This window comes from Larus michahellis, chromosome 14 (genome assembly GCF_964199755.1).
Source record: "Larus michahellis chromosome 14, bLarMic1.1, whole genome shotgun sequence".
Taxonomy (NCBI): Eukaryota; Metazoa; Chordata; class Aves; order Charadriiformes; family Laridae; genus Larus; species Larus michahellis.
Window position 1 is genome coordinate 5,988,129 of NC_133909.1, and position 120,105 is coordinate 6,108,233.

Sequence of the window (120,105 nt, forward strand, 5' to 3'; positions counted from 1 at the left end):
GCGGATAAAACACCGAGGCATCCAGTCCAACCGCGGTGACAATGTTTGTGCCACTTGCTGAGAGCCTGAGAAGTGCCAAGTACTATTTATCAATATTTCCCAATACCCCCCAAGGTGAGTCTTTCTGAAGATTTCAACAGGAGGGTTCGTTAAGTGACTTCAAGTGAAAAAGAAAAAAAAATAAAAATAAAATCTGCCATTCAGCGGAACAGATTTCCCCGGAGGCTTCTGTTATTATCATCTTCCCAGTTATGAGTGATTTATCCTTGATGCTCCTGGCTTGGCATACGCTCTGCAAATTATTGCTCCTGCTGTGAATCCAGCCCGTCTCGACGCTCGGGCAGAGGGGACGCAGCCACCACAGGTGACAGCATCCCCCTGCCTCCCCTGAGGGTCCCCAGGGGGCTGGGCTGCCCCGATGCCCGTGCATGAGGCTGGGGCACCACCCGTTGCTGATGTCTCTTAATTTCCAGCCATGGGCAGCCCTAGAGGATTCAAAATTGTTGCAGGAGATGTTGAGATCAGGATGAAGCTTGGAGGTCTCTGTGGTGGTTTTCTGAAGCCTTTGGGGCATCTTGGCTGGTGCCATGTGGATCTTCGTGGCCACAGTCGGTGGGGACTCGGGCCAGGCAGGACTTCTGCCAGCAACCAGCCCTGTGAGGAATGTCTCCAACAACAAGACTGTTGAAACAGCCCCCAGATTTAACCTAAATTATTAATTCCCATCTCTGGACTCCGAGGTCCTCTGTCCATCACCAAAATGCATCCGTCCCAGGGGAAGGAGGTGGCAGTTGTTTGGGAATCTGAGAAAAGGTGACGAAAAGCAGAAAATAGCAGCAACGCTGCTGAGCCGCCTTGCTGCCGGAGGAGCAGAGCACCTTCCAAAAATAGATGGTCAACAAGCAAAGGAAGAAAGAAGCGTCTCCCCTCCCTGCCTTGAGCTGTTTGGATTTTTTTCCAGGCCCAAAATGAAATGAATTACAGGGTTACAGAGGGGCCCGGGGCCAAGCCGCCGCCGGGGGAGAGTCCCATGGGGGATTTAGCCCTGTCTGGTGATGGCTCAGGTCTCTGGCGGGATCTCCAGTCACATTAAAATGACAAATTTCCAACCTGTGGCAAGCATGAAACGATGACTTGGGTGTGGTTTGTCCATGACTAACAGGAAATGAGATTTCACATCGCTTCTAGACCGTTCCTGTAGTCGCGCTGCGAGGAAACGGTACTCTTTGAAGCGGAGCGTTCCCCCCAAGAAAATCAAAGTTATTTCAGGGTTTTATAACTTCCCGTTGGCCATCGGAAAACGGGAGGCAAAATCAACAGCACCCTCAATCAAACATACCCCAGCCCGCTGTGTCTCTCTGATTTCCCAGAAAAGGCAACTTAAGCATGAAGAAGCGCTACTGCTTTTTCCCAGTCTCCCTCCGTAAGTCCAAGACGAAGGATAATTAGTTGATGAAGGAGCCTCTTTCTATGAAGGCACTTATTCTACTGTGCAAAGAAATACAGACTATAATTAGCAGGTTTCTTTTTTTTTTTCCTTCTTTCAGCATGCACAACCTGGCAACGCTCGGCGTCCCGGGGGTGGATCATTCATAGGTGTTGAGCAGGGGTCAGTCCTTCAGGTGCTTCAACAGCAGCTGGTGGCACAAACGAAGATTTTTTTTCAGAATCAGCCAGAGGGTTTAGCTACATTTCAACCCAAAGCGTCGCCCCGAGGTGGTAGATGTGTCCACGGTCTGTCAGTCCCTCTGTCCCCATCGCCGGTGGCTTTTAAAAGTCTTCTTCCCCCTCTGCTTCAGACACCTTGCTATGACTCATGACTGCAAAGGAAAACCACAGTTCCTACGAAACACAAGTGGGAAATAAGAGTTATTTTCATATCAAGGATGACGGATAGAAAGGCGGTGGTTGTTGTCTTGGGGTGCCCAGTTGGGGTGTTCCTGTCCTGGGCTCACCCAGCATCTCCTGCACCCCCGGCTGGGCACCCACCTCACTCTTTATTTGGAAAACATTACCCATCCCTTAGAAAAAGCCCGGGGCAGCCAGAAAGCCATTTCCTCTACCAGAAATACCTGGAAGAGAGCAAAAGAAGCAGGGAGGAAGGAAACTATAAAGCAGAGGAAGCTGCAAGGCGTTCAAAACCTCAGTACAGCAGCGCTCGGGAGCTGGAAGGGCATGAAAGAGTATCTGGTCTTTGTTCAGCCCTGGAGCCACGGCTCTGGCAAAGGTGGCAAAGAACAATAAAACTTCCACCAGTCCTAGGTTTTCCTTGATGGAATCCGTAAAGATTTTCTCAGCAAGAACTCTGAATAGTGTGAAAATAATAACGGAAAACATTTTTCTTGTCTCCAGGGAGGAAGATGCACATAAAGTGGTTTTTTCCTGGCTGGGTCGTGCTGGCAGCGGCCCTGGGTGCAAATAGCTGCTGCGCGGATTTCAGGAGCCACCCTTGGAGAGACACTGGAAGGAAATGTCTCCTTCCCTCCTTCCCTTTCTCCTTCAGCTAATTTTGTATTTCTCTTTCTGGCTGTGCTGCGGAGAGTAATGAACGTGGGTGATTTGCCATCAGATAAATTGCATGCCATTAGCTGCCTGTTTAGAGACCATATTTCCTCTTTGTGATGAGAGCTCAATATCTTTCCAATGAGTTATTACTTGGAGATCTTCTAGACCTGGACTTTAAGTACCGAGCAATTACTGCGCCGTAATTCCAGGGCTGCTCGCCTCCCTGCTAGACACAGTCTCTTAAGCCTCGTCAGGTTGACTGGAGGAAGCTTTTTTAGCTTTAAAAGAATGGCTTAATGGCAGCTGTTTCGAGCAGCTCTCTCTTCTTTTCTTCTCCTTTTCCATCCAGCCTTTTTCGGTCGCAATCTCCTCGCCCTGCCCGGCAATGCTGGGTGGGGAAGGAAGGGTTTGATGGGGCGCCGGGGTTGTACCTTGCAAGAGGAGCGTATTGCAAATAATAGAATAGTGGCCAAAAGCTTGTACCTACACATGCATTAAACTGTGGTGCTGCTGCGCCGTAATTCCCAAGCTCTCCCGGGGGGCTGGCACAGCCGCCCGTCCCAGCCCGGTATCCCAGGGGATGTAGCCTGTCGCTGACCCTGCTCCTGCCTCGCCTGCTCCGTCCCTCCATCCCCGCCTGCTCCAGTGGCCTCGGGCAAACTCCCTCCTGCTCTAGGGCCGCCTGCCCTATTTGCAAAGCAGGAAGAAAAGTCCTTCCTTCCCTTTGGGAAAAGGGCTTTGCCCTGGGAGACAAGTCCGGAGCCATGTTTGTGTCTTTAATACAAGCAATTTTTACCCTCCAAGCACCCGGTGGAGGCCGGAGCTCGGCTTGACAGCAGCAGAGGTTCAAGTGGTGGTTTTGATTTTAAATCTCGTTACCGGAGGAATATCAGCTGGTCCTGACATTTTCTCTACCTCGAGGGAGTGGTGGGTCATGTTGGGGCCCCCGTTTGGAGCTGTTTGAACAAAAGGTTCCCAAGTTGTGCCCATTTTGCCCTCTTAAAAAATGAATGGCAAAAGTAATAGGTGCTTCTTCGAGCTTTGAATGGAGCTGGAGTCGAGCCCGGCTCTTGTCTGACGTGATTGCGGCGTGGGTTGGAGGGAAGCGCCGCCGTTGTGAGAAACAGGTGCTCTGAAACCGAAGGAAAAACACCAACATTTTGCAAACAGGCTGAGCCAGCCCTCGCACTCCCAACCTGCCCGAGCGCCGGCAGTAATGCTGCTTCCACGCAGGAGAGAGAGGTCGAGGGGAGACAGCGAGTACCTGGAAGCATCATCCCTTTCAGCCAGCACCAGCAGCTCCTCTGCCTGCAAACCTGCGCAATCACTGCCAGCCATTTACTCCCCCAAAACGCGTTTCTTTTTTATTAGAGAATACAGCAACGCCAAGCAGCAAACTCAGGGCTAAAGCCGTTAATGCCGAGTTCATGGTGCCTGGGGCATCTCATGCATTTTTAAACAGCTCAACCTGCAGAATTGGAAAACAAGACAGCGGAGTGCCCGGGGCTGTCCTGCCGCCACTCGGCTCCTGCTCCCGGCACCTCCGCTTCCTCCCAGCTCCAGGGAACCCGGCTCCCGGCTCAGTCCCCGGCAGCCTGGGCAGTGGGATGGGACAGGGTGCAGTGGGATGGGATGGGCGGGATGGGATACAGTGGGATGTGATACAGTGGGATGCAATGCAGCAGGTTTGGATCAGCAGGATGGGATGCAGTGGGATGGGATGCAGAGGGATAAGCTCAGCGGGATGGAATGCAGTGGGATGGGATGAGTGGGATGGGGTGCAGTGGGATGAGCCCAGCGGAATGGGATGTAGTGGGATGCAATGCAGCAGAATCGGATCAGCAGGATGGGATGCAACATGATGGAATGCAGTGGGATAAGGTCAGCACGGTGGGATGCAGTGGGATAAGGTCAGTGGGATGGGATGCAGCAGGATGGGATCAGTAAGATGGGATGCAGTGGGATGGGATCAGTGAGATGGAATGCAAGTGTAATGGGGTACATTGGGATGGGATGGGATCAGAGGGATGGGATGCAGCTGGATAGCATCAGTGAGATGGAATCAGAAGGGTGGGATGCAATGGGATGGGATGCAGTGGGATGGGGTCAGCGGGATGGGATGCAGCGGGATGGGATGCAGCAGGATGGGATGCAGCAGGACCCAGCAGAGCAGAGCAGGAGGCAGCAGGATGGGACGCAGCAGGACGGGGTGCAGGGGACGGGGAGCAGGGGGCCATGGTGCAGCAGAGGCCGAGCAGCCGGGTGCCCCCCCAGCCCAGCCGGGACCTCCCTCAGGAGCGGGGCCCGGCTCTCACCGCAGCCCCGAGCACTAACTCCCAGCAAACAGGTTTACTCATGAGTGGCGAATTTCTATTAATTAAGGAAGAACATTCCTGACGAGCAATTAAACACCTAAGTAAGCCTTGGGTGGACAGACGGATGGGCGGTGAGCACCACGAACACCTGCTTTACCGGGGCAAACGCTCTCTTACAGCTGAAATGGTAACACCGAGCTAGCCAGGAAACTTGCCTTTTTTCTCTGTTTTTTTTTTTTTAACAGCTCTTCTTCCTTTCAACACCTCTCCACCTCCAGGGCTTGGAAAGTCTCTGCTCCCCTCACACAAAGGCATCGTGTTCGTGCCGGGATTGGGGGGGCGACGCTGGCCACGCTCGGCTGCAGAGCTGCTGGCTCGAATCAAAATCTTTTTCTCTTCTTCCTATGACTTTATTCCCATTATCAGTTGCAGGACAAGCCAGGCAAGGCGTCCACGCCACGGTCAGGTTTGTCTCTCCCTTTCCCTCCTCCAGAAAAAAATTGGATTATTCTTCGCAGCATCGGGGCGGTTTGTTTTTTTTTTCCTCTGAATGACCGAGTAATGGAACGAACCTACGGGAGATATTTCAGCCTCCCAAACTGCTGACGTTGAAATGTATCCAGGAGACCGGGCTGATACTGGGAGTATTTTAAGTAGATCAAATAATGATTGCTTCGCAAAGACGGATTTTTACGTCTTAGGCCTCGGGCAGGTAGAGTTCAAGTGCGTCTTGATAGTGTATTAATAGTGTATTAATGAAGCCCGCGTACGCCGCTTGCGATCTTCAAAGGCACTCTTGTTTTTGAACTGTAATTGTCCACTGAGAAATGACAAAACAAACAGCAATTACACTGGAAAAGGGATTTTAAAAAAATTATGCCAGTGGGACTGGAGCTCATAAAACAGCGTTAGTGATATATACACATTAAACTGTTGCCAATTGCTGGAGAATTGAAAGCACAGAAGTGCCTTGTTTTCACGTTTTCTTTCTTTTCCCTGTTTTTATTATTCAATTTTTGCAGCGCGAGCGATGCCCAGGGATGAAGGCAGATGGTGCATCTGCAGCCAGACCCACAAGGAGCTCCCAAAACGTCCCCCCCGTCGAGCTGGGCACCGGGGCTGGTCCTCCAGCATCCCTGAGCTCGCAAGAGCCACGATCCCTGGAAATACCAAATAATTCCTCCGCACCCAAGGTGCCCGATGTGGCCGTGGCCCCGGGAGCCCCCCTCCCAGCATCCCTGCCCTTTAGGAGTGAAGATACAGGACGTGCCCTGAAAACTGCTCCAGCCTCTCCAAAAAGACGAGAGCTTACCCGCCCAGGGGATATTTTTATTAGCAGAAGATGCTAATAATTCATTATTTTTATTAGGGCGGCACCGTCCCTCTTTCTGTGCAATCTGCAGAATTCTTTTCCATGAGATAATGTAACCCACGCTGGACCGGGAATGCAGAAAACCATTGGAAACCACACAGGGCCATTTATTTTGTGTGGTATTGTTAAAGCGAAAACACCAGCCAGGCAGCGGCGGCCAATTACTGTCAGCTCCTACCTGCAAATAGGGAAAAATTCCCTTTCCTGGGAAGGAGAAAGAGAAATTATGGACTGGACCCGGTGCTGCAGCAAGGCTAATAATAATAATAATAATAATAATAATAATAATAATAATAATTTCTGTGTCTGGAAATATTAGGGGCTGAAGCGCTCCCTGCTTCTCTGCCGTGATGGGTTTCCACCTTTATTTTTTGGAGCATTTCTAGTTTCAGGCCAGTTTCTCTTTACCTTAATTCCACTTTTCTATTAAAACCGGAGAAGTGGATTGTTGAGACCTAACCTCCTGTAATTTAAGTAGCTCGTATAAAAATGTTAAGCGGCACGCGGTTGCTGTCAGCTCTATAAAGAAGCCCTAAACCCGCTGAAGCGTTGGAAGGCTCTGGCTGCGGGGTCGGACCCAGCGCCTGCCAGCACCGCTGCCCTCCGAAAGCGCAGGCAGAATAAATACTTCCCCCCATCGGCATTTCCCGTTAATTTAGTCATCGCGAAACCGAGGAATTGTTTGGGATGAGAAAAAAAATGGGAAAGCTCATTTTCCTTCCCCTGCCTGTGAATAAAGCCTGAAGTAATATATTAATTTTAAAACCGTGAAGAATATGAAAATCGGGAACAAAGCGCTCAGCTTCCTCATTGCAGATAGTACTTATCTTGTTTAGGAAATCGGTTTTAAATGCGTGCTTAGATAAGCTTTTTTTATTCATCTGTGGCTAGCACATTTTAAAGTGTGCCTTTTTTTATATTGGTTTTTGGGCGTCTTAAATTGAAAACCAGTTTCCATCCGAACAGGCCATGGCGCACGATGTGAGACCCAAATTAATATTCATCTCATAAAAAAGAAACGCATCATTTACTATATTGTAACATAATAAAATGCAAACACAAAGAATTTCTATAAATATACATTAAGCTACATAATTGCTTAAGTAACCTCACATACATAAAGTGTTTTCTTCTGTTTAGCAAAAAAAGGAGTTGTAAAAGAAGCAAACCTGCAGATTAGTGGTCACCAACCAAGAAGAATCAAGTTAAGACAGTATATAAAACGTATAAATGAGAAACAAGATCAAAGCTGATCGTTTAAACCAAGCTTTCTGCTTTGCTCTTTTAATTCACGATTAAAATGGGTGGCTGAAATCAATCGTCTCCGAGGTCTTCAGCTTCAAAGCTCCTTCCAGCCCAGGAGGGGCTGGGGAATGGTGGGGGTCAGCCCTGTAACGCTGAGGGATGTAGTGGGATGTGGTGGGACATGGTGGGATATGATGGGATAGTGGCAGAGGATCCGCCGAGCCCCATCCCGCCTGCGGCTGTCGGGCTGGTGCTGAGCTCTCATGGATTAAAACCCCTAAATTACAAGTACCGAGAGCTGCCCAGGGTCGTGAAATCCTTCCCAGCCCCAGCTCCATCAAACACCACACGCTTGGAAAGACACTTGTCCCACAGTTGTTCCTGACTGCGGGGGCCAAGGAAAGACGCCATGGATTTGGGAATAGCCGGGAAAATTAGAGAAGCAGTGGTGTGATGGCTGATGCTGGGTTTTGATGCGCGTGCCATGATGGTCAGGAAATGCTATCTGGCCCAGAGCCACAGCGTGGGGAGGTGAGGTCCCACCACCCGGCAGCCACCGAATCCATCCCCTCCCAAGTTCTATATGGGTAGGAGAGGCAAGTTTTATAGGAAAGCGTTAACAGGGATCCTCCCTACCAGCCAGATGGGGCGAGAAGGGGCAGCAGACATCTGCCGGCCCCAGGGCAGTGTCCCATCTGCCAACCCATCCCACCTTGATGGGAGATGGGAACCACCTTGCTGCTGCCATGGCTGTTCAGGTGCCGTGGGGAGCCCAGGGATGCGCCGTGTTCGCAGAGCCCCACGGCAGCACCCACACCAGGACCCCCCCCATGCGTGGCCGTGCCACCACCCATAGGTTTCCCACTGCTGGGGAGCAGTGAGGGCTTCGCATCCCTCCATGCAGGGTTCACGGGGTCCTTCACACCGCTCCGGAGGAAGTGTAGTCTTTTTGGAGTGGATGGAGGAGATAATTTTGGACTTTAGCAGGGCCTGGAGCAGCCCGGGGGACAGGCAGGGACCTGGCAGTGCAGCTTCCCACTGGCTGTGGCGGCATCCCAGGAAAATGCTCAGAAAAAAATACAATTCCTTCCTGCGTCTCTCGCTCTGACTCGCTTCCAAAGCACACCCCCGCTCCCGAGCAAACCAGGCCATCTTTCTTTCATGTGAAAGAGAGAGGCTCAGCAAGATGTAGCAATAATCTGTCGTTTTCTATTCCACCGCTCAGCGAGGAGCCTCTGGGGATGGCGGGGAAGGAAAGGGACCTCAAAATAGCGGCAGACTTTCTGTGCAGCTGGAGAAGCTTTCCGGAACAAAGAAAAACCTGGAGTAGAGCAAACATTCCCCTTCCCATTACTGTCCCAAGGAAAGGGCTTGGGTGCAAGCAGCATGGAATGCCCTATGTTTTGGCGTGGTTGGGAATAGCTAGCAGGACCCACTGGAAGAGGTGGGAGGCTTCAAAGGGGCGTCTACCGTCATCAACCAGCTGTGACACCCCAGGGCTGGGACTCCTGAGTATCTGCTTTGGAAGCTGGGGTCGCTTCTCCTCCCCTACAAACAGCCTCGTGTCTTGGCATCAATTCGTCCATCCATGGAGCCTCTGGCCTCGGCAGGGGACTGCTGTGCAGTGCCGGTGCCTGGCCAGCGCAGCCCTGTGGTCTCACCTGCGCTTTGGACCCTCCAGCAGCTGATGGTTTTGGACTGAGACCAAAAAGGGCATCGGCAAAGTGCTGGGTCTGAAGGAGAGACAATCCAAGAACATGTCACCCAGGGGGTCCCACCGAGCCCTTGCCAGAGAGAAAAATGCTAAAAATGTGCCCGTCTCCTCTGGGAGGAGCACCCGCATGCCAACGGCCAGGCTGGCTCCAGGAGGTGGGCATCTGCTGCGCGTGGCGGGCACGGGAGGAGCACACCTGGCCACACCACACCAGACCCTCCCTGCCTTGGGACCGCAGGAAGGACGGGGCCACTCGTCCCCATGGGAGCCGCCGCGTGCCCACAGGGTGCTGCGCTGACCAACGGGGTGGCAGCAAAGGCACGGCCAGTTTGAAGCCCACCTTTGAAGCTCACTGCCAGCAGGTGGGACCACACCGAGCTGTGCCCACCCAGTCCCCACCATCAGACCCCCGCCATGCCTCTAAAATCAGACCTGAGCACGTGAGCTTCATACTCTTCATGGAATCCTACAGACCTTCATCCGCTCTCCCCATCATCCTCCTGCCCCCAGAGAGAGGGGAAATGCACGGGGGAAGCCGCCCCATCACCGCAGTCGCAGGAGCTGCTCTTTGCTGGGGATGGGACCATGGAAGGACCAGGACAATGTAATTCCTTCTGCTGGAGCAGGCAGGCAGAGATATGGTCTCTGGGAGGGGTAAGAAGCATCTTTACACCAGCCAACCTTGAGAAGGGCTCAGCCCCAGGGGGTGCAGACCCTATGGCTGGTTCCCTGCCTGAAGAGCTGACAGCAGGGATGGAGCTGCCGTGATTTTTGCTGCCCGTCTTGAGCTCTGGCCACATCCCAGCTCAGGAATTTCCAGGTTCCTACCACCGCCTTGTTAAACCAAACTAGGAGTAAGCTGAAAGCAAGCCGTGGCAAGGAAAGCGTTTGCAAAGCTCCAGCACCAGATGTCCCGGGTCCCGGGTGAGCCTTCTCTACTGTAAAAAGCATCAGCTCAAGGCTTTCTTTGTCTCGCCAAAAACCAAGCGCTAAGGCTAAGCACGGGCCTCGCGTTGCCAAGGGGTATAAATTGGCACCTATTAGCTATCCTCAAAATAACTCTAACTTGTTTGACATGATGAGGTGATTAAATCAGCATGAGAAATTCTGCTTCTTGAAGCCAACAGGACATGGCGAGATCACGTTTCAAATCTCAGCGCAATTAGGGAAAGGACGGAGCGCGGTTTGGGGAGAGGAACATCCGCACAGGCTTCATTGAGCTTGCCGTGCCATGCTAGCAGCGCGGGGGCAAACAGGGGATCGGCATCGACCCACAGCCCTGCCTCCTCTGTTAGTGCTCTGAGGGCTGGGAAAACACAAAGATTGCCTAATATGCCTGATTTCGCCCATTTTTTCAGCCCCTCCCAACCCGTTAGGGCACACGAGGACACTGCTGCAATGGGTGCCAGCTCTAGTCAGCGACCTGCCACCGTCTCCCACACCTACTGCCCACGTGTTTTCCTGCCGCCAAACTCCTGTAGAAACTCGGTGTGTTGCAGCTGGTGTTAACGCAGAGAGACTTCCCCGGGACGGCCTCTGTTAGCAAAGAGCGTTTCGGCAAAGAGTTTACTTTTGCTTCACCAGACAGGGGAAAAATGAGTAGGAAAGGCGCTGCAGTAAACGAAGGGAGTTCGCCTTGTTGGTGAGGAGCACCTGAGCAGCACCTTGGGTTGGTGTCCTCAGCTGCTGGAGCAGGAGAGCATCTCCACACCACAATGCAGGAGAGCATCAGCCAAACACGAACACATGGGCGAGAGCTCCAGAAATCAACCTTCTGCCAACGCCGGCTGACTGGGGAGCTCCCCAGGATCCCAGGGGAGCTTCCAGACCCCCCCCAGCCCTGCACTGCTTTGGGAGACCTTCAGGGTCTCCACAGCAGCATGGATCTGCGGAGCTCCACCAAGCCACCCACCTCCATCCCTCCGTACAGACATTTCCAGCAGATTTTCTATGACCTTCAGAGGGTTGTCTCTGCTTGGCCAGCTCTCGTCTCCGATGATTTGGTGCCTCTCCGGTTCCTGTCATGCAAATGGAGGGATGGTAAATCTTTGGCCAGCAGTAATTCACATTTAGACATCGGAGGGACTGAAGATAATGAAGGTTTTTTTGAAATCCAATAGTCCCTAAACACTTCCAGGTGCTGCCTTCGCCTTTCTATCTTCATGCTTCAGGGACAAATCATTCCTTACAATCTGTGTTCCCAGACCTTTTCGCCTGAACTCTGAAAAGGATTTCAGTTAGGTCTAGCACAACGTATGGTCATTTGTCATAAAATTATTTTTGTTCATTTATCTCCATTCTGCCTTTTCAAGTCCTTTTCTTGTGTGCTGCTTCGGCCAAATTCCCAATTCCCTGAATTTATTATCACTATAAAATGGTTGCCTGCTCCACAGCATGACCTAGACGCGCACCCCACCGCGATGCTTTAGAGGCCTTCGTCTGTTCCTATGGCAACTGGAAAAAGAGGCAAGCACTGCAGCCAGCGCGGGGACGGATCCTGCACGGATGCTGACACCCCTTCCCGGCCGCGAGGAGACCAGAAGAACATGGGGGGAAAACGCAATGCGGGGAGGAATGGGGCAGAAACGCATCTTCCCGGTGTTGTCCCTTCCCTGGTGACCCCGTAGCAGCTCTGTGCTGGGTCCGTGCGTGACCGGGAGGACACGGCTCCGCTGGGATGCTGGATGGTGCTTTGCTTTTTGAAGCTGGGGTGGGATGGAGATGACAGGGGCTCGGCAGGATGTGGATTTAACCATAGGGACATGGACGCCAGCCCCAGGTCACCCGGGTACCCGCAGCGCTGCCCGTCCATCAAAGTCTACCTGAGCCAGGGCAGCGCAGGCACCTCATACCCCATGGTGACATCTAGCCGGGTGACACAAACTCCTGTGGGCTGCTGGGCTGGCCTTGCTCTGGTTTCTTCCTCTGTTTGTCCTCCATGTAAAATACCTCGCACAAACCCACTCTCTCCAAACCAACCATCTTTGCAGCAAAAAGCTGCTCCTGCACAATCTACTGCCCTTAACCTGTTGATAGACATTAACACCTTTACTTTCATTTACTGGTGTTATTCTCCTTTAATTCTTTATTAATGCCCACATCAGCCACTCCATCAGTTGCCCAGGATCGAAGTAGAGCTGACAGGCCTGTAATTATCCAGGTCATCTCATTTATCCTTTTTAAACGTTGGCAGAGATCTCACCTAGGAAATCAGCGGAGCAGATTCAGCTCTTGCTTTTGACACAAGCGCAAGTTTGGTTTTCCTCCTGTGATGGGTCCCTGCCCCCAGGCTGGGGATCTTGCTGGGCTTGCCTGACCAGCACCTTGCGCACAGCCACAGGCACCGTCCCTGTCTCCCGTAGCATCCCAGCTTTCATTAAAAACTGGGAAAACAGCATGGAAGGGCCCCTCATCCTCTCTGCAGCGTGGGGACCGGCTCCTCTGCTGCTTGCAGAGCGGAGCTGGGCTCTGGGGGTGACAGTTCTCAGGTGACACCACGATATACGCCCTATTTCCTAAGCATCCCCTGGTCTGGGGTCTATTGTCCCCCCCCATCATGCAGCGGGATGCTTTCCCCACCATTTCCCAGTTTGAAAACAAATGTTCAAAACTAAAGTAAATAAAACAAGGCGGTGGCCTTGCCCCAGGGGAAAAATGGGTTATTTCCTTCTGGAAACAACAGATTTCCCCGCGCTGGGTGTTCACTGTGGTTCCTGACCCCATGTCCCCGTGGTGGGCGGTCCAGGTGTGCCACCCTCCCTACTAAGGGCAGTGGCGGTGGGGCCAGAAGCCGCCCCCACAAGGGCTCCTGGCTGCTCTTTGGCCCAGGCTGAGCTTTTCCCCATCAAGCAAAATACTGTGAAGCTGCAACAACCACAAAAAAAAAAAAATAAAATGAAAAAGAGAGCTTTTGCAGACAGCAAACACTCATACCAGCAGATAACTTATAGCCACCTACAAAAGCTACATACAGCATGTCTTCCCAAGGCCAGGCTGCTTTTAACACCCATCAAAAGACACCGTGGGGAAAAAAAAGTGAAAAGGGGGGATGAACAAAAGCGGCATCGCTGCGGAGAAGCGCCCGGGCCGCCTGGCAGGGGAGGCAGCGCGTTTGCACACACCTTGTCGCCATTGATCCCGCGCTCCTCGCTTCTGATTTTTCACACTTCCAAAGGACGCTGCTTGTTCAGGCAGCGCCTCGAGCGCCCGGCCGAGCCCCGCGGGTCGCAGACGGTGCAGAGCACTCCAGAGATGGATGGGAAATAGCTTCTCCTCCGCTTGCAGCCAGGCGTTGTGGCACGCTGGCAGGGAAAACGGGCAGGAAAGCCGTCACTCACTGCCATCTGGCACCCAGAGTCCAGGGAGCCGGGGCTGGAGGTGAAGGAGAAAATAGTTTTTCTGTTTACCCGCTTGGGAGGAAGGAGGAGGAGGTTAAATTGGGACCAAGAGCTGGTTCGCAAGCCTGGCGGGGAGCACAGAGCCACATTTGTCACCTCTGCAAGAGCTTCTCCCTGGAGGCAGATGAAAATATGGGGGGGTTTGGTGCTGGGATGCACTGGGAACCGGAGCAGACATCACCAGGCTTCATCCAATGTTGATCAAAACCCCTCCGGGAAGCGGCTTTATACCAAAGGATTTGTGCGGGATTGCTGCTCAGCAGCGGAAGCGGGCGTTCGGAGCAAAGGCGCTGCGGGGAGGTTACCTGGGGATGAAAACCCCCTGCGTTTTAATGCCCGAGGCTGGCTGGGGCTCGGTGTCGTTTCCCCAGTTTTGTAATCCCGGTTTGTGCTTCCCAGCAGGTCACATGCCAGGGACCAAAGGCGTGAAACAAAAAGGGCAGTGCGGGAGGAGGTGGCCGGATGGCGAGGGATGCTCGGCAGGGCTCGGCACGGCGGGGAAGGAGACAGCAGCAAACCCCGCGGCAGCTTCCAAAGAGGCAACAGCCTCCGAGCGAGTGTTTGTGCGTGAGTGGCAGAGCAAGCGTGGCTGCACAGCCCTCACAGAGGAAACTCAGCACTGCTCCAGAGGCTGAAATTCTGGTCAAGGAAGTGATCAATTCAACCATCTTCCTTCCCTCCACCTGAAGGCATGTTTGCAGGGTCCCTGGGCATGAGAGGGGAGCCGGGGGGACATCACGGGGCTGCTCCCACCCAACACACCGACCTCCAGATGAGCAGACCCAGGGAGCCGGCACTGAGCTGGCAGGCGGGTGGCATCGCCCCGGCACTGCCGGCAACCGACGGTAAAGCAACACTGACAATTCCCCACCGAGATTCCTGGAGGTGAATTTTCTGCCTGCGCCCGGGCGACTTCATTTCTCATCTCTCCTGGCCGCGAGCTGCTCCCCCGCTCCTTTCCAACTGACCTCGGGCTCCTCTTCCTACTTACTGCCCGCCCCATCCTTTCACCAGAGGTGGGATGCACCTCTCTCTCCAGCAACGCCAAGGGGTGGCTGGAGGCAGCACGGACACCGGGGATGGAGACCCACCGTGTCCCTCTGCCCTCCCTGGTCACGGCAGAGCCGTCGGCAGGGTGTGCAGGACGGTGGGTTGCACGGTCCCATCCCAGAGCAGCTTTGCTGGTGCCACAAGCCAGCCTGGCTCTGCAGTTTGGAGAAGCACCAGCGACACGGAAAGGACGAACACCAAGCGCTTTCTGAGCTTGGCAGGCAGCATTTCCACATGTCCCTATTTCTGGCACAAAAAACCCCGGCACACTATAAGGAGGGAGCCCGCTGCTGTCTGAAAGGCTTTTAAAAGAAAAGCTTTGTTCGATACACGTGCGGTTGTTAAAAAGCCCGGCATCGATTCTCCGTGCACATCCCCACCAGCCCATCCCTCCCCGATTTCCCAAACCTGCCGCTGCTCCAGTGCCGGGATCCCTTTGTGCGGCAGCGTTTTATAGAATGCGCTCAATACGATGAAGCTATGCAGCAGGGCTCGCAGAAATGCCTTTTGAGCCCACTGAAAGCTGCTTGTTAACCAGGAGGGACACACAAAGAGCACAAACTGCTTACTGGGATACTCGGGCTGGCGCGTGTGGCTTGTGCGCAAACCCCGTCACCACCCGGAAAACTTCTCAGGAATTCAATAGCGCCGAGGATTTAATAGCTGCGGGGATGAAGCTGTGAAAAATAAATGGGCTTTGTTTGGTAGCTTCCTGCCACTTGTGGAAAACAGAGTGGTTTCAAATGCTGAAAGGCTGGGGCTTTAAAGCTGGGTATTTTTAAAATAAAAAAGAACGGAAGGAGATTTCCAGCCGACAGCTGAGCTTGTTGGGGAAGGAGCTGGAGGCTTTAGAAATGCTTGTCCGTTCTTCCCTCCTGTGACAGCATCAGGACAAGACGAAAGAGCCTTCAGCCTCACGGGGTCTGCGTCGCGCCCCCTCCCTTCTCAGCACTGCCCTTGGGTGGGCTATTCCCATTTTGGAGGCGCGTGTGCCGTGGGGTGAGCATCGGCCCCACGCCAAGGGATGGGGCAGGACAGTCTCTGACCCCCAGCAGACCGACCGCAAAGCGAAAGCCGCTCACCTCTGGAAACACAGCCCAGCAGCTGGAGGAAGCGCTTCCCTTATTTACAGCAACTTGCCGGGACCCCAGGTCTGAATTGAAAGCGTTTGCTCGCTTTTCGAGAAGCTATTTACGCCTCTACAGAGAAACGCGCAGCATCTCCACAAATTTCAGCTGTGTCCAGAGGGCAGCGGGATCAGAGAAAATGCCCTGACCACGAACCCATCAATCTCTTCAGGAAAGAATCAATTTTTATGTGCTTGTAGCTGTGGGGATTATTGTTGACCTTGTAAAATCATAAATAGAAGGCACTTTTGGTGCAGTCCCTGCTTTCATTTGGTTTATTTTTCCCTCTTCCTCTCTCCCCCACCTCCCCATTTTTGGAAGGTAGCTGCCTACTTTGTAGGCAACCTGCCTACAGCAACCTCCCTTGGAAATATCCATGCATTTATTTTATTTTTTTTTTTTTTTTTTTTTTTTTTGCTAAAGGCAGAAGAGAACAAGCTCTTGATGCCCCTGGGCTCCATCTCCTGCCAGGGGAACGCACCCAGCCAGCGCTCAGGTTGGCATCAGCATGGCCAAGGCAGGCGAGCACGGCGTCCGGAGCCACCGCAGGCTGCAAGACACATCCAAAGTCCCTCCTGCACTCAACTAAACTCTTACAGCTGTGCTTTCTTAACACTGCGCACCCACAGGCTTCACGTTCTCAGGTCAAGCTGAGCTGTTTAGCTATAGAGCATCAAATAAAGCGCATACATCCATAACAAATGAGCTCAGAGTTTAAGTCATTACATTCTTAAAGACACCTGCAACATCCCCTCTGGCTCCGGGTATGCCCTCAACCCCCTTTTATGGTCTCTCAAGACATCTGCACGCATGGGTGCACTTCTGCGGAAGAAATGCAATCCCCCAAGAAACCATTTGGAAACAGGATCAGGAATCTGAAGGTTTTTGCAATGATCTTCCCCCTGCTCTCCCTCCTTCCCAGCCTTCCCGTAGGGAGAGCTACGGGTTTCTTCCTCCAGCAGCATAGGTAGGTATTACAGCATCTAACCCCAAAAGTGCCTGAGCAAAACCCCATGAAGAAAACCCCTCCTTGTCTTTGGTTTCCTCAATGCCACCCTGAAGCAGCACCACGGGATGCTCTAAGAGCGTGTCCAGCCTTGGATGGGTGCCTGGTACCCCCGGGCTACGTTAGACAGACACCGAGACTCCCCACCTTGTTCCTTGGGCCATTTTCTTTGCCTGGCCAGCTAAAGCAACTGTAAGGATGCTTCTCTATTTGGTACATTACAAAGCTGCTAAGCTTTGAGAAGGACATGAAAAAAAGAACCAGTACAAATCGTAAATGCTCTTTTTTTTTTTGCCCCCATGCCTTTGGGGCAGCCCTGCCAGCTCGCTTCACGCAGGCTCTCCCTTGGAGCAGAGCCCCGGCTGCCAGCGCCACGATGCAGGGAGCAGCCAGGGTCCCTCCCTCAGATGGACCCATTCTGCCTTATCATTAATTAACCATCTAAGGAAGCAGCAAATATTTTTCCACATTATGCTTCCATGGAAAAAAAAAAATAGCAACAAATTTTGAAAGAAGCAGCTCTAACACCCCAAAACAGCGGCTAAACCAGACCTCATGCCTCTTGCCAGTTGCACGGGCTCTGGGCAGGGCAGCTGCAGGTTTGGGGGGACACCCGCATGCCTTGAGCATCGCCTGTCACCCCATTTCTCTCTCCAGGGGGTTTTTTTTGGTAGTCAAAAGGCCAGTGCTGCTCAGGCTGCCCTCGAGCAGGCCCTGACGTGGCTGCATCATTCAGGGGGGTCCTACCCCAAGAGCCATGGAGTAGGAGGGTCAGGAGGGTCCTGGAGAGAAGGTTTCACAGCGCTTCCCTTTCGCTGTCACCTCTCGGCAGGCAGCGCCGAGAGCATCTTCCTTTGGCTCCCTGCCACAGCTGCCAGCCCGTATCGCCTGGGACTGGCACTGGTCCCGCCTGAACCTGATCCTTCCTTCTCTTTTCTTTCCCCCCTCCATAATAAACCAGGAAGCCCACCATTCCTCCACGTGGCTTTTGGCCCCCAGCACCTCTGCAGACCCCATCCCGAGCTCGGTGCTTTCTGCAAGGCAGTAATACACTATTCTCTCACCCGCACGCGTAATAAAAAACAGGGCTCAGACCTTCATAGGCTGTTAAGGAAAATAAGAATGGGGTCTGACCCTCGCGAAGGACAGGACCGGTGCGGGGATGCTGCTCCCCTGCAGCCAGGCTGCCCGGCTCGCGGGCAAGCTGCTGCTATACGAAGGCAACACAGTGCCCCGGCAGAATATGATGAAATTAATACAGAAAACGCAAGGCAGCCAGCACGAACAGCACTTTAATCAGGTCAGATGAAAAAATGAAATTTAAAAAAAAATAAAATTCCCAGATTCAAATCTAATTTCTCCCATCGACAGCTCACGAGTGGCTCAGCACTGGGGAATGAGGAAGGAGAGAGGATGAGGGCTCTGCGGAGCATGAGGAGACCCGTCTGGGTGCCGACCCCCCCTGCTCAGCACAGGACCAGCGCCTGGTGCACGTCCTGGGGGATGCTCAGTGCCAGGCTTTGTCTGAGCAAACCCACCTGCGACCGTCACAGCTGGTCCTCTCCCACGGGGACCGCGAGCATCCTGCAACCAGGATTTAAACCCAGCTCCCCACGGGCACTGGATCGTGCTGATCCAAGAGGTCTCCTCTCCGCTCATCTACCCCTGGGCACCCAAATACTGGAGCTATTGCAATTGCTCCCATAGCTCTCCCCACCTGCAGCCCCCACAGCTGGTAGGATCCCTGGGCGACCAGCAGGATTCATTCACCATCATCATTAACTCGTGGCCGCTCTCAGAAAACAGGGAGAACCGTGGCAAGCCGAGCCAACGGGTGGCACGGGTCCCTCGGCCGACGGCCAGGCGCGCAGTGCCAGCCAGCCCCGCGATGCACAGCCCAGGGTTGTCTTTCCCTTCGCCAGCACCCAACCAATTAACTCAATAAACAAGGACGCAGCAATTAACCCAGCGTTGGCCTCTCCAGCACCTTGCTAGCAATCCTCCCTTGAATGAAAGCCAACAGATTTCCCTGCCACTCCAGACAGCCTCAGGGACAAAAATCAGCTTCAAAATCTGCTCTATTTGCCATCCGGCACCCTAAAAATCGCCCCCCCGCCTCTCCCCAGGCTGCTGGGGGCTGGCTGCGTGCCCGAGAGCACCCCTGGGGCAGAGCCAGCTCCCCTCTTCAGCCAGATCTGCCGGCGTTTCGGCAGCCTCTGCCCCTGATCCTATTGCTCAGCTCCGTTATCTGGACGTCCGCCCCATCCCTCTGTGCCTCCAGCTCGCCCATCGCTCGTGGCATCAGGGCAGCCCCTCATCACTGGCGCAGGCACGTGCTGGGTGACGCCGCTCCTCCCACCCACACCCCGTGTCAGCCCGCGCTTCCCCAAAAACCGAGGACGGGCTGTTCCGCACGGCGGCTGGGGCAGGGCGTCGCCGTCACACGGAGCTGTGACCTGGGCTCCTCCGTTCTCCCCACACATGGGGACACGCTGCAGCCCCGCACCGAAACGCCTCGCCCGCTCCCCGGCAGCATCCCAGCGGCTTTACTGCCCCGGGAAGAGCCGCCAGGCTGGATCGCGTATCCCATAAAAACATCGCGCCCTGACAGATCCCACAGGAACAAGGCAAGGCGCAGGTTTTGTAAAACTGCTAAGGGGGGAAAAAAAATTATATTTTACAGACCCATCTTCCACACTGACAGGCAGCTCTTTGAAAGCCAGAGTGCCTTGTAAAATCTGGGTCAGTTTTGTGAGATTATTTTTTGAAGGAGTGGAAAAATCATTTTGACAACTTCAAACTACCCCATTTTGGCTTCCCCTGCCCCGCCTTCTTCTTTTTCTTCTTCTTCTTCTTTCCCCCCCTGAATAAAGTGCCTTGGAATGACTTTTTGTCTTTATAATCTACTGAAGTTAAATCAAAGTTAAGACCCAAATAAAACGCCCCGAATGATTGGCGACGGAGCTCTGTGAACTCTCCCCGCGGAGCTGGTGGGGAGCAGCCAGGTCTCTCACCCGGCCCGGCGCTGCCACAACTGATTAACTGAATCACTTAAATCACTCCTTGGCTCACCGATGCTCCTCATTTAAGCCCAATTCCCTTATTTTTCCAGCCCAGCAGACATCACCCCAAGGGACAGAGACCAGGGAGTCCCATCCAGGAGCCGCTGATGCCCTGTTGGTGGGTTGGGAATGAGAAAATACTCACGTTATAGAAGGGCATCCCCAGCGCGGGGATGGAGCTGGTTATACCCTGTCCTTAGGTGCTGCCCTGTGCCCCGAGGGACAGACTCGCCGCCCAACCGCAGGCAGAAGCTGCCTCCAAAGCCCCCCGCCTTCCCATCACAGACGGGTGGGACAAAACCGCCGTCCCACATGTGATGAGACCCGTTTGGGGACATGAATCCAGGTGACAGCAGCATCCCAGGGCGAGCGCCCTGGGTCCCACCGCACCGGGATTCACCTGCTTCAGCAGAGATCTTGTCCTCATCAGCATCGTCTGCTCCCCTCGCCCACCACTCCTATTTCAGGAGTGACTGACCAACACTCGTTCCCAAAATACAGCCCAAATGGTGCAAGTCGGGGCTTCGACGAGCAGAGGAGCGGTGAAGGAGGTACAAGCCCACCCCCCAGGCAGCAGATCACCCCCAGACTCTTCGGGGGGCTACAACAGCCCCGTTTGCACGGGGACCTGCTCCCGCGGGGAGGGCACCCAGGCTCCATGGGGCTCTGCTGCCACCACCGTGGTGCTGGGTGCTCCCAGGGCTCCGGCACCCTCCCCGCACAGCTCATCAGGCTCTGCGGCAACGAGGACTGCAACCGAGCGGGTTATAATTTCATTTCCCTTGCAAATGAGGCCCCGTTCCTTCCCCATCCCCTCATCAGCGGAGCCGTCATCTCCACCCCGCTCCCCGCCAGCCCTCGCCGCCTCCTCCACTCACTCCAATTTGTTCACCCAGCCCCGACAAACAGCCATTTCCATTTCGCGAGGAGCCCCGGCTGTCGCTGTGCTGCAGACAGCTATCAGGCAGGCTTTCTTATTAATGAAGTTACGACAGTTAACTATTAATAACAACAACAACTTGCTTTTCCAGCAGACGTGGTTCCCCGAGACCTTATCCCATGCCAATTGCTGAGGGCCCTCGCTGTGTGGATGCGCTGCTTAGGCTGGGATGCTGCAACGGGCTGGTGCCTATGTGAAAAAGGGGCTCTGCGGACGTGGGAAAAGGGCTGAGGTGTGGATGCAACGAGCTGGAGAACCCCGACAGGTCTCATCTGGGCAGGATGCTCCCCTGAGCCCCCACTCTTGCAGCCTCAGCGCTCACTCCCGGCGGAGAATATTTTATCCCTGTTTCCCTATCCCTTGCCCCCCTCCATCGAGGCGTTCCTAAGCCCACTGCTATCCCATGCAGGGTGGGGGTCCAACATCAGCCAGCCCCAATTCACAAGCTTTGCCAGGACACCGATGGTTTGGCATATTTAAACAGCCGTGGGAGCGCTCTCGGTCTCAACAGACCCATTCCCTAGAAAAGGTGCTTTTGAACCACACCGTGCTGTAGCAGAGTAATTAAAAGCAAGCCTGAAACCTTCCCAGGGAATTCGAAGCACAATTAAGGCTGCAGAAAGCTCCAGAAAACAAAGACTCAAAGATCCTGAGTCCCCTCCCAGGCAGGGGATAGGTGCAGGCACTGGATGGGGGGCACGGGGAGAAGCCACAGGGTCGTGCTACCCCCTGGGGTGGCAGCTGCCTCAGTTTCCCCACTCCAGTTAATGCACATCATCCCGTGGCATTGATTCAGATCACAGCAGTCACTGACCTTCCAGAGAGAGCCCTGCCCCGCGGCCGGGATCCTGCACCACCTTGGCTGGGAAACGTGCAGGGAGCAGAGAAAGAGCCATTTATGGGGGGGCTCCCGCTGCCCCCCTGGACCTCTCCTCACCCTGACCCACTGACCCAGCCCAGCACATTGGTGCCCCCCCAGTCCGCCTCTTCCCTGGCCGCCACCAGCACCTGGGCGTTCCTGGGTAGCCCCGAGGCACCGGGGATGGGCTTCATCTTCCCCCCAGCCCTCCTCCCTGCAGAGCGGATCCATGCCGGCCCCGCTAGGAAAAGCCAAGCCAGCCAGCAGGATCCAGCCTGGCTTTCATTAATTTCTGTTGAATAATTAAACCCTGGGAAGTTAATACTTTCTGCTTAAAAACTCAGATTGCAGTGTTTGTAATTACTGTTTTATTGAAGCATTAAAAATTAAAGGGCATCCTGAGGTTGCAGTTAGCGCGAGAGCTGCGCTCTGCCCTGGGTAAGAGGAAACCGAGCTCTCGGGCACCAGCCGGGGGACACGGCCAGTCCACCCCCCACCCTGCTGTGGGGAGCAGGTTTTGGGACTCAGCAGTTACAGGAGGAGCAAACCCCCCCACACACAAACCTGGGGGTCTCGGCCACAAGCCCTGCCCGGCTCAGCCTGGCTCCTGAGACTCAGGCAGCCTATCTCAGGACGTGGGGGACCCCCAACAGCCCCCAAACCATCACCCATGTCATGGCCAACACCACCCCAACCCTCCCCATGGGGCACAGGGATACCAACTTACTGAGCCAGCCTAAGGGCCACCAACCATCCCTCCTGCAGCCAGGCTCCAGAGCCAACCCAGAGCCCCATACCCACAGCAGCACAGCCCAAATCCCCTCTAACAGCCCTTTATAGGCTCCAGCTGCTCCCCCCCTGCCCTGCACCACGGGCTGGGCTTGCTGGGGGCCAGGCTGGCTCCAGGCTGTTGCGTCTGGACCCCTGGGAATAGGGAATGAGGACAGAAAGGTGCTTTAGGACCACAGCTGAGCGGAATTCTCATCTCCCCCCTCAGGTCTTGTGTGCTCCCATCCCTTCGCCATCACTCCATCCCATCACAAGTGGACATACTCACTGCAGCCAGAGCATCCCCTGGCCCCACGGGGCTGGGGCATGTCTGGGGTGGGAGGATGTACCGATGTGGGGTGGCTTCCCGACCCCCCGGAGCAAGGGGGGTACGGACAGTGTGCCGTGTCCGACCGGGAAGCTTCATGGCAGATGATAAATGGGTGGAAGTGTCGGTGGTATTTTCATGCCTGCAAAAAGGCGAGCAGGAATTACCGGCTCGTGGTGAGCTACTCATCACCCGCACACGGAGCATCCCTCTGCCAGCTGCCGGCGGGGAGACGCTGCTGGATGCAGGGGAAAGGTGGGGAGGGGACATGGTGGGAGAAAAAGGCAGAGCTGCTCCTCCTCTGCCGTGGGTGTTGGGGAGATGACGCCCAAACCCCGCCAGCCCACACACGTCAGCCCGGTGTGTGCCAGAAGCAAGGCTGGAAAGGCACGGAGGCATCCCAGGATGTTTAAATCACTGCTGTGTGGCACAGAGAGCATGGCCTGTGGGAAGGGTGACAAAAGCCGCCTTGGTCCCCACCGAGGACAATTCTCTCTTGCAAAGAAGAGGCTCAGCCCGGGGGTGACGAGGCCACCCTTGTTTTCCCAAAGTCCTATTTTAGGAAGGAAAACAACCATAAAACCCAAACAGGAGATGCTTTATTGGTTCTGGGTGGGGAGGAAGCGCTATTCACACCACATCGCTGCAGCCAAGCCGAGGGCATCCCCCGTCCCTCCCGCGGTTCCCGCTGGCCCCTCGTCCCAGTCCTGCTCTTCCCTCCCAGCTGCCACGGAATTTCTCTCGGGAGACATGGCTTGTGCCACATTTCCACCCTCAGCCGCTTTAATGTTGGTGTTTGCGCGCAATTCGCAGTCCTGAATGTTGGCAGGTTGTGTGGCCGACAGCCCAGAAATATCCATCAGCTCTTTCCCCACCAGCCCGCCCCACTCCAGTTTGGGCTGCACGGTCCCCCAGTTTGGGGCTGCATTACTCCAGTTTGGCCCTCCAGTAACTCGTTTTGGGGGATGCAGCGGGGGCTCAGCTCTGCTCTGGAGCATCCAGCTGTCCCATCCATCCCATGACCATCACCGTCCCCATGACCTGGGGACCAGCCCGGGCGGGATGGCACCCCCAGACTCCCAAACTGGTTTCCATGGCAGCCAATTTTCAATGGTGTCATCCGTCTCCATGGCAATAAGACTTCTCCCTCCCCATCCAGGGTGGTGGGGCATTGCTCAGGGGTTCCCACAGCAGCTCCCCCCAGCTTGAGAGCATCCCCCTGGTCCCCAGCACCTCCCCCAGCTCCCCCCAGCAGCTCTGCCCTGCGAGCAAACCAGTACAACCAGTGCAGCTCACTACACCCGCACAGAGAGCGTCTGCCCGGGTACCCGAGCAGCCGGATGGGGCACAAGCTTGCTGCGAACTCCGTGAGAGACAACATCAATTTTTCTTCCTTCTGCCCCACCTCGCCGCCATCCCTGATGGTTTCCCGCTGCTGTCGGCTGTAGCTGGGGCCGTCTGGCAGGTGCTTGGCGCTCTCTCCAACCCAAATAAGCAGGGCTGTAAACCGTCCCTCTGGTAGGGGAAGGAGACAAGCTTTGTAAAAATGACGCACGGCAGATGCAGATTAATTTTATTTTACAATCCTGTGGAGGATTTCGAGCTAGTCACCGATACGGGTCTAAAAATACCACCGGGGTCCTCGAGTTTTTATTTTTCCCCGTTCAACAACACTCATAACAAAAACACCCAACCAAAATAGCACCTACAAAAGCAGCCCGAGCCCCTCGGGGGCGATGGCAGGAGCTGGAGGTGGGGAGGTGCGAAAGCACCGGCTGCGTGTGGGGTGGCCGGAGGAGGAGGATGCCACCAGCATCGCCCTTCCTCTGCGGCTAAACGCGCTTTCACTGGCGATAACCCCCGGGATCCGCTGGGCACAAGTTCCCTGCGGCTTTGGCAAAAGCTGAGCCAAATGTAAAGAGGAGCAAAATCCTGTATTTTCTGTGCTGTTAAATATGGGCAGCAACGATTCTGGGAATTGCTGCAGTGAATTTATCTTCTCCGGGGTATTTAATAGAGCTTTGCCCAATCTGCTTTGAAGCGTCCTGGTCGCTGGGCACCCAATGTTTCCTTTGGGGCCACGCTGGGAGCCAGCCCTTGGGGTGAAGCCTCTCCAAAAGCTCCCGCTTCAGCCTCCCGGCCAGTCCTCATCCATCCCATCGGGATGCCATCCATGCCCCGGGCAGGATGGGACCCGAAGCCAAACCAGCACCAGCAGCATCTTTCCCGGTGCAGGGCAGGAGGCAGGCGGGGGGGTGGGTGTTGTGGCCGCCGGGCGTGAGTCTCACCCCGTGGCCCCAGAAGCAAATTCCCCAAGGTAATAGCAAAGCCGTGCCGCCATGCTCCCGCGGGAGCTCCCACGGGCAGGAGTGGGGTGCAGGGGAGAGGCGGCGGGGTGGGGGTTTTGCTGGGTGGGCTTGAGGGAGGGCAGCAGGGGGGGTTTGGAGCCGGGGATGGGCTCAGTCCTGAACTGCCACCGGGACTCCGAAGGGTCCGGAGCCCACGGAACACCACCAAACGCGACAGAGAGCGGCGCAGGAGGAAAGGACTGCTCCGTATTCCCACCGAGATGAACCCGGCACAGGAGGGCACTGCTTAATTAACGTGCTCAGAAAAAGAAGAACAAGCAGATGTTTTCATTCAGGCTCTCTTTAGCATAAAACAGCAGTGGAAAAAGACAAAAAAAAAAAAAAAAAGCCAATGAAATCTCCCTGCAGTTTAATCTTCTGGTAGGAAACTGCTCGAACAGGAGCACAAGGAGCCAAATTCAGTGTTCTTGGAAAAGTGGAGACGATGCAATCCAGCACATCACAGCCTGGCAGTCACAGGGGGGGTCACTGGGTCACACAGTGCCACCTCCCCACCCGTCACCCATCCAGGGAGCAGCACATCGAGGGGACCGGACCCGCTCTGGTGTGCCCAGGTGGCAGCTCTGGTGCTGGGGACACGTAACTCCACGTCCTTTGCTTTTGTAATAAATTTAAGGCAGATAGTGCCGTTGTTGCTTGGGGGGGAAAGATGATTAATCACTATAATCCCAATTACTGCTTCTAATTGGGATTAATTTGTTGAGTTAATTAAGCGTGGAAATCCGTTGCCTCCCAGATTTCTCTTATGAACTTCTTGCTCCCAGGTCCAGTCCCTGCCTTGCCACATCTGGCCACAGCTGGCAGGGCAGAGGGCTGGTCGCTGTTGTGTGCCGATGTAGAGACCGCGGTGGCACCGCCACCACCAGTGACAGCCAGCTGGGCTCCACTTTGGCACCCAGTCGCTGCTCTTCCTTGACCGAGATGGAGAGATGGCAAGGCTTGGGGACAGGAGACAAGGTGGCTCAAATCTCGACGCCAAGCCTGAAAAGCCTTTGCAGGGGGACAGAAACGTTGCAAGAGCCTGGGGATGGCGGTGGATGAGGAACATCTTGGTTGCAGTGGCATCAGAGCTGTTGGACCTGTTGGAGCGGGTCCAGAGGAGGCCCCGGAGATGCTGCGAGGGCTGGAGCCCCTCTGCTGGGAGGACAGGCTGAGAGAGCTGGGGGGGTTCAGCCTGGAGAAGAGAAGGCTCCGGGGAGACCTCAGAGCCCCTTCCAGTCCCTAAAGGGCCTCCAGGAGAGATGGGGACAGACTTTTTAGCAGGGCCTGTTGCAATAGAAAAAGGGGAAATGGCTTCAAACCAAAAGAGGGGAGATTCAGGCTAGATATAAGGAAGAATTTTTTCACTCTGAGGGTGGTGAGACACTGGCCCAGGTTGCCCAGAGAGGTGAGAGATGCCCCATCCCTGGGAACATCCCAGGTCAGGTTGGATGGGGCTCTGAGCAACCTGGTCTATTGAAGATGTCCCTGCTCATGGCAGGGGGGTGGAACTAGGTGGCCTTTAAAGGTCCCTTCCCACCCGAACCATTCTGGGATTCCACGACTCACATCTGCCCCCGCGCCGCACAGCCAGGCTCCCCTCGCTCCCCTGCGCCATGCGTACGGATCACGTCCCTGCTCCCACCGCAGCGAGACGCCCGGCACAGCTGCTGGCGCTTCACATTATTTTGCTCAACGCTCTCCTGAAAATTAATTAATTCAATTAATTGAATAAATAAACAATCCTCCACGCTCAGCGGCGCTGAGCCAGCTGTGCACTGCATCAAGCTGCAGGAACATCACCCCTTCCCAGGCTGCCTTGCCACGTCCCGGTCTCAGTGACACGAAATTGGGGTAATTTAGGAAGGAATTGGGGCTGGCGAGCGGGGGATTGAAATGCAATGTTCAGCAAAAAGTTGCACGCACACCCCTGGAATGGCTGCGTTTCCATGCAGGTTGCAAAGTTTTTCCTTATTTCTTAGAGATGCTGTCAGGCACTTTGAATCCTTAGATGAAAGGAACTAAATTAGGGCAGATCATTATTTCCTGTTTTCTGGTTTATATTTATAGAAAAGCTGATATGTCTGGTAGCTCGCTTTAAAATTAAAAGCAAACCTCTCTCCTGTTTCCAACTGGTCTCTACTGGGAGGTGGGTTCCAGAGGGCAAGAGGTGGTGGGAGCCCTCCGAGAGACAGCGCCGAGAGGGGCTGCACACCCCGCCAGCCCCTTTCCTCCCGGTTTTCCAAACCCAGACTCTGTCTTGGGAATGGTGTCGGGAACGGCCACATTATTCATTTATTTTTGCCCCATTGAATCCCTTTCGGTGGCACCTGCACCCAGGGACCTTGGCTGGGGGTGAAGCCCCGCAGAAGCACCTAACCCCCGCCCCAAACACTCCCTCCTTCCCCCACCTCCCCCCAAACACTACCCCCCTCCCCATCCTCCCAACCTTTAATTTCTCCCCTTTTCCAGAGGATGCGGATGCCAAGGGCCGGATCCTGGCTCGGCTCTGACGCTGCCCACGGGTGCTGGTGGGAGAAGCTGCATCCTCAGCAGTTTTGCTCTTGCTTTGTGGATGGATCCCGGGATTTCTCAGCCTGCCTGGGGAAAAGTATTGAATGGGTCCTATCTCTCCTGAGAAAACATCGATCCAGAGATTTAATGGCTTTCTGCTAACGAGCCACACTGAGTGGCACCGGGCATCGCTGCTTGAGCTGATAAGAAAGGGAACACTCAGCCCCAGAGCTTTGAAAGGGGGTTTCACACCCCCCCCCAAGTCCTTTCTACCAGAAAAAACGAAAAAGAAAGGAAAAAAAAAAACAAACACAAAGGCAAAAAGATTTCACTGCTCTTTTCACTCAATACGTCTGAGGACAGGTTTTCAATTTGCTAACTTTCTTTATGGCTCCGGCTTTGCCGACGGGAGGGAGAGATGAGGGAAGGGGACGGGAGATTAAATGCATTGGTTTATTTTGGGAAGCCTTTCTAAAGGCGGGGGAAAAAAATAAATAATAATATTAAAAAAAAAAAAAAAAAGAAGAAAAGAAAAAGAAGCATGACACCAGGGAGACAGGACTCAATTAAAGCGAGACCTTGAAATACATGAGCCGGTAGTCCCGACCGCGGGCCCATTAGACATCCCTGTCAGGCGGCGTGCTTCGGTTACCGGAGGCTGTGCGGCAGCTAGATCCATCACCTGGGGAAATAACCACCGGTGCTTACATCTTCAGCAGCTCCTTGATCTAGTGATAAACCCGTTAGGGGAAATAAATGGGTTTCTCTTGCCTGGACTGTCCACATCATGGATGCAATTTGCCATTTTACCTGGCTGCTGATAAGCAGGGGATCCGGAGGGAAAAGCCGCTTAACGATTTCCTAATAAAGCCCCAGATAAGAGGGGAGCAGCGCTATTACCTCCCTCCGGCTGCGATTTACAGCCCAGATTGCGGCTCCGGGAGCCATTGGCAGCTGAGCCTCCGCAGGGGAAGATGCCGGTGCGGGGAGAGGCACCCGCCGGCAGCGGGATGCTGTGAGGGGACACAGGGGCCGGGACCACCCCCCTCGCCAGACCCCTCCACTGCCCCCACCGCACCCGCAAGGGAAGGTTTTGATGCCATCAACATTAAAAATGAGGGGGGGGGGGAAATACAAAGAAAGTTCTGAGTGGAATTACTAAGAAGAGTGAGGCTCAGAAACAAAAATCGCCCCTGGCTCCATTTCTAGGTACGGAAAATGGATTTCCAGAACAATATCATTCTTTCAACACGCCTGTCCTGGTTTCACAGCTGCCAAAAGAGGAAAACAGGTTAAAAAATCCCACCGAACCTTCCAGGAGGCTCTATCCGCTGCGATGACACCAGAGATGCCATCAGATGGTCCATGTCCCCCCCCCCGAGCAGACTCCAGGGGATCCCCACGCACGTGCTCTGGTTCTTAAATAAACCATCCCACCCGCCCGCAGTCCAAGGGTGTAGCTGACAGCTCCTCATTTGATTTTTAATTGTTTGATTTTATTCCTAGTTTTGACACCGTTTCCCCCCCCTCCACCCCTCCCAACTGGGGATTTATCCTTGGTAATTAGCTGTGGTAATTAGAATCTCTTTCACATGGCAGTGCTTCAGCTTCCCTTTAAATCTCTTCCATGCTCCTACTTAATAAAATGTGAACTTAATGCATCATCCTTAGATCTCCCAGATGGAAACGTGCCCTGGCCGGGGAGACTGGGGCAAGCGCCGGAGACCTGCTTGGGCAAGAGCTCTGGAAGGCAGCGGGATGCTCCAGCGATCGCTTGGGCACAGCCAGGGCCAGAAACAGGCAGAGAAAAAACCCCACATTTCCAGATGATAAAACCCCTTTTCTTTTAAGCCAGCTCCTCCGGGAGCTGCTGCTGGCCCAGCGGCTCTGTCCCCTGCTGCCACCTCCGCGTCGGGATGCCGGGGACCAGCAGCGCTGCGGGAGTTGCACACCCCGAGCTGCCCGCAGCCCTGGCACACGCACCCCCCAGAATAATTTGGTGCCAATTCTGCACCCAAAAAGCCAGCTTTAATACCCAGCGTTGGCGTTTCTGAACCAGCCCAGCCCCCACCTTGCCCCTGCGTGGGGTTTTGCCGACCAAAGCATCCCCCTGCTCCCAGCAGGGCTCCACGCGGGACAAGGCAGCGTGGCTGCCCCGAGCACCCACACTCCGGTCCCCGTTACATCCAGCAGCGATGTCCCATCACCCGTGGGCCAACACGAGAGGCTTTTCCCCAGGCAGCATCCTCAGGGCGGCACCGGGAGCAGGACTCAGTGCCAGCTGATGGGGCAGAGACATGACAGGTAAAACCAGAGCATTACTCAGCCCCATCACCCAAATTTACAGGCTGGCTCGAGATCCAGCAAGGTTCCAGACAGATCATCATTTCCCATGACAGCGGCGAAGGTGAGCGAGCCGCCTTTTATTTTCAGCTTGGAGAAAAATGCTCCTGCCAGGGGATAATTGGGAGTCTCTGCGGCGGGAGGCAGGCGCTGGGCTGCCGAAAGGTGAAGGCTATTTTAAAATCAGCTGAGCAGAACCAGGGGGAGAAAGCTGCCCAGGGAGCTGGTGTGCAACGAGCGCTGCCTCGAGAAGCATCCCCAGCCTCTTCCTCTTTAAAGCTGGTTTAGATCTCCTATAAAACCAGGTTTTATGTGGCTCTTATAACCCTGGGAAGTGAATTGCTGGTGGTTCCTGCTTGCAAATCCCTCATGGCTCTCCTGGGCTGGCTCCTGCTCGCCCAGCGCTCGCAGCAGCCGGGGTGAGCAGCACGGGAGCCTTTGGCAGGGGACGCTTTGAGACCGAGATGAAAGGTGCCATAGAACGGCACACGGTATTGCTGTTCAGCTCTGCAAAGAGAGGCTTGCGCTGCTTTTATTTATACACATGCTGGCTTGCAAGACACAAAAATTACTTAATCAATCCTTCCCCTCGTCTGGCGTCGCAGGCGGGGTGGAGGCTGCCTACACAATTTTGCGCCGAAGATGACAAATCGCTCTGGGGTAACGTCCGCGTCTCCAGCTCCCACCTCATCCGGCGCAGGATGCGGCCAGTCTCTCCACGGTGGGTTCATGGGCTCGTCCGAAGGGATGCCCGGAGGATGCGAGCACCGTGTGGTGTCCCCCTTCCCAGGGTCCCAGCAGGGAGACGGCAGGGGGAGAGCCGGGGTCTGCCCTGTGCTGTTACCCAGCTGAAGGAATGGGATTTTCTCCCCAAACCCAGCTCCAAGCCACCGAATTGCTGCGAGGACAGGCTGGAGGTGCCAGGGCCGTGTGGCACAGCTCCAGCAAGCGGCTGGGTCACAGGGGAGACCTCACGCACTCACCCTGCCGTGCCGCTGCTCTCCATCAGTCACCTCGAGCCGGGGCTGGGGGACAAGCCTGCCAGGGCCTGGGACCCTGCGGTGACACCCACAGGACAGGCTGCCATCCCACCAGCCTCCCTCGCCGGCCGGGCTGGGAGCTCTTCCATGCAGGGAAGGGCTGGGAGGGCGTCTCCAGCCCATAACTTTCCAGCCACGTGTTTTACGGGATGCGGGAATCTCACCATCGAACGTTTCCAAGCAACAAGAGGGGTGAGCACCAACCTCACAGCATCACCCTCGCAGCCTTGCTGTGGTGAACAACCCTACAAAAACAAACCGGGTCACCCCGGCCAGCGCTAACCCAGCCCGGGGACCTGCCAGGAGGGGAAATACTGGCAGCAGCGAAAACTCTCCTGAAGTGAGACAAATGGCACGAAGAACAGTTCAGGAAGCAAAGACCACGCATGGAAGATGGTTGCTTGGAGCTCGCCTCTTCCCGTGTCTGCAACACCTGGGGCACGCAGATACGATGCCGCCTTTGGCCTCGGTCTGTGCCCGCTGGCAATTCCTTTGGGCTGCTGCAGCACCTTCTCCTTCCCGCCCCCTCACTCGAACCCCGAGCAGCCCCCGTGCCCCCACCATCAGCTCCGATGCCGCAGTCTCCGGAGGGACGTACAGCTCTGTGCGCAGCCCAGCGGGGCGGAGGGCAGCCCAGGATCGCTTTGGCACCTCTGTCCTGCCGGCAGCACCGCCCCAGGGACCAGCATCCTTTCCAGGAGCCTTCCCGGTCCCCATCCCAGCCCTCGCTTCCTGGCGGGGGGGCCGTCCAGCCCCCGCCAGCTTTTCCTGGGGGTACTGTGAGTGCAGACCCCGCTGTGTCCATCCAACCCAGCCCCTCTCCCTGGGCTTTGTGCTCCCCCAGCTGCGCAGCCAAGGTGGACACCGGCAGCCCCCCCATAGCCCCCAACCCAGCTCTGCCCAATAACTCCCACAGAAGGGCTGGGTGTTGCTTCCCCTTTAATTTACCACTTGTTAGGGGGAAGGGTTAAAAAAAAAAAAAAAATCAATAAATAAAACAACATAGGATGCTTGAAGAGGATGAAACCCCTGAAACTGCAGTCTGCTGGTGGCTTGTCCCATTGCCAGAGGAGGGGAAGGGTGTCCCCAGCCCCCCTCTCCCCACCACCCTGTCCCAGTGCCACCAGGTCCAGGTGGGTTTGGATGCGGTCGGACGATGCTCCTCGAGAAGAAAATGAAACCAAAGGTCAGGACATGGTCATTCACAGTTGACTGGCAGATGAAAACAACCCCCAGAGTCTGACACCCCCGGCTCACCCACCAGGAGGGACCTGTCCCACCTCCCCGGGCTATTGCAGAGGCTTTGAGAAAAAGCCACTTGTTGCACGTTGCGTGTCGCAAACACGGAGGTGGGGACACCAAGTCACAAGCAGTCCCTGCACAAAGCCACTTGTCCTTTGCGGTAGTCGCGGCAGGGGCAGAGGCGCCGGTACTTGGTGTTGTAGCCTGCGCAGCTGAAGAGCAGTGGCTCCTTCTGGAGGTAGCACTCGTGGACGTTCTCCGCCACCGCCGGGTAGAGATGGTTCATCTCATACTCGGTGCTGTCGCAGGCGATGCTGAGCCTGGGAACAGAAACAAAGGTGGGTCAGTTCAGGTGAGGAACCTGCTTGGGGTTTCACTGAAGGGTTTTTAGTGCTGTTCTGTCCTTCCTGGGGAGGTTCCTTTGCTGAGCGTTGGGCAGATCTTTGCCGGTTGCACCAGGAACCATAAATACTATGTTTGGTGCCCCACACGAGTGCTTGTCACCAGCCCAGCACACCATGCAGGAAGTGGTGACCCTTGCAACTCAACCATGTAGCCCATAAAACAACCCCAACTCTTGCATGGATGCCTCAGGAAATCACGCACAAAAATCCACCCAAATCTTTTATATCCCCCCACTGACCAACAGCTCTGTCCACTCTCCACGGACACCTCCCACGGCAGCTAATGTCCCCTGGAAGGGCACGTGAGTTCAACGGATGCCCGCATGTCCCCCACTAGCCAGGATTATCCAGCAAAACCGGGGTGGGCATCAGCAAACGCCACGAGGAGCAGCAGAGACGCCTGGTGTGGATCTCAGCATCCCTCTCCCACCCATGGCCCTGTCTGCAGATGGAGCTGCATCACCCTCCCACCAACCCCCCTCAACCGGTGAGTCCCCAAGCCAGCTGCCTTTAAGGTCTGGAGGGGGACATGGAGGGGAGAGAGTGAAATCCAAGCCCCAGCCCTAATTTATCACATAAAAATGTCAGTGGGACTCACATCGCCTGCCTGACCAGCGTGACAGCAATGGTAATGCTCGCATTTTAATTGCCCACAGAGCAGCACAGAGCCCGGTGGCAGATTTATACTCTATTAAAACCTCACCGCTGTGTGTTCAAATGCAGTTTTATAGAGAAAGACATTAAAAAGGAGCGAAAGGGAGAGAGCATGGAGGAGGTGGAGAGGAACGGGGTGGGAGAGAGGTGGAAACGTGCCTGGCAAAGCTATAGGTGCTTTCTGAAGCATGAAGCCGGTCAAGGCCAACACGTGCAAGCAACGGGCTGCTTTGCAGGCAGCACCCTGCCTCATCGCCTTGCGCACGGAGGCATCTTGATGGGATTTCGGGAGGGGGGACATGAGGAAAATGGGTGCTGGGGATGCAGGGAGCTGGGAGAGCAACATCTGGCTGATGGCCCCCACTACCACCTCACTGAAAAGCTCACAACTCACTGGAGAAACACCTCCTTCTTGTTGAGGAACCTGAAGAAGGTGGGCTCGCAGACCAGCCCCCGCCGCCGGCACGTCTCGGTGCAGGAGTGCCGGGTCTCCGACACCCACACCTGCAATGAGTCCACCGGTGGCCAGGCGTGGGGGTCCCGGCTGGCGCTGGGGGACCACACCAGGTGCGTGGCATTGGGGGACAGGGCCAGCGGGCTCGGAGGGCTTTGCATAGCAGGACTCTTGGCCTTGGGAGGCAGAGGAGGAGATGACGTGGTGCAGAAATCCTAGTGGGAGAGAAGACAATAGATCGGTGCCTGGAGGGACAGGGCAAAACGTTGGAGATGGGGAAAGGAGGTTGCTGGTGGGACAGGAGAACACTTGGGCTGCTGAGGTTGAGGTCACCTGCATGCATGGATGGCATCTCCTGCTGTGGGAGATGAAGGCAGTACCCACATCTTCGTCTCCCTGTGCTGCTTTATTCTCTGCAGCAGAAAGGCCATGAGCCAGCCCCACCACCCCCAGCCACCCTCCGCCGACCCCCCCCGCATCTTTGGTTCCCGACAGATCTCCTCCAGCCTCCATCTCCTGGTGCTCTCTGCGATTAGATGCCCACAGGGCTGGGACTCGGGGAGCTACACTGGGTCAGCGGTTGCGTGTCCAGGGAAACAGGGACGGAGCCATGGGAGAACAGGGATGGTCCCGCAAGGAGAAGAGAGATGGTCGCCCAGAAGAACAAGGATGCTCCCCAACCTGGTACTGAATGTAGGCGTGGATCCTCTCCAGCATCCCCTCGCAGGTGTACTCGTAAGGCAGGTAAGGGTCCACCTGTGAAGGGGGAAGAGCAGAGCGCAGGCAGCAAGCGGGGACAGCCTTTGCCTCCCCCTGGGCCTGGTGGCAGGGGACAGCAGCGCCCTGGGCAATGGGTCCCCCCCGCCCGCTGAAGCCCACGGCTCGTGTCTGTCCACCAAAGCAAGCAGGGCAGAGAACTAGGACTGGAAAAACTTCACAAGCCATAAAGCACTTGAGAAAAAGAGGATGAGGGATTAATTTGGGCTGAACCCATGTATTCCTGAAAACGAAGTCACCCTGTTCCACTTTAGTCTCGCTTTTCTTCATTTTTTGCTAAGTTATAAAATAAAATCAGTTTTCATGCTATAGGTCACTTCCAACTGAAGTATGAACTGTTTCAGCGCAAGGAACACTCGGCAGCTGCCGGGGGGAGTAATTATAAAACACAGTGGAGGAGTTTGGACTGGCGAAGATGCCAAGGTAATTTACAGCAAGAGCACCCCGGTGGTGCCCGGGGTCTGGTCTGGCACCTCTGTTCCTCTGCTCCCGCGCGCTCTGACCTGGGCACAGCTCTGCCTGCTTGGGGAGGAAGGTCCAGGCTTCGCTGCCCCGGCCCCACGACCCACCAAACCGGACGGTGAAAAGCCCAGGGCTGGGATGGGCTGTGCACAACATAGGAAAAAAAAAAAATCTCTTTTTTCCCCACTGCCACTTCACCAAGGGTTTGCTGCCCAGCATGGATGGCTGTGATGGGCTGGAAGCTGGTGTTTCTCCCAGCCTCCGAGGCTCGTTGCTCCCCGCTGCCACCGGCACGGGCAGGGATAGGGCAGGGATGGAGCAGACGTTGATGCCCACGTTGATGCTGGCGCTGCACCCCCACGTTGATAACAGAGCCGGCAGCGCTTAAACCACAGCATATTTTTAGCGTGGGTTACGAAACACTGCCAGTCTTCGGGAAAGCATCCCAAAGATCTCAGCATCCCGACACTCCCTTCCCAACACCACATCTCCCTGTCCCGAGAGTCACCCTCGGGTCCTGGCGTGGGAAACCCCCTCCTCTGCACAGCAGCGTCCCCCAAACGAGTGTGTCCCTGGCACAGCAGCAGCACAGCTTCCAGGGCGAGCAGGCAGGGGCAGGCAGGAGCAGGCAGCTGGGCTCGTTGCCCTCCAGTGGGGCAAGTGCTGTGGCCACTGCCCCAGGGGGGTCAGCAGTGATGTTCCCCAAGGGAAGAGCATCGCCACAGGGGCTGCCTCACTGACGCAACCCTTCCCTCTGGAGAGAAGTTATTTTTTAAGGAGCTTTCTGCCCTGGGAAGAGAGATTTTTCCACACTCCCATGTTTTTCCAGAGACATTAGGACAGAGCCACAGGACATTGGTGCATGGAAGGGCCTGGCCCCGGGACCCCCCTTTCCCCGCTGTGCATCTCTGCAGAGCTTCACGCATAAGAAGGATTATAAGCAAAAACACCCCAAAGACAATTCACCTGGAAAACACTGGTTCTGCTATTTTCTGAGCTCTGCACCTCCGAAATAGCTATCTCCTTTTGAAGTAGCTGTCAAACCCGAGCTCAAAGGCTCAGTCTGCCGAGAAGATCCCTCTAAGCATCTCCCTGCCACAAATATCCCACCTGAGATCTCAGCAGGGCTGGAAATCACAGCTGCTCCGTCTAATTACAGATGTGCACGCTAATCAGGGCCGACACGATGACAGGCGCTGATCCTGCCTCTGAATTCCTGATGGGCTCTCGGTTAACGGGGGCAGAGTCCTCCACAAAGCAAAACCGCCCGTCTGGGTCGCACCAAGCCTGCGCCAGGCTGGGCACTGGGTGCTGCCTGGCGCCTGCTGGGGGGAGACAAACCTCCCCTCGCTCAGCATCACCAACGCTCGGTCTCGTCTTACCACTGCCTTCACGGCCGCAACGCTGAGGGGCTTTTCCCGGGACCCCGTTACGCCAGGCATGGTGCAGACGTAATTCTGTAAAACAGCCTCCTCCCCCCCAAAACACCGCCGTGGTACCCAGTGGGATGCAGCACATCCACAGGGGGACGGAGGCAAAGCCTCCCTGCACCTGCACGTGTACCCGGAGGTGATGCTCCGGGGGCAATCCCCCCTGCCCGCAGGATCCCAGGTGGGGTTCAAGGGCATCAGGAGGCTGCAGCCCCCTCTCCGCCAGCCCCGCCAGCCCCATCTGCCCCTCTCTCCCCCTGGGGTTCCCCCAAAGGCTCTTGCTGCCCTCTGCTCCCCTCTCCCACCCTCGTTAGGATTCAGCTCGTGCGCCCAGGACTGAGAGAAAATGCTGATTTCAGGAAGATAATTGTTTAATTAAAATCTGACAGGCTTGGCCTCCTCTTGACAGCCACGTCATTAATGCTGCTCCCCACACCGGGAGCTCAGGATCTCCCCAGAGCCCTGGGAGGGAGAAGGGGCTGCTCCGAGGCGCGGACCACGGCATCCCGCTTCCAGGGATGCCACGGGAGGGAGCAGGGTGGGGAAGCGGAGAAGATGGACTTCGCCATCCTTTCCCCTATGCATCGCCGGGGAACCTTTGCCAGAGCAAAGGCAAACCGGTACGTGATCAGCCAGCCCCAGTGCCCTCCATCAGCCAAACGGGGAGTTACTGGTACCGCCGTGAGAGCCCTGGTTTTACAGTCTCCGGCAGGAATCCCAGAGCTGAAGAGTGCAATGAGTCTCCCTCGCTCAAAAGGAAAAGAAAGAGGAAAAAAAAATAGAATCCAAACATCATCAGACAAATAAGTAGAAAAATAATGCAATTCTCTGCCAGCACGTAACAGCAGGCTGGGAACACTTTAACCAGCTATTTTCGCTGTGATGTTTAATACGCCACTCTTTCAAGCATAGTCTGAAATGTATAATTTTCCATTATATTCCTGTATGTTTGACTTTAATATAATGAAGCCTTCTCCCTTCGCTACACCAGAATATTGGGTCTATTAAACTACTTGTGCGAGGACTATTTTTGACAATGGAAAAAGCTGAAAGCCAAGAAAACGGTGCCTGAAAACCTCTCTCCTTCTCCAGCCTCTAACCTCTGGCGAATGGCCATAATCCATCACCGGGACAATCCTCCCGGCATCGCCTCTCCCTGGGGAACTCAATTTGTCTCTTGGCCCTGTGTGACCGTGCTGATCCCTGGGCTAGAGGGGTTTGGAGCTTCCATCGCTTCCATTTTCCTTATAAATAGGTCAGGGATGCGAGCCATCAGGGAAACTCAGGACTGCTCCGACGGGGGGTGAATGGCAGAGACGCAACTTACAGAAAACCTTCCCCAGCAGTCGCGGGGTGACCTGGAGCGGGTGCCACCTCCGCAAGGATGAGGGAAGGGAGCACACGGGCTTTTCTTGTGGGGAAAAAAAAAATCCCTGTATTGCAAACCCAAGCCATGTCCAAGCCATGGTTCAGATCCAGAAGGAAGAAGTTTCTTTCAAGCAAACGCAGAGCGGCGAGGGATGCCGGCTGCATCCCAACTGCGTGATTTGCAGAAATGGGGCAGCCAGCCCCGCCAGCAGCCCCGGCCGGCTCCCAACACACCAAAAAGGAGCCGGGGCTGCAGGGACGGCACATCCCGCCCCGAGCCGCAGCTCTGGGACTCCGCAATATAAAATAACGCAAAAATATTGCTGAAGCATCAGCAAATGCCCCAGAGCCGCGACACTCCAAACCAGGGTGAGCTTGGTTGTCAGCTTGACCCTATGGGAATTACCACCGGGTTCATGGAAGCAGCTCCCAAAGCCCTTGAGGGGTTCCCAGCACCCCGGTCCCTGGCACCCTGGTTTCCAGCGTGGCGTGGCTTCTGCCGGGAAAAGCCGATGGCAGAGCAAAGGAGACACCTCACGGCTTCCCACATCATCCCCTGTCCCCAGAAATGGTTTACAGAGTTTTGCCCGGAAGATGCAAAACTAAAGCTGTGGGATAAGCGATTTTTTCAGTCATAAACCAAAATAAATAAATAAATAAAACAAATCCATTTCAGGTCCGTTTTCAATTTCCAACGTTTCCACCCAGCAAGGAGGGGAGAAATGCTGTGCTTCAGGTTCGGCAATCTGTTTGGGTTGGGACACCCGGAGAAATGCATCATTTTGGGTAGAAGCCTTCCCTTTCACTAAACTGGCAGGGTATTTCGAAACAATGGCAGGCAGATGGGAAACAAAACCGTATTGTTTTACTCCAGTACTGTTGACATGAAATATTTTGACTGAAAAAGATAAATTGATGGTGCTTATTGTGAAACACAGACAAATTTGTTAGATGTTCTGATAACAAAACACCCCATTTTGCCTTCAGGGGAAGAAAAAAAAAAAAAAAAAAAAAAAAAGAGTCAATAAAATAGTTTCTCCGAGCTCCAGTACCTGGCTGGGACCAGCAACACTAAACTGGCCCCCGGCCTTCTGCCGCTCCTCCTGCCAATGCCCTTGTTTTCAATTCCTGCTGTAACAAACAGTATTTTAAAGACAAGATACCAAGGGATTCCTGAAGCCAAAGCCCATAATAAGGCTTTTAAACCTGTGAGGCAGGTCAATTTTTAGGCTTAATTGCCTTGACGGCATCTCTAATAAAGCAGACCCCTTTCTATATAAAAGACAAAAAGGGGGAAAAAAAGCGGGGAAAAAACGGAATTTGCTGTAAGTTATTCACACACACTCCCTGCTCTGCTTCGGGAGGATTTACGTATTATCTTTAAAAAAAACAAAACCCAGAGAGGCGAGTTGTGGGATTAACCCAGCGCGCTTCTTGGTGGGAAGGGATAACTTCTCTCCAGAGCGACTGCCCGCTTTCAATGCAGGCCAGACGTCAGCGCCTGGTTTTATCCATTCGAGGCAAATTTAAGGACTTCAACTTCCCGGCAGCCAAGGGTAATTCCAGCGGTTGGGATGTTTCGCGGCAGGGGACCTCGGGGTGGGGGTCCCCGGTCCTGCAGAGATGGGTGGCAGCTTCAGCTGCCCCGTGGTCCCATGGGAGACGGAGTTTATCCGACTGCACGTGGTGTCTCGCTGGGATGGAAAACAGGGTGGTGAGCCCCTGGCCCAGGTTGCCCAGAGAAGCTGTGGCTGCCCCATCCCTGGAGGGGTTCAAGGCCAGGCTGGACGGGGCTTGGAGCAACCTGGGCTGGTGGGAGGTGTCCCTGCCCAGGGCAGGGGGTGGAATGAGATGATCTTTAAGGTCCCTTCCAACCCAAACCATTCTGTGATTCTATGCTTCTTTTTTCTTTCTTTTAACCCAGAATTATCATTAAGCACCTAATCGACCCGGTGCACATCCAGTGGACGTTGCAGCGCAACACAGCTGCTCAGGAGCCAGCAGAGCTCCTTCCTGCCTCCCTCCTTAATTCTCCAACCATTTTTTGATTATTTTAATAGCACCAGGCTTCACTGTTTTCTTTCTCCTTTCTGGAAAATTTCCTTCTCTCTCCCGAAACACGGGCAGCTCCCGCCCCTGGCATTGCCTTCGCTTGGGGCCGTCTCTCCAGCCCAGATGGTGGAGGGTCAAGCGCCGACAGCTGGCCCGGCAGCACAGCAGCAGGGGTGTAATTATTTTTAATTTAATTTTAATCGAGATACCGGAATGAATGTGCAAAACAACAACTGTTTTCCCAAGTCGGGTTTGTTCGGTCTTTGCAAACTCGTAGAGAAAAATCAGCGCGAGGTGAGGAGCTGCGGCAATCCCCCACCGTAAGGCGCGAGACCCGGGCGGACGGCGTGGCCACATCGACTGGATGAAGTCCCCAGACTGTCACAGCCAACCACCTCTGCAGCTTCTGCTGCAGGGAAAAGCAAAGATGACAACTCTCTGGCCAGCATCACTGCTTTCCCCCCCCCGCAAAAAATGAATCCCAGAACCCCGCAGCCTGACGCAGAGCCCCGCTTTCACAGCCCATCGCCATCCTCACGGGGGGTCGGGGGGGGGAGCAGGGGACGGCTCATCCCGAGCCGAACAAATGGCAAGCAAAACGGAGATCAGCACTTTTCTCCCCTCCAGGAAAATTGACTTTAATAATTTGGACAACTTGAAAGGCTCCTGCCACGGGGCAGGAGGTAAATATTCATGAGGGAGCGTTTCCAGGGCGGGCGCAGCGGGAGCGCTGCCTTCCCATGGGCGCCCCCCGCATCCCCCCCCGCCCCCGTTCCTTACATCCCTTCATCCTTCGCAGAGGCAACTCCTGGGGCTATTCCTATCGATTTGCTCCATCCAAACGATAACGATGAACAGTGAAAAGGGGGACCGGCAGGCGCAGAGGTCGGTAGCCCTCGGGGTACTCGCAGGGAGATGCTCTCTGGGTTTATCTTTGCTCCGCGCCAGGTCCCAGCACCGCGGCGCGTCTCCACCAACCTCAGCCTCCTGCTCCCAAACCTCATCTCCCTTATCTCAGCTTCCCCTTGCTCCGGGATTCCCAGGGGATCCCTCAAGGGCACGAACACCTCCGATGCTCGGTACCAAAGCAAGGCGAGAGCACGAGTCCCCCTGAAGCCGCAGGAGAGGAGGATTTCTGCTCTGCACGTGCAAATAACTTTCGAGGGGAAGCAAGGAAGGAAAAGCAATTAACGCTTGAAAGGGAGAGCCAGGCACCAGCAGCCGCTGCTGACACCTGTCCCTGCAAACCCAGCCGCGGGGAGATCGCCCAGCCACCGCCTCCGAGCCCTACCTGGGTCCTCATGATGGTTTTGATAGCAGCTTCGAACTCCTCGGAGTTATTGTAGTCGACAGTCCACACATGCGGCTTCCCGATGAAGTCTTCGGCATACGGGTGTTGGGAGGACACCTAAAACACAGCAGCCTGAGCTGTTTTTTCCCGTCCCTGCCAGAACAGCTGCTGTCTACCATTCACAGCCGCGACAGGTGAGAGGAGCAACAGGCTCAGGCACAGACACGTTGGGTTTTAAACCATTGCACAGAGAGATGTGCTGGAAAAAGAAGGTTTCCTCTAAACCCAGCTGCCCCCCGACATCAGGCTGATGCTCTAAAATTCCCGCTGGGTTGGGATGCTCCATTCCCATTAACACTGAAATCACCTCCACAGCCCCGAATATCCCCATCTCCGTAACACGGGTACAATCTAACCGAGACCTGAGCCATTTGTGGGTCTGGAATGGCAAAAATAGACCAAAACAGCAAAGCTCGGGGAAGGCACCGTGTCTCCCAGGTTTGCCAGCTCCGGAAACAAGGCAGAGAGAAAAATCCATCCCCGCAGAAAGCCGGGGAAGTCTGGCAGCAGAAGAAAGCGGTGCTGGGAGGAAGCTGCATCGGCCCGATGCCGCGGGCAGCTCCACACGCTGGTACCCCGCAGCCACCCGCCTCTCACCAGGCAATTTTTGGGGATACGCTGCTTTTGTATCAGCCCCTGAGCTGCTGCAAGGCAGCCAGAGCGCAGGTCTGGGGAAGGGAAAAGGAGGGGGACAAAAGGGAAGGGGAAAAAACGGAAGGAGAAAGGGAAGGGGAAAAGAAAGGTAGGGAGGGGGAAAAGAAAGGGAGGGAAAAAGAGGGAAAAGAGGGAAAAGAAGAAAGGGGGGAAAAAGGACAAGGGGGAAAAAAGGAAAAGGGGGAAAGGAAGGGGAAGGGAGAGGACGCTGAGCAGAGAAGGTGTTTCAGGGGCGCCGTGAAGCGTTGCAGAAGGGCCTGCCAGCCGGAGGAGGAGAGCAGTGCACGGTCTCTGTTTTATCCTCCGGCTTGCTGTCCTTTCCCATTTTTTGACGGCAGATTGATCACCTCCTTCCCCCCTCCGGCATATAAACACCCTGGGGCATTTCACAGCCCTCGCCCCCAGCTGCCCTCCCGGCTCCGGGCTGAAGCACAACCACAGCACCCACCCGCGCCGGGTGCTAACACCCACAGCTAATTAGGGGACAGGCAGGGGGGTGCAGGACAGCCCTACCCCCCAGACCCACCACGAGCCGGGCTGCGGCAGGGCTGAGCCGGCACAGCCCCCCAGCACGGCCCTTCTCAGCGAGAGCGAGCATTGCACTGCATTATCCACTTTATGAATAATAAAAGAGGCAATTTTCTCAACCCTTTAACTTTTAAAGAGTTCCTGCTTCACTTAGATGGAATTCCCAGCGGCGGGCAAGCCTGGGAGGGATTTCGTACCCCTGCACCACCATGGAGGTCCTGGCGTCCCCTCTGGGTGTACGAGAGGACGGAGAGGGGAGCATCGCCCCAGTTTGGGAGCAGGGTACAGGCTGTGCGTGGGATCTGGGCTGACGGGGAAGGAGCTGGGGTTTGTGGTCTGCAGAAACCTCCTGCGTGGTGCAAAGGAGAAGGCGGTCTTCTCCTTTGCAACCCCAAACCCACGGCAGGGCCCCTGGCACCCAAACGCTCCGGATGGAGACGATGCGAGGATGGGAGAGGGGACCCCATCTGCGTGTACCCGCACTTCTGCCTTTGGAGGAAATCTCGCCAAAACAACAATATCTCAGTTTAGCAACTGCTACTCCCCAAGCTGGCCCGAAAGCCCGGTGTAAAGGGGGTGGCTCCGTCCTGCCCACCCGCTCGCCTCCCGCCAGACTCGCCTCTCTCGACGTCGGCTTCCCGCGGAAGAACTCGTGGTTGAGGGAGCTGTGCGGGGGGTTGAAACGCGCCTGCAGGAAAACGCAGCCGTTGGCGATGGCCTCCAGCGGGGCAGGACCCTCGTAGGGGAACCCGAAGCCAATGAAGAGCTGCAAGGGAGAAACCCACGCGCTGGTGAGCGAACGCAGCCAACCCCATAGGGAAGTCTCCCAAATAACCCGCCAGCATCCCTCTCTGCTGCTCTGGCCCTGCACACCAAGCCTCTACGGCAGGTCCATGCGGTTCAGCGCCCCATAGCTTAAATCTGCTAAAAACTATCCCCGCTCCATGGCTCACAGCCCACTTGTGCAAAGCAACGAGATGCTCAGGAGCTGCAAGTTCCCCCACGGTGTCTACAACCATCATACTGGCCCCATATGGAAAAATACTGGTTTGCCAAAGCCATTTGGGCTGGAGAACCAACAGCATTTCCCCCAGACACCGGCTGAAGGCAACCGGGATGCGCCGGCACACTCGCTCCGAGAATCCTGTCTATTTTTATCACAGCCGTGGAGAGAAAAAAAAAAAAAAACAACCAAACAAAAAACCCACCCCACTCAGCAATAAATGAATTAATCAGGAAACTTTGTGCTCTGTCTGCGGACGGTCTGCAAGGAGAAACTCATCAGACACATCTTGATTTGAAATGATGTGCTCTGCTCAGCTCCCGGCTAATTAGCCCTGCTGATAGCGCCTGCAAGCCAGGGAGGAGCGCAGATAACGGCCTCTCCCCCCGCCTCCTCCTTTAATTAGGTTTTATTTCTCAAGGCAACGGAGTCCTCGCCGCTGGCTGGTTAAGGGGGGGGGTCCCATGGACGCCCCGGCTGGCTCTCGCCCACCTTCGCCTTCCTCAGCAGCTGCTGGAACTCATGCTGCGGCAGCAGCCCGTGGTTCTTCACGAACGCCGGGACTTCGGGCGGCCGCTGTGTCTCGTAATAAACCGTGCCGTGGATCTCCATGTACTTGTTGAGGATGGCCAGGAACTTCTCCTTGCCCTGGGGAGGAAGGTAGAGGCGTGAACCAAACCAGAAGATGGGGCTGACCCCCCGGCATGGTTATAGGGGGAGATTTAACTCTCAAACCGCTGTCCCGGAGCACTCGTGATGCTTCAGCCCAAGCCACAGCAGAGCAAAACCCGCACCCTCCCCTCCGCACCCCTTGGACACACGTCCTGGACCACTCTAGGCTCCCAGTGAGCCCGGATGGCTGTGGGATCTGGTACCCCGAACATCGGCACCTCGAGCCCCTGCCTTCCCTGCCGCCTCCGTGGGCAGCTTCCACTCTGGAGCTGCTGAATTAAAGGTTTCAGGGGATTCAGAGGGAATTTTGCAAAGCCCAGAGCTTGCTAACAGCCTCTTATTCCAACTAACAAGTCCCTAGGATTTTCTCACTGAGGTTTAATCCTGTTTCACTACCTGGAAAACCAAGGGGGTCAGCAGTCGTCTTCTTTTGGAGGCTTTCCTCCTTTTGCTTTCCAAAGCAGCCCTCCATTATAACAACTACTGCAGATTTTTTTGCTTGGAAAAAATCACAAAGGCACTATGCTTTCGATGCTGCATTTTCAGCTTGCTCCAGTGCTGCAATAGGCCCGGAAAAAACAGAGACCAGGAGAGAATAAGGAGGTATAAATGGGGAATAACTGGGGTTGGAACTAGATGATCTTGAAGGTCCCTTCCAACCTAAACCATTCTATGATTCTTTAAATTTGAGAAAACGCCATATGTTGCCTTAAAGCCTCTCTGAACACTGTGTTTCTGGCCTCAGCTATGTATCCCTGGACTTCTTTAAGGCTAAAACCAAGTTATTTTGGTGATATGAGGCTGCAAGGTGAAATCCTGGCCATGGTGCCACTAACACCCAAATCAGGGCCGTTTTGGTACCAATTCCCTGATGCAAAGGGCTCAGGGAGCGAAACACAAGCTTGAAGTCCCTGGGTAGCACCGGGCATCACCGAGCATCATCGAGGACCACCGATCCCCAAAGGCCCCTGCACGGTGGGGGGTTGGCATGGGAGACCCCCCTCACCGCTCCATCCGAGCACCACGAGCCGCTTCGACCCCTGGAAGTGGGGCAGCAGCCTGACGAAAACAGCCTTTGCCGGCTTATTAAAACTTTGGCTCCCGCGGCGAGCCGGAGGCCAGAAGTTCAGAGGGGTAGGAAATGAGAAAGAATGGGAAAGTAGATTTAATGAAATGTTTCTAAATGTCAAAAAGATCATGCTTTGGATCCTGCTTTTGGTCCAAGGCTTGTAAATAAGCACCCAGCTCCAGGAGATGGAGGTGCTCTTTTCCTCCCAAGACCTCAAAATCACCTAAAATAAGGAAAAACTCCTCTTCCCCTGTATTTTATTACACGGGGTGGCACAAGATGTGGAGCAATGCCCAGGCAGCCTGGCCTCGAGGAACAGCCACCAGTAAGAACCAGCCCCAGACCCTTCACCCAGTAGTAAATTACCCCAAATATGTAGTTTTGGGGAAACTGATGTATTTTGTGAATTCTGGCTAAAAGAAGCAAACATTCATAGTGCTAAAGGTGGAGGAAAATGTCCGTTCTGAGGTTTTAACTCTCTTTAGTGCCTTCCCCAATTAACCTAACTAAGCTGAATGAGACTTCTGGATCAGAAAGGGTAGGGAAATGGTAGAGAAAGATGATGAAATGCTATAGTTCCCCTAAAATGAAATGTAGTGGGTTTCAGTGGGGTTTTGGGGAGCCCCCAAGTTATGCGGATGCTGGGGGGTGTTTGCTCTCAGACCTGCAGGGTGATGGAAAAGCCACCAACACCCGTGAACAGGAGGAGATGGCATGGCCGGATCCTGCCCCACCACAGGCATCCCTGCGAAGGCAAAGCCGCTCAATCAGGGGCCGGGGAGGGGATACAGCATCTGACTGCGTGAACCCCGCAGCGATCCCCGCAGCTCGGCGAGACCGAGCCCACGACGAGGCAAAGTCGACTCCGGCAAAACCCTTTCTCTCACGAGAAGATGCGCAGAGGTAAAAGCCAGCAGCAGCTGGTGCGGTACAGTACCTGCAACTGGAACAGCCCCAGGTGGTGCACAAAGGGAAAAAAAAAATAGAAATAAAACAAGATACAGTGAGAATTAGCTCCTTTTAGTTTTTTTTAAGCCCTGGAAGGAAAAGCAGCTGGCTAGCTCTGGATAAGAGAGAGGAGTACATACATCCCCTGGCCGCTACGGGAGGTGCAGGGGGATGCTATTGGTTTTTTAGCTCACTGGCAGAGCAGTTTGGGGCCGGGGGGAAGAGAGCGAAGGGTTTTACCCGTCTGCTGGCCTCAGCCAGGATGCACCAAATGTGGCCGAGCGTTGGGTCCCAGCAAGGACCAGCACCGGCCACCACTGAGGATGGAGTGAGCCCCCCTGCCGCTGCCCACCCCTCTCCCCCCGGGCGTTACAGGCACAGGCAGGAGGGCGGCACAACCCCCTTCTCCCGGGGTACCCGACTGCAGAGACCAACCATCCCCATCGCAACACAGGAAACCACCTAACCGCAACCATTGCAATTAATACGTAAACTCATTGACACGAAATCCTCACTCTAAGCGGCCTGTCGGGAGGAAGCATCGCCTAAAGCAGAGAGCAGGGGACGGCGTCTCACCAGCCTCTGTTTGCTCGGAGGCGCCGGCCATGTCACATCACAGCAGCCTCAGCTTCCCTTCTACGAAGGGGACAAGGATGCTTCTCTACAAAGACACCGAGAGCTGTGCCTCAAACGCTGGGGGTAAGAGCCAGAGGCTGCTGCCACCCCACGGCTCTGCCTACGAGTGCTCCTGCCTGCCGGGGTGCTCCCCGGGACACCCACCTTCCAGATGCTGGCTTCCTTCCCGTACACCACCGCCATGCTGCTCACTTTGTTGGACTTGATGAATTGCCTCTCCGTCTTGTTGAGCTCCTCCGACACGAAGCCCATGAAGGAGTTGTCGGGGGTGTGAGCTGTGGACACCAAGGGGAGAAGACGTGTGGCTGTGGGCAGATGTTTTTGGGGACCCCATTGCAGCACGGGGGCTGAGCTGAGCCCAGCGCCGGGGGCTTGCTGGAGCCTGGAGGGAAAACGGCATGAATCCCCATCCAAGCAGCTCCTAAAATGCAGGCTTCGCAACCCACTCGAGCAGCTCTTTAAAAGGTAAGGCATTTTTAAGGCTGCCAAGTGGGCTCTATCCAGCCAGGGAACAGCAACGTCTGAGTTACCCAGCACCTGGCGGGTCACCGGGCTCCTTTCAGACAAGCCCATCTCCTTTCCGTGCCACGGGCAAATCCGAATCACTGAGCTGCCTCTCACCTTTAGAACCCCAGCTGAAATAAAACCAGGCTTTGCAACCAAAATCGCCCCACGTTTCCCCTCCTGGGAGATGGAAGCGGTTCAGCTCTGGCTCCATCATGGAGGAAGGAGCCAGGTCTCCCTCCCCAGAGCATTTCTCCAGCCCAAGAGATGGCCAAGCAGATTCAGGGGCTGCTTGCAGGCAGCGAGCAGGCAGGGGAGGCAGGAGAGACCCAGGGAGGACGGCATTGCCCATGCATCACCTCCTAAAGGAGGTGAGACCCGCTTCTGTGGTGCCCATGAGTCCCCACGACCGCCCCCGCTGTGCCCCCGTCCCCCCACTTACGGAACATGGTCATGAACTGGGTGGGCTGCAGGTTCCAGTAGCCCCAGTTGGTGCGGTAGCCGCGCAGCGTGGCGTACTCCTCGTGGTTGTACGCCGGCTCCGTCCCAAAGGTATCGATGACCCGGACGCGGCACCTGGGAGAGGAGGCAGGACCCGAGGACCTCGGATTGAGAAAGTCCCACTGCCAGGGACACGGCTGGGGTCCCCAGGCGGCTCGTCCTTCGTCTGCGCCCGGAGCAGAGGGTGCAGGAACATCCCAAGCAGCCCTTCCCAGCCCACCGCTCCCTCCTGGAATGAGCAATTTCCCCTGGCAGGGCTTTCATCTCCCTGACGGTTGTGGGAATGATGTATCTCCTGAAGACTTGTTAATGCTTTTCCCAATATCCCGGGAATGCTGAGGCAGGCATTACCAGCACACGACCGAGGAGAGAAGGGGAGCATCAAGCAAGGGAAGAGCAAAACAAGCTGAATGCGAGAGCAAATGCATTTATAATAAAAGCAATAACACCGCTTGTCATTTTTCTCTCTAATAAAATTGTGTAGGATAGTGGAAGAGATGGGAGAAAACATAATAAATAGCAGGACTATCGGCACTAAATTAAATCGCATATTTTCCTGGCTGGTGATGTACCAGGGGATGATGACATTTGTCTTGATGCCGAAGGAGCCAGGGACAGGGCTCTGCTTCTTGCAAAGAGAAAAGGCTCGGGCTTCCCTCTGTGGTGTGGCCATCCCCGGCTGCAGGTACACACACCCCCCCAACAGGCACATGCAGGGGTTTTTTTACCAATTTAGTCTCTTCTAATGAGGTTTTATCTTAAATACATGAGGTTCCGGAGCGAGCAGACCACCTCATGCCACGGCAGCAGGGGACACAGCACGGCAAAGCCAGGCAAAAATCAAAGGTGCAATCAAAGGGTCCAGCTCTTCGGACATGGGGACTATCCTCTGAGGTCATTAGCATTAGTCTTTGCTTGCTAATTAATGAAATGGAGACTAAGGGAAGGGGGTGGCTTTGCTTACCTGTATTTCTTAAAGGAGAGCCCCATGTGCTGCTTCATCTGTTGGAGGCCATGGTAGTCGGTGTAAATCAGGTCGAAAGGCAAAGGACTGGTCAAGGGGCAGTTTCCCCGTCCTGGTGGCACCCCTAAGTGACTGGGGAGAAGCAGGAGGGACCGATCAGCCCCCCCAGCACCACGAAAGCCTGGCAACGCATTCATTTCTCTGCCCAGTGTTTACCAGGGGCCATCAACCAGCTCCCAGCTGATGGAGGGGGAGGAATGTCATTCTCCTCTTCCCAGCCTTTATTTCTTGGGCCAAAAATCTGAGGTTTTGAGGAGTCCTGGTCCCTCCCCATCTTTGAACCTGCTCCCATTGAGTTCCTGCTCCTCACACATGGCTGATGAGGCTTTTGCACAGCATTCCCAGCCAGGGCTCACCAGCATCCCATTCGACACACATGCTCCCCTGGATCTCTCTTGTCGGAGACACCAGATTTCGTTTGCTTTCACTGCAATGACATCAAGTGACAGACTTGTAAAGCCGCATCTTTCCCTTCCTCCCTGCCTGCAAAGCTCGAAGCTTAGCCGAAATCTCCCTGTTCCCAGTCCCACATCCCTCCCGGTGCAAACACCACCGTTTCTCATACTCCAGCCCACACAGGTACCCACTACATCCCGCTACACGCTCACATTCTCCTCAATGCTGGTGGCACTGCCTGTCCTTGGATGTTGTGCACATGTCATTAATAATTCTGGCTTTTTGTCCCATTTATGAAATACTTCAATAAAGCCAGGGCAGCCGGACCTGTGGGTTTTCAGCCAGTTCCTTACAACAGTCGTACTCAGCCCCTTTTCCCTCCTCCAGTGGATAAAACTCATTACGAAAATCCAGATAAACTAGATCGACTGCAATCTCTTCATCAAAATCATCGGTTACCTTCCTGCCAAGGTGATATGTGATTAATCTGGCATGAGACAAGGCTGGTAAACCTGCGGCGTGTCTCCTTCCATTTTCAATTACCTCTGTGAACCGATGAATCCCTCTCTCCAAAGCTGTTCCACTAACTGTACCACTGATGTCAGCCTGACAGCCCATCTGCTCGTCTGGACCACGCTTCCTCCTTCTCAGAAAAAAAACCTGTGACACCTTCCAGCTTCAGCAGGTTTCTCAAAAATCCTTGTTACATGTACTTGTGATTTCTGACTGCCAGCTTGCTCAGAAATACAAACGATCCCCCTCTCAGCTTCAATGTTCTTGCATTTTTTTTCCTCCTAAAGACAATAATTCCTCATCTTCACCCCCACAACCACACTCCCACCCAAAGACCAACATGGAAAACCAAAGCATTGAGGATTTGGTCCACCTGGGCTCTGCCCCACTCCCACCACGCGGTCGCCCCGTTTTGCTCTCAGTCCTCCTGAGAATTTATGTTTTATTTTGCAAGTCTGAGCTCAGACAGTGTGAAATCTCACCCTTAGCTCCTGCCTGGCAAGATTTTTGTCTTTGTTTTCTTCTGGGCTCTTCACTTACTCCTAGCACCTATTTGGAGATGGGAATTTATCCCAGCCATCCCTGTAAGTATTTTCCATTTTCAGGTTTTAAATTCCCAGGCTTTGAAGCCCTCACCCCGTGATGTCTCTTACTGGTTCTCCTCACCTCTCTGCATTTCCCCTTCTGAACCCGAGAATCCGCTTTCCAGCCCAACCTGGATTTTCTCTGTCACTCAGCTGAAGCTCAAATGGACCCGCAGTCCCAGGGTCCATCCTCCGAGGAGCGCTTCCATAATGCCCTCACCCCTTGCCCACACCTACGACCACCCACAGCATTTCATTGATCCATCCCATGGCTGTTTGCAGAGGAAATCGATGGCTCTCCCACCTGGGGAACAGCCAAGTTATACAGTTATCCCAAGCGTTTGCCCTCCAATCTCTCACTAGTCTTCACCAACATCATCAGAAGGGTCATATGTAGCCAGTGGAACTGGTTGGCCATTATAGCTACAATAAAGGTCTGTTCCTGGCCATATCTTCCTCTTCTTCTGATATGGCTTGCAAGACCTTGAGCATTGGGCACCAAGGTCCTTCTTACAGCCCCATCCCGACCTCAGAGCAGCGAAGGGTCATCCCAAGCTCCTGACCACGACCGTGACTCCAGAGAGAGAGTAAATGTGGAACCACGTTGCTCGCCGAAGCCAGGAAACCCACAGAATTTCAATTTAAGGCAAAGAGCTGTGTTTGTAGCTGCTTCGTTGCTCTTGTCACAAGGAATGTAAGCGTCAGCTCAGGGCAGCCCGGCTGGGTCAGCCGCGGGGGAAACAGGCGGCAGTTTTATCGCTTTTCTGCACAATTTTACACGACATGGCTGATTGGGAAGATGGCAGGAATGGAAAGGCTCCCACCTCCAACGGCCACCTCGCTATGATAAATAGGGCAACAAGGAGACGCGCCTCTCCCGGGGAGGCTGAAGCAGAAGAGGAATTTTTAAGCCGGTAAAACCCCCCAGGATTTTACAGAGACGCAATGCTAACTAACACATTTGCTCTTTCCTCAGTCATCAGCCAAACGGCAATGCTGATTTACACCGACCTGGCGCTGCAGCGGAGCAACTCTGCTGATCTATAAACCTCGTCCTTAACTAAAAACCCCCAAACCGTAACACTTCTCTTGCAGCACACCCCATCCTCTAGCTGGTCGACATCGCACAAGCCGCTGCGTTACAAAATCATCCGTAATTTTAAAAAGCCCCAACCAAGCTTGACAAGGGGCTGCAGGAGGCAGCAATTAGTGTATCTCACACTGAAGTCTCCAAAAAAACTTCCCACCATTTAGGCAGAGCAGGTCTGGCTCCCCCGGCTCCCCCTCGTCACCGTGATCTGCCACGTGTCCCCTCTCTGGGTGTCTGGGACTTGCCGCATCCCTTTATACTCCCAGCACCAAGGTGCGAGGCAGGAATAGATCTAAAAGCAGGACCGGTGTCTTTGAAGCAGAGCATCCCTCTCATTTATCCCCCTTATCCTTCCTAAACACTTTATAACCACTGGTTTTAATATTCCAATCATGCAAATCCAGGCTGCATCTCTGAGGTGGGGGGGGATATATATTTTTTTTTCCCCATTCCTTCTTATTTAAACATTCTTTATTCAAGCTTTCATCATTTGCCAGTTAAGTCAACTAATTTTCTACTAAACCCAATTTCACTCATGGTTGGAGTGAAATTTCCCTGATTTTTCCTCGTGCCGTGTACTATTAATGGCGCTTGAAATTACGCAAATAAAATTGATGAGCGCAAATGCCGCCTTCCCAGCCAGCGCAGCCAAGAGATTTGTTTTCGAAAACCGCTCGGTCCCAGCTCCTGGAGAAACCTCCCCTCCCAGAGCAGCCAGGGACGGCCACCGGCTTGCGCCCGGGCTCGGCACCTCCGCAGCCCCAGCAGGGGACCCGATGGCTTGTCCCCATCCCGACGTCCAGGATCAGTGCATCGGCTCAGCCCTCGCCCCTCTCTGAGCAGCCGAAGCGGCTTCAATCCAAGCGGATGCCAGCGCCGAGCTCGCCCCTCCGCCAGCTGCCTCCACCAGCTGTGCCTACTCCAGAACAAATCTACAGCAGCTTCTTGTCCTCCTATTTTCCCCTTATAGGTACTTTAATCAACCAGGGGACGCGTTCCCTTCCCCAGCGTCGTGCAGGCTCTCTGAAATCAGATGACTGCGGGGTTATCTTTACATCCCATTGACCTATTTTCAAATTAACCCAACGTTTCCTTCCATGTTATCACTCCTGGGGCTGAAAAGTCCAGCACTAAATGGATCTCATGGGCATCTGCTGGCCAGCTGAGCCAATATCCTATATTACATTTAATTGCATCTTCTCTGCCCGCATCTGCTGTCATCAGCAAGGCGGACGGCAGCAGGGGAAACAGAGGAGGGCTTCTGTCCTTTCTGCTCCCTCGGTTTCTCCGTGTCGACAAGAGCCCAGCGAGCACAGGGCCGGTATCTGGGGGATGAAAGGTGCCGGAGCCAAACCTGCGTGGCTCCCGGGGGTCTGTGACAAGCCCATCACGAGCAATTTAAAGTGCAAATCGGAGCCCAGGAGAAGAACGCCCCACTGCCCGGCCTCTGCTCCCAGCTCTTCCTCCTGCTAGAAGGGACACGATGACCTCAAAAGCGAGGTTTTCCAAGCAATTACAGTGCGCCATTTAAGCCACCTGCAACGGTTTTACTTCTGCAAAGTGCATCGGGGCTGTTTCTCTGGCCCATCGTCAATCCCGTGAGACACAGTCGTACCCAGCCGGGGCTGGGGAGGTTCAGCAATCGATTTATTTATTTCCGAGCTTCAACAAAAGACGGTTTTCCCATCGTGGCAGGACGCAGCACTTGCTGGAATCCTTTGCGTCGCGTTGTCAGGAGAGAGCTAACACCAAGTTTTCACTGCTCAGCTGAGCAGCAGCAGCTCCAGCAGATCCAGACAAGAACGATCCAGCAGATCCTTCCCCAGGAAGGCAATTTTTTCTGGCTGCAAAGACAAGCCATGAGTAGTGAAGACTCCTGGATGCTTTGCATCTTATAAGGGGATTGAAAGCCTCCAGAAATCAGGAGTCAACAGTCTGGGTTCGATCCAGGTTGGACCATCTCTGGGTGTGCTGACACCTCCATCCTCACCAGCCCAGAGGGGTCTGGGCCCCCACTGGGAGGATCAACCCTATACAAATCACCCAGAGATTAATAAAGTTATGAAAACCTTGATGTGACAAAGCAGAGGTTTCTGCAACGGCAAAGAAGCCAGCGAGCGAGTCGTCATTTGGCTACAAAATAAACATATTTCGCGAAGGAGTGCAATTTAACAGTTCGGTAATTCCTGCTAATTTATGCACCTTCCTCTTCTACAAAATGAAGCCCTCAAAGGTGGGAGAAATCCCTCCCCACCGCTCCTCGCCACGGCTCATCCCCGCTCCTCACGTGGCTGGTGCCAGCAACACTCCCAGCCGCCTCCTTGGAGGCGCCGGGAAGGTGCCATCATTAATGGGAGCAGCTTTTACAGTCTCCTTTCGACGTAGCTGGCTTTTAATTGCAGAGCTACACGGCTGCAAATCTTGGAGAGGAGGAGGAGCAGGGGAGGTGATGGGATCCACCATCCTCCGGCGAGAGCCACCCACCCGGCCGGGCAGAGTCAGACCCTGGGGAAGCACAGGAGGGTGCCGGAGCATACAGCTCTTTCTGGTCAGAAATTTAGCAAATAATGAACAAACTTCCCAGGAAAGGGAAATAAATACTTGGGCTCCTCTGGTGAGCAGCAGAAGCTGAGCACCCACATGCTCGCAAGCGCTTGGACAGACCCTTGGAGAGACGGACTGTCCCCTGCTGTCCCAGCTGCTCCAGCAGCTCAAAACGAAGGGAGAATTTTAGCCAAATCTTCATGGACGCCACTAAAGCAAAGTCGATTTGTACCCACTAACGTCCCGGACCCCTGCCTACCCCATCCCCTAAGGCACATCTGCCGGAAACGTGAACCAGTTAAACTACGGACTGGAGAATCCAATAAAGCTCAGACACACAGTGGTGCGTCCAGCGTTTGGGTAACCTCTTGGGTCAGTCTTCATCACCTCTATCTTCACAGTGGTTGAGTACCCGCAATCGGGAGCATCATCATTCAGGACAAGAGGTAACAGGCACAAACTTGACCATAGGAAGTTCCATCTCAACACGAGGAGGAACTTCTCTACTTTGAGGGTGGCAGAGCCCTGGCACAGGCTGCCCAGAGAGGTGGTGGAGTCTCCGTCTCTGGAGACACTCCAAACCCGCCTGGAGGCGTTCCTGTGCCACCTGCTGTGGGTGACCCTGCTCTGGCAGGGGGATGGAGGAGACGATCTCCAGAGGTCCCTTCCAACCCTACAATCCTGTGATCCTCTGCTCCCTCTGAGACCTGTAACCAAACATCCAGCCTTTCCGAAGCCGGCAGCATCCTGTGCTCAACCGTGTCCCAGCACGAACATGAAAGTCTGGCCAGAAAAAGAACAACCCAGTGGCCCTAACAGCTCACAGAAACACTCCTTCTCACCTAACGGGAACGTCTGATGCTACCTTAAAGGCTGAGGTTTCCTCCCCACCAGTGTGGGGCTGATAAATCCCACGGCCACGCCACGCAGCTCCATCAGGACCGCACACAACTGGTCACTTCTGGCTGCTTCCACAAGCAATTCCTGGCTTGCCCGCACAACGTCAGGACTGTGTTTGCCAACTGGCGAGGGAAGGTGATGCCTGGAGCCCGGGCGTCGCATGGGTTTTCATGTGAACAGATGCGAGACAGAAAGACGTCTTTTATCTGCCAGAAAATAATTAGAGACGCCTTTGTCTGGACATCGTGTTTCCATCTGAACGGCCCTTTTTGCAGTCCGAGTACACCTCGGTGACTATGGAAAGCGCAGGAAAATAGCAGCTATAATTAAGGGTGTGCCAGGCAATGCGAGGAGAGCAGCGGCAGCAGGAGCTGAGCCCCGTCCCACTGCGGTGCCGGATCTGCCGATGTGCTGGAACCGCTGCGGTTCTGGATCCACTGTGGTGCCGGCCACACTGCCCCGGCACTCAGCAAGTGGCTCCTCACCCAACCCACATGCTGGCCACGGCTACCGCTCGGCAGGGAAAGGGCTGCCAGCACGGGACACAGGCACGTGCTTAATTTTAAGTGCCTTGCCAGGGCCAGTATATAGGAGCCCAGAACTTGACACCATCAACAATTAAGCGCCGAGAACACTTTGTAAAGCCCTGACCCCGCGAGTCATCAAATCCTGTTTTCTTCGACTTTCTGTCCTGCCTTATGAGCAGTTAATTTCAAGGGGGCCATTGCAAAAAGCACCCTTCAGCGTCGCCGAGATCAATAGTCCCCGATGCTCTGGCAGCTCGCAGCACCACATTCCCGTCTCCCCAGGCCTCCCCCTTAGTCCCGCAAAAGCAGCTGGAGATGCCGACAGGACCATTCCCACGACCTAAGGATGGGGACAGGAGCTGGAGGTCCCTGCAGCACCCCTACTCCTGGGGGGACAGGCTTTGGGCACCCCTCCCTGCCTGCCCCTGGGGCACGGGTGCTCCGGAGGAAGAGGCTCGGCTTATTTGCGGCTTTTGCTCCAAAGCGCTGCTTGTAATTTTCCAACATCTACTCATACGCTGCCTCATTAACAACCCAGCTCAGGTCTTCCAGGCACTTCCCACTCCTCCCCTACTAAGCAACACACACGCACCAGCCTTGATTCTCACTTCCCTGCAAGCACATTTTGGCTACCAAAGCAGCAGAAGGGCTCTTCAGCAAGAACCGAGTGGTTGCCTTCAGATTCGGGATCTTTCTTCCCTCCTTGCTTCAAGGCAGGGCCAAAAATGCTGCCGGCTCCCTCCGCTGCCCCTACCCACCCAGCACCGACCTGGGACGGAAAACAGCGCCCAAAATCCCCGCTCCAGCTCGATTTTGCTTCCCTCCCAGGGATGCTTTGCACCAGCCCCCAGATAACCCCAGTGTTTCACCCCTTGCCTCTCAAGAGGTATCAGAAAAAGCTCACAAATTCACCGGGAAATGCAAAAGAGGACAAACACCTGCTCTTAGTTCAGCCACAGAAGAAAAAATAGCCTCCTGTAGGACAGGGCAGAGGAATTCACAGGTCTTTAAGGTCTACAGTGGGCAGAAGATAAGCTAGGTAAGTTAGTCCTGGAAAAGCAGGGAGGTCTCAGACCCCACAGCGGCAGTTGGACGGTGCCCAGCCAAGCCATGGAGCAAACCTGCAGATCCCCAGCGCGCCTTGGCTTCGCTCCAGATTAGCATCGGTCCCCCAAAACGGGGAAAGAATCGTTCAGCCCCCACCCTGCTATTCACCGCTTGGCATCTGCCGCTCTCCCTCTGTGAGCCCCCAGGTGCCCAGCACACGACCTTTTTTCACCCCCAGCCCTCCATCACCAGTTTTTTTTGGACCAAGGACTTACTTTTTCCTCCTCGTTTGCCTGATCCCCAGCATTCCAGACCCAATCCTGACCACCGCCGCATTGTAATCAATAGAGATGCTAATAATGAACAGCTCTCAGATAACTACCAACCGAAGTGTACGCAGGCAAACCTTCCAGTGATCCCTTGCCAATGATCAATACGCATAGAAAAATCAGCTCAGAAATTGGAAGAGACAAAAAAACCCCAACCAAACAAACCAGGAGAGAGGTTATTCTGTGCTGAATAATTTATGGGCGCCAGCCTTTGCTCCGTGAAGGGTGGGAGCAGCTACCTACAGCTCCGAGCTGCGGAAGGAGCAAGGGGTGCCGAAGAAAAATAAACAAGCGTACTCGACATCTCACATTACTGGAGCAAAATACCCTCAAACCCACCCCGACACTGGTGCCTGCCCTGCTGCAAGCTCAGCAAAAGACACCTGGGACGGGAGAGGACAAATTTAGCTCCGGTCTCCAGCGGAGCAAAGCTTTGCTGCTTCGGGAGGTTGCATGGGGCAGGAGGGATAAGAAATCAGAGCACTTGGGCTGAGCCTTCCATGGTGACACAGCTTTAGCTTTGCCTCACCCCCACACCCCAGCTCCAGCCCCTTGGATCCCCGGCTCTCCGCATCCCAAGCCCTGCCCGAAGCTGCAGCGACAGGTGAAGTCACAGAATCACAGAATCTTCACAGTTGGAAAGGACCTTTGAGATCACTGAGTCCAACCATACACACACACAAACCCCCCTACAATCTCTGCCACTAGAGCATGCCCTGAAGTGTCAAATCTAGACATTTCTTAAACACCTCTAGGGATGGGGACTCAACCCCCTCCCTGGGCAGGCTGTTCCAGTGCCTGACCACTCTCAGTAAAGTAATTCTTCCTAATATCTAACCTAAACCTCCCCTGCCGCAACTTCAGACCATTACCTCTGGTCCTGTCATTATTCACCTGGGAGAAGAGGCCAACACCCACCTCTCCACACCCTCCTTTCAGGTAGCTGTAGAGGGCAATGAGGTCTCCCCTCAGCCTTCTCTTCTCCAAGCTAAACATGCCCAGCTCCCTCAGCCTCTCCTCACATGCCCTGGTCTCCAGACCCCTCACCAGCCTGGTAGCTCTCCTCTGGACACGCTCCAGCACCTCAATGTCCCTCTTGTACAGCGGGGCCCAGAACTGAACACAGCGCTCGGGGTGAGGCCTCACCAGTGCCCAGTACAGAGGCACCATCACCTCCCTGCTCCTGCTGGCCACGCTATTCCTGATACGAGCCAGAATGCTGTTGGCCTTCTTGGCCACCTGGGCACACTGCTGGCTCATGTGAAGCTGACCATCCACCAGCACCCCCAGGTCCTTTTCTGCTGGGCAGCTTTCCAGCCACTCTTCCCCAAGCCTGTAGCGTTGCTTGGGGTTGTTGTGACCAAAATGCAAGACCTGGCACTTGGCCTTATTAAACCTCACACAGCTGGCCTTGGCCCATTGATCCAGCCTATCCAGGTCCCTCTGTAGAGCCTTCCTACCCTCAAGCAGACCAACACTCCCACCTAGCTTGGTGTCATCTGCAAACTTACTGAGGGTGCACTCAATCCCCTCATCCAGATCATTGATAAAGATATTAAACAAAACTGACCGGCTGCCAAGAAGATTTCACCCCATTAATCACAACCCTCTGGACACGGCCATCCAGCCAGTTTTTACCCAGTGAAGAGTCCTTCCAGGCTTTAATGAAGCTCCCAAGATTAACTATTAGCACAACTCATGATCAATTATACATGTCCTGCTAAGCCTCCTGCTCGCTTGCAGTTGGGCAAAGGCTTATCTCAGCACTCCTCGGAGCCACCACCAATGCCACACTGGCCTGACAACAGAGAAGCTGCTGAAGGGTCTGCAAGCACCGAGCAGGATTGCCGGCACCACCTGGGGGGGATCCCTGCTCCCCTGCAAACACCCGCGTTACCCCATCTCTTGATGGGCTGCAGGAAGGTCCCAGCGAACACTGGACTTGGTCTCCAAAGGGACAGAGGGGACCCAGCCCCATCAACGTGGAAGTGGACCCATGATGTGGGCATCCAGCATTTAAACTGTCACCAAAGCCAGGCACAGGACATGCGCTTGGGGAGACGGGGACAGTTTCTACCCCTGGGACAGAGAGAAGGGCAAGATGTGCAGCCCCAGCCCCGCTCGCTCCCTGTCCCAGCCACTAAGGAGAAGAGATGGAGCTCTTGGATGGGATACATCCAAATCCACGTCAGAAAAGGAGGTCTCATCACGGCCAACCGATGCTCCTACGCTTCTGAGGAAGGCGAAACGCTACGGGCAGCAACGCAGCTCTCTCCAGAGGCGCTCACAGGGGGAAATGGAGGCTGCAAAACCCCTGGTAAGACTCAGCCGGCTCCTTCCCCTCGTTAAATGACTACTGTGAGGCTCTTCATTAAAAAACACAAACAAGAACGACACAACAACAACACAACCCTCCCAGCCATTAACTTCTTTCATCCTCGAGTACATGGATATTATTTAGCACGTCAATTTAGCTCAGCACGACGCGCGGAGATCGCCGTGACGCATGCCCGCCTCTTGGAGAAGCTGGTGCCTTTTGCATTAGGACCAGGATTATTTTTTTGAGTTAATTAGTCGTGAGCTAATTCTGTTTATTAATTCTGAATGCCGCAGGGGCTGGGTTGGGGTTTTTTTTGTTGTTGGTTTGTTGTTTTTTTTTTTTTTTTCCAGGGCTGTTGGTTTTTTTCACTCTCTTTTCAGCATGGCTCATTATGCGGCTGATGCTGGCTTTGCATCGCCCAAAACCTGCCCCGTCCCCGAGGCAGCTTCAGGCTTTTCTCGATTTATAACCCATCCTACTTTGCATTTTCCCTGGCACTTGCCCTCCACTCGAGATGCCTCGTAGGAGGTGAGGAAAGCTTGCGAGGTTACAGGAGGCAGCAGCGTCAGCCCGGTAATAACCGAACTGCATCAGCAGAGGAACACAGCACGCAGTTATCTTCTCCCTCTTATTTTTTCCATCTAATACCAGTCCCTCTTGGAGACGGAGTGCTGCCCTGGCACGCTTGTAGGGTAGCCTGGTGTAGCTGTTTGCACGTTCTCACCCTGCATCGCCCTATATCCCACGGCAGAAAAAGCCCATCCCTCTGCGGGAAGTGCCCCAGCAGCGGCAAATTCCCCCAGAGGTCTCAAAGCCCCCACCAGCACCTCCTGAGAAGGGCCACCTTGGTGGCTGCCACCCCCCTGCAAGGGATGCGGGTTATTTTTGGCAGCCGTTCCAGTGGCAGAGCAGGAAGGAAGGGAGGGAGGGAAGGAAGGAAGAAAAGGAGGAAGGAAGAGAGCACAGTCGCTGCTCAAACAACGCCAGCGAAGCCACGGGGGTTGACTGCAGCCGTGCACCGTGGGAAGAGCCAACGACCTGCAGGACACCTGCATCCTGCAGCCACGCGGCCACCAGCCCCGCAGAGAGCATCCCTGGGGAACGGGGAGGGCAAAAGGGAGCCTTTTCCCACACCCAGCCCTAGGCAGGTGCCAGGGGACGCGGGGGATGCTGTGTGCTGACAGCAAGGGATTAATGCTGCTCAGATCCAGCGCCAGGACCACGGGGCAGAGCCCTGCCCCAGACGTCATCACATCAGCCCCACGCAAAGCCCTGCTGCAAAGCCCTAGTTTGCACCAGTCCTCCTCGTTTTCCCGGGACGCAGAAGGGATGGGATCGATCCCAGCCGTGATGCTGGTGGTTTGCACCCACCCAACACTTCCACCAGCTCATCACCAGCGCTGCCCGAGATGCAGGTGGGGGAAAAGCCACCCCCGAGCCTTTGCAGACCTCGTGTTTTCATGCAAAAACCTCGAAAACCACACACGCGCGGGGGGCAGACCCTCTCCGGGGGGACCACGCACCCATTTGCACCGCAGCACCCACCTCTGCAGCTCCTTCAGGGAGACGGTGACTCTCAGGCTGTGCCCCAGGAGGAAGAGGGCGGCCAGGATGTCAGCCCACTGCACCATCTCACCCAGCGGGCCCCCCTTCAGCACCCGCGGACTGAAAACATCCCCTGACTCCTCCGTCAGGAAGCCGATATGGATCAAGATCTGGAGAGACAAGGAGAGGGGTCAGTGTTGGGAGGGGTGGTGCTGGGGGAAAGGGAGAAGTTGGGTTTTCCAGCCCAAAATGACTTATGGTCCCTGATTCCCTCCAGCTCATTTTGCAGGCTGTAATTACTCAGGGAAATCATTCAAGCGTAAAGACGAGTGATCTATGTCCAATTAGCAAAGACCCAAGAGTCAGAGGCTACCAGTTCCCACTGACTGGTGTTCTGTATCTTGGGACCACGTTCCCAATGTCCATCAGGGGGGCTCTAAGGGGCTCTATCCCATGGACCAGAGCCGCATCTCCCTGCACACAGGGACTGAAGGGCAGGTCACCGCAAAAACGTGAATGGGAGAGCCGGCACCCTGGGCACCTCTGCGGAGGAGACGTGCCAGCCTCCAGCGGGACATCATCTCCTGTCCACCAGGACCCGTCTCCAAAATTCACCCCATCATTCAGCAGCACTGGTCCTGCGATGTCCTGAGCTCATGCAGAGTCACGCTCATGGACCACAGACTGACCCTGCAGACCCACGTGCTTCCATAAATGAATTTCCCTCCCAGCCCACTCACATCCCAGCTGTCTCCACTCCCCATGTCCCCAGTGCCTCAGCTTTTCCGTGCTCCCCCCACCATGCAATTTGCTCATACGTGTTTCTGGTCCCTTTGCCGGCCCTTCAGCTTCTGCTCGAGGCGCCGAGCCGCCCGCAGCCACTGCTGGGCCAAGTGCCGGATCCTCTTCTTCATGAAGCTGAGGGATTCCTTGCCCGTGCCAATCAGCTCCAGGAGGTGAGCCAGGTCGCTCTGGAAAGCTGCCTAGGAAAGGAGCATGCTCTGTGTTTCCAGTGCAGGGAAAGCAGCCGCAAGAGGAGCCACAGAGCTGCCACGGGGGCTGGCGGAGGTTTGCTCATCGCAGCTGAGGAGCCATGGGTCCCTCCTGGATGGACGACCTCCCCTGGTGCCACCAGACCTGACAGCAGAGCCACTTAATGCACCAAATCCCAGGGGCCCCGTTGAACCCACAGCATCTCGTGGCTTCCTGGATTCCTCAGCTCAGGAGAGACATGGATCTGTTGGAGCGGGTCCAGATGAGGCCATGGAGATGCTGGGAGGGCTGGAGCCCCTCTGCTGTGAGGACAGGCTGAGAGAGCTGGGGGGGTTCAGCCTGGAGGAGAGAAGGCTCCGGGGAGACCTTAGAGCCCCTTCCAGTCCCTAAAGGGGACCAACAAGAAAGATGAGGACGCACCTTTTAGCAGGGCCTGTTGCGATAGGACAAGGGGTAATGCCTTTAAACCAAAAGAGGGGAGATTCAGACTAGATACAAGCAGGAAATTTTTTACACTGAGGGTGGTGAGACACTGGCCCAGGTTGCCCAGAGAGGTGGGAGATGCCCCATCCCTGGAAACATCCCAGGTCAGGCTGGATGGGGCTCTGAGTGACCTGATCTAGTTGAAGATGTCCCTGCCATGGGGGGGTTGGACTGGATGGCCTTTAATGGTCCCTTCCAACCCAAACTGTTCTGTGATTCTATGAAAACCCACGTGCGGCATCATGGCCCTGCTGACAATGCTGGCTCTAAGAACGTTGATTTCCAGAGCCCTGAAGCCACCATCTCCCCTCAGGCACCCCACCAGGGCCGCTGGGACACAGGCTGTCCCCACCTTACCTGCACCCGGGGCAGCGGCGGCGGGGAAGGCAAAGCCACCGTCTGGTTTCGCCAGGGCAAGGGAGGGCAGAACCACTCGACTTCGCTGAGGTAGATGAGGAACGAGCACTCGGTGCCATCCACGCCAAAGAACGCATAGCAGGGGTCGGAGGTCCACCTGGCCCTCATCCACTGCAAGGGGGGCAAAGAAACACATGGGGCTCATCCTCCGGCCGGGAAGGGATGTGGCAGCCCCACAAGCTACCCCTGCTACAGGCAACCTCTATTCTTCATCCTTCTCTAGTTGGGAGCTAGAAACAGAGGGCAGAGGGTGGACAAAGGGCTGCAAACCAGCGTACCCAGCACCAATGCTGACGTTCACCCGCCCTGTGCCTCCAGGGCTGTCCTGGGTTGAGCGACACAGGACTCATTTCTCTTCTAAACTCCACTTTTGGAAGACTCTAGTGTCTGAATTTGTGAAAATATTTCCTTTATCGCCAGCTAGGCTATGTGGGATTCAAGATCTCGGTGTTTTCAAGCCTTGCCAGGTGCGAGGATGAGGAGGAGCGAGGCCTGGGCATTTGACCAACAGGATTATTTCATACCATGAACGTCACATTCTATATAAATCAGGAAGTTTGCAGTGTAGTTTCTCTCTCCCTTGATGGTGGCAGTCCAGAGAAACTCCTTGTCCTGGTGCCGGACCCCTGAGCCCATGCCTTCCTCCCGAAGCCTCAGCGCTCACCGTGTCCCACATTTACTGTCCCCTGCTGGGAGCGCACAGCTTCCTGCTGATAGAATTGGCTGAGTATAATTCTTATATATCTTATATTAGTATTGGGACTAATACTGGTTCTTTAGTATTATTGTTAATTATTCAGTCTTATCCTATTAAATCTATTTATATTTCAACCCTTGTGTTTCCTTGCTTTCCCCGCTTCCCCTTTCCGGGTGGGGAGGGGTCATCGGGTGACAGAATAATTGTCTAAAGGACAACAAATTGTTATGGGTTTTCTCAAACCCTAACGAGAGCACGCGGGGCAGAGGAAGAGCCAGGAGGGTTTGCCGGGGGCTCACTGGGTTTCTAGCACCCATCCCCAGCATGGACACATGCCTTCCCCGGGGGGGCACAGTCATTAGGAAAATCCTCACTCCAGGGTTTTCTTCTCCGTAGCTTTGCCGGGGAGCGAGCCGAGCTGCTGAGCTCATCGCCCCGGGCGCAGCGGGGCCAGGGCACAGATCCAGTGGTCCCCGAGGATGATTTCACAGGAGGAGATGATATTCACGCAGGAGAATAACCAGCGACCGCAGCACCGATTTATCACCCCCCTCCTCCCCGCGGGCTCTCGCCAGCCTCTTCCTTAATTCAACCATAAAAACAAATCTACTCGGGAGACAGGTCGCTGCGCCCGATATGTAAAACGCAGCAATCACCCGGACAGGAGATCGAATTACAGCCTTCCACAATTAAATTACATTCCGAATTTACTCAAATCGTGGAAGTAAAGGATGCCTAGCACCAGGGGAAGAGGAAAATACAACCTCCTCCCCCTCCTCCCCCCATATCATTTTAAAATACCCTTCAACATCTTCTCAGGGAGACTCGGCCCTGCAGAAGCCTGAGCTTGAAGCAGGAGGCTGGGAAGGGGAGGGAAGAGGGAGACGCTTTTAATTAGTTCATGTAAATATGCTCTCTGACAAAGCAATCGCGCTCCGGGCCAAATGCCAGGCTGCATTCAGGTGTAAAGAGCAGGCTGGGTCAGGCAGGACATCCTATTTGAGACGGAGGTCCTGGCCACCTTAACGAGACGCTCTTCTGTGCGATGCTGAGATTATTCCCCAGACACCAGCTCACGCTCCAGAGATATTTGAAGCCGATGTGACAGTGCTCTCCCCCTCGCCGTGCTTCTGTCATTAAACACAGAAAGCACAGGCAGGGAGGGCTGCAGGCAGAGCTGCTCTCACCGAGATGGTTCTCCTGCTGCCTGCACACCTCTGGGTACCATGGCTTCAGTGCTTCGTACAGCTAAAACCAAAGGCATATGCCTCAAACTGAAAGAGGGGAGATTTAGATTGGATATTAGGAAGAAATTCTTGGCTGTGAGGGTGGTGAGCCCCTGGCCCAGGTTGCCCAGAGAAGCTGTGGCTGCCCCATCCCTGGAAGGGTTCAAGGCCAGGCTGGACGGGGCTTGGAGCAACCTGGTCTGGTGGGAGGTGTCCCTGCCCAGGGCAGGGGGTGGCACTGGGTGGGCTTTAAGGTCCCTTCCAACCTGAACCATCCTGTGATTCTATGATTATTGGAGGAAAACAGTTACGTTTGTATAGCAAAGGCTCCCAGAGGAGGTCAGACACACGTCCCTTGTGCTTTCTCCCTCTGCTTTCCACATCTTTGGCTTTCTGCCACATCTTTGGCTTTCTGCAACGGGATGCACCTGTCCCATTTTAAAGCAAACAGTTTTATTCTGGAAAGCATCCCCTCTTTCCACTGCCTTTCCCAGTTTAACCCCCGGCATTGTTGCTTTGTGTCCTTCCCAGCACCTTCCACCCCAGGTCGAGACCCTCTCCCAGACGGGGAACCCCGACTCACCTCCACTTTGCCAGCGCAGTCAGGGTACTTGGGGTCCCTGGGCACCTCACACTGGTCCCTCCTGCCTTCCACCACTGCAGAACGACAATTTGGGCATGGGGAGAGCTGGGAAGTGCCGGTGGAGCAGCTAGAAACACTGGAAGGGGGTGGGATGGGATGGGATGGGATGGGATGGGATGGGATGGGATGGGATGGGGCTGCCAGCCCCCAAGCACCTTCATCGGCACTGCAGCCGGGCCGGCAGACAGCCCCATCCCACTTGATGGAGCAGGACACCAAGATGTGAAACATCTTCCCCAAGGTCAGGGAGGAAACAGAGGACGCTCCCCAGCCACGCTTCAACGCCAAGAGCACGTTCCCCTTTCCTAAATCCCAGCAGGGCTCTTTATAGCACCTCCCTGCTGCTCTCAGCCTGCTCCTGAGCCCAGGTCCCACCTATCCACGCTCCTGTTAATCACCCGCACGCAGGCTGCAGTATCTAGGAAGCACTTGACAGCCTTTACACTGTAAAAATGCAATAAAAATTGTCCTGCTGAGCTGCCAAGAGAAGACTCAACCCCCGGGGCTGGCTCCAGAATAAGGCACAAAAGTGGCTAAATACCAGTAACAGGATCTTTTTCTCCCCTCTGTGGTTGGATTAATAAAAGACACCGCCCCTCCTATAAGCCCTCCTTTGCCTATATCGAAAAAAGCATGAGGTGGAAGAGGCAACGGAAGCATCTTCTACCTGGTGATGCCAGCCCAAACCTTGCGAAATGGGCAGCCGTGAGGAGAAACATCTGGAGCGCGCAGCTGCTCTCCCAGCACTGCCGGGGTGGGATGGGAACGTCTCTCCTGGCGCTGACTCCCAGGCCCCGGGCTTTGGATGCAAACCGCCACGTTTTTCTATCCCGGTGTTTGTGCTGGCACTGCTCCTCATCTTTAATTCTGTGGGGTTTATTTCTGACAGCAATTCAGATCTGTCACCATTCCTGCCCCTTGCAGGCACGAGTTTCCCAGGTCTTGCTCCTCTGCAGATTGATCCTCCCCACTCCCGAGTCCTCCTGGGCCAAGTGAGGCAACGCTTTCAGGAGAACATTATTGCTGTCAGAGACCACGGAGGGCAGATCCCTGTGCAGCCTCCTTTTCCAGCCTTCCTGGCTCTAATAGCAAGGGGAGAGTCCTGGAAACCTCCAAGAAGGCTCAGACTGCACTGAGGACCTCCTCTCCCTCAAAGAGATGGTGTCACCATGTGCTGTGTCCACACAGAGTTGGACACAACAGCCCTAGGAGCTCTGCCAAAGAGCTTCAGGTGTCCCGCTTAGCCCTGCAGGCAGGAGTGAGTTGGGTAACCTCAGATCGGTGTCCATTCCCCTGCATTTTTACCAAATCTTTCCTGGTAGGCTTGGCTGGATCTCCCCATTGCAACCGCATAGGAGGTCTGGAGCATGGGGACCTCTGGGGACACTCACCTTTCCCGTTCAGGAGGCTGTTCCGGAGAATCTGGTCTACTTTTATTGCGATGTCTGAGACGTTTTGAGCTATAGCTTGGATCCTCTCCATCAACCCGGCTGCTGGCTGGAACCTGGGGAAAAAAACAAATGGACCCTGGAAACTTGATGCCTCACCCAAGGGTGACGCCCAGGGGTGCTTCCAGCAAATCCGTCACCCTTGGAAGCTGCCAGCAGGTTGAATTTAGCTCCAGGATGCAACAAACATGGGAACGCCTAATTCAGTGTGTACCCAGCAAAGAGGTTTGATGAAAAACCTCTGTAAATCAGTATTCTGCCATTTTTCGCAGTGTGCTGATAAACGCGGCTACATCTGGGCATTTTACAGCGAGAAATATTAAATAGGCTGGAAAACAAAAATCTTTTCCTTATTTCAGATGTGCTACGCTTGAAAACCCTCTGCTGTGATCATTGGCCTCGCGGTGCATGCAGGAAGCCGTGCTGGGAAAAAAAGGGAGGGAAAAACCCCAAAATGCAGAGAAAGGAAGGCAAAAGTGGAGGAGGGCTGAGGCAGGTCGTGGGCCTGGAGCAGACCGCAGACAGATGCAAGACACGCGGGACACGTGGATGGCCTGAGCCAGCCCATCCAGCCAAGACTTGGGGCCAGGGTGCCAGGGCGAGCGTCGGCAGCACGGCAGGAGCCGGGATTGAGCCGGGTATTGCAGCCCCAGCCCCAGCTCCCCTCCTCCCAACCAAGGCTCCAGATCAGATTCCACCCGTTGGAATAGCCGTGGATGTCGTTGATCGAATGAAACCTCGCCATCAATAGCTGGGTGAACACCACCATTAAACTCATCTACTTAACATGTCATGCAGGTGGAGCGAGAGAGCACTGTAAAGAGGCCAGATGTCAATTAAAACCTGGCAAAATATACCAAAGGGCAAGAGAACTCGACCCGTCAGCGGCGGTGCCCTGCCAGGCCTGACAAGGGGCGAGCTTCCCACTTCCAGCACCTCGCCCGCCATTCCCACCGCAAACCGCCCCCCCGTCTCGACGAAGCGCGGTTATCGCAGTAAATCATTTCCCCTTCTGCAGCGCCTGGGTCATAAGTTTTTCCTCCTGCTGCCGCCGCCGAGATCATTATAATACAAGGAAATGTCACAAGCAGTGAGCAAAAAACCAAAAGGGCTACCTTGAGTACTCTTGGCACAAAAAATATGTGCTGATGTCAGGCCCTTCCCGGGGAAGTTTTATGTTCCTTCTCCAGCAGATCAGTGAACCCGAAGGCTGGGATTTAAAGTACCTCTGTCCTCAAGGCTAAAAAAATCCTAGTTTTATGAACCGATACTGCTTCAGTTGTTGATTTAAAGTCCATTCGCCAGCAGCGAGCAGCCCACATTTTTCCTTCTGGCGTGGTTTATGACCATCAATATTCAGCCTGCGTATCTCCACAGGGAGCCACATATCTTAGGCTTTTAAGAAATAATAATTATATGCAGAGGACACCATTGCCCCCAAGTAACTTTCAACCTTTGCAGAGAATAAACCCCAGGTATCCTGCCAGCTGCTGTAACTGCGGCAGTGGGGAGGCTGCTCATGAGGCCCCGGTAAAATACGGGCACAGAAATGACCTGTGATAAGCTGTGCTTGTCAGCATGGCTCTGAGGAGATAAAACCCTCCTGGGCTGACGGCTGCAGAGCTCTGCCAGCCCTGAAAAGCTTGCAAACCCCCCCATTTCTGCAACCCTTTCTTCCACCGGCAAGCAGCCGTCAGACCAGGTGGGTGATACACAGGCGCTTGGTAAGCAGGGAAACCTGGGATGGGCAGCTTAGGAGCAAACATCCCAAGGATGCAGTGAATTTAAAGCCAGCGAACCCAACCTCCTGCTCCAACAGCAGGAGAGGGACATTGGCTTGGTGGAGATGCTCCTCAGGTTGCTCCATCACCCATGGCAAGGAGAGAGGATGAGCACAGCCACGACAGCCCTGCTCCCATGCTTCAGAGAGCCTAGGTCAGCCCACCATCCAACTGCTGCCTCCTCCCAGAAGCTATCCCAATTCTCACCTGGCTCCAAACCCCTCCTAGACACCCAAGTAATTAGGTGAAACCAAAAAGTCAACAGCAACCTCGGTCCCCATCTGCTCTCTGATGACCTCCAGACCTCAGCTCAGCCAGGGCTGAGCACCACTCACCCACAAACACGTTCGAACAACAATCAGGATCGTTATCCTAAATAAATGGCTTTCTTCTGGGCTCAGCCTAAATCCTGCCAGAGCTCTGGCCACAGCGGTAGTTTCCACTGGGTGACAGAACCCGTGCCAACTTGCTCAGCTCTTGCAAGCTAAAGCTGCTCCCCAAACACAAAGATCTCAACTCGAAGCCCTTTGATGGCAAACGTGTGATGGTCACACTCAGACAGCACTTCTAATTCTCGCAAACAATTCTCAGCAAACAAGGCAGCCCCACGAGGCTTTCCCTGAAATGTAGACAAAGTGACCCAAAAAATGTCCACCGCGGTTCTTGGCATGTATTAAGAAGATGGAAAAACGGTAGAAAACTTCCCTCCAAGACAAGGAACCAGGCTCCCATCTCCCACCATCTCATCGCTCTTACTGGTCACACTAGTTTTCTCCAAATCCCCATGCCTTTGAGCGAGGGGCTTGATGCTCGGGGTGCGCAGTCGTTCCCCCACGTCGGGAGCTCTGATGGGCCCCAGCGTTAGCTCTAACAGGGGTGGCACCGAGTCAGCCTCGGTGTGTTTATCTCCTGGGCAACAAGGCCATCACTTGAGCAACAAATTTCATTTAACATATTAGAGAGACGACAAGGAGGTTCAGCCCAAGTTACATCCCCTATCATGACAGTGATTTGTCACCTGGGCAGAGGACAAGAAAATAAGACATTTAAAGCAAAACCTCAAACACAAAAAGGGTTTCTGTAGCTCGTCAGAATCTGGTGCCTTATTCTTAGTAACTAGAGACACTGGGAATTACAAGGTAAGTGGCTTATTGTGCTCAGTGACAGCGAAGCAGAAGGGGAATATCCCACCGCATATCCCCATCGGAGCTGGGATGCCAGCTCGGTCTCCGGAAAGAACAACTCATTTCCAGCGCCACCGCCGCGCTGCAAGCGGCAACGGGCTGCTTTTTTTTTATTCCTTGTTGCTTTTTAAATTTTTCTATAGCGACAATATAAATGCCACCAAAACGCGCTGGGGCTGTGCCAGCTATTGAAACTATAGTAAATTACTATGGGTTTGCTAGAACAAATTTTTCCCTGGGACCTTAAAACCGTTTACTACAGCAAATACAGTACTTTTACTTCTAACCATCAATATTGATTTCATCTTTATTATTTTCAGATTTATACTTCCCCATGTTGATTAAGATTCAGATCACACTGTGCCTTATAATGCACTGTATACAGTATTCATCTCATTTCAAAAACTGCTATTAAGATGTATCTTTCCCCACTGGCAGATCATTTGCCATATAATATAGCCGGAGGTTGAGCTTTCCTTTACTTTTTTATGCATTAATTTGGGTCCCTTCACTTTGTCTCTTGTCCCCAACCGCGCAGCAGCAGCTCAGATTCAGCCTGCTTATCCCTTTACAAGGCACTGTATTTTTATTGCCTTTTCTAAAAGTGGCATTATGAAAAGATGAATCTCTTTCTATTTGCGTGTTGTCTTCATAATACAAGCCTTAAACATATTTGCTTGCTCTTCCGATATTTCTTGCTATTAACTGGTGAAAGCGGTGACTTTGGGAAGACGATACAGATGGAGAAAAGCAGATATTTTGAAGATAATACATCAACAAATGCAACATTCACACAGAGCAGTTTACCAGAGGATTTCAACTTGCTCATTACGATGTCTGTGCTGCCGTTTGCATCTTTAAAGATTGATTTTTTTTCTTTTTTTTGCCCAAGGACCCAAGGCAGAGCGGAAAGCAGCCGGGAAGGTGCCCAGGACTGGTGCTGGGCTCTTGCTGCTTCCCTGCTCCGAGGACACCCATCACCCCCCAATCTCCAGCCCCACCAGAGCCTCACTCTACAGGACACGGAGCTGAAATCCTGGAGGCAGCACTGGTGGATAACCCTTCCAGGCAATGGGAAAAGGGCCTTTCCCATCCTCCTGGCTCCTGCTGCAACATTTGAGGAGCTGCCCGTTAAAATAGCTGGGGTATCTCCTGGAGAAATGAACGCCTAGGGCATCTCCAGTGGGTCACCCCGCAGGCTTGGGCTCCCATCCATCCATCCCTCCCTCCCTCCCTCCCAGTGGGATGAGCTTGGAGTTGCCCAACAGCTAGTGGGGAACGAGCTGAGGAAAACCCAGGGTTCCCCAGGGATGCGGGGAAAAGCCCTCCTCCAAGTGCTGGATAACTGAATAAAGGTGATTTAAATCTCTGAGAAGATGGGGCAATTAAGAGCTTTGCTCTTCTGCCATAAGAGGATCCAAGAAAACCTCATCGATGCTGGAGGCAAAACTTTTTTGGGGGATCCACGCCCTCATGCGCGTCCCTGCATCCTCTTGGGCTTGCACCCAAAAGGCGGGGAGCCAGGGCTGCCCACAGGGAAAAGGGCAAGGACACGAATGGGGTAACGGGGGGGCTGATGCTCTCCCTAAAATGTGGGTCCTGGTCCCCTGACACCGATGCTCCCAATGGCATTGATGGGAAGATGCAGCGGCGGCCGGGCGAGCGCCCCGCTCATGCGGCTCAGCTGCCTGTTTTGTGTTGATTTGACTTGTAATCCTGGGTTTAATCCTCATAACTCCGGTGCTGGAGCTATTACCCTAAGTTTGGATAAACAACCTTGGCTCGGTTTGAGGCGGGGGGCCGTGCAGTGGGGGGGCAGCAGGCGGGGTGCCGAGATGGGGAGCGCAGGGGGGAGTCCCGTGCCCTGCTCCGCTTGGGAAAGGCTCAGACCCCCAGGGAGCAGAGCAAAAGCCCGAAGCCCTGGTTGCTATCAGCTTGGCAGAAATTTTATGGGTGGGTTTATGCTTCACAGGCAGCTCCTGCCAGTCAACTGGATAAAAATTTTAAAATAAATAAAAACATTTTTAAAATCCCACAGCAGCGTAGGCTTCCAATGCAATTTCTGGTGTCTCCGTACACTGCAATCTTTTCCATTACACCTCAGGGCTGAGACAACCAGCTCGGTCTCCCCTCCAGGGACACCTGAATAAAGACCCGAGTTCGCCCTCGCCGTGTTTGCGCTTGTTGGGAATTCATGCTGGGCAAATATCCCAGCGGATGTGTTTTGGGATGGGAACGTTCCTTGGAAACTCATCCGAAGCAGGTATCGCATGATGCACAGGCAGAGCCCTGCCTGAACTCCTCCAAGCTACGTAATAAATACCGGAACATTGTACTCACTAAAGTACTTCCATTTATTTTCATTTCCATTCACTGTAGGTGACGTTTCTCACGCAAATGCATTTAGAGGACCAGACCCTGAGCCCGCGGAGGATGCTACCGTTTTAGCGAGCTGGCAACAAATTTCATGAAAAAAAAATAATGGTGAAAACCAACTTCCCAGTCAAAGCCAGGACCTTGCCAACGTAGGCCAGCAAAGTATAACCGAGATGAAAATATTTTATGCATGCCATAAAGCGCTCTGAGCTCCTTCCCAGGTGGAACACGATGCCGAAACCAGAAGCCCAAACCTTCGCTTCCCCGCTGGCTCCCAGAGCAGCCCCGAGCCCGGCCATACGCCCCGGCAGCAGCGGGGCTATTTTACGTGAACACAAAGGGTCACGGACCGGCGGGTTACGGGATCAGTCACTTTGATATATGTTAATCTTCACTTGATTGGGGCATAAATCAGATCTATTTGCCTATGTGCTTGAGTGGCCTGATGCCGGCTGTGAGAAACCGCCTTCGGTGAGGCACAGACACGTCGCCAGCCTCGGCGGTCTCCACCAAGAGGCACCTGCCAAAAAAATTAGACCAAAAAATACCCAGTTTTGACCACGATCCCCGGGGCAGGGGATCCCCTGGACGAGACACTCTCCCGAGCCTGTGCTTTTCTACAGCCCTCAGCCTCGCGTTCTTTGCCAGCTGGCGTTCCATGGGCACGCTCCACTTCGTTTTGGGTTATTTTGGCAGCCTGTGTGTCCACCATCAGCACTGCAGCCTCCAAAGACGCCCCTCTCCATCGTGCCCATTCCCCCCCAGCGGGGAAGCCCCTCCAGAGGGAGCTGCTGGCTCCCAGCTGCTCCCAAATCAGGGATGGAGGATTAAGGGGATCTGATTTTCCTCGTAGGGTAAATCACAGCCCCGAAGGTACCGTGGTGCCACGCTGCTCCCCACCCCGCAGCACCATCACCAGCCTCCCCGAAGCCCTGGGCTCTGGGTCCCGAGGGCTCTCCCTGTGCAAACCACCAGAGACAACACACCCAACCGCGGCACAGAAACCGCCACCGACAGCACTTTGCCTCCCCGCGTTAACGCACCGAGAAGCCTCCTTTGCAAAGCCCTGCGATAAAGTGGCCCCCGGCGCATCAATGTTTCGGGCTGGAAAGGCACAAAATAAACAGCAATCAAAGCCAATCACAAAATCAGGTTCCGCAAATTGAGCTGGGGGAGGTACGAGCCTGGGGGCGGGAGGGGAGGGTGTGAGTGACCTGGGCATACGTGGGCACCTGTACCCCAGCCCATCACCCTCCCAATGAGCCCAGAGCCCCTCGAGCAAGGTGGGGGCACGTGGATAGTGGCCTGCTAGTGGTACACAGCCACCTCTCTGCTCTGCTTTAGAGGGAAAAGCGATTTCTCCCAGCTGCCAGGCATGAATTTCCCTGTGCATCTCCTCCCCTGACCCTAATGGGGACCCCAGCAGCACGGGGTCCTCCGAGACCCCCTGCGCTGTGCCCTTCCCCTCTAATCTAATGCCAAAAGCATCCAGGACTGGGCTGGAGTTGTCCTCAGAGCTGGTAGAAACACCTTGCTGCTTCAGGCAGGATGAAACAACTTGCGGGACCCGTGAGGAAGGAGGGCACCGGGGAGGAAGGCTCCCGCAGTGCTGGCTGCTGGGGTCCCTTGCCAGCCGCATCCCTGATGCTGCTCCCAGGCTGAGTCTCACTCGGCAAAACAACCACCCGGCAAAGCTGGGCTGGGTTGTAGGACGGGTCTTACCTTCCCCATGGCTTGGTTTGGAGCTCTGGTGCGTGTCCAGAAAAGGGCCATGAGGATGATCCGAGGGCTGGAGCACCTCTCCTGTGAGGACAGACTGAGAGAGTTGGGGTTGTTCAGTCTGGAGAAAAGAAGGCTCCAAGGAGACCTTATAGTAGCCTATAGGGGACCTACAGGAAAGCTGAGGAGGGACTTTTTAGGATGTCGGGTGATGGTAGGACTAGAGGGAATGGATTAAAACTAGAGATGGGACGATTCAGACTGGACGTTAGGAAGAAGTTCTTTACCATCAGGGTGGTGAGACACTGGAACAGGTTGCCCAGAGAAGCTGTGGCTGCCCCATCCCTGGAGAGGTTCAAGGCCAGGCTGGACGGGGCTTGGAGCAACCTGGGCTGGTGGGAGGTGTCCCTGCCCAGGGCAGGGGGTGGCACTGGGTGGGCTTTAAGGTCCCTTCCAACCCAAACCATTCTATGATTCTATGATTCTGCTGGCTCTGGACAGCTTCCACACCACGTAGCACCAGCCTGACCTTGCAGATGCCCTTGATGAGCCCCCCCGCACGCCGAGGAGATGGGGAGAGGATGCGTGGAGGGGTCAAACACCACTCCGGGCTCACCTGGATAGCAGGGAACCACAGCATCTGGCAGTGATTCCTCTCAAGCCAGCTTATCAACGGCGACAATTCAGGAATTAATAGAGCCAAGCTGGCAGGATGCAGGAACATCACCCATTTAGTGTCATATTGTGAGACTTTTAATTACTGGGGGAATATGGAGTCATGTAATGATTACAAGAACAAATACTTAAAGTGTGTGGAAATTAACTGAGCCTTGGCAGTAATTAAGCTTGAAGATTAATCAGTCGTTAGCAAATAACACCCTTTGCAGGCTAACTGCTATGTGGGGGAGAGGGACAACCAGGGATGCTGGAGCTGCAGACCTCAGTCTTCCCCCCTGCCACTTCCCCGGGGGACACGGGGCATGTCGGGGGCAACCTGGCCCCTGGGAAAGGGCTTCTCCGAGCCCCAACACCATCGGGTGACGGTGCCAGCTTGGGTCAGCCACTTCGGACCCCCTCCCTCCCTCCCTCCCCAGCACTTTCCATCAGGGGACCAACACTTCCACTGCAAACTAATATTTCCCTTGCCCAGTAAATAGCTCTCCAGGAGGCTTCCGTAAGTACTTCTAATTTCTTTCCCCTCGGATGATTTACGAGGGTTGCATTCAATTAACAGCGGTATTGATTTTTCTGCAGCTGAGTGGCAGGCTGCTGGCCCTCGTTAGGGAACCCATCCTTCACCTTCCCGGGGAGGGCTGGAGAAAGGAATCCAACCTGTGTCCCCTTACCCCAGCGTGACATCCCGCAAAACCCCTGGGCGGCTCTTCTAAGGAGGATATTGGACGTTGGGGTCTTCCAAGAGTTGTATCTAGAGCATTGCCAGGGGCTGGTGGGCTGCACATAGAGGCACCTATAGAGTGTTCAGTCAGACGGCACCTATGGAGCAAGAAAGATCTTGGAGCGACTTCCAGCCACGTAAAGCTGCCTGCCCTGGCAGCTGGGAGGCTTTCCAAGGCAGGTCATTAATTACACCCTATTTATTTAAATTCCCCATTGCACTTTCCAAGGGGAAAAGCCATCCCTGCCCTCCCCCGGAGCGGTGCTGGAGGAGGACAACGCTCACAGGGGCTCTGAGTGATTAATTATTGGGCTATTCCATAAAGCCCACTGAAGCCTTCACCTCTTCATTTGGGCTCTGCAAAGCCAAGCTCTCCCAATTTCATCGGAGATCCAGCGTTAAGCAGGAGAGCGCTTTGTAAAACCAAGAATTAATCCACTTTTGCACAGGTGGAATTGCAAGCCCGCGCTCGTGGCTTTGCTGAGCAGGGAAGGAGACGAAGGCGACCGCTGTGCTAACCAGAGACGCTTTAAAGAATAAAATCCCTTTGAAATTAGCACCCTTTAATTGTATTATCTCTCGCTGACAGCTTCAAGTCGGTCACTGGTGATCAAAGAGACAGTGAAAGGGAGGGAAAGTGGAAACAAGCCCTTGGTGGAGTCCCAGCATCCTAATAACGAACAAGACCAGGGCGTCTCCACGGCTGTGGGGCTGATCTGTGGTCAGGAGACACCGCTCCGTCCCAGTGCGGATGGTGATGTTCGTCTCCCCCTGGCACAGGGGGTCCCCAGGGGCTGCAGCCAGTTACCCCCGCAAGGGATGGAGACCACAGCACACCTCTCCCCAGGTCCATGGGGTCTCAGCCCAGGTTTTGCACCAGCTGTTATTAGATTCCCATTGGGATGCTCCGCACAGATCTGGAGAGCATCCATCTGAGCAGCGGGGTCAGCCCGGAGCCGGGCTCTGCTCGGAGCAGGGCGGCAGACGGGGTACATTGGCTCTGCACCCTTCCAGCTGCCCCGTGCACCCCACAAAGGAGGGCAGGGACCGGGACACACCAAGAAAGGTCCCTACGGATGAGGGAGCACGCCTGGCAGCAGAGGCGGAGCCGCTCAAACCTGCTGAGACCCTGCACAGCTGTAACTTCCAACACGTCTCCTCTGACCACAGAGCTCAGCCAAAGCCGGGGGCTGCAGGGAGCGAGGGGAGCGCTCTGCAAACGCTTCACAAGGGTTTGCAAACGCTGCCAGTGCTTCGTTGCAGACCAGCACAGGGAAAATCCACCCACAAGAGACCCCTCCACCATGGGTGCTCCATCTGGAGATGCTCTGCCCCACGACCAAAACCTGATCTTCAGAGGCCAGGAGAAGACAGGGATTGGTTTTGATGTAGGATCAAGTGATGGGACTTGAATGCATTAAGGGGTAATTTACATGGAACAAAAGGCGATAAAAACTAGTTGTCCCTGATTTTCTATTCCTGGAAATTCTGTAATCTCAACCGCTGAAGCCCATCTCAGCACATACACAAAACCCAAGGCTGTTTTGATGTGCCGGGTCCATCAGCTCCCATCCCCTCTGGTCTCTCCAAGCAATGGCCCCGGTGCCACCAGCCACACGGCAGACCCCAAAAGCGAGATCCCCATCTGCAGCGATTGCTGCCAGTTCACGGAAATGCTTTTAAGTTTATCTCGTGGCTGCTGGCGTACAGAAATCACCATCACCTGAAATTACTGGTTCTTTTAACAGGAGATTGGCCAAGAAAAGCATCAAACGTGAGCGAGCGCCTTCCAGTCGCTGATTGCAAATAGCCCTGTCCGTTCCTCTCCGGGATTACCGTCGTCCTCCTCGCACGCTTGGGGACCAGCCAGCCTCGTAACGACAAAATCCCCACCACCTGCCATTACCCAGGTAAATTACATTTTTTTTCAGTGGTGGAAATTACGTTACTTAAAAGGCAAGACCTTGCACTCCGAGGCTGCCTGTGCAGCTTTAATTCACGCGTGCACGCAGTACGGCGCAGCACAGCCTTTAATTACAGGCTCACTTACTCTATTTTCCATGATAGGCGCAAAAGAGACTTGTAAGGAAAGCGAGGGAGAGAAGTGGAAAGAAGGACGGAAGGAGGGAGGCACAGGAAGCCCCGCCGGCTGCCGAGCGGCAGGAGGCAGAGGTGGGAACGCCCTTGGGATGCACCGCAGCTCCCGCGCCGGCCCTGCTGGCACGGCACAAGGCAGCGGTGACCACTGCATGTCACTCTCGTGTCACCTGTGGCTCCGCCTGAGCAAAACCTCCGCTGGCATCTTTTCCGCATTGCAAAGTTTGTCCCAAGTGCTGCCCTTCTCTTTCTCCATCTCCGCCCCTCCACATTCCAGTCGCTTCAGTCACCATTTTTGCAGACCTTGGCGTGACAGCCAAATTAGTATTAATAACTGTTTAAAGGCTCTCAAAGCAAAGGGAAATGTCTCTTTAGCAAATCACCATGTCACAATGGGAAGGCCTGATGGCATCTCTTGTGCTCTCGAGTAGCCGGCGATAGATCCCAGCTACCGCATCTCCGAGCTGGGAGGGATGCGCTGGATCACGGGGAGCCGGGATGGCAGCTCCATGCAGAGAGTGTTTTGGGACCTGACAGTTTGCTCCTATTTCATTGCTCAACTCCAAGGCTGAACGTATCAGCCCTGGGTTTCAAACAACAATCACTCCCACAGCTACCCGAGGAATGCGGGCACAAAGAAACCGGCCTGAGCTCGCTCTGGGATTTAATGGCAGAGGGAGCACAGCCCACGCACCAGGTCCTGCTCCAGCCATCAGCCAGTCCCACCTCCAGCTCCACCACAGCACGGCGGTGGAGAGACGCCCTCCCACACTGCACCACCAGCAGCTGAGACAGGTGCTACAGGAAACCCCCCAAATTTCAGAAATCCCAAAAGAAAAGAGGTCCAGAAATGGCAAACACCAAGACCTGCCCAAGCCCCGTGTCCCGGTGGGCTCCACCATTCCCGCGCAGCGGCTCAGCCCAACATGGGGTTGTTTTTTTTTTTGCTCCTGCAAACCCCCCCGAGCCCGGCGTCGCTCCGCAGGGTCTGCACGGGGCATCGGCACGGCCGACTGACCTGTCCAGAGGGAATCGTGCTTCGTCCCCTTTGTGGAAGTCAGTGCTATTCTCCAGCCTGGCCAGGATGTCCATCTTCTTCATCAGCATCTCCAGCATGTCGCTCATTCGCCGCAGCACCCCTCGGGACTCCAGCGCACCCATCACTGCAGGCACACAAAGAGCAAGCGAGACACGGTCACGGGCTGGGTGCTGCCGTGTCGGACCGGGGAAACCCCCTCCCCATGGCTTCAGCCCCAAAACCGCCCACGCTCCTGTTTTCCCCCATCCCTGCTGATGGGCTCAGTAGTTTATAGAATCATAGAATGGTTTGGGTTGGAAGGGACCTTAAAGCCCACCCAGTGCCACCCCCTGCCCTGGGCAGGGACACCTCCCACCAGCCCAGGTTGCTCCAAGCCCCGTCCAGCCTGGCCTTGAACCCCTCCAGGGATGGGGCAGCCACAGCTTCTCTGGGCAACCTGGGCCAGGGGCTCACCACCCTCACAGCAAACAATTTCTTCCTAATATCCAATCTAAATCTCCCCTCTTTCAGGTTAAAACTGTTACCCCTCGTCCTATCGCTCCACTCCCTGATCCAGAGTCCCTCCCCATCTCTCCTGGAGCCCCTTTAGGGACTGGAAGGGGCTCTAAGGTCTCCCCGGAGCCTTCTCTCCTCCAGGCTGAACCCCCCCAGCTCTCTCAGCCTGTCCTCACAGCAGATGGGCCCCAGCCCTCGGATCACCAAACATCTGGTTGCCCCACTGTCCCCTCCCTGGCTCTGCCAACAGCCCCACAGCCCCATGGGTTAACCCCTGTCTGTGCCCAAATCCCACCAGGCTGCCGCAGCTCCCGGTAGCCAGCGGTTACACCAGCCCTGGATCCAGCATCCTCACTTGCCTCTCCGGGCATGAATTCCTGACTCGTCCACCCGATCCAGCCCATCCCAAATGCTTACGGGAAACCAAGTTTATTCTCAAACCCTACCCAAAGAGCCTTTCATTTTGTGCTTTCATTTTTCACTCTCCAAGACCCACCTAGCCCAGCATCCTGCCTTTGACAGCACCGTGCAGGCGATGCTGAAGGAAAAACACGGGAAACGGAGGCAAATAGGTGGTTTTCCCCCAACACATCCTCCCAGCAGCACCGGATTTTCCTGTTGCAGGGAAGAATTCGTTTTCTACCCAAATCTGCTATGGGGCGGGTGCCCCAGCACTGGAAATAGCTCGCTGCCGGTACGCTGCATCTCAGAAAAAAAAAAAAAAAAACAACGCAGTAGGGAAAGCCCCTGATTTCCAGCCCCGTTTAATGCTCTGCTTCCTATGGGTTTGCACAGCTCCGACGCGCTGCTGGGCTGGAAGCGCCGGGGGACGAGGAGCTGCTGGCTCCCAGTTTGATCCGCTGTCTGGGGACAGGCAGCCCCCAGCCCGAAGCCAGGGAACAGAAAAATAAAGCTCCTGTTTCATCTCAGCGCGGCTCATTTCACGTTAGTAATAACTTAATCAGCGCATAATCCCCTGAACTTCTCCCGTTTAGCTTATCTCCACCGTTCCACTCACATCTGCTTTTCAAGAGGCAGCACATATTTAATTTAGGGAGCAGCAGGAGCCGGGTGTGCAGCGCTGGGAAGGCGAGCGGCTGCCGGACACCCCAGGTGGCTACCGGGACATCTCACACATCTCCAAGTAGATGCCAAAACCGGGTGCTGCAAAGCCAGAGGGTGGCTGGGCTGGTGCATCCCCTTGGTCCCGCAGCCCGGCACAGCAGAGACGCAGCCCCAGCTCCCTCCCCGCTCCCCCAGGAAATCACCCGCTCCAGACGCTGCGGTGGAGCCCCAGCTGCCGGGGGTGGGTTCTCAGCTGTGATGGAGAGGGGCTGCATCGGCATCACAGCTGAACTGGGGACTCTGGCACCCACACGTCCCCCCAGCAGGCTCTCCCCCCACCAGGCACCACGAGAGCATCACGTCACCACATCGGCTTGTCGTTGTCGGACGCACGGCACGTGAACACCGGGGTACAAGCCAACCCTTAACCCCTCAGAGAAGCTGACACCGGACCAGCCAGACCTCGCCACGGGCCCTCTTCCACGCTCGGCTGACGTTATCAGCAACACATTATTTTTCCTGACGCTATCTAACAAACGGGAAGAAAAACTGAGAGCAAAAGCAATTCCTCAAAAAAAACCAACAGCCCAACACAAAACCGCACCGCTACTCATGGAGATTGAAACCGGGCTCTTCCCCAAACACTCCCTCACTCCCATGGCAAGAAGTCAGCGACTTCTGCTGGAATCGGTGGTCCAAGGTCCAGAGCAGCCCCAGATCTCCCTGGATGGGTCTGGGAAAGCAGGAGCCACCTTTGCCTGTCCCACCAGGAAGGTCTCCCAATCCCCTGGGTGGGACACAAGTCACAGCCTGTCCCATTAAAGGGCAGAAGTGCTAATAAACTCGCAATTAAAAGATGCTACAGGGGCAGGGGTTGTGGGGGGAGGAAGTGGAAACTTGGACCCTGGAGCTCGGTTTGTACAGAGGCCTCCCCAAACACAGCTGAGCAAACCGGGCAAAGACATGGCCAAGAAAAACAGAAAAGCTCTGAGACGGGCCTAAATCAGAAAATCCACATCAGTTATTTCCCCCCGGGACTGAGCCCACCTCGGTGATAATCCCACTACAGCCGGGCTGTGTTCACGGCTCGCAGCCCCTGGCACCCCCCACCCGGGTGGATTCCAGGACTGCTCCCTGAACGGGGATTTCTGCTCAGGATTTGCTCCTGCTCCGACACCCCTGTGCTGCCAAAAGGTCGGAGCTTAGACCTTCAACTCAGTTTTGGACCGAGACGGAGACTGAGCATCCTTCTTGCACGCTCCCAAGCCAGCGGGCGAGTCTGGAGGTCTGGAGAAGGACCCCATACAACCTCTACAGCTGCCCAGAAGAGCTTAAACCACAACCACGGCGTTTCCATGGATGGAGCGGTACTCCTGGCCCAAGGATTTGGATCCCAGCTGGTCTGGGGCGGGGGGGTGGGGCAGGTCATGCTGGTTCACCGGGAAGATGGAAGGATCATGTCTGGGAAGACAACGGAGATGATGGAGAGCCACGGCTGCCTTTGCCGCTCAGGGCTGGGCTGTCTCCCCAGTCTGGGGCCAGGTTGCATTCGTGTAATTCCGACGGCCTGTTTAGTGGCGCAGCTCATTGGAAATGTAAATGGCTGCTCGCAAAGCCCAGGCAGAGAAACAGGTCCGCCCCCTGATCAAAACCCAGACACACGCACAAAGCCCGTTCCCGCAGAGCAGACCTGGGAAAAGCCCTTTCCCTCAGCTCAGGATGGGTCCCAAGAGCTTCTCCGGCCTCACTAAAGGAACGTAATCCTGCCCCAGGCAGGGGGACAAGGGACACTGAGGCACGGAGCTACACGGGGCTCAGGCTTCCAGCCGGCAGCAGCGAGACGATGTCCACAGCAGGCACCCAGGGGTCTCAGTGCCACATCCCCAGTGCCCAGGCGAAGCTCCCCAGGGATCGCCCCATGCTCAGGCAGGAGCAGGAGGTGGAGATGGCACCCGCAGCCCAGGCAACCCGGCCGAGGATGCCTGCTCCGAGTCCTCACTGCAGAAGCCCACCCCCCAAACCAGCTCTGCTCCCAGGTCGCTAAGGAGGGATGAGGATATTCCCATTCCCCCCACCCCAGATCCCCCAGCCCCACAGCCAAGCCCCCAGTGCCAGCCCGGCCCCCCCAGCTCTCCCCCTGGCTTTGCCGTGATTTCCCCTCGTGTCGCTGCCATCATCCAATTTCCCAGCTGGTTTCAAGCGATTCCGGGATGCTTTTCAACAGCAAAGCTCCCAGCTTTACTGTCAACAGCGAGCGGAGATATTCCTTCTCCAATAAAGAAATAAAAAAAAAAAAAAAAACCCACCCAAAAAAACAACCCACCTCAAATCCTAAGTAAAAATAGTAATAATAAAAAAATAAATATCTCAGCCTTCACTGGGTTATCTTTTTGGGCGCCCTGCCAGAAAGCAGAGCTGTCGCGGGGCACATCTTCCCCTGGCTCTTGGAGGTGAAGTCGAAGCCTTTCCTCATCAACACCTCTCTCTTTTTCTGTTCTTGGTCTTTTTTTGTTGTTGTCGTTGTTGTTCCAGAAGCTTAAGGAGGATAACAAGAGCGATTTGACATTTTTGGCAATGATTATTACATCTCCTGGAAAGCGCGTCTCATTAAAAGCAAGAGAAAGGAGGAAAAGTGCTGAAGCGACTCTTTTAAAAATGCAAGAGCCGGGATTAATTTGTTAACCCGAAGCGGGGACCCAGACGCTCGGCTGCCTGGCAGCGTGTGCCAGGGGATTCGGAGGGGATTCGGAGGATGGGGACGAGCCCGGCCGGCGCTGGGTACCCCCAGCATCTCCCCTTCAGCCAGCGATGAAGAACCCCAAAGGACTCGCAAACAGCACTGCAGGGAGACAGGATAAACCCACACCCAACTCGACACCATGAAAACCCAGAAACCCAGTAAAACAGTCCTGCAAAACACTCATTTTTTGTTTGTTTTTTGTTTTTTTTTTTTTAAAAAAAAGCAAGAAGCTGCTAATTACAAAGGAAAAATATTCTAATTACCCCTGATAATCAGCAATGATGGGAAAGAAAACATAAGTAAAACTGCTCAACAGATTAATTGGAGTTTGCTAAAGTATGACAGGTTTTTGACAGTTTTCCTGAGTGGCAGCTACTCTTTGAAGGCAATCACTGAACCTGACAGAGGTTTTCATAGCAGCACTAGGAAATAATGATTGCAATCAATCATATCTTACTGGATTTCATGAGACATGCTGGTAAACACAGCAGAGGGAGGAGAATTATTTATGGTGCTTCAGAAGAGCATACAGCTAAGTAATTGGATGAAATCAGGGGGAAAAAAAAAGGAAGCATCCCCTAAGGGTGATGTCTAGTGGAAGAAGAAATAGTTTCCCTGCGAAACCAGTGGAATAGTCAACAGGCAATCTGCTCAAATCTGGATGGGTGGAAACCCTGGAGAATTCACTAACGATACGCTCATCTTTAAAATACCTTCTTGGAGCGAACACATCCCCGGGCAGGCGTCCCACCCCCTGCCATCACCCGCCACTGAAACCTCCGGCAACGGGAGCCAGGAGGGACGCGGGGGGGAGTTTCGCTGCGTGCGCAGACCTGGGCGCGAGAGCGAAGTTCGATGCCCGACGCCGCGGGGCGACGGCGCGGGAGAACAGCTGAGAAAGCAGCATTTCACGCAGCATCCCCAGCACGGCCACGGCGCGGGGCTGGGACTGGGGGAGACGATGTGGAGCGGCGCTGGTGAAGCCCAGGCTGTGCCACGGGGGAAGGAGCAGGCGGGATGGAGCTTCCACGCTCAGGCATCGTGTTTTGGGATCCCAAGCATCCCTCCCACCATCGCTCATGCTGGGAGCTAGTTCCACCCAGCACTTCGCTAGCGCGTGGGATGTCCCCCCATCACAAGGGTTTGTGTGTGGCTCTGGGACACTTGGGCTGAGGTTTTCCAAAGAAGCTGAAACGCTTTGGGAGAAAAAAAATTGCATTTTGGAGGCATGTTCCCTTTAGCTGCTTGGACTGATTCAAAGCTCCTTGCCCTGCGCATCTGCTGGACCCAGACGACAGCTCCATGTCCCTGGGTCACTTGGCCCCGTCCTGCTCTGGGGGTCTCACACCGCTGAGCACCAGCTTCATGATCAGGAGATGGGGAAAAGAGAGACACGTAGGGGAAACGGTGTGCAAGCTGCACGCCAGCGCTCAGCCCCACACGTCCCTTGTGCCTTCCTCCTAGCGGGTGCAGGACCCCGCTGCCATCCCATGGGTGCAGAGGTGGCACCTCGCCTTGGTCGCTTACAGGGAGCCCATCCACCCCAAAACCGGCCCAGTTTCAACAGGAGCAAAAGCCTCCCTAACCCAGCAGCCACAAGAACCCACCTCCCGTGGGGAGACCGAGCCACAGCCTCAACCCGCACCGGTGTGAACGGCGACAAAACATCCCCCTGACATTTAAAACGCAATTCCATAATATATCTCAGCTGTTCATAACGTGGATGATTTGTCGTTGATTCCCCCCCCCACCTTCCCAGACATAAGTCATATCCCTGCCTGGCTGTCTCGCAACAGCTGAACACTCGGGTACAAGAAGGGAATTTGCTCAGAGATGGTAAGATATTACTTACGTCCATTGAAAATACCAGCTGAATTAATTTCAATCTAAAGCATCATCTGCTTTGCTTTGTTTTTCGCCTTTAAAGGACAGCTCCAGGCTACTTAAACCCCTCAAAAGGACAGCGTACTTTTGAAGGATTTAATGGAGAAGAAACGGGAGGATCGCCAGCTGGACCCAGAGCTCATCGCCCAGCTCTCTGGGTGACTGGTACCCAGGGCTGTCCTGGGGACCCCATCCTCCCGGAGGGCACCCACCGCGGCACCTCGGGAGCAAAGCACCAGCCCTTCACTCCTCTATTTACTTTCACCATTGATTTTGATTCAAGCAGATTAAAAGACCAAAGAGCCAACTAGCCAAGGGCTCCGGCTAGCCCTGACACTTAATCCATTCCAATCACAGCCCCGAGACCCAGCACTAATCGTCAACAAGAAAGCCCAAGGCCAGGCTCGGGCTGGCAGTGATGGCCACCTCCCGTCCCCATCCCTGCGGCGCCCAGCCTGCGGGGAAGCTCCTCCGGGGACGGACGAGGTCCCGCTGGGTGGCTGCACCCCTCGAGGGCACCCGCTCACCAGCACGGGCATCCAGCGGGTTGTTGCCTCCAGCAAACCCACCCACATTTGCCGTTAAACCGCTATGGATTTATGATTTTAGTTTATACCGAGAAAATACGGACCTGCTCAGCCAGCGCCCCACCACAAAAAGCACAAGGAGGCACACAGGGACCTGTGACTCCAGCTGCAGCGATTTGCACCTGGAGGAGCCCACGAAGCAGCTTGGGGGCTGCCGGCGAAGCGGATGCTTCGATACGGCTCCAGCTGCACCACGGATCTGCTGCTGAGCCGCTGGCAACGGCCGGCAACCAAGTGGTTCCCTGGTCATCAGCCAAATTAAGCAGCCTTAAGTCACCGGCTGGTAAAGTAGATTATGTCCCACCTGCCCGCTATCATCTACCCCCTGGATTTCTCCATCCTCCCATCCACTGCTGTGCAATCAACGGCAAATGGGCAGCCTCAGGGATGTTTTCACTCCCGCTCACCACATCCATGGGCGGGCAGAGCCCATCGGGCCCCGTGACGCCCTGCATGGCCAGCTCCAGCACCGCGGGGCTGCCAGCCCTGTGCCACCACCCAGCCAGGCAGGAGCTGACCCAGGGCTCTGCTCGAGAGACCCCCCGGCTTTCCTACAGCCCCCCTCCCCATACACCGGCGGTGCCTGGGGGTGAGACAGCATGCTGGGGAGACCGATGTGCTGCAGAAGTTCCCCAGCTGTGCCATGGCTTGCACATTGCCCGAAACAGCACCAGCAGATGGGAAGGAACCCCATTCAGCCCCATAAATCGCTCTCACAAAGACCATACCACCCTACGGCCATGGCAAAGCCACATCCTTGAGCTCCGCTCTCCAGTGCTGCCAACAGCTTGATGAGCTTAGAGCCGTTCCTCTGCTTTCCTTCCACAGCCCTGTGCCCCAGCAGGTCCTCCCCCAGGAGGGTGACATCCCCTGGGAGGGCGATGTCCCCCAGGAGGGCGATATCCCATGGGACAGGTGATGCTCTCGGCAGGGTGATGCTCCCCGGGAGGACGCTGCACTAGGTTTCACGGAGGAGTTTGGTTAGAGAAAGGCCTTGAGGAAACCTCAGCCTCCACCCAAGGTGCCACCAGCCCCGCCTTCGGTGTGCTGCTTCGCAGAGCAGGGAGGGAGGGTGCCAGCCCGGCGTCCCCATACCAACCCCACTGGGTCTGGGGTCTCGCTCCCTCCCTCGGGGCAACCCTTCGGCTGCGGAACCCCGAGCTGAGCCTGCAGAAGGGGCTCCTGCTGCTTCTCCAGCCCAACCGGCTCCCCTTGCCCCCCTAGCCCAAAGGGAACGCCTGTAAGAGCAGACTGCGGCTCTCTATCTCCACCCTAGCACATGTTCGCTCCCTATTTCCATATAAATAAGAAAAAGCAGGAAGCCGAGCAATACAAATAGACACTTACATTCACAGGCAGGAGCGTTTCGTTACCACAAGGGAGACTGCAGGACTGTTCCCCCCAGCATTTCATATTCCTTTTCCCCCCAAACACACATTGGAGACCTGATGTCCCCTGTGGGGCACGGGAACGGTCCCACAAGCCCTGCCACAAGCCATCACTCTCCAAGCAAAAGGAGCTTGGTCTCCTCCTCTCCCCGGCAGCCCCAGGAGATGGGCTGGGGGAGGCAGGTAGCTGGGGAAGAGGAGACAAATACCCCCAACCCCAGCACAAGCTGCAGTTCACTTTATATTTATTTCCTTTTTTTAACCCCATATTTTTCCCCCCTTTCTCCATCCCCCTTTCACTTTTTTTTTTTTTTTTTTAAAAAAAGTACCAGCAAGGTATTTTTAGTTGCTCCTCTATTGCCAGCCAGCACTATTTTAAATTGCATTTTAAGCTGTTCCGCAGCACTCCAAACACCTCACACTGCAGGCGAGGCTTTCAAACTACAAGATTAACATCGATTTTAAATCGCTTCCTAAAACACAAGTGCTCCAGCGCAAGGCTGGCTCAAGGGCAGATGCCGGTAGCAAAGCCCAGAGGACGTCGGGGTTCCTGGGGCAAAGCCGGACCCCGGTTTCGCAGCCAGGACCCCCATCTCCAGGCAACGAGCAGCACACGCCGGTCCCATGGCAGAGGGACCACCCCATCACCAACCCTCATTTCGGTTCTTGGTCTTTACAAGAGAGGCATCGCTCCAAGGGCACCAGCATTTAACTCAACTAGTTCTTCTCCTAACAGCCCCCGTTGCTGACGGGCGGAAAATCGTATTATTAGGAGCTGATGCCCCAAGGAAACCAGCCCAAACCCCTCGGGCAGAGGAAAGATTCAACCTGGTGTTTTCACGCCCCAAGATCAGCCGGAGGAAGGCTTCGGGAGGCTCGGCAGCAGCATCGGCACGTCCAGCGCGCGGGCCCACAGCCTTATTTACAGCTGCCCCAAAAAGCTATGTTTCCAAACCAGCAGAACTCACTAATTTAACATTTCCAAAATGATTACCGTTTCTCCTCCAGCCAAAAAATACTGGCCAAACAGTGCCGGGCATCCTGCCACTCGGTTTCCAGGGGTGAATAAATCATCCCTTTCCTCCAAACCCATCAGCCTCCGCCGAAGCTGGCAGCCGGATCCTTCCAGCAGCGGCAGAACGGGGCAGGAGCCCAACGCAGAGCCCGCAGGAGCCGGGGGACATCGGCGGAGCCATGGGACGAGCCCTGGTTAATCTCTGCCTGAGCTCAACCGAGCCCTGCTCTCTCGTTTAGGCCAGAGAAACAAATAAATCAGTGGAAAAAACCAGCTTTTAGAGAGGCTGCTATGGTTCCCACCGTGCTAGTTTTATTTTCTGAAGTACCTGCTGCCTCCCGGGCTCAGGATGAATTTTGATTTAGGAGTGAGAAGGGGCAATAAAAGCATAAAGAGCCATTAACATTCTTCCTGGCCGTGGTGGGGTGTTTGTTCATCACGCGTTGATGGAAATGCCATTTGACTTCCTTACGAGCTATAGAAAATCAATTAATTGATTTAATCATTCCCTGGGAGTCGCTGCTTATGGAGATAACAGAGTGCCGGGGCCAGCGGGATGCATCCCGTCCCTCCTCCGGCACAGCGGCGGCAGGGAAGGGGCCAGCACACACCGCTGCACTGTCTCCACCGCTTTAACACCCATGAATTCACACTTCCACCTTCCAGTAAGTTTGGCGGCATTATTATTTTTTTTTTTTTTTCATTTTGAGCCTGCAGGCATCCAGTTCTGAGCAGCAACTGTATCAAACAGGCACTTCTGTAAGAGACGTGTTCCCAGGGTGGATTAAGCGTTAACCTCTACTACAGCAGCCCTTACACTTTTCCTTACCCCTCCGTGCCCTGCAAAGCACCAGTCTGCATTTTACCCCCCTGCACATCCCTACAGAAGCGGGCAGTAACCCCTGGTGTCACCTGGAGCCCTCAAGGATGCTTTTATTTTCCTTATTTTTAAGAGCGCTCGCTTCCCTGCCTGCAATAGCAGCTCAATAAGAGCAGTAAAGTTTTGCACGTCCATTTAAAACTCCCTTCCCACGCGCGGTTGGAGACGGGAGAAGGGTGCACGGTCACCAAGCAGACGGGGGACGCGGCACTCCGGGAATAAAGCGGGATGGCCCATGGGGACACCAGAAACAGCGGGCACGGGAGAGGACACACATTTTAAATCAACCCCCACTTTCTCCACCCGGGCAAAGCACTGGTCCGCTCCAAAAAGGTGCGAATTAAGGCCACCCCTGTGCTGCCCATGGGGGTGCGACAGTGGCACCAGCACCCTGGGATGCCACGTGGGGTGGGAGCAGCTGACACCCACTGTCACACCCTGCAGCGCCCATCACCAACAGCCATTCCTCAGCGCAGAGCGCCACTTTAACCCATAATTAAAGAAGCCTCCCCACACTCACCGGGAAGAGGAGCAGAATAAGTCGTTATCGCTGCCCCGTGCGGCGTTATCCGCTTAAAAGGAGCCCCTGGAGCAACCAAGCATCTGGCAGGAGCCTGGGGGGGACACAGTGCTTGAGGCAGAAAGCCCTCACCCTGCATCTGGGCTCTGCCTTGCTTTGGCATCTCCATTAACCCCCTTCTCCCCACCGACGCTTGGACAAGGAGGAGGCGAGAGAACGGTCCCCAGCAGCAGGAGCTGCCAGAGCAGAGCATCTCTGGGCCAGCTGGAAAGCCGGCCCCACCACCCCAGCCTTCTTCTGGGGGAGGAAAAAGCACAAGCCCATCTTCCTCAGCACAGCTCCTCGCCAAGGAGATGCTCCGAGTACCAACCAGCTCAGCTTGGTACCAACCAGGCAACTTCTTACAGCATCCGCCGGCTGCTCCGGCCCCCCGAGGATGCTTGGAGCGGCTTCGGATGGGACAGACTGGCTGGAACAGAGCCCCAGGCACTGAAGAGCTGCAGCGTGTCCCCTGGCTGTCATCCCTCCACCAACCACAGCCTCCAGGAGACTCAAACCCAGCTCTGGATGCAGCAGCAGGAAAATTAAGCGTTGGGGACTGGCAGGATCTGCATGTCCCCGCTGGTGCCAGGGAGGTGACACGCACCCGCTTACCCGCACCCTCTCCACGGGGACACGCTCCAGCTAATGTCCCCACCGCCACTGTGGGAAGAGGGGATCAGAGAGGGGAACCTCCCGCTGCCTTTTGAGAGGGTTTTGCATCAGTAAATTCTGGATTGAGATCGTGAGAACTGCCTCGTGCCTCCGCCTGGGCAAGCGCCCCGGCCGCTGCCCGCGGACAGCCATCCAGAGCTGCTCAGCAGACAACAGCAAAACGTAACACAAGGAGAGGGTTATAACTCATTTGGGATGAAACCAGGAATAATTAGCACTGAGTCTGCGCAGCAGAGGCTGCCCGGCTCCCTCCCTCCCTCTGCCCGTGCCCCACCATCACTTGGTTACAGGAGTCTTTGCACCTCATCACCTTCACCGTGCACTAAAGGCAGCAAGATAAATTTGTAACTCGCGTGACTTTTTGAAAGCAAAAAGGACACGAGCATCCCTGGAACCGCATGTCTGTGCATCCCGTCTCAGGGAGGCAGCAGCCCAAGCTCTCGCTCCCAGGTGCTCGCTCCGGCGAGGTCAGGTAAGGAAAGGGGCCGTCAAAGCCACACAGCAACTTTCGGGTATTTTAACCAACTCGAGCTCCTGTCAGAAGAGCTGTGCTCTGCCGAGGAGAAGTAATCGAGGAGCACATTGGGATCTATCACAAGTGGCAGCGTCCAAAGTTCGCAAACGGGTCCAGAAATTGCCTTTCCCAAGAGAGAGAGAACTGGGATGGGAGGACAAACACATCCGTGTTCTGCTTTAGAGCTCCTTGGGGCTGAGCAGGCAGAGCTGAGCCGAGCCATCCCCCCTCTGCTCTCCTCCCTCGCCATGAGCTGCACGCAGAGGGTATGCAGAGGGGCAGGATCACGCATGCAGACCTTCTCCTCCTCCTCCTCCTCCTCCCCTTCCAGCACAGTTGGCTGCGAAGGAGGACAACAGAGTTATTCAAGCTCGCTCGGATGGTTAGCAAATCTGAGCTTGACCTTTCTGAATCTTCCGTAAGAACAAACAGCAACGGTACCTGGCCACGCTAACCCAGCTGGGGATGCCGCTGGAGCAGAAGGAAAACCAGCAGAGACAGGAGCGGGAGCAAAGGACCCCTCCAAGGAGATCATGTAGGTTCTCACATTTCTATTTGGCCTCTTTGCTCCGCTCCTCGGGGAGCGATTCAAGGCATTGAAATAACACGAGATCCCATCACTTCATGGTACTGTGACTCCGGAACGGTGAAGATGCCCTACAAAGCCCCGAACAACCTTCAACATTATCTTCTGCAGCGCAATTCCCACCTCTCCGCCCCGCTCCACCAACATCCCTGCTCTGGAGGGAATCAGAAGCCACAAACACCAAAGTATTCCGCTGTGCTGCGCAGCCTGAGACAACCTCCCCCTCTCTCCTCTTCTGTGTTCACTGATGGAAGAAATTGCTTTAAGCAGGTGAGACTCCAGGAACTGGAGCAGGCGACAGCCACGGGAGAGGCAGAGCACTCCAGGAGCTGGAACACCGGAGGGGTGCTGGGCCCGGGGAGAGCAGGGCAGGATTTCTGCCAGCCGATGTGAAACACCATTTCCAGTACAACATGCCGCGGCTGCTGTCTGCTGGACCTCTCCCAAAAGTCCCGTATCCCAGCACAACGAGCCAGAGCCATTCTGACGCCCCAAGAGAGCAGCGGTGCTGAGCTTCACCCACAGCCCGCATCCGCGACAGGATGCCCCAGCCCAGCGAGGGGGCCTTCCCCAGCAGGCTTTCTCCACGACTTTTCTACGTTTACTTTTCTTTCCCTGCAAAACGAATGACCAAAGCTCAGAGGCTTTCGCAGCAGAAGCTGTTCTCCGACCACCTGCACTTCTGCTGTGCCACAGACCAAGGGAAGCCCCCACAGGCGCTGGTGCGGTGCCCACCTCCAGACGGATTCCAGGTCAAGGCAGTGACCATCGCCCAGCTGCAGAAAGTTCCAGTGGCGTAGGACTGGGAAACCCCCTGCCACAGTCCACAAGCTGCTCAGTATCCCACCAGGGCCCATACCCTGCAGCCCTGAGGAGGTCAGACCCCAAAACACAACTCGGCAACCTAGGACAAGGCGCAACAGCCTTGCAGAGGGTGGGCTTCACCCCAGCCCACCTGCACTTTCCAGCTTCCACTCTAAAGTCAGGTCCCCCCCATCCCTGTCCTTCCTTCGTCCCCTGTCCCCACCAATCCTGTTCCCAAAGCAGTTGAGGAAACACAGATGCCAGCTGGAGAGCCCAACTGGAGGGGTTCAAGGCCAGGCTGGATGGAACTTTGAGCAAACTGGGCTGGTGGGAGGTGTCCCTGCCCAGGGCAGGGGGTGGCGCTGGGTGGGCTTTAAGGTCCCTTCCAACCCAAACCATTCTGTGATTCTGTGACTGTGGTCACCAACAGAAACCAGCTGGGGATGCTGCAGGGAGCTCGCTTTGGGGTAGAGAAAGGCAGGTCTTGGGCTCTCAAGCTGAGCACCAATCCAGGCAGGAAACATTTGAAAAGGGGTTGAAGAGACAGTTCTGGGAACAGCAACCGCACAACTCCGGCGCTCGGCAAACCACCGCTTCCCAAAGGCATCGAGATTGAAGGAGCTCAGCGCCGGAGCTGCTGTCACAGCACACCGACCCCAAGCACCGAGACAGCTCTATCTGTACGAACCACTCAAACTACTTCTACCAAAGTACCACCAAGGTCAGATGGAATTAAATCGGAGCCCTCTTGCAAGAATCAGCCGCCCACAGCGAGGGCAGAGCTCGGCTCCAGCCATTCTGGGACACCAGGACCCGTCCCACACCTCGCGCCCTACCACGCCGGAACCAACACCAGGAGGAATCACAATTCTTTCCATTTTTGAAACCAGCTACAGCAGCTGCGGGCAATGTTCCAGCCATAACTAAACACGTTTTAACACTTAATAACCTATTTTCCGCCGCTAATCCCCTGCAGCAGCAAGCTCCACCAGCGGGATGTAGATCGCCACCGAAACCAGAGCCGGGCATGGCCGCTGCCAAATACCCCCCCAGCCGCACCGCGAGCGCCACGATTACAGATTTTGGTGCATTTTCAGGATCGGCTCGAAAGAAAGACACTCAGGGGAAAAAATAAAATAAATCAAAACCCAAAAAAAAAACCGCTAACATTTTAAGTTCTAAAGAGAAGGAGAGAAGAGGGCACAGAAAACTCAGTCTCTCGAGTCTCGAGCCGTTCCCACAGCGTCTCCCACATTCAAAATTTATAGACTTGTCTGTTCTCTTTTTTTTATCTACATCTTTGTTTGTAGAACAAATTCTCTCAGTGGCCATTTCAAAACAAAGGAACCTTTGTCTGTGTTTACTTGACAGCAGCGGATTAGGATAAAATAACTTGTATTTCAGAAGTGGGTTTTTTTTTTATTTATTATTAAGACGCAAAGCCTCTGCTGCATCGAATCACCAAGCAGAGAACCCATCTGAGGAATGATTGCTGGCACACGCCGAGAAACCTGGCTTTTGGAGAGAGCCTCCAAGAAGGGGATTCACATATAAAAATAAAATTTAAAATGGGATTAACTTTTGGACTGTGACATTATCCCTTTCTCCTTTTTATGCTCCTGCCTCACATCTATCTTCACGTTGGTTTTCACCGGCTGCTCGCAGAGTTCAGAAGCCAAGAAAGCTCTGAGCAAGCCCGGGGTGTTTTCACAAGCTTCCCCTTGGACTGCAATATCCATAGTTCCGTCCTGGGCTGGTCACGACACTCAGGGGGGAAACAGGAACACCCCCAGCCCAGCCTGGACCACGATCCCTGGGTTTTACCACTTATCCACCACCCAACAGGATTTCTCCGATGTAAATGATTTCCAAGGGCTTGGATGCTGGGTTTGGTCCCCCGCGGCTCTTTGCATTGAAGTCCATGGGCAGCTTCGCTCACAGAGCATCGCTGCGGAGCCTGGCGGGACACGGGGAAGGAAGGACGGGAGCAAAGCAGCCACAAAAGCCAGGATTGCCCCCGGGAAGGACCACAGGAGCCGCCACTCGCTCGCCACAAACACACCCGACTAAATACAGCGGCCACACTGGTAAAGCAGCCCGCAGCCAGAGCGTACGGGGCGAGGATGCTGCCAGCTTGCAATGCACAATTAATCAATTAACGAATAATGCTCGAAAGGGCCCGTTCAACCCAACGCTTCGATGAGCTCATGTGGAGAGGAAGGCAGCAGGGACCGGGCTCCTTCCCCCAGCGGGACCACCGGTGCGCTCCAGAGGGTTTCACACTGGGAGCCGGGTCCCAGGAGATACGAAATCCAGGCTTCGACGCATGGCAGACCCCAGCCCGCGCACCCAGTAACTCCTCCAAAGCCAACAGCCCTCAACCTGTCCAGGTTTGTGCGAACACTGGCCCGCTTCCCACCATCACTCACACCAAGAGATAATCAGCCCAGCAAAATTAACCTGCTCCTTCAGACCAGCATCGTGCGCGTAACGGCAACAACAACAACCAGCAATATTTCTTGGGTTTCCTTGGGATCCATCACGCGTGTTAATTAAATGCCAGTTCGTTATTCAAACAGACCTGTTGAGGCTTTGCAGCATGGATAAAAAGCATATCCACCTCTGTTCCCATCACCCCGCACCAAGGTTGGCGCTCAGTGTTCCTCGACGGGAGCTCGGCATCACCTCAGCCAGGAGGGACCCCTGGAACCCCTTCCCCAACCTCCTGCTCCATCCAGAGCAGACCTGAGGGTCCCACCGAGCTGCCCGCAACCTCACGCCAGCCAGATGCGTTTTGAAAGTCTCCAAGGATGGAGTTTCCCCATCTCACCAGCTTCCCACCAGCTTTGGACTCCCCATTTCCCAGTGGCACTGGTGAGGTTGCCCAGCACGCATCGTCCCTCCCTGCCTTTTTCTATGGGTCCCATAGTTGGTTTTTCCAGCCATCAGAGCCTCCCCCAACAGCCACAACCTTTCAAAGGTGACAGAGATGGGTCTGCAGTGACAATGGCCGGCTCTTGTCCAGCTCCAGCCTTGTACATGCCATGAAGTCTTTCCACTGAGGGTGGTGAGACACTGGCCCAGGTTGCCCAGAGAGGGGGTGGAGGCCCCATCCCTGGAGACATTCAAGGCCAGACTTGATGAGGTTCTGAGCAACCTGATCTAGTTAAAGATGTCCCTGCTGACTGCAGGGGGGTTGGACTAGATGGCCTTGAGAGGTCCCTTCCAACCCAACACATTCTATGAAGTCTCAGTCCTGCTCCGTTTTCAGGGTTTCTGGCCCCGTGTAGCTGCGTGCAGGGAGCCCTGCTGAGAACAGCATCACCACCCTGTGGGACGGCCAGTCCCTCTGTACCAGTATCACAGGACAGGCTGAACCCCGACAGTCTGAACCCAGTCTTAACAAGCAAGAAAAAGCCCCTCAGGTTGTGCCTCCCAAGTCCTGGAGACAAAGAATATAACCTTCTTCCGAAACGGCATCCTTCCTCCAGAGATAGGAGAGAGGATACTTCATGTTTCAAAACGGTGTGTGAGACCATGAATGAACCAAACCTTCCCCAACAAGAAGCACAGCAACAGCCAAATTTGCAGCAATTCATCTGGAAGTAATGCCTTGCTTGGCAAATCCATCCAATAAAGGGGAAAAAAAAAAAAAAAAAAAAAAAAAAAAAAAAAAAAAAACAGGTTTTACACTGAATTTCTGAGCTTCCTGACAAAGCAAGACTTGGCTTAGCCAGTCACAGACCTAAGAGACCAAAAGCTTGACAAATTAAGAGGTCATAATTTTTCTTTTCTTCTTCTTTAAATGAGACCAACCAGCCATTACCAGAAGTGACATCCAGACCCGCACAGCCTTGGAGCAAAGCAGTGGCCATCTCTGGCAAAACGGCCATTTTGGCCCCAAAATGACCCGGAGCTCAGATGCAAGAAGCTGAACCCATTTACACACCTTGATTTAATCACCTAGAGCAGTAAGTGCGGAGGACTCAGAGGTGCGAGAGCCTGAGAAAGGAGGTTTCTTTTGATCCAGCTCCAGCACTGCACCCGGTAAATCACAGCCACGCAAGGACGGGAGTCAGTGGACTCAAAGATCTGGGTTAAATTGATGACAAGAATGAGGATGGGAAAAGCCATTCCACCCCAAGGCATCCAAAAAGGGGATAAAGAAGCTGAATAATTGTATTTTTGCCATCGTTTCACTACAATTTTAGAGTCCTCTGGGGTGGGACCAAGGGCTTCTGCAGGTTTCCAGCAACCTTTGCTGCTTTTTGCAGCACACCCTGTGCCACCGCTCAGCCTGGGCTGGTCCCACTGTTAATCAGTCCCTCTTTGCCTGTCTTCTAGTTCTCTCCAAACTCCCCGGGGATGCTGGGGCTCTCCTGGGACAGAGGACAGGCGTAACAAGTGACACTTTTTATTCCAAACTGAAGAATCTTTTCAGGACACATCTCCTTAAAAGCCAGATTTGGAGAAGGCGGTGGTCCGGGGGCTTCTGCCCACCCTCCTCACATGCCACTTCTCATCCCAAGAAGGAAAAAGTCCCCTATAACCAGGCTTCAGATCACCAGCTGTGCTTGGGGTAGGGACATTAGCACAGCACCCACTCTCCTGGCAGGGGCAGGCAGCCTGACCACGATAAAACATGCAGAAAACACCGAAAGGCCCTGATCCTGCCACCTGCTCCGGCTGAGGTCAGCCCGGCAAATGCTTTGGAGAAGGGGCTTAATGGAGCTGGTGATGGGAACGATTAGGGGAGCACAGGGGGAGAAACGCGAGCCGCCGTGTGCTCCATCCACGGGGGAGAAAGCAAAGCCAGCTGCCGCAGGCAGCACATCCATCTCTCTGAAAGTCAACTAAGCAGTTTACAAGCACCATCCGACTTCTGGAAACCAGCACTTTAGTCCTCTCCTCCTGTAGGAAAGCAACTAGCGCTTCTTCTAGCATCACAAAGGGAGGATTTAATGCCCCAAAATCACATTCCAGGCGAGGCTGGTGAGCTCAGATCCCTCTATGCCTTTGGTACGGAGGAGGAGAAGACCCCGGTGGCCTGACCAAGCCTATCCCACCCTGCTCACCCGAGTTCAAGCGGGGCATTGCCCTCCGTGCAATTCAGTCGTGCTGTCCAGGCTGGGATCGCAGAGGAAAAGTCAGGGCAAAGCTCAATTCAATGGAGCGACATCCTCCCCCAGCCAGGGTAGGACATGACCCTCCCACCACGGAAGCCGTCTGTGAGCTGACTGCACATCCCACCAAAAAAGGTGTTTTAACAAATGTAGCAGAAAACGCGCTTGCTAAAAACCAGAATATTTCTCTTCCACATCTCAGTACCTCCACGAAACCACAAAGGCCTTTTCTTTTCCCATCCCTAAGGAACAATTTCCACTCCCTGCAGACCAAAACTGCCCCAAACCACTGAGCCCTCCAAGCACCCTCAGCACGTGGGACCGGGTGCAGCCCACGCAACCCACACCGCTGCCAGCAGCAGCAGGTCTAATCCCATCACCCGCCTTTTCCCATCCCTCTCCTGAGAGCCAGGGTCAGCATCCACACGTCCCCGCTGTGCCTGTACACCTCGGGATGCGAACACAGCCAGGTTTGAGCCACACGGCTGCAAAAATGCCCCAAGCCACGGCAAGAAGTGCCAACAGGACCCTGAGCCGCCCTGACGTCCCTGAAATGGGTCAGGAGGGAGCCTTGGGAATGGAGGCATCCAAGCATCACCCTCCCCCTGCATCCCTGGCGCTCATCAGCTCAGCTGGACCACAGCGTGGGGTTCATCGAGCACCCTGCGGGACAGAATGGGCACGGAAACGGGCTTACCTTCAGTCCGGATGGTGAAGGGGGAGTCCCCCAGGCGCTTGGCTGAGAACTGCCCTCCCAGCGACGTCATTAGGAAGCACAGGGTGAAAAATCCAATGCCCAGCACGAATATCCTGCGGGAGAGAAAGCACAGCTGCAGCGAGGGGTGACGAGCAACCAGCTCTCTCCTGTGACAGCCCCACTGCCCTTCGCCCCCCGGGGTCATCCTTCTGCACAGCAGCACGAGCTGCTTTTTTGGGGGGATGCCTGGAAGAGGCATCCGGAACAATCCTTGCCTCCTCCCCAACTGCTCCATCCCCGTGGCTCACCCTCTCCAGCCCAGGGGAGGAGCATCTCTGCCGCCCCAGCCCCATAAGAGCACGCCAGGGAGGTCCCTCACAGCCAGACCCACACACGTTTCATGAAGAGCCCCGAGATGCTTCTGCCCAAACCCTGGCACCAAGCAGGCGGGTTTTGCCTGAGAACACCCTCCGAAATCCCTGCAGCCTGCTCTGACACTCGACAGGGAGCAGAGGACTTGTGCCTTCAGAGGGAAAGCTGAGCCAGCCCACGACTGTCCACGCGATGCTCCACTACATCCAGCCCAGTACCCCAACAGCCCCAGCAGACCGCAGGAACCACCACAATAAACAATTCCCACATTACTCCTGGGACAGCCCAGAGAAAAGACAGACCTTGTACCTTCCCTTCCTCCTAAAGGATCTAAAAAAACCCTATTTTTTTTTAAAAAAAAAAGGTCTTTTGTTCCCCTGTAACTAGGCCACTGGTATTTGCCATTGTGCTCGGCGTTGCCTGCGCACAGCAGGATGAGGATGGACATGTGCTGGCAGCACACGTGGTGGCCTGGGACCATCCCATCACTGCTTTGTTCACCCAGAGCGTGGGATGGCGCGGCAGGAAAGCGGCTCCCAAGGGATGTGCCGGGCAGGATGCCGACCCCCACGTCGCTCCCAGCCGAGCTCACAGAATCATAGAATGGTTCGGGGTGGAAGGGACCTTAAAGATCATCTAGTTCCAAGCCCCCTGCCCTGGGCAGGGACACCTCCCACTAGATCAGGTTGCTCAGAGCCCCGTCCAGCCTGGCCTTAAAAACTTCCAGGGATGGGGCTTCCACCACCTCTCTGGGCAACCTGTTCCAGTGTCTCACCACCCTCCTGGTGAAGAACTTCTTCCTAACGTCCAGTCTGAATCGACCCATCTCTAGTTTTAATCCATTCCCTCTAGTCCTACCATCACCTGACATCCTAAAAAGTCCCTCCCCAGCTTTCCTGTAGGCCCCCTTGAGATACTGGTAGGCCACTATAAGGTCTCCTCGGAGCCTTCTTTTCTCCATGGTCACCTCCAGCTGCGAGAGAGGCAGGAGCTCTCAGCACTGCTCCTATTCAGGCCAAATTTAGGCTCCGTAACTTTTTTGAGATGTGAAAAGGCCGAAGGCAGGAGCTCTGTGCAAACGAGAGGGTTCACGTGCAGCAGGGAGCGTAAAGCCAAGCCTTCCCGTCTCCCCGGTGCGCAAGCAGGACACGCTGCGCCGAGGGACGGACGGCTGGCTTCTTTCCACCACTCAGGGATGCCACTGCCGCCTCCGAGTCCCCGCGGAGCTGCAGCATCCTCCAACAGGCACACGGGCAGAGCCGCCGCCAGGCACCACGTACGGCAGCTCCCCGAGCCACAGCGGGGATCTCCGCCGGCCAACCCGAGGCAAAATTCAAGGAGGAGAAGGAGAAAGAGACAGGAGGAGAAGGAGACAGAAGGAGAAAAGACAACCGCCCGCCAGCCGTGTGAAACAGCGGGTTTGTCTTCGAACAGACAAATCCTACGTGGGATCAGGAGCTGAGCAAGCCCTCAGGGGCTCTCTCAGCAGCCCCGAGCCGAAGGGAAGCAAACCACCAGGGACAGGAACCAGTAACTCCTCTTCACAAGTTCACAGCACTATCCGCGGGGCTCAGGAGCCACGCGCAGAAACACAGAGGAGCCGCCCGACGCCCAAACCAGGTTTTTCCAGAGAAAGGCTTGCAAAGGAACGCCACAGCCCTCCATCTAGTCGTAACTGTGTAGTTAAAAGGCAGCAGATTAGGAGCCAGCCATTAAGTCTGGGCTACAACGTGCCAGCATTGCAATTATCTGTTGCTGGAAAGGGTTGGCAAAATAAAGTAACTCGCTTCAAAGCACTCATTAGCTACTGGAGATGTTGTGGAGAGCTGAAGTACAGCGTCAAGCAGCTCAGGAAGGACTGGGCTTCCCCAGGGAGATGTGCTGGAGGAGCTGCCGGGGCAGGTCCCTACTGCCCCAGCACGGCATGGCCAGGCTTCTCCTGCCCGGAGAATTCCTGGGAAAGACATGGTGCCTCCGTGGGACCCCACGGGCTCCCTACCTCCATCCCGATGACGCACACCTGAGCCCCAGACCCAGGGCAGCTTTGCTCTCAGCATCAGGCAGCTCAAGAGCAAAGGGTTTCCTTCCTCTGCCAGCTCCGAGGAGGATCAGCCCTGCCCACCACAGACGGGCATCTAACCCCCATCCATCCCCCTCTGCCCCCACGGATCAGCCCTGCCCCCTCCCCAGCTGGGTCCCAGCAGACCAAGGTCAGCTGGCTCTGGACCAGCAGCACCCCAGCCCTCTTCTTACCTCCCTAATAAGAGAAAAGGCAACACCCTGGGCTCATTAGCGTTAACGAGCTCTGCGAGCAGCACGCTCAACCCAGAGCAAACACTCACTGACCCCTTTGGAGACCCACAGCCAGGCTCTGGGAGAGCTGGCCCACCTGGGAGAGGGGACACTCGAGTGCATGGGTAAATCTGCCCGACACCCCTGCGCAGGCACTGCGGGAGCGAAGCAGCGCCAGCCCCTTTTATTTCTGAATGAGCCTGTCCCGCGGGGGGGTGGAAAGCAGTTTAAACAAGCTATAAAAAGCATCGTGCACTCGGCTAATCAAGGCTCCTGTCCCTGAAGACCTGTCTATAGGCACAGCCAGTGAGCCCTACAAGCAGCCGCCAGCGGAGCACAGACATCCCTGCCCAGCAGATGCTGATGAACCATCAAACTGCGGCATTTACACGTGGAGAAGACTACAAACCTCAGCCCCTCTCCCAAAGCAGACCTGGGAGAAGGGTTTCCAGAGACTCGTGGTCCAGCTCCGGCAGGGAAGTGATTGCGGAGGCAGCAGAGCATCCCTGATGCTGCAAAGCAACGTGGTGTCCCAGAAATTGCTTGGGGAAGTGCTGATTTGGGGACATCAGTCCGTTCCCATTATCACAGCCTGTGCCCAGCCACGCAACACAGTGCTGCTCTCGCGAACAGGACGGAGCGGGTGGCAGTACCCATCTCAGCCTCGGAGGGATGAATTTGTCCTTAGAGCAGGAGAGGGCGAAAGCCGTCTGCCATGGCACCTCCCCGGCAGGAGAGGACAACAGCACAGTGGAGAGGGCACAGGCTGGAGAAGGAGGAGGTCAAAGCCCAGCTGTGCCCCACAACCGAGGGTCTTCCCTGGGAGCACATCATAGTACAAAACCCACCCAAAGTCCCCTTCCTGATGCCAACCGCCTCCTTCCCCCAAGGGACCTTTTAAGGAAGCATCACCTGATTATAATAATAAGAGCTCTTCGTTCTCGCCCCTCCTATTGACAATATCTTCATCATTATGCAAGACCTTGTTTACACATTTTAATCTTCATAATTACACTCTGGCAAGGAGTGAAACACCGAGAAGAAAGAAAAAGAGGAAGGAAAGAAAAAGATTCAAAGGTGATCTATGCTCTAGTGTCTCATTAGGAGCCAAAATCTTTTTGGTTTTGACTGGATTACAGGGAGAATAGGGGAGACGCAGGATGCTTTTTCCCCTAAAAAAGAGGGATCGGAGCCGAACTGGAATTGATGTGCTTTAGGAGAGACGTGGGTCCAGCCCAGCAGCAGTGCTCCGGGGAGCAGGGAGCTGCAGGGACAGGTCTCAGCCTGAGGACCCATCACTTCTACTTTGTGCTGATCTTCTCCAGGTGAATAAAAATGCCTGGCCCAGCTTAACTGAGCAGCAACTCCTTATGCAGAAAACAAATACCATGAGGTAGGTAAAAACATACCGGAGCCCAGATCTTCCAAATTGCCCATCAAATGCACTGGGTCCTCTGCCCCCAAAATCAAGCCTAACTCACTGAAGACCGTGGAGCTCCAATGACCAAGTAACATTTACTCTGCACTCTGCCATCACACATCGCATTTAATCCATCGCCTGGCCAGGGTTCTGGTGCCAAGTCCCTCTCCATGTCCTCCCCAAACCGAAATATTCACAATGCTGGGCTCTGGTTCGATACCCAAAAGAGAAGGAAGCCAAATTCTCCGAGTCTTTAGTGAAAATTGCAAGTGATGTCACAGCCATTGCAGATTTTGGCCCATGCAACTGAAAGCTGGATGTGGCCAGGAGGGTCTGAGCGATGAGCTGGGAAGCGATGGGGGGAGGAAGGTGTCACGGGGCTGTGACACCGGGGTTGTGCCCACGGTGCTGCATCACCCAGCGGGGACCTACGGGGAGAACATTACGCAGGTGCGCGGGGAACCCAAGGGAACAGTAATATCTTTTATTAGAGCAGTTTTCAACACCCAAGGCTCTCGAACCCCAAAGCTGAGCCACAATTCCTAGCAGCAGCCAGGCTGACACAAGATGCTCCCTCTCCAGCAAACCTTGTTTCGCTCCGAGCCCAACACCGTCGCGGCGCTGTCAAAATGATGCTCAGCCACGGGAATCTTCCTCCACGAAGGGGAGCACAGCGAATTCTCTTCCTGGCCAATGTCTTAGACACGTGAAAAGCCTGGCTTTGCTTTCCAGCTGACAAACTTGCCTGAATTCCCCATGTTCCGCAAAACCAACAGCTGGGTGAGCTGGACCCATGGTGAATTCTTGCCGGAAATCCAGCACTGTCACAAACGAAACACCTTTTGGGGCTGAGATGAAGTCAGAGCCATCCTCGGACATTCCTAGAAACACTGATTTGCTCTCCCTCCCCTTCCCATTCACCTTCGCAGCTCAGGGCTTTGCATTGCTTTGCTAAGCATGTCTGGAGCGTGATTAATTAAATGTTTTGGTGGAAAGGGTCAGGTTTCCTGTTCTCTGTTTGCTCATGGCACCGCTGCCAGGAGTCTAGACCAGGTGAGGGATTGTACCATGGGCTTCCGTGGAGCAGCGCGGCTTTGCCCAGCCAGCAACGAGCACTGGATTTACAGGACCCATCCTGAATTGCCAGTATCTTCTCCCACTCCTGCAGGTCGTCCCTGATTCACCCCAGCTGCGAAGGTGGGGTGCTGATTGATTTGCACCAGGTTACAGCTGGAGTGGGGCAGTGCCATCGCTTGCCCAGGCTGGGCTGGGGGCAAGACGACACAAGACTGTGGCATGGAGGGGTCAGGCTCAGCAGAACACCAACGTGGAGGAGGCACAGAGCTGGATGCTGCGGGACACCTAGGAAAGTCTTGGGAATACCTCCACTTACACAGGGGAAGCCTGACTGGTTAACAACAGGGTCACCCCGCTGGTTCCAGTGGCACTCGTACTGGTCTGCACTGGTTTGAGAGCAGAGGCCAGTCCAGGGCACACAGACAGCACCGTGCTGGGGCTTCGCTCTGGTACGGACACCAGGGACCCTCCAGCCATCACAAACCCCTTGTCCACACACATCCTCATCTCCAACGGGACTTTGTGACCACCGTGCGTCTCAGTCACTGCGCTGCCCCAGCCTGAGCCCAGGTCACTCCTGAAGACGGGCTCTCCCTGCCCCAGGAGCGATGCCTGGGGCACCGGGGGGAGCGAGGCCAGTCACTTCCTCACTACAGACTTCAAACCCACTGAAGAAAGCAAACAGCCAAGCAAAGAGCACCCTGGGGCGCGCGCGTCCTTCCCACCTCTCCCACTGCCCTTCCCCAGCCTGTGCTCGGAGCAAGCCTGAGCCCTGGGGACCCTTCGTGCCCCTGCTCCGCCACCGCTTTCCGACACCACCTTGGCCAAGTCCCCCAGCCCCAGGGCACTGCTGCGGGATCTGGCCGCAGGAATCCCTCCAGGCAAGCGGCGCAGAGCCAGACAGCTCCCGGGGAGCGGGCAGACAGCATCGTCAAACCTGAGCGCAAGCATCAAGCAGAGCAAGCACAGCCCCGTCCTCCTTCCCAGCTCCAGGCGGTGGCCTGGGCGAAGCACAAAGGCAGCGAGCAGATCCCTCTGGTGATCCCAGGTGATCCCTGTCCCCCAAACGCAGCAGGGAGCGCTGGCAACCACTGGGCTGGGCTCATCCCACCCTGTGCTTCACCCCCCGGCACCTTCCCCTTCTGGGGTTAGCGGTCCCTCTCCCCATATTAAAACCAAGCAATTCCCAGCGCCTCCCGTGTGTCTCAAGCCACAAGCATCTCCGGTGGAATAAGGACGCTGGAGACCAAGGACTGGAGGGGGAAAAAGAATGCATGGAAGCAAAACCAGGGAGAGTTACACCAAGGGGGAAAAAGCAATAGGTGGGCAGGAGCATGCTGGAGACAGAGGGTTCCCAGCTGGGATACCAGCCCCAGCCCTGCCCCCAGTTCAGGGTGGGTTTCAAAATCCCCATCAGCGCGAGTGGATTTAAACCAGAGGAACCGACTCCCCCCGAGTACCAACACCTCTGAGAAAAGTATTAAAAAAAGACAGCATCAAAAAGCCCTGTAATTAACCCCAAAAAAGATACCGGCGTGACAAGTGAACTGGGAGCCACCAGAGAGCAAGCGCTGCAGGACCAGGACGCTGACCTGCGGGCAAACTTGCCTGGATGCCTGACATCCTCACCTGGGCTTAACCCCCCCACACACCCCACGGCGACCCACAGAAACCGCCACCTCCCCCCGCAAAACGTGCTCCGACGACCGCTTCCCACCCGAGCAAGGCGGGGACACACACGCAAGAAAATAACAACTTTACCTAAAGGGTCTCAAGGTGACGAGGCATCTCCTGACCATTATCTTCCCATCCGCGTTGACTGTGATCATCGTTCAAAGTTGCGGGGGGGGCGGCCCCCGCACCCCCCAGAAAAAAAAAACAAACCACCCCCACCACCCCCCAGCCCGCACCGGGGCTCAGCGGGCGGAGCGCGGGGCTCCGCGGGGGCGCATGGCGGGGCGCGGAGCACCTCCACCACCCCCCCCCCGCCTCCCCGCCCGCCTTACCCCTACCCGCGGCCGGCCGAGCCCATCGCCGGGCCAGCTCCGCTCCCGCTCAGCCCGTGCGGAGCCCCGCACCGCGCCCCGCTCCGCGCAGCCCCCGCCGAGGCAGCTCCGCCCCGCACCGCCCCGCGGAGGCTGCGCCGGGCCCGGCGTGCCATCTAGCGGCTGCGGGGCGGGGGTGCCCACCGCAGGGGGGGGGTTGTGGTTATTCCCTGGGGCTGCTGCTGCCGGGGGGGTGCGGGGGGAGAGGCATTTCTGGGGGGAGAATGGCTGTTTCGTGGCGAGGGGGGGGAGCGCTGCATGCTCGGGCAGGTGACAGCCCCCGGCGTGGTGACTTCGAGAGATGGGGGTGGCCCTTATTGGGAAAAGTAGGGGGGGGTCAAACCACCACGCAGCCCCCGCGGGCGCTGTTTGCTTTTGGGGGGTGCGGGGAGCAGGGCAAGCCCCCCTTCTGGGGACAAAGGGGGGGGTCCAGTGTCTGGCTCTGACAGCGCCGGCGTGTGGTTTTGCCCCCCATCACCCTGCTTTCTTCCTTGGGGGGGGGGGGGGTCACAGTCACGGCCCACAACGTGGCTTCCCCGTGTCCCCAGGCAGCCGTGGGTGCTGCCGAAGGGCCCAGGGTGGCGTGGAGGGGCCGGGAGGCAGCGGGGCATCCTTGGGCAGACAAAGACGGGGCCGCGGGAGCTGAGGCAGGAGAAGCAGCTGCTGAGCTCAGCAGAGGTGTGCCCGGCTCACGGCGGCGGGAAGGTGACAGCCACAAAAAACCTCCCAACGCCTCGGGGTTAAAGGAGCTGAATGCAGACGGAGCCCGGAGACACCCCATTTCCAACCCCCGCCGCGAGGGTGCCATGGGTGCACCCCAGCGGCGGCGAGGGAGGGGATGCATCGCGCCGTGGGGCGAGCACGAAATCGCAGAGAGCTGGAAGGAGAGCGTTGTCCTCGGTGTGCACGCTTGGCCGGGCTCCGGGACAGGATCAAGCTGTTTTCCGGGGCGGCTGTGGTGCGAACAGGTCCCCCTCGTGCCATGCTGTCCCTCTCCACACTCAATGCCACCCTGAGCACCGTACGGCACAGGGTGACATCGGGGCAAAGCGGCCCCTTTGCCTTCCCCACATCTGGATGCTCTCCTCCTGCGCTCTCCCAGCCCTTCTCCATCCCGCGTGCTTCCTGAGCGAGAAATACTCTCCCAGACCCCCCCAGCCCGGTGCGGCTCAACCATCTGCTCTGTGGGGTCTGTGCAATTATTACAGTGCCCTCCCAGCACCCAAGCACCCCCCTCATTTATAAACTAATTGCAGGCTCCTCTGCTTGTGCAGAATCCCGGTGTTTTCCCATGAGGCTGAGGAAAAGCCGTTTTATGACTGCTGTGATACCGTAACTCCCATTTCCATAGGGATCTCCGGCACTCACTCCGCTTCCTTCTCCCTGGTGTAAAGCAGGGCGGGCTCCTGGCAGCGTATGCTGCAAGAGCATCAGCCACAGGCAAGCTCCGAGACGGAAGACAGCTGGAAATTTTCCACAAAACAGCACTTTCTCCCCATGAAACAGCACTTTTTTGCCAAGGAGAAGCGAGAATAAAAAAACATATCCTTTAGGGTTTCATAAATACCAAAGGATTTTTGCGTTCATCCGTGTTTTTCCTGGACAGGGGATGGGGAAGGAGCCCTGGCCACAGCGGGACTGAGCGGGATGATGGCAGGCTGGGGCAGAGGGACACGCAGGCTGAGGATCTGCAGAGAGGGTGGCTCAGAAGCAGCGGTCAGCGCTGTCAGGCCAAAATCAAACCCTTAGATCTGCTCTCCCTGACCTTCGATACGGGCAGCCCAACACCTGGGCAAGGACACCCCTCCCTGAACCCCCTGGAGACATTGTGGACATGAGCGTGCAGAGCCTCTGGGCTGGATAGACGCCTGACTCCAGCCAGGCGACCTCAGTCCTCGGCATTTTTAGTGTAGTTCGGAGAATTTTGGTGCATCTGGCCTTCTCTGGAAAAAACACTTGGTTTTCTTGTCTAGGTTTAGATCAGACCTTAGGAAGAAGTTCTTTCCACTGAGGGTGGTGAGACACTGGCCCAGGTTGCCCAGAGAGGGGGTGGAGGCCCCATCCCTGGAGACATTCAAGGCCAGGCTGGATGAGGCTCTGGGCAACCTGATCCAGTTGAAGATGTCCCTGCTGACTGCAGGGGGGTTGGACTAGACGGCCTTGAGAGGTCCCTTCCAGCCCAACACATTCTGTGATTGTATGATTCTTAACCCAGCCTTTGTGAAGGAGGGAAGCAGCAGACTCACGAAGGTGCTGTGGGCACCCTACCACCCCTGATCTCCTTGCTCTCGCCTGCTCCCTCCATTCCCGGCTCCTGCTCCTCCGCCAGGAGACCTTGTGTCCTCATCTGAGCTGTAAAACCACCTTCAAACCTGCTGTTTGCCCGCTGACTGCTCTGGAGAGCATCACTCCAGCCGGCAGCGGGAGGCAGAGCCGCTGGCTCTGAGCCTGGCTCAGCGTGGTGGGGCTGGAAACCCTCCTAACGCGTGTAAACACCCGACGGGAAGTGGTCAATCCCCCGTGCCAGGAGCCGGCTGCGCCTTCCCGAGAGGCTGGGAGGAAAACAGAGCATCCCATGCTGGGGAATGAAGAGCGAGGGGCTACAAGAGTTCCAGCGTGGGGGGAATTTTGCTGTGGGACAGGATGACCCCACACTCGATGATCTTAAAGGTCGCTTCCAACCTAGGTGATTCTATGCCAGTGCTGAGGTCCTTCTGCGCATCCTGCAAGCGCCGGGTCGTGCTGAGCAGCAGCATCCCAGCAGGCAAAGGCCGGGGTATGACGAGGCCCGATACATTAATTTTGTAAGATTTAGGGGTGAGGGTCATGGGGGGGGGAGAAGGGATGAGGGAGGAGATGGTGCCCCTCCATGGCTCACTCCAGGGCTGACCACAGGCCGCATAAGGCCCCCACCAGCCCCCCCCAAGGCCATGGCCGTTTCTCGGGCAGGCAGAAGGCAGCTCAGCCACCTTGGTATCCTCCAGGTGCCTGCTGTAGCCAGCCAAAAATAAAAAATTAAAAAATAAAAATAAAAAATTTAAAAATAAAAAATTTAAAAATAAAAAATTTAAAAATAAAAAATTTAAAAATAAAAAATTTAAAAATAAAAAATTTAAAAATAAAAAATTTAAAAATAAAAAATTTAAAAATAAAAAATTTAAAAAATAAAAAATTTAAAAAATAAAAAATTTAAAAAATAAAAAATACAATTAAACCTAAAAATTACAATAAAAACCTAAAAATTACAATTAAAAAATAAAATAAATAAAATAAAAAATAAAAATAAAAAACAAAATGCAGAAGTCCACTTTTGGCAACCCTCACTCAACACGCTTTCGTTTCGCCAGCACGCCCGCCGGCAATGCCCGTTACCCTGCCCGGCAGCACACAGGCATGGGCGATGCTGTAACAGCCCCATTAGCGAGGCGCAAACCCCCCCAAAGCCCGCGGCTAGCGGGGGAGCCCCGACGTGCAGGGACATCTCTGCGGCCAGGCCAGGGAGGGAGGGAGGGAGGCCACCGGAGCCCGCTGCTCCCCTTGCCGCGGGTCCCCAGCCTCTCCTCGCAGAGCACCCGGCGAGTCCAGGAGGGAGAGGGATTTTCTGGAGATGGGGAAAGGCATCTCCCGGGGTGGGAGGGAGCGGGGATTGCCCCCCGACGCTGGCCGGGGAGCCAGGCAGGGCTGCCTCTGTCGCTCTCAGCTCCCGCCAGCGCCGGGGCGCGGGATTCCTCACCCCGTGGATGGAAACGTGGCGTTCTTCGGCCCCGCGGGGCCCTCGTCCCCCCGGGGAAGCGCGGCAGCAGACGGTCCCTTCCCTCTGCTGCTGCTCGAAACAAAAGCTTAACTAACTACCAGTTCGCTCGCTGTTTCGAGGGATAAATCTAAAATCCAAGGATGGTAATAAAGCGGTGAATTATCTTCTTTGGCAGATAAGGAGCAACGTCCCCAAAAATCAATATGCTGAAGTTATACGCGTACACACACACACACGTGGATGTTTGTTACTATTACAAATCGGGCAGCAGCAGGGAATGGAGAGAGCCAGCTCAGCAGCCCCCTGGTATGAAAGAAACCAGTTTCCCACCAGTTAGAGCCCCTGCCCAGCCAGAGGCAGACAGGGAGCAGCTCCGGTACGGGCTCCAGCCAGCCACCTCCGTGGTCCTGCTTGTGACCTGCGGTTCCAGCTCCGAGCATCCTCCGGCAGCCAGGACTCGCCCCACGCCACTGGTCCCACAAAAGACCTCAGGAATTTTCCACTGATCTTGAGCAACCGTGTTCCCCTGAGTCCCAACGCTCCCTAACCCAGGCATCGCTGGGCAGAACATGGGGGTTCAGACAACCACAACTGGAGAAAAAGGGTTATAAAGGCAAAGTGGGCTGTAAACCACCCTAAATAAAATATCATACTCCTGTGAAGGGCAGACACTGACCGTCAGAGCTGCTCAGCCGCAGGCGGCAGAGCCATGGGCACCTCCAGACAAGTCACAGTGACAGCATTTATCTTGGCTTTTGGTGAGCAATGCCCAAGTACTGCTGGGGCTCCAAAGGCACCCCAGGACCCTCCATCCCCGCTCCAGCCCAGGACCCTTCTTCATCAACGCTTTCCAGAGCCTGGGGCTCAGACTCTGCCCATGTTTCCTCTTGGAGCCACCTCTCGAGCCTCAAGCTGCTGGGCCTTCATGGAAAAATAATGCTCCACAGAGGGAGGAGAATCGCGGTAAACCACCGAGCTGTAATGTGCTACGACAAGCTACTTTCTCAAGTTCTCCCCGCGCACAATTTTGCCCTTGAGATAAGAAATATAATTTGATCGCGGGAGCTGCAATGCCCAAATGCTTTGGGCATAAGATCACTTAGTCACAGCAACTTCTCCGTCCTGCCCCAAGCGACATTGCTGGGGACAAGGCGCTCTTTATTGATATAAAACAACTTAGCTCCGTCACTGGCTCAGCCTCAATTACCGCATTCACGCCTCTGTCTATCTCTGTAGCAACAAGGCGGAAAGGCTTCAAGCCTGGTACCCATCTCCCGCGCCAGCCAGCATCACCAGCCGCCCCTCGGTGGAGAAACGCCTGCCAGCACCGGGCTCCCGCTGCACCGGGGGCTCCCGTAGGGCTGCGATGCCCGTACAGGCAGTCCTGCTCCACCCCTGCAACGCATCGGGGCTTTCTGCCTGTTCCCAGCCCTCCTGAGGGCAGCAAGAAGAACCCTACATTTGCTCATATGTTGGCATTCGGAGAGGGCAGCGGGCCAAGAGGAGGGAGGGGATGGTGGCATCCTATAGCCACCTTTGCATCCCCACCCTCAGGATGCGCAGGAGCCACACGGGTCCCCAGGGCTGCTGAAAGGGGCCAAGAGGAACCGGGAAGGGCCACGGCTGGTGGGACATCTCCAGCAGCACAGATGGCTTTGCTGCTGCCAGAGAGCACCGAAGCTGCGGGTGTTAAAGGCTCATCTGCCGCCTTGGAGTGGAGTCCCCTGCGCCCACAGCCTCCAGAAGATGCAACGTCTCCCTTCAACGCTTGAAAACCAGAAGCGCTGCTCAGCTAAAAGGCAGCTGCGAGTGCACCTGACGCTACCCCAGGGGGCGTTTTACCCACTGCGGGGGTCCCTGGGGCTCTTCTCCAGTCCCTGAGGCTGTTCTCCAGCCCCTGAGGCTCTCTGCACGGCTGAGGCCTCAGTGGGATGCAACGTACCCCCGGCAGACACCGTTCCCTGCCCCCTCCATCCCTGGGACAGCAGCTGGGAGACCAGCGGTGACGTACGGCGCTTCTGCTTAGAGGTCAGAGCCAGCAGCATCCCCCCGGGGACAGATCGGGCAGGGTTAGAGGCTGGTCGCAGCCCTCAGCATCCCAGCTCGCCAGATCGCTCCACGCTGCCTGGGGAGCGGGAGGAACGTTCCAACCCTCTCCGGGCTGCGGCTGCTGTCTCCACGGAGCATTGCAGCCCGGGATGCCGGTACACACCGCTGCGGTGCTGGGGTACCCGCTGGAGGGGCACGGCCAGGTCAGCTGTAAAACATGGGATTCTACAGCCAGGGCAGCATCAGCACAGCCTTGCGTGGGGAATTTGGGAAGCTCCTGCCCTTGCGAGCCTGCCAGCACAGCCAATCCTTCACTTCCATTAACTGCTAATTCACTTACAGCAGAGGAAAATAATAGAGGTAAGGATCACTCCTCAGCTCCCAATAGGATTACGTGTTTTGAGAGCAGAAGGGAAGCTGAATTTACCTTTCTCTTCTTGGTGAAAGAAATGAGTGCATTTTTCTTACTGTGTTAATTAAAACCAGCAATGACCCTGCCTTCACCCAGAAGGAAACGCAAACAGTAAAAGGAAAGCCTGAACCTGCTTTCTCGGTCAGAAAGGTTTCCTGACTGCCCTGCTGCAAAGGGAGATGCCCAGAGGAAACAAGAGCAGCAATTAAAAATTAAAGAGAGAGGGAGAGCTGTACAGCAGATTACCGACATGTATTTGCATTGCTGCAGTGCGTTAGGAGGGCTGTAACTCCCCCGGGGGGGGAACTCCTGGCACTCGCGGGGAGCAGAGACGCCCGCAGTCGTGACAGCAGTGGGCAGCTCTGCCCAGCTCCAGGCCAGGTGGGGAAGGGGAAACAAAGAAGGGACCAAACCTGGGGTAAATCACAGAATGGTTCGGGTTGGAAGGGACCTTGAAGCCCACCCAGTGCCACCCCCTGCCCTGGGCAGGGACACCTCCCACCAGCCCAGGTTGCTCCAAGCCCCGTCCAGCCTGGCCTTGAACCCCTCCAGGGATGGGGCAGCCACAGCTTCTCTGGGCAGCCTGGGCCAGGGGCTCACTGCCCTCAGTGAAAAATTTCTCCTTAATATCTAACCTAAATCTCCCCTCTTTCAGTTTAAAACCATTACCCCTTGTCCTATCACTGTGCTCCTTGATCCAGAGTCCCTCCCCATCTCTCCTGGAGCCCCTTTAGGGACTGGAAGGGGCTCTGAGGTCTCCCTGGAGCCTTCTCTTCTCCAGGCTGAACCCCCCCAGCTCTCTCAGCCTGTCCTCACAGCAGAGGGGCTCCAGCCCTCCCAGCATCTCTGTGGCCTCCTCTGGCCCCGCTCCAACAGCTCCATGTCCTTGTGCCGAATGAGAGCCGCAGGGGAGGGAGGGTGGGAGATGCTGAACCGCAGCTCCCAAGGGGGAGAGCATCCTCCCTTTGGGGGAGGTTATGTGAGGTTAAACCCCCCCAGAGACCCCCTGCAAGGAAGGGAACCAGGCGGCATATTCCAGGTTGGATCCAGACACCTCCAAAAAAAAAAAAAAAAAAAAAAACCACCAAAAAAAGCCAAACACAAAACCCAGTCAGACCCGAGGGCTGGATGTGTCCCTTTGCCGGGCAGACTCCTCAGAGCTGCCAGTTGGGGTTTGCCTCTGCCTTGCTGTCACACTGAGCTGAGCAGCGGCTTCCAGCCCGGCACGGTCCCGGGGGGGGACACTCCATTGCTCAGCCATTGAATCACCACCAAAAGGAAAGGACAGGGGAGACCGCAAGAGAAATAGGCTGGAGGAGCCTCCTGGGCTCATTGGCACATTCTATCGAGCTCCCGCAGCAAGTGCTGCCTCCCCAGACGGAGGGTGTCCAGGGGCCGCCAGTGCCCCCCCAGCCATCCCACCGGACGGATTTTATATCCCCCGTGGCCCCACGGCTCAGCCAAACGAGCTCGCTGACCCGGTGACATCAACGTGCGCAATTTGGAGAAAGGTTTGAGCTCAAGAAAGGAAGAGGATGTAAAATGGTGCCTCACGGGGCTGGGAAGAAGGGAGAGCATGTAACCCCCCCATGACAGCCTCCTGCCTGGGCTTTCGCAGGAGCACCAGGGTTCGTATCAACCAGCCTGGGCAGGACGTGGCGCCCCGTGCAACGCGGCTGGGGGCTCCCTGAGCCGGGGCTGCGGGAAGGCTTGCGCCAGCGTTAGCCACATTAAGAGGGACAAGACATGTCGGGCTTCAGCTGTAATTAAGGAAAATAAAGTCAGGGGTTAGGAGAGCAAGAACTCGGCAGCCCTTTAATTACTGCGGGAGAGTGGCCGCTGCTGAACGGCGCTGGCAGCCCCTGCCGGGGTTTGTAAGGAGTTTGCTGCCTCTGCCCCATGTGCACGGCGTCCCCGAGGCCACAGCCACAGGCCGAGTGCCCAAAGGGGACACGCAGGCACACGTCACCCCCCTAACCCCATCCCTCGCGTCCCATCAGAGCGGGGAGAAATGCCGCTGTCTCAGCCAGGGCAGCCCCCGCAGCACCCCCCAGACGCTGCCGTACCCCAGGCAAAGCGCTTCTCCTGCCGACACGGCCAGCGTGGCTCCGCAGCGAGCGCATCCCTCCACGACGGCAGCCAGACGTCTTCATTTCACGTCTCATGAACCCGTCCCGCTCCCTCACTCATCCCGCAGCTAACGACGCCCCGGCTCTCCACCGGCACTGCCTCCACGTCCCAGGCAGGCTGGGGCGGGGGGGGGGGCGCAACACTGGGGTGCCCCACGTCAGCTCCCATTCCTCTCACCCTGCCTGTCCCCAGGGAGGGTGCAGAGCCCACACCATTGTAACTGGGGAGGTGATACAGCCCCACCGGCAGCCAGGGCCCCACGGGCTCCTGCGTTGGTTATTAACGCACATTCGTTATCCGCGAGCAGAGCATTCTCCCAGGGCATCTCAGCAACACCGACCCCAGCACCTCACTCCCCTTGTCCCACATTTCTCACAGGTAACGGGGAAAAGGGCTCTGCCGTTGCTGCTGTTGGTCCCCGGGGGCTGGCAGGAGGAGACGGAGGAGGTGACGGTCTGAGGGGATGCCAGCGCTCTGCTCTGGTAACGAACTGAGCCTCATCTCGCTGGGAGAGCTGCATTTTGAGGATGCTTGGGATGCCTCTGTGCTGGGGACTGGGCATGGCAGGATCAGTCCCCAAACAGGGTCCTCTGCTGTCCTGTTTTGGACACAGCTGGTGGAAGGGGGAGAGCAGGAGAGCCCAGCATAGGCTGAGGCTCCCTGGGGTGCCCTCATTACAGCGAGGACATTGGGAGCTTCCAGCTGGGTTTGGCGGACCCTACCTGCTGCTGGGCTTCCCTTCCAGTCACCCCTTCAGTTACCAGAGGGATGGACCCCTTCCCAGGCTCTGGATACCACCCAGGCCCATCTCTCATGGGGCTCAGCCAACCTACTGCACCCCAACAGCCCCAAAACTCACAGCAAGCCCAGCACCGAGGGAGGCAGATACAGATATTGGGCACAGGCGGCTTTTGTTATCAAGCCTCTCTCTTAACACAAAGCACCTGGCAGACCCTGGGAGCCACCAGCACCTTCCTCACCCTCCCAGCCCCATCCAGGCAGCGAGGTCAGAGCCAGGCACAGCCCCAGGAGCTGGTGGGGCCGGGGTTATCCCGGCACGGAGCAGCTGGGGGCTGAGGAGGAGGTGGCATCAACCCACACGCCAGCCAGCACCGGGGGATGCTCCGAGTGATTTCTCTGGGTGCCCCCCAGCCCTCGCTATGCTGAAAACTGCGATGTCGGAAGGCAGAAACTGGGAGAAGTCTGCCAAAAGACTTCAAAAGTCACCCAGGAAATCATACATTGCCCTGACTTATTCAAAGGCTCACTCAAGGCCAGGCTGGACAGGGCTTGGAGCAACCTGGGCTGGTGGGAGGTGTCCCTGCCCAGGGCAGGGGGTGGCACTGGATGGTCTTTAAGGTCCCTTCCAACCCAAACCATTCTGTGATTCCATTCTATGATTCTAAATTCATAAAACAACCATTGGAAAAGCCCCCAGCTATGGGCTGAGACCATGCAATCAGACCATTAAAAAAATAAACCTCCGAAATCCTCAGACATTTAAACCTGATAGCCCATATGAAGAAAAATGTTCACTTTTCATATACAATGAGTGGAAATCATTTTAGATTTTTATTATTATTATTTTAGAAGGGAAATAAGCATATTTCAGTCCAGTCAAGAGTGAAATTGAGTTTAACAACAAAGCAATTTCTATTAGTAGAGACCCAGGGAAAAAAAAATACGGATGAATAGAAAACTCGCAGAGAAATGTGTCAGACAATGGTGGAATTAGGAATTAAAAGCGACTTTGCTTTACTGCTGGTAATATAAGCACATAATAATCTACCTCATCGCTAATGTGCTCCCTTCGCATATAAACACCGTAAAATCACAACAGCATAAAAGGTTGGGATTTAATTCTTCCAGCAGGGAAGGGAAAGGGGTGCCGTGCTTTGCCGACCCCTGTTAGGGCTGATCCACCTTCTCCCAGAGAGCACCTGGAGCAAGATCCAGGTCTTTGCATCCGCGGCGGGATGCTTTGCCGTCTGGGCTGAAAACAGGGGCAGCTTTCACCCCCGCTGAGCATCTGGGGCTGCTTTTCACACAGAAAACCCCTCGTGGGTAGAACCGGGGCGGCACGGGGTACCCGCCACCAGGGATGCTCCTGCCCAGCCTCTGGCCACCTGGACCACGGGCAGAAACGCAGGCAGCAGCCTGGCAGGGCTTGTGTTTCCAGAGGGAACTGCGGTTGGGAAAGGCGCTCTCATCCCCCGGGACATTTCCTGATGTGTCTGTCCCCCTGTCGTCCGAGGGGACCAGGCCTTGCACATGTCCGGGAGCTCGGTCTGAGCTTCCCGCGAGGGATGTAGAGCCGCTGCAGCCCTCTCCTCCCAGCCCCAGTAATCTCCTTGGTGAATAATAACCTGTAATTAGCTTCTCCGTTTGCTCGGCTTCGGTGTGCGGCTCGCTTTCAGGATGGCCTCCTGCTCCATCACCCCAGCGGGGACAAGGGAGAAGGGAGGAGGGTGTTTCTGCCTCCTCCATCCTCCACGTCCCGGGCGGATCTGGCCGTCTTGGATGGAGGCTGCCAGAGGAGAGAACCCCCCCGCGCTCCCACCCCCCACAGTCGCGGGGTCCCAAGCCGGGGGTGCTCAGCGGGGGCAGAGGCACAGGGAGGAGGGTGGGCAGCATCCCCGCTCGCGGGAGAGGCAAAGGGGAGCTCCTGAAGGCAGGCAGACCTGTGCCACCGCAGCCTGGACCTGCCAAAACCCACCCTCAGGCACACCAGCTCCTGGCCAAATCCTGCCCTGCCATACAGCTTGTGCATGTTCCTTCACCTCCCCGTATGTCCCTTCCCATCCTACTCTTATTCACCTTTACTCACTGCTCACGCTTTTGCAGACAGGCAGTGTCCGGCTCTCGCACGTCCCCCATGTGTCCCCTGCCACCTCAGAGCCACGAGGGACCCCAAGCGTCCCCATCCCAGGGCACACAGCACCACCGCGGCTTCTCTGCAGGACGCCGAGGTGTCATGGCTCCTCATCTCGAATCATCTCCGTTGCCAAGGATCTAGGTCGTTGGGTTGAAAATTGAAAGTTTGAATAGTCTAAAGTACCGAATCTTAAAGCAATTACACTGTCCTAAATCTTTATTGGCTTTAAAGATTAACTTCTCATCTCCAACGAGGCAGCTCCACTTGTTTCTCCTCCGCAGGATTCACAATTTGAATATGGAGACAAAGGAATATTGACCACGCCGTATATTACTAAATGGAATTTTTTGCGACATTTTCTTGCATTTTTCTTTCTTTCTGCCGTTCTCCTCCCATAGACAAAGCAGTGAAGGTGAACTGCTGCAGGAGCCGGAGATGGGGTCGCCAGGCGCTCTGTCACGGAGGCTGAGAGGAATGCAAAACTCCATTTCAAGCAAGTCCTGTTCCCTTTGAAGTCAATTAGGCGGCTCCCGAGGACCTTGGTTGAGAGGAGACGGACGGAGGCAATCAGCGGGAGAAGCAGTTGAGTAAAAGAGCAGTAAAAGCACAGAGCGATTCCCTAAAATGCTGCTGATCCATCAGCTAAGGAGGTCTGTGAAGGAAGACTGGATCTCGACCCGTCTTCCAGCCCTCCGTCCCCACCCCAGCAGAGCACAGCTGGGGCACGCTGCCGAAGCCACCCCACCCACGGGACCCCGATGTGGTGGGACGGCTGTGACACGGTACACGTTGGGTTTTCCCTGGGGTCAGATCCAGCCATGGATTAGGGACCCAGACATGTCCATTAGGGACGAGACCCCAGACAGCCCCAGAGGACACTTGTCCCCATCCCTTTGCTCCAGGCTCAGGATCCCCCTGGTACAATGGGGGTCCAGAAAGGGACACCACAAGGAACATGCAGTAGCACTTGTGTGACACGGAGGGGCCCTGGTGAGGATGGAAAACCAACCAGGAACAGGCAGTTCCTCAGGGAATGATGGTTTGGTTTTTTTCCCTTACATTTGCTTGCACAGGAGGGAAGGGCGCGCTGCTGGCAGAGCGTGTGTTCCCACTTTTACCCACGTCAAAGCTGCCTCGGAGCCTGTCTCTTCTGAATTTCCAAAGCCAAGAGGAGAAAATCAGAATCAGCAAATTGAGGAGCAATTGGAGCTGCGCTTGGCGTTCGTGAGGATTGATAAATCTCCTCCACCACCAGTAAATAACCAGACTCCGCTCCTCGCTCGGAGGAGGGAGCATCCCCCCTCCAAACACCTGCAATAAGACACTTGCAATTACTGCTTTGTCTCCTGGAAACTCGTAAATAATTCAAACAAACACCTTCCTTTTTTACTTTTGTTTTTCATTTTAATTAATCCACATAGAATTTTGTCCTCCAAACACAATCACCGCCGCACAGGAACAGCAGGTAGAGAATCTCATTACCCAGCTTACCAGCCAGATCCTACAGCCATTATTAATAGAGACTTCACCGCGCGAGGAATTAATAAAGCCTGACGGCGAGGGGGAAGGGAAACGCTCCCTCTGGAGTGCATCGCCCTCTCCACCTTGCCCCCGGGATGTCCGATGGTTAGAGGTGCCGGGGGTGTCCATGCTTTAGGGACAGCCAGCACCTTGCCTCATCCTGCAGCCAAGCGCCACCTTTGGTGGTCTGGGAGGGTCAAAGCAAGGCGAGGAGATCAGGAAAGCTGCCTCAGAACACGCAGGGCATTGCACAGACTCCTACCCAGCCACTGGCAGGAGACAGAGTCCAAATGCTCGTTCTTGTGGTCCCACGTTTCTCTCTCGCTACCCCAGTTACACCAGTAGCAGCTGGAAGAACCACCGGGGAGGAAAACGCCAGGATTATCCGGATCCACTTGCCCAGAGACAAGGCACGGCCATGGCTGGCTGGGAGCACACGCTTACTCTGCGCTTTCTTTCCCACCTGGATCTTCTCCCCTCGTTCCCCCAGACAGCAGGATGCTGCGCTGCAAGGCAGGGAGCTGCGACTCGCTTTTAGGCTCGATGGCTTCCCTGCCTTGATCAGCCACACTCAGCCGAACAGCAGTACACCAACAAGCAGCTCTAATTAGAGGTGTTAATAGTGCTGGGAGCTGGGGGAAAGTGCACCAAGGCAGGAGGGAGAACAGTTTGCAATCTAAGGAGAGCGGCGGGAGGAGCTGGGAGACCTGGGGTGCTCAGGACCTTCCCGTTCTGCTGCACAACCGGCGGGTGGGACAATCAAGCTCCAGGAGCCCACGTGAAATTGCCAGGGAAATATCCCCCATGCTGATTATCTCGAATAATTTATGCAGATGTTATCATGCATTCGTATCTTACGGAAGCCTTGCAAAAGCCGTGATCATGGTTATTCCCAACCGTTTGCTTCAGTTCATCGGCAGTGGGGACGAAGATGGCGTGGCAGGTTACACCTCGGGGACCTCAGCTCCCCATGACACCACATAAAGGACCGTGTTCCCAGGCTGGGTTTGACCCCTCCATCCCAGCATCCACCCACCCAGTACCTCCAGGGGACAGGCACCGCAGGGCAGAAGGGACTGGACACATTGAGTCACGGACACAGCCCAGCTCCCACCACAACCCCGCTCCTGCACCCACCCCCCCTCAGCCCTTTCTGGCCCTGATCCTGCAACGCAAAGGGACTCTATGGCCCCAAGGAAGGACTCGGGAAAGGGACGGTTCTGTCCCCTCTGCCTGGGAAGCTGCCGAGCAGGACAAAGGGACAGGAGCTGCTCCCCAGGGGAGCAGGGCCCTCGGTCCCCCGAGGGGTGGGATACAGGCTGGGGCGGAGGGGACCCCCGGGGCACCCACTGCCCCACGTTGAGCTGTACAATCCTGCCAGCTCCAGCGCTTCCACCGCTTTCCCAGTGGCTGCCTCCCTGGAAACTGGAGCGGGTGCCAAGGCAGAAGGGAGCATCGCTTCCCTTTAGGAAAGGCGGGCGGCCGAGCTGCGCAGTGACTCCTTCCAGCAAGGGGGATGGATGAAAGGCCGTGGCTCCTCTGCTGCTCGGATCGAGGTGTGGTGGGCAGGACCCCTCCTGGCCAGGGCTCCCTGAGGCTGTGGAAGGGCATGAGCCATCCCTGCATCTCCCCATCGCTCCACAGCTCCATCTGCTTTGGGGTCTGGAATATTCAGCGCTCTGACTCAAGGCCACACGGGGCGGTGATGGTCGCTGCAGGAGAAAGCAAAGGACTTTGTGAGGAGCCACGAGAGAGCAGGAAGAGGGGGCAGGTGGTGGATGGGGTGGAGGAGAAAGACAGGAGTAAGGGGAAAATCTGGGGAACCCAAGAGGGGGTGCTCAGACCGTGCTGGAAGAGAACACGGCTGCAGGGAAGCCAGCCAAGACCCAGCACAGCAGAAAGTCAAAAATATTAAAGCAAAGACACTGGATATTTTAATTCCCTGAGGCTCCTGCTCCTTGGAGGACAGCAACGAGGACTGAAACACAAGCAGAAATTAAAGAAGAGGCATCTTGGCCCGGTTGTGCAGCCTGCAAAAGGGGCGAGGAGCACAGCAGAGACACGGCGCAGAGGCGGGCAGAAAGGACTGGCACGTGTCCCCGGGCAGCCCCAGTGCCACCCCTGTGTCACACATCCCTGGGAGGTGCCACCGGCACTGCCTCCCCACCGCCACGCTCTGGTTTTTGCTGTTATTTCTTTCCCTTCGGGGGCACCCCAGGAAGCCTTCGCTCAAGCCAGGCTGCCTCCGCCGGCAGCAACTTCCATCTATTTCAATTAGAGAGCCTTCCCCGAGACGGGGCCAGAAACCTCAGCTCCTGCAAGGCGGAGCAGGGGGGACGCAGACAAACGGCCTCTGCCACGCTTGGATCCGCCGCTCAGAGCCTCATTCATCACTTCACCACCACGGGCATGCCCGGCCTCCCCCGCACGGGGCAGGGGACGAGCAGCACCCCGTCACCAGCAGAGGTTAATCAGGTTTGGCCCCTGCCCGACAGCGGGAAGGAGCACACGGCGTATCTGAAGGCAAACAGGAGCCTGGGGAACTCACCCGGAGCTGATTTTCCTCCAGGAGCTCACATCAAGCTGGGTTAGAGCACCGGTGATGTACGGTGAGACGTAACTCCTCGGAGCGACTGCAAGGCTGTAGCACAGGCTCCACCAGGGAGGGGGGCAGGACCAACACGGGGACATTTATGGGGCAAAAGCAGCCGGTTTCACAGAGGATGTACAGCGTGGGGGGACCCTCGGGGCCGGCTGGGGCAGGAGAGCTGCCACCGAGCCCAAAGGGTCCCTGGGTGATGAGCTGTGGGTGGCAGCGCTTAGGGACGGGGACACCCCCCGCTCCCCACAGCCCAGCCAGCAGCACGATGCAAAGCAGGCGAGGAGCCCTGCTGCCAACAAGACAAGAAACAGGGGAGGCAGGAGACCGTATCTCAGCTCCGAGCCTACAAACGAGCCTCTTTTTTAATCTTTTTTAGGGAAACAGCTTCGCCGGTTTTTGTCTGGAGCAGCCAATCAAACCCAAAGAGTTGCATCCGACTGCGAGGGGGAAAGGAAAAAAAATCCAGGTCTATTAAAAATGATGAAAGACACCTTGACAGTGTCCTTTTAATGTAATTAAAAACCTATTTAAAGGCATGCCAACTGTTTACTAATTAAACAAGTGCTTCATTCTGTAGCCATAAT

At 55.3% G+C, this 120,105-nt stretch overlaps 1 protein-coding gene across 4 annotated transcripts; it reads right to left on the reverse strand.

Annotated features, from left to right (window-relative positions):
* Window positions 1-31,855: 31,855 nt before the first annotated feature.
* MGAT5B (alpha-1,6-mannosylglycoprotein 6-beta-N-acetylglucosaminyltransferase B) lies at window positions 31,856-104,224 on the reverse strand. 4 transcript variants are annotated; one of them, XM_074607846.1, is made up of 18 exons: window positions 104,140-104,224; window positions 103,895-103,952; window positions 96,973-97,085; window positions 77,940-78,084; window positions 66,312-66,424; window positions 64,861-64,934; window positions 62,295-62,465; window positions 61,280-61,444; window positions 60,462-60,631; window positions 48,607-48,738; window positions 47,584-47,717; window positions 46,782-46,912; window positions 43,805-43,960; window positions 42,929-43,075; window positions 41,068-41,184; window positions 34,369-34,443; window positions 33,628-33,902; window positions 31,856-32,495 (listed from the first exon to the last, which is right to left on the reverse strand). In XM_074607846.1, exons 2-18 carry the CDS (start codon window positions 103,930-103,932, stop codon window positions 32,297-32,299), a joined length of 2,355 nt encoding a protein of 784 aa, XP_074463947.1. In that variant the 5' UTR covers window positions 103,933-103,952; window positions 104,140-104,224; the 3' UTR covers window positions 31,856-32,296. The 4 variants fall into 4 exon arrangements, with proteins under 4 accessions (XP_074463947.1, XP_074463946.1, XP_074463948.1 ...); XM_074607845.1 differs by lacking the exon at window positions 104,140-104,224 and having other exon boundaries at window positions 103,895-104,120; XM_074607847.1 differs by lacking the exons at window positions 77,940-78,084; window positions 103,895-103,952; window positions 104,140-104,224 and having other exon boundaries at window positions 96,973-97,079.
* Between the last annotated feature and the right edge of the window lie 15,881 nt (window positions 104,225-120,105).

Bases quoted from the DNA above. Each gene is read 5' to 3' on its own strand.
- MGAT5B (XM_074607845.1), bottom strand. From the start codon at position 103,962: ATGATCACAGTCAACGCGGATGGGAAGATAATGGTCAGGAGATGCCTC. The intron at 62,466-64,860 runs GTGAGTCGGGGT...CCCCCCTTGCAG, and splicing joins ACTGCGCTGGCAAAGTGGAG to TGGATGAGGGCCAGGTGGAC. The intron at 43,961-46,781 runs GTGGGTGTCCCG...CTTCCTCCCCAG, and splicing joins AGGAAGCCAGCATCTGGAAG to GGCAAGGAGAAGTTCCTGGC.